General features: G+C 48.2%; 1 protein-coding gene across 1 annotated transcript; it reads right to left on the reverse strand.

Moving 5' to 3' along the window:
- Positions 1 to 2,896: 2,896 nt before the first annotated feature.
- MDP1 (magnesium dependent phosphatase 1) lies at positions 2,897 to 82,724 on the reverse strand. Its single transcript, XM_069633980.1, has 6 exons — positions 82,160 to 82,724; positions 49,478 to 49,538; positions 32,491 to 32,601; positions 22,702 to 22,809; positions 4,194 to 4,279; positions 2,897 to 3,610 (listed from the first exon to the last, which is right to left on the reverse strand). Exons 1-6 carry the CDS (start codon positions 82,188 to 82,190, stop codon positions 3,513 to 3,515), a joined length of 495 nt encoding a protein of 164 aa, XP_069490081.1. The 5' UTR covers positions 82,191 to 82,724; the 3' UTR covers positions 2,897 to 3,512.
- Between the last annotated feature and the right edge of the window lie 61,455 nt (positions 82,725 to 144,179).

Genomic DNA, 144,179 nt, shown 5'->3' on the forward strand with positions numbered 1-144,179 from the left:
CTGGTGATCATGGCGTGAAAGGAGCCAATTTCGTCTGGCGGGGAGGCCCAGGACGGGGGTGATGGGAGATCCGCCCGTCGTCACCACCGTCGTCCGTTCCCGACCGTCCCCGTCGTCGTCCGTCCCCGTCGCTCGGAGGAGGAAATAGGGGTGAAGGCTGGAAGGGAGGTGGGTGATGGATTTGCCTCCACTTGTTCGGTGGGCTCCCCGACGGTCCAGGCGCTGCTGGATCGTCCGCTGGTGGTAAGGGCAACATTGTCCTCATCTCCATACACAGGTCCTGCAAAGCCATTAAGATTGCTCCTGAATTGTCTTGTGGCATCGGTTGTGATGGGACCGAAGGCTGGGGCGCGGGGTCCTCGCTTCCTCCATGGTCTGCGTTTCCTCGAAGGCCCCACCGTTGCTCTCTACGTCCGCCTCGTCGGGATCCTTCCCGTAGGACCTGGCCTCCTCGAACTTCTTGTCCAGGATCTTTTTGATGCCAGCCAGCTCATCTTCGGAGGTGGTATCTGTGTCCGTTAGGAAAGATGTTTCCCTCCTGGGTGGCAGGGAAACTCTATGCCCGGAGGTCGTCTCCACTGAGGTAGCCTCCTGAGGGCTTTGCCAGGGCCGCCACGACTCCTTCAATCGAGGCCTTCGCCGGGTGAATCTGGGCCTTCACAACCTTGGGCGTGTCTCAGGCCTTCACCTTAGGGGGAGGGTCATCGCCTTGCTCCCCCTTGGCTGTCTCCGTCGGGATCGACCGGGGCTTCTCCAGAAGCTTACCCGGGTTCTCCGACTTCCTCTTCACTGAGCCAGAGCATTGGCTCCTGGATGATGGCGTTGGTGACATTGCGCCCTGCCTGGCAGCCGAGGAGCCCGAACCAACGGCGCTCCCGGTGCCTCCGGACTCGCGGTGCTTAGCCTTTTGTTGGGCCCCGTCGCAGGAGTGCCCTCAAAGGTCTTAGAAGATCGCTCAGACCTATGCTTCTCACCTGCTGCTGGGCTCTTCCTCTCCAGCCAGTTAGTGAGCCGAGTACGACGGTCCCTCATTGTCGGACATGTTCTTACAGAACGCACAGTCCTTCTCCACATGCGATTGGTCGTCGTGAAGGCAGTAGAGGCACCGGGAGTGCTCATCTTCCTTGAAGACATTCTGTAATCCACATCCAGGGCAGACCCTAAACTGCTTAGATCCAACAGGCGTCGGGTCTCCTTTGTCCTGGGCCATGACCACGCGAGGTAGGCCTCAAAGATCTTCCAGAATCCGCCAAGAAGTGAAAACTCGACGAAAATTCGCCCTTGGGGGGCGTAGAAATTTTCCAAAACGGGTCCCCGTTAATCAGAAGAAGTATGAATTGGAGCTTAAGGCTCGATTGACCGAAAAATGAGAGCAAAACTCTTTGAAAAAACGCAATACACAGCAAAAGCTCTAGAGCTTTAGCACGAGGACTCCCAACACTTGAACATGGGGTAAAAATCTGAAGATGGCTGCCAGAGGAGGGGCTTAGGTAGAGGGCAGTCATTGGCTGGGGGCAGTACGACCCAGAGACCAGTGGTTGGTTATTAGTAGAAAGACAGTTCAAAAACGAAACTGAAACTGATTTTTTCTTTACCGGGGATTCCCAGTCTGACGACGGGGAATATTCATGAGCCTGTGAATCCATGCCAGACCCCATGCTGGAGAACTGTGGGAGCCCAGGAAAGAAGGAGAAAACCATTGAGTGTCTGACAACTAGGGAAGGGAACCATAACCCTCCCTATGAGTTGGAAACTGTATGTTGAACAAAAGCAAAGTGAATAGACTGTGAAAGCCAACTTATTGAATATGTGATATTCAGGGGAAAGGGCCCCCTGAATGGGACAACTGCATATTGTAGAGAAGAAACAAAGGGACGAACCATACCCTTTTACCTGTTCTATTGATAAATTGCAGAGTGCCTGAAAATCTCAGTGGAAGAGAAACCCTTCCCGAGAAATGTGAGCATGAACCGAGAAGAAACTAAGAAACTCGGAGGACGGGAACCCCCCTCCTGAGGATTGTGGAACTTTGATAATTTTTTTATTTTTGCACCTTTTGGAACTTTGTGTACTTTGTGTCCAAACATTGGAAAAAGCTACAGACGGCCAGTTGAAAGACTATACTCTTTTGCACATTATTTTGAGTTTAGCATTAGAGGGTCAGGTTTGGATTTTGGGCACAGGACAGAGAACTCTTTATTTTTTGACATTCTGACACGGACAACCATTAGTTTTGTTGAGGCATCCCCTTGTAGTGATAGGGCGAGATAGGTCTTTATCCAACCCTCTTTACTTTAATAAAAGACTATAACAACCACTAGAATAACTCCTGTGTCTGAGTCTTACTCCTGATTCATTACAGTGCTCAAACGTCACAATCTTTATTTAGAGGAGTGACTCGTAATTTTGCTTATTATTGAAAGCCCCCATATATCCAAGTATTGTTGCATTGGGTTAAAAGGTACCACGCATGCATACTTCTAAATAAAAATTTGTTGTATGGTGTGCATTATATAAAACAATTATTTTTATTATTTTAAGTAAATGAATGCTTTGGCAAGAACCACAAACAGAAAACAAGCTAAATCTCATAAATCTGTACACCCAAAGCCAGTTTTCATGGCAGAGATTTCCAAAAGCAACCAATATAACCTCACTATAACCCTGTACCTCTCTAGTAGAGTGCCTTCCTTTTCCTAAATGTGTTGATCATCCCCATGCCCTCTACCCTCCCTCATATTGCTCTACCTCCCTGGTAAAGATTCTGCACATCTCCCCTCCATATCACAGTTTAGGAAACCCCACTCCAGCAGCCTCCCAATTGCATCCTTGGATACACAGCCTGGAAATTGAAGTGGTACATCAGAGACATACAAAATGTACGAAGGGGACTTCATTGCGTGAGAAAAAATAATCTTTATTACAACAAACGTTTATACCGCCATCCACCAAAAGTGGAGACATTATCAGTGCCTAGAATAGGATGCCTAAAGTGGTACATTGATAGAAGGATGAAATCCAAACTTTATGAGCGAACACAAGCAAGACTTCAAAATTGTGATAAAATCATTGCTGGGAGGGTAAAGTGCCCAACAACGAAGTTTGAAAGGCTGACCGGTCAATTAAATAAGCTATGCACATTCCAGGCAGACCATTACCCATCCAAAAAAAGCTACATTATTCTGGCCTCAGGTTTAGTCTTTATACCAGAGAACTCCAAGAAACTTTAAAGTTTTTGCAATCCCAGCAAAGTAAAATAAGTCAGTGGGCTCAGCACACTGTTGTGATCAGATGGTCACTTTCGAATTGCTGGAGGGCTGGCACAGCCTTTCATTTGTCCATGTTAGATTAAATAAGCATCTCAAAGTTGGGCAATCTGGTTAACTAGTTAAGTGCTAAAACATAATTCTGTTTGAACCATGGTGGGGATGGAGCTTTTGGGCGAGGGAGGAAAGATTAAAACCCTGTGCCAACACAAGTCTGGGATGGAAGGATCTGAACGTGGAGCAATCCTAAGGATCACTTTGCGCATGCCGGGCAAAAGCCTCCATCCCTTTCTCAAGGGTCTTCAGCGTCATTCCATCGCCGGTGACAAGGATGCAAGTGACACCTGTAATGGTAGAGAGAGAGGGTCAGTGAGAAGTGAAATAGAGGGCGGCAGTAAAAGAGAAAGGGTAGACTGAAGTAGAAATGGGAGAATCAATCAATATATGAAGAGGGCAGAAAGGAGAGGGGTGAGGTAGGTCAGGTAAAAGATGGAGTGAGAGAGAGTCAGAAGGCAAGATATGACATGAATGTGTAAATTAATGAGTGAGGAAAACATTGATACACCTCAGTGGGACGGTGAGAACCATGAAAGAGATGGGTGAAAGGCGGTGGAATGCAGAGAAGAGTTTAGAGTGAGATGAAGCGGCAGACATGATGTAGCAGGCTAGATTGTGGCACACTTAATTTAAAATAGCTTTGGATACAATTAACTACCACTGTCATTCTAATCATTTAAATTACTTAAAAAACAGATGTAGATGTGATTAACTGCACAGAGTATCAAAACTCTGAGAAAAGATTTAAAATAGCAAGATCATCCAGAAATGGAATACAATAAAGTATTAAGTCAAATCAAAATGAAAGCCACACACACACAACCATCCCTACACTCCACTTCTCATGCACACACTTCACAAACATTTTACCTAAATTGCTGATGTCTCGGATATTTCTGGACTCGTCATCAAAAAAGATCATTTCTGAGTATGGGATTCCTGTCTTCTTCTGTATTCTATGGGGCAAAGGAGAATTAGGACCAGCTTACTCCAACTCCATCAATTCAAAGTCTTCAAACTGCTGCCCTCCACTGGATCTTTTCTTCAAACCCACTAATCACTCGCTTTACATCGGTCCACTGAATCCCATTCTACAGCCACCTAACAATTTGCTCATTGGCTCACTTTCCCACCTCCAAAATGTGCGTGCCTTCAGAAACCTGTCACTGAATCCCTTCCTGATCCACAAAAGGCCTTCTAACATTTGCACCTCCCTTGCTGGAATCATTCATGTAATTCAAAGGCCTCCTAACACATACCCACACCATTCACAAGCCTCCCTCAATATACACCAACTAGGCTTTCAAAATGCTCCTCCACCCACCAACTAATCACCTTTCCCCCCCATGGAACCATGGGTTGCCTAATGACATTAGATTTCTTTCACATCCAACCAATTGGTGGCTGTCTAATAACCGTTCCTCACTGCATCTTCAGCTCACCAACATGACCTCAAAAACAACTTGGAAATGTCCCCTAATGGATCCCTTTCTTGCCTCACAGTTCTGGAGCCTCATAATGCCCATCTTTCATTTGATCGCTTCTCTCTGTGACTAATGAAGATCCTCCGAAGTCTGTCCCCACCACCAAAAATCACAGGGCCTCAAGGTCTGCCCCCACGTTATCACTTCCCTACTTCCATTCACATGCTCCCCAAAGCCTGTTCCCCAGTAGATCCCTGCATCACAATGCTACTCAGGAAGAGCTTAATATTTGTCACTCACTGGATCCCTGCTTCACCCTACAAATCACTGATTCTCCAGCATGGGGTGTTGCATGTATTCACATGCTATGAATATTCCCAGTCGTTGGGCTGGGAATCCTCTGTACAAATAAAGCAATTTAGCTTTAAGCTTAAAACTGCATTGTCGCTTGTATAGCCTATTGCTGTCCCTTCGCGTCATACTGTCTCAACCAATGACATTTGTCCTCCTTAGCGCCAACCCTGGTGGCCATCTTCAGATTTTTACTGCACGTTTTTGGTTCGGAGTCCTCGAGTTGTGCTCCTCAACTGAGTATTTTGCCTATTTGTGATAATTTCTTTCTTCCAAATTTCTTCAATTCGTCACCATTGTGACTTCTAGGCAGCGGGGACCCGTTGCCGGTATTGATCCCAACATCTGTCAGATCGTCACGTCGTGTGAGGCTGCAGAGTGAGTTTTGGGCCTAGTCCATGCAGCATGTCAGAGGCCGAGAAGAAGAGCCTCTTCAGGGCCTGCCCGAGATGCGGCCAGAAGAATGTCTTCATTGAGGACCGTCACCAGAAATGCATTTAATGCCTACACCCGGATCATGATCTCTTTACTACCAAACCCCACAAGAGTCCCTCAACTTGGGGGCTTCCCAGGGTCATGTCTAGAGCCCCTGCCTTTGCTCCTGCCATCCTGTCAGAGGAGGAAGAAGTCTTTGAAGACGTCGGCTCGCACCCTATGCAGGGTGGTGTTGGTCTGCTTCCACATCCGGCCCTGCGGCCTGCACAACCACTTCAGCCTGCTCGCCCTATGCCTCATGCACCAAGATCCATTGGCAAGAGATGTTTCTTTGGACATTTTGTCAACTCTCTGCACTCTGGTCTCAGAGATTCAGCAACACCTACTGCCTGTTGTCCCTGGCCCTCCTGTGGTTCCGCGCCAGGCTCCTGTGGCCAGTCCACCAAGAACGCCTCAACCCCACCAGTCGCCACCTCCTCCTGTGCCTGTGATCCAGCAGCCACCTTCTGTTCCGTGGCCCTCTATTGTGAAAGATTTGGTCCTCACAGGTAAGGACACTAACCCGGATACAGATGATGCCCAGGGTAATATTATTATTATGGATAAGTTTGACGGTGAGCCGCCAGATGTAGATATGCCCCCCCCCCTGCCACCCCTGGATGTGGTGGGATCTTTCCAGGTGATGATCTCCCAGGCAGCCAAGCTCTTCAACCTGGTTCCAGAGGAAAAGTAGAAGGAGGGATTCCTTTTCCACTGCCATGAATTCTCCAGAAAGACTGTAGTCTCAGTCCCGCTTCTGGATGACATCTAGGACGACGGGCTGCTGGTGATTCAGAAGCCTTTTTCTGCACCTACTAAAAAGGAGAGGCTGGAAAAGAAATATAGGGTGCCAAACACAGCTCCTAGATGCCTCAGAGGCTATCTAACATCAGACTTGGTTGCCTCAGCCGCTGCAAGGAAGAGGTCTTCTAACCCTTCATCCTCTTGCTGAGTCCCGCTTGACCTGAAGGGAAGGAAGCTGACGGTAGCTGGCAAGCGCATAACCACCACTGCAGTGTCAACAGTTAAGGCTGCCCACACCCTAGCCATCCTGGCACAATACAACACAGCTATGGTAAATGATGAGGCCCAGCCTTGATTTCCTACCAGATGACAATAAAACAGAGGTCATGGCCATTTTTCAGGAGGGAGAAGTGGTGTTTTACCATGGAATCATGGCCACTGTCTGCAAATCACCAGGACGCAGAAGGAAGCCTGACCAGGCCCAGTCGATGAGCCCTCACTTCAGCACCCCAGTGGGAAGTCTGCTGTCTCAATTTGCTGACATGTGGCGCAACATCTCCATGGAGAAATGGGTGCTCGACGTCATCAAGCAGGGACACACTCTTGAGTTTCAAGACAAGTGCCTCTGCATACCTCCCATGCAAAGGCAAGAACAGCACAGAGTCCAACTTGTCAAAGAAGTTCAGGCCATGCTGTTCAAAGGGGTAATAGAACCTGCCCCCTGCAACTCCGGTACACCGCTGAACCTGAGGATGCCTTTCCACATCCTCATTCACCCAAAACATTGCATGTTCATAAGGTTCGTCGTCGAAGGCGGACATTACCACTTCAAGGCGTTGCCCTGCGGCCTCAAATCAGACCAAAGGGTGTTTGTCAAATGCATGGCTCTAGTGGCGGCTTTCCTTCGTTGGAAGGGAGCGTATGTCTACCCCTACCTGGACAAGTGGACGCACCAGTCTTTTCTCACGCCCAGGCAGCGTAACATACAGCAGAGATTGTCCAGAGTAACCTCTTTGGTATTCTGCATGAACTATCCGAAATCCTGCATGGCGCTGTCCCAGGACACCCTGTTCCGGGAGGCCCACAACACCGCAGCGCAGCCATGGACCCTGAGGAGTTAGGGCGCAGACAAAAAAAGAGAAGAAAGCAAAATAACCAATTCAACATAGCAGTGAGACTCAAAGACATCAGTCAGCTCGGTTCGAAACACGCGTTCAAGAAAACAACCATGTTTTCAGTTCTTTCTTAAAGAGAACTAATAAGACCTGGCCTCGCAACAACAGCAGCAACAGGTTCCAGGCCTTAGGGGCGGCTGTCAAGAAGGCTCCATTCTCTACCTTTCTAGTTCTGCATACAGGCAGAAACAAATAATTCTGATTACTAGACCTGAGGGTACTGTTGTTAACCTTCTCAATAATAAGGTCTTGCAAATAGGAGGGCATAAGACCCTGTCTGCATTTGAAGGCAATAACACAAAGTCTAAACCTATCACGAGCCTCTACAGGGAGCCAGTGCAGGGAGCGTCTGGCCGCAGAGATAATCCAACAACCACTCTATACTCCATTTTGTACGACTTGGAGTCTGTTGGTATCTGCTTTGCCGAGACCGACCAGGAGAGTACCACAGTAATCCAACTTTGTCCCAATAATTGCTCTCGCAATGGTCTCAGCATTGACCTGGGATATAAAAGGTCTAAGATGTGCAAGCAATTTCACATAGTAGACTGCTGCTGAAACAATGCTACCCACATGAGCCTTCATGTTCAGCAGCTGGTCCAAAACCACTCCCAAGATTTTCACTTTCTTTAGCGGGGTGATTTTGACCTCCCGTAGTGAAAAACATTTGTAGGCATGGTCCAGCTTCGCTAGCGTCGCTGGGGTGCCAACTATCATCAACTCGATTTTTTCTCTATTCAAGGCAAGATTGCTGCGCACCATCTAGTTCTCTATCAGAGAGTAAACTCTATTGAGTTCATCTTCGTCTTGTGAATGAATGCCTAAGATGGGGACGACACACAGTGTCGTCAGCATAGTTAGAGAACATCACCCCTTCCTGCTCCAACAGTGCAAAGAAGGGAGCCATGAAGATGTTATAAAGGCAGGGGGAGGTGTACGCTCCCTGCGGCACCTCAAAGCTCACGGAGACTGGAGAGGCCTCTGCCTCTTCCAAGAAGATCCTACTTTGTCTATCTTCCAGAAAGGAAGCAATCCATTGAGCCGCAGAAGGAGAAAAATTGGCCACCTCAGACATTCTGTTAATCAGGATGGCGTGGTCAACCAAATCAAATGAGGCTGACAAATCGAGAGAAATTAAGAGGGAGTCAGTACGCCCCAGAAGCCTTGACTTTAGCTCCAAGAGCGAGGACTCAGTTCTGAAACTTGATTGGTAGCGATTTAAGATGGGGAACTGGTTCAAGTGTTGCGAGATCTGATTATAAGCAACACGATCAAGAATATTCAACAGAAGAACAAGTTACTTACCAACTGTAACGTTCTTTCGACTGGATGTTCCTCTCACGTATTCCTCATCTTATGATATTCGTATCCTGCCAGCTTCGCTGCTTCGGAAAAAAATATTCTCGGGAGAGGGTGCTGTGCACGAGGTCGTGGCGTCCATGTCCCTCGGCGGGCTCTGTACCGTGTCGACGTCACCATCAGTTTGAAAGCTTGTGCCGCGCCCGTTGGCTTCAGTTCTGTTTTTTCGAGGAAATTTTTCGAGGAACACCCAGGCGTGCCTCATGACTGATAGACTCTTTATGAGAGGAAAGTGTAAGTAACGTAGAATGTACTGCGGGGTAGGATGGGAGGGGCGATGAGGAATACGTGGGAGGAACATCCAGTCGAACGAATGTTACAGTTGGTAAGTAACTTGTTCTTCGAATGTGTCCTCCCACGTATTCCTCATCTTATGATAGACTCCAATAGCAGTGGTAATTTTGTAGGTGGGAGTACTTAATTTGATTCCTTGCACATTACAACTTAATTCGCTGAAAGCATGAGGCTGTTATGCCCATCAGGTGCTCAAGTAAAGGACCTTAAGAGCGTGAGCGTACGTGACTCGCATTCGCGTCTGCAAGGTTTTCTTGTGAGGAAAGACAGAAGTCTTTTCGGGCAGAGTACGCTAGTGCGCAGCAGTGCCACAGGATTCGAAGATTCCAGGCCTCGCTATTTCCTAATTGAAATCTAGAAGACGAATGAAAGCAGACATTCTTTTGAAGTAGCACGGGACCGCGTTATATTGTCAAGTGTTTGTACGTAAGAGCAAAACTCTGAAGAATCTTTGAGGCAAGAATTTCAAGTTACAGTCAGTTGCACATTTTAAAAATGTACATAGTTTTCGACTAAAAACAAGAAAGAAGAGTTACAACTTTATTACAAGGCAGCAACCATCTGTGAAAGACTTTTTGTGAAAACACTACTAACTGTCATCAACGTTTCTAGTGCCCATCAGCAAGAGAGCATAGGCAGCAGGTACAGGAAGGGAATTAGGCAAAGTAATTAAATTGTAGTAATACTATAGACAAGCGAGTAATTTTGTTCTGTGTCAACTTCTAGGTCATCTGCACTACCGTCTTTACCAAGGAGATTCCAGGAGACTAGGGCTATAGAAGAGACCTGCGCTTGTTATTTTATCCACTCCCCCTTTCCCTTTGGGTTTGCTAGCTTGATAGTTGTAATTTAAAGATTGTTGGGCCGGCAGGCTTAGGGTGTGTGGTGGGCTATCGTCACTCCTGCCGGAATGAAGAGCTGGGACCTGACACCAACAGACCGTGGCCAGGCCAACCGAGATCCCATTTCACCAGAGCAATCGCATCTACGCCATCGTTCCTTTCTGGCGTTTCCCTGCTAGATATCTGCAGGGCTGCTACATGGAGGTCTACTCACACCTTCACAAGATTTTACTGTGTCGACAGGGATTCGAGGGAGGACCCTCGTGTCGCACAAGCAGTATTTCGCAACCTATTTTTTTGAGGTGAGTGTATTCCAGGGGTAAGTCTTCTTGCTTCTGTTGAGCCTTGCCACCTGCTGTGGTTGTGTGTATGTACTGATATGTAATCATATTCATGCAAGACCCCATGCTGGAGAAGAAACAAGCCTGATTTGCATATGGTATTTCCCCTTCTGTAATGGCTTGGCAGACTGAGAAACGATGGTCTGGAGGGTTGTCCAGAGTTGTGACAGTGGTTATGATTAATTCAAATGGTCATGCCACCACTTATTTCTTCTCTGCGTTAATGGTATCTTATGTACAGTTGACTTTCTCTGCACGCTACCCCTTCTTGGTGCTACACGTCTTCGGCTTAGCTTAACCTTGGTTGTAGTACGCCGCATGTCTGGTTTCCCATCCGTGTTCATTTATGCACTAATTCGTATTTCGCGGGTTCTCTCTCTCTCTCTGCTCGGCTTCCCAACGCTGTGCATCTGATCTCTCTCTATCACTGTGATCACCGCCTTTCTCCCTTATGACGTTGCCAGGGCATTCCCCCGGCTTGGGTTCAGAGTCCTTACTTTCTTTTTGCTGGACACACTGTATTCTTCCATAATTGTTTTTTCTTTGTCTCAGTATAAGGCAATTTGTCTCTCAAAGTGTTTGTCAACATTTCCTGATGACAACACATTTTTGTATGCTCGTCAGGTTTTTCCTCACATAATGGTTTTGGAGGTTTATTGATGGTGTCTTTGTTAGGGAGTTCCTCATAAGAATGGGAGTCCTTGTCTGCAAAGGGGAGTCTCTGCCGGTGAGGTCCCGCTTGCCTCTACCCCTAAGGAGGATATTGCGTAGTGGGCCCACCTACCTAGCCTCCAGGAAAAGACCTCCCCTCCGCCCCCCTGAGAAGAAGGTATGGATTCTCATGATTCGTCACGCTGTCTATGTATGTTCTGTGACAAATCCAGGGAATTTGGCCCTTCTTCCCAAGGGGGAAGACAACCCCTTTGGGACTAAGGAGGCGAGCCTGCTATGCAACACCATCCCTAGGGGACAGGGCAAATGGGATCCCATTGGGGGCGACTCCCCCTCTAGGGACAAGGAATGTTAAATCAGGGATTCCTTTTCATCTCTCCTCACTGTAGAGTCCCAAGCTTAATTGGGGTATGTGGGAACTGAGCTGGGTAGCTATGTGCAGGGCCCCTTTAAGGTGGATGGCTTGGTCTATGACATGCATCTGTTGCAGACTCAGTCTTGAGCTAAGAACCAATGGAATCCCTGCCCTCCTCTCAAAGGAGGGCCTAAAATACACCTGCAGGAAAGAAGGTGGCGATCAGCCGAGACGTCGGCTTGCTCTGCTGTGCAAAAGAAGAAAGTCCTGCTGCTCAGGTGGAGCCGGTGGGGAGAGCCACACATCTGGTGTGGTCAGCAGGGAGCAGAAGTAGCCTGTGCAGCACTGCCTCTTCCCCCGTGGCGGAGATCGCGCTGAGCCCGGGACAACCGGGAGAGCAAGCCGCTTGTCAGGACAGAGTGCACACCAGTCAGGGAGATCGCCTCCATGACCGAACATTGCTGCTGGAGCAAAGGTATGCAGCGTTTTACACATAGGGGTGGAGGGAGGTGAAACAACCCCATAGACCACACAGGGCTGATAACCAGAGGAACCCGGAAGGGGTTAAGAGAAACCAAAACTAAAGCAGGGCCATGCAGGCCCATAGCCCACCCAGGGCTAATAATCAGAAGAACTCAAGAAAGGGTTGAGAGTCAACTGAGACAGGACTGGGGGAAGGAAGTAGGAGGACCCATGACAGAAGGGCAATGGGAGAGAGCCCAAAAGGTACCATAAAAAGGTGTCCCGGAATGCGAGACTCCAACAACTCCAATTGTATGTTACTCACAGGGCTTATCTGACTCCTGGAAAAATTGCAAGGTTTGGAGGCTCAGCTACGCAGAAATGTCCCAGGTGTGGGGAGGTGGAAGCGGGGCTGCTACACATGTTCTGGGCTTGCCCGGAGGTGCACAGATTTTGGGATGAGATTAAAACTAAACTGGCTGGTGGGGGAGTGGAGCTGGATGTGGGATCATCTTGGCCATGCATGCTCGGGATTTTTCCCAGGCCACGGGATTTAAAGCACATAAGCAAAATGAAGGACTTAGCCTACATCCTGGCCAAGCGCAGGATCGCAATGGGCTGGAAGGCAGCCCACAGACCCAAGGTGAAGCTATGGTGGGCAGACCTCCTCAGATGGGCGGAGGCGGAATCCGTAGTTTGGTTTGAAGCGGTTACTAGGGGGGGGAGAGGAGGAAGTAGGGCCTTTGGCGGGAATTGGTGACCTCTATGGCAAACCCTCACCAGGGCAATAACGAACCAGAGGACTCGGATGAGTGCATAATCACTGCGATACCTGATAATGCTCCTGTAGATGACATGAGTGAGCCGGCTCTAGTTTGTGGGGTGGGAGGGGGGAGGACGGAGAATTACACTGTATAATGTGATGGTTTGATGCTGATTATGTACGTCCTAAACAGCTGTATTGTGTGTTGTTCTGTTTGGTTTTTTGAAAATAAATAAAAATAAATAAAAAAATAAAAAAAAGAAGGGTTGAGAGACACTATTACCAAACCCAGAATTCAAGTGGGGCTAAGCAAGCCCCTCGCCAACCCGAGGCCAAAAGCAGGAATAACGGGAACATGAAGAGTGATAGTTCCTGAATACAGATAGACACAGAGATAAGAGAAACACATTAGATTTTATATAGCACCGAAGAGGGGTAAAATCCAGACCTATTTAGAACTATTTAGATTAGCCGATATAGCCATCACGGTGACAAAAGAATATCAAGAATGATTTGTCTTTGTATTATTTTTCCCTTCACCAGGCCAAGAGCTCGAAGAGTCTCTGTTGTGATGACATTTTTGATTGTTCATTGGAATTACCAAACCAGGAGCCAGACGAGACGTTGAGAACTCTTTGGGGAGGGTCTGAATACCAGCCACTACGGAGTAAACCCGGGGGGTGAGCAACCTTAATCTAAGTAAAAGTAGTTTATCTTTCTTTCTTTTCATAGTGGTAGGACAGATGTGAGGATAGTTTAGGTTTTGGGACAGATGACCGAGTTTATTTGTTCTGCATCCTGAGCAGCACCAGTTAGTTGTTTTTTTGTGTAGTGAATTCATCATAGTGGTAGGGCTTAGAGAATATTTTTTCTGAAAGTGATGTTTAAACATGTCCCCTTGTCCGTCTTCTATATCTGACTTACCACAGTTCCCTTCCGATGCTTGGCCAAACTTCCTTTTAATGGACATCTCCCGAAGACTTAATTACTGGATACCCACTCTATTTTCAACGTACCTTATGCTAATGAACCATGATAGCCAGACCATTTAATTAGTGCACTTCTTTGCCTCACCGTTGCTAGTGTCATGAAACAGTGTGGAAGCAAACACATGCCAGACACTAAGGATCTATTTTAACATCTTTTTATTGTGTTATCTTACACTGGAAATCCAAACCAAGTCCCTAACGGATATGAATGTGCATAAAGTAACTAAATTGTGGTCAGCATAGTTGTTCAGCAGAATGATCAGTTTTAGTTCTCACGCTCAACTGAAGCAAAGCAAAGTTCTTCAGTTTTGGTTAAGCCTGGGTCCTTATCTCTGCTGTCAGCTGGATGCAATATGATGCAATGTGACAATGTGCATCAATTGCTTTTGCGGCTTCTTGGGTTCCTTCCTCATCAATATGAGTCTTCCAATTAAGTTTTAGTCTCTGGTGTCTGCAAGTTTCGTGTCAGAGCTCTTATGCAGATAGAGTATGATCAGGATGCCGCCTGCCAGCTCTCTAGTTCGAAGTGGAGTGCATTTTCACATTCTGCATTCAGCAATGCCTGGAAGCTGGCCTTTTCATGGCCCTGACTAATAGGAAGATAGGAGGCCTCCCTAAGCTCTCTATAGGTATCTTGCTAGGCCTTTCAACTCCCCCCCTTAGGGTTCTTGTTGTAGGGCCTGCCAACCAAATCTCACTCTCCTCCTAGCCGTCCTGCCACAAAAGCAGTTCTCCCCATCTACAGGCTTCCTCTTCAGGGCTCGCCTCTCGCTACAGCATCACTTTTAGGTTTTCAGGGTCTGACTTCCCTTCTCCTCTCTACTACTGCCACTCTCCTCCCATTTTCCTTTTTCCACATTCATTTTATTGAGCTTTATTACGATGAATCGTCATGTCATAAAAGCATCATTATGCATAGCAGTAATATCAACAGGTCGTCCTAGTTCATCAATATTAAAAAGTTACAATAATCATAAACATGGTACAAATACAAAAGCATAAAATCATAAGATTAAAATAGTAATAAGATTGCAATAAATATTACTAAAAGAGCCCTACTATGTTTATGAGCAATTTTTCATATGTTAGGAGATAACCCGTTAAGCTATGTTACAGAGCGGCAGAGGATGAATAAACCGATTGACGTGAGGTTTCTCCAGATAATCTCATCCCTCTTGGCCAAGGATACGCGATATAGTTTGAAATAGCATCAATACCGCCCCCTGTAGACAGTGATTTGCAAAGCAACAGGGTAGAGGAAAAGGTACAACAACCACTCACCCTCAGCCATGGTTTCAAATGTTTGTCACGAATATTAGCACATGCATGGCTCGCAAATAAAACATGTACTCTTGTTTTGGTACTTTGGCTGTATGCTCTACACAGATCAGAACAATATGAATACCTGTCCTTCGCTAAAGTAGCTAAAGGTATAACGCCCAGTCTTAATTTCGTTAAGAGACTTCTGACTGAATAAATATGTACATGGTCATGGTGCAGCTTACAATAAGTGCACGTTTAGCTAGCCAAGTAAATTAAACATGGATTGCTAGTTGTACATTTGGATAGATCATAAGCATTATATCAAGTTATGCATTTGTCTTTAACCAGCATGCTGGAACATTTAATAATACTTGCAGGATAATCCCACAAATCAACTTCTCCAATTTCATACAGGGTAGATTTAACATGTTTAAACTAGGAAGTTTATAGGATTCCTGGTTGCTTGAGAAAGTCAAACAATGTGCCCCTATAAACTGTCAATGCACTTTCAGTATTCAAATGAAGCCATTCGAAAACCGGCTTTAATAAAAGAAAGGGTTCAATTGGTGACCATCCTAACTCATAATGAACGGTAACGTTTGTAGCAGAAAGGCGTAGTCCCATCAACTGCTTTAAGAATTTATTTTCACTCACCGTCTGTGTTTATATTGGAAAAACCTCAAATTACTGCACCGCAGATACAGACTTGTCTGGCTTTACATTTGTAGACACTAAGAGCTGACTTAATTAACCGTCAATACTTTCCACATTCTATTAGATCATCTCCTCTCTAGTGATTCTCTTCTTTAGTGTCTCTTGCCACCTCCGTCTTGATTCCTCTCATTACCTCCTTCTCAACTCCTTTTACTTCCTCCTTGTGAGAAAGTCCTCTGCCTCACTATGGGAACATTCAGTAGGGTGACAAAGGGGTCTTGATTCCTCCAGAAGCTATCAGATGATTGGTCTGTGGGCAGTATGGGGTGATCCCCTGGTCATCCTCACTTAGTCCCCCAGGTACTAGACTAGGTCACTTCACACCTGGGAAGGAGACCTTATAGGATCCTGGCAATCAGGCACTCCCCAATCCCAAAGCAAAGTGCTTTCGCTTGCATTGAAGCCAGTGACAGCAGGAAGTGGTTCCAAAGTACCAGTATTCCAAGGTGCAGGATTGCCATCCAGAGGTGGAAAGATGGAGGCCGGAATTAGGAGGGGAAACTCACCAGTCAACCAGCCATCCTTCGTACAAGCCCTCCACATTTGCACAGTTAGGAAAAGATAGGCTTGGTGAGTCCACATTAGAACTGGGAGCCATCCTGAGGGGTGGGGCCCATTGGACATTATACCAGCTGCCTGAAGAGACACACCTGTATTCCCTTTCCCTAGAGAGGTTGGAAGGCTGGACCAGCACATGGAAGCCAATTCCTATCCCAGCTGACAATGAATTCCCTTAAGCCAGAGATGCTGAGAGGGAGAGCTACAGCCTTATAAAAAATGGAAGGGCTAAGTCTGAGAGTGGAAGCTGTTGCAATAGGAGCTGGAGAAAGGGGGCAGAAGGCAGAAGCTAAGCAGGCTGGAGGGAGCCTAGGAAGCTATAAGAGGTCCGATGCCTCAGAGCTGCAGGAGAGAACCAGGAGGCCAAACAGAGGTGCCAAAAGAACTGAGGCGGTTGGTAAGAAGTAAGTGGCCAACAGTAGTAAATGTACCCAAGAGAAAGTAGTTCTCCAGAGGGGTGAAGAAGGTGTAAAAGGCAGTAGGGAATCACTGAAGAGAGGGGTGGTATCCGGAGGGGTGGAGCAGGTGCAAGAGACATGAGTGATTTGGGGAGGTGCATTGTGAAGCCAAGTGATGCCCAGAGGGTTGAAAAAGGTGGGAGAGATCAGTAAGGCCTGGAAAATATTGATTGCCAAGTAGAAGGTGCCCAAAGGGGTGATGATGGTAGTAGAGTGGGTATTTAGAAATTTGGGGTTTGAAAAGAAAGTTATCTAAGGGGGCAAAGAAAGTAAAGATGGAAAGGCGGATACAGTGATGAAATGTTGTTACGAAGGGAGAAGGAACAGGAGAAAAAGGGCAAGGTGTTGATACAGGAGTTGATAAAGGAAGCAGAAGAAGGGAGAGCAGGGCGACTTTCAGAAAAAATAGTAGTAGTGTTTGGTGCAGGAATTAAGACATGAATAGAGAAGATGAAAGCTGTGATATGGATACAAGGAGGTAGGCCAGTTCTGGTTGCGAGAGCTTGAGGAGCAGAAGAGTGGGTTGCAAGTTGGTAAGGAGGAAGCAAGACAGAAAGGAACTAGAAGAGGGGGAGATAAGAGTAGTTAGCCACCCCCATGTCCTATTGCACTGCCTAAGCCCACATCCAGAACTTTGGGATCTACCCTCTCCTCAAACCCCTGAATCCCTGCAGCATAGATTTGGAAACTCCCAGAGGTAGGGCGTCTCGATGTGCAGAGGAAGGAGATCCCAGAGGAGGACCACCATAGACCAGTGACTAGTAAGAATAAGTGAAGAGGGGAAAGAAAGAAGCTATACCTGTAACAATCAGAACTGTTGAGGACTGCCCACAAATTCCGGTAGAAGGCAACTGCCAGATACTTGGATACCAGAGACTTTGCTTAAACGCTAATTTTATTTAGAACAAGCGGTTGACCTGGTTGGGAAAACTGCAGCATATGCTAAGGCTGCATTAATGACATGTTTGAGCTTTTAGTTGCCCTGAAAATGTCAGTAAGAAAATCACTGGATCTATCCTGACACGTTTCAGTTAAAGTTTATGACCACCCCATTTATAATGTTGTCCCCGAGTGGTTATAGCTTTCCAATAGACTACTTAAGATTTGTATGGCTTGTTATTGATTCCAACCACCTACCTGACATCCTCATTAGGCACCTCCATATCCAATGACTCATGCTTCACATCTCTTTTCACCTTCCCTTCCCCAGCTCTGCTGAGCACCACCTCCACTTCCCCAGCTCCTTTGAGCCACTTCCCAAGCTCCTTTGAGCATCTCCTCATATTCCCCCAACTCCTCTGAGCACATTCTCCTCTTATTGCCCAGCGCCTCTGAGCACCTTCCCTTCCACTTCAGCACATCTGGGCACCCCTTCCTTCTCAACTGTTCTCATCAATTCCGCATCCTCTCCCCTTTTTCTCACCCAGCCTTCTGGGTCTTTCTTTCCTCCATCCTGCTTCTCCAGTCTCCTGGGTCTACTGCCCTCCAAACACCCCACCCAAAGTTTAACTCCTTATCAATTCCCTGGCTCTACTTTACTCTGGCCTCCTGGGTCTACTCTTCCCTAGTGCACTGGGTCTCTAACTCCAGATTCCTGGGTCCCAATTCAGACCTCCTGAATCAGCTCCTTCTGCACTTTTCACCAGTCTAGTCCACATGAGCTCCTTCCCCAGACTCCAACAACCTCCAGCCACATGTCCTTACTTGTATAGGGCTTTGACCTCCGCTTTTCAGTCTCTCTCCGGCTTAAGGGATCACTGGTATCTCTTGGTGCAACTTTTATGGATATTGGGTGATGGGCCCCTCACCTGCGGATGGCTTGCACCTATGATGTGGCACTTGGGGTTCACTAGTCCCTTCCCTTTGGTGGTCCTATGTTTGCCTCACCCTAGCCTAAGGTGGAATCCCTAAGCCTAACCGTTCCTGGGTGTACCTGTGTGAAACCGTTGAGGTGACTGGTGGATTGTGTGAGGAACCTGAGGGCGTCATCGCTTCTTTTTTCCCCACAAACATCCTCTGCTTTGGTGGCCAGGGAAAGGCCATCGCTTTTGGATCCCGACCCTGAGTGTGGATATGCGAGGGACGATCACCTAGACGGAGGGAACTTGTGGAATGGTAAGAGGACGTCCTTGGGTGAGACATAGTATCACCACCATTCCATTTTCACAATGATTCCTCTGTCCCAACAGCTTCTATGTTTACTGTCAACCTCCTCCCTTTTCGTCCAGTCAAAATGACCCTCAGAGATGCTGTGGTTATACTAAGAAGGTGAAGAGATCAAATGAGATAACTCATCCCCATTTGGGTGAGACATGATATCCCCCTTTTCCATGTCAAGGTCATTCCAATGTTCCCCCTGACTTTGTAGGCTGTCAGCCCTTGACTCTTTATTCTGGCCAAAATGTTCCACAGTCCTTTTATCACAAGACTGGGATGAAGAGGGAAACATCTAGGAGTTATACACACTCCCCTGCATTCACACCACTTAGTTACTGAACAGAGGAGGAGGGTTCTTGAGGACTTCCAACTACAATAGCCAGGCATGTCCCACTAATAAGCTTCACCAAAGTCAGTCAATTAATGTGCAGGACTTGCACTTGCAGCCTGTTAACAAGCCTCAGGTGTTAAGAGTGAGAGATGGCATATGGAGGAGCAGGCGAAGGACACAGCGTATAGAGGAGCGGGATGGAGACGAACCGGCTGGAGGGAAGCCGGAACAAGCAGGAGTGCGAGGGAGACGCTGGGCAAAGATTGGTCATGGGAGAGTCGAGACTCCTAACATGCATCCTCCCCGGTGCCCACAATATAAGCTGTGGGGCACCAAAGCCTCCAAGTTGCTGCCGGCCGCTGAGAGAGTGAGAGAGGCTCTCGACAGCTCCCACTGTGGAAGAGCAGGGCTGTTAATAGCCTAGAACAGCTAGCGCTGCCCGCTGGGAAGTCTGTGGGAAAGTGGAGCAAAGAAGAGTAAACAGAGAAGCCTGGAGGAGCGAACCCTTACCGGTGAGTGCAGAAAAGGGAACACTCATTCGGGGCCGCTCTGGGGCTGGGAAACTGGCGTAGCCAAATGCCAAACAAATTGATTCTTATTGCATACGGAAGGTCAAATGAGAAGACTGAATTACGAACAAGCATAATAGGTACTTCTGAAAGGTGACATGATCCCTATTTGATACCGAACTAGCTAAAGGATACATTGAGTATGTTCTGAATACGGCAACAAAGCAAAAACAGGTGCTGAACCATTATGAGCATTCATGAATAAAGTGAAAGTAAGATGAAGTGAAAGCAAGGTGGTGAATAGGGCTAAAATATCAAAGTGTGAATTGTATGAGATATCGGTTATGGTAAAGCCTAGAAGGTTGCCAATGAAGTAACGGCTGAAATACCACGATGAGATACCAATTGTGGCAAAGTCTAGAAGACTGCCAAGGTAGAAAAGGGTTAACAATCAAAGAATTAAATGTATAAGATACAAGGTGAAGCTAAGCCAAAAAGACTGCCAAGAAGAACGTGAAATAAGTATTGATCCAAGATACACAAGAGTCCACAGCACTACACGTTGAGAGAGAAAAACCTGTATTGGCCAGAATCTGTAGAATACAGAAGAACAGCAAAGTGCACAGGATTATCGGTTGCGTGACCTGTGATGGGTGGACCGTGTGGTCCAATAACAGCACCTAGACTGAGAACCCTTATTTGAAAAGAGCCAAGGAAGGCAGGGCTATTGGTTGCGTGACCTGTAGTGGGTGGACCGTGTGGTCCGACAACTGTACCTAGACCGAGTGTCCCACTGAGAATGAACAAGAAGTTGAACTGATATTATTTTGAAAGTCAGAGGATTTGAACTGACTTTTGGGTTTTTGCCAGCTGAAAGAGTTGGCGTCTTGGGGAAGGATCTCCCAAGACTTTATGAACTGTGTTGAACCTTGGGGAAAGGAAACCCCTGTGGCCTTTTGAGGAACTATTGAAGTGTGTTGAAGGCTTGGGGGAAGGGTACTCCAAGGTCTTTTTGGAACTATTTTGAGTTTGAAGAAGGGGGAAGTTTAGAGAAAGAGCTGGAAGAAGCTTGGAACTTTTCTTTTGAACACAATTATGTTGTTGCTGCCATCCCTACACATTGCATAGATTTAGCTGTGAGGGCAAGTATAGGTTGTGGATGCAGACAGACTTTTCATTTGAACTTACGGACACAAACTATCCTTAGTTTCCTTTAGGTAGGGAAATCCCACTTTAGCATAGGGCAGGTTAGGCCTTACTCCATCCTGACATTTAAAATAAATAAAGCTTTTCTTAGAAATTTGAATCTGTTGTCTGTGTCTTACTTCATGATGCCTTCACAATTGCTAGAGTTACATCTCCTGGTTCAGGATGCACTCTTTTCCTCTCATAGTTTTGTATCGGATGAATCCATCCCAAAGAGGGATGCCAAGCATTCAGGCACGGCCAGCTGAAAAGGACCACTGCTCCTTAATACCAATAAAGAGACAGGAACATTTCAGGTGGGAATGTGAAGATCCCCAGCCTCCAGCAGGTCTTGGTGGGGACAACCGGGGAATCCTCCCCATTCTGCCCCTGGGCCCAGCATCATATGGCTTTTGGTGGCACCTGGCCATCTTGATGCACCATCCAGCAGCAATATCAGGAAGGGGGACTTGTCACAGTAGGTCTATGTATTTCTTTTTATTCAAGGGTGGTCTGCAAACCCAGTGAATGAACAAGGGGCTGGGGATGTCACCCAGCAAAAATCTTTTGGATTGGGTTGGTGCGGCTGAAAGGCCAGAAAGGAGAGGTAAGGTACAGTCGCATGTGATCCAGTAATGCAATAAGAAACCCTTTCACCTCTGTGCGTTATGCACACCAAGGATACGCAAACTACCCATCCTCCGAACAATTATAGAACTGCACCAGCTTATGGGGAACTCCAGAGAGGCACTGCCTCTACCCACTTTTGGAACTTCATGTTATTGCAAAGCAACAGAGGGATATCATGCCTCCTTCAACTCTTGCACTGCATCACAATAGAAGAATGCATTGCCTCCACTCTTTGCAACTGCACCACCTTACAAGGCCACTTAAGGGATATGCCCCTTCACTTTTGGAAACGCATCACCTTGCAGGGCACCTCATGGATAAAATTCCCTATCCACCTCCAGATCTGAATCTTGTTTGCAGGGGACCCCAAGCATACACTGCCTCAATTGCTCCTGATAATGATCGGTCTCGCTGAAGCATCACCCACCACCTTTACAGGGAATCTTGGTGAACTGACGCCACCTTCACCTCTTGAAGAGAGTCGTCCTGCATCAGTGGCCTTCACAGGATAGCCCAGGGACACCAAGTCCTTCCTACCTGTCACAACACCGGATGTGTGTCCCCACACAGAAGATGCCAGGGATTCAGCAATTCTTCACATGTATGAAAGTGGTGCACCCAACAGATCCCCATGCTTTGCTGTGTTCCTGTTAATATGGGAAGAGACAGCGTAAGGGGATCAAAAGGGTCACAGCGGCCCTACCCTTCGGCCCTGCAAACATTTCATCTTACAAAAGGGACTGCTTCTATGTAATCTCTCCTCACACTTGAGGACACTGTGGATACTGCGTATTCTCATCACTCCTAAACCCTCCAGCTTCACATTTGAAAGTGTTGCAACTTAACGGGGCACAGAGGCATCCCTATCTCTGGAAATATGTCACTGTTGAGGGAAAGCCAGAAAAAAACCTTCCCCACTATGGAACTGGGTCACCTCACTGGGAACCATGTGTCTGGAAATCCCTTGCTTCTGGAAGAGCATCATTTGATGTGATCCAAGTGAAACAGCATGCACCCCCATGTGCCATGTTACAGGGTACCAGAGGCACTTTTAACTTGAAACACTTCCAGAGATGAGGGTCGAAGAGACCCAAACCATACATTATGCTAAAGACTCTGGGTAAGTCTCTCATTACCAGGACTAATGTCTGGCAGAGGGACTCCCAGGACCCCCTTGTTAATTTCCAAACCATACATTAACCACAGCCTCTGGAAGTGCTCTCATCTCTGAAAGGCGTTCATCCTGCAGATGATCCCATGGATACAATACCACCCTATTGTCAAGAAGTTGGTCAGCGTACAGGGATTCAGTGTCCCCACTCTCTCACCTCTCAAAGTGCGTGACCTTGCAGCCAGGATAGATCTCTTTGACGCAGAAGAAGTGGTCGAGGTGGAAGAGGTCCAGCAGTTGGTTTGCTCCTACTTTCTCCCCAGTGCTAAAACAAATGCAAAAGGTAGTGTGTTAAGTCTTTGCAGGAACAACACACCCAGGGAGAAGCTTAAAGTGTCTGGGAGCTTCTGGCCACTTCGTTCTCTGGCCTGTAAGGATAATTAGCAACATTTAAAAGCTATGTTATCTTACTTTTACATCACAAGAAGCTAGAGTCCTGGCATTTCACACGGGACAAGGGACAAAATGGATGAAATTGTGAGGGGCTATAACATGGTTCATTGAATAAAAGGGCCTGCTCCAGACAGCATTGTATAACTTTCAAATCACAGATGTAAATATTAGCATGGGCATTTCAGACTTAAGCAATAGAGGTTGAAATAAAGAAGGAGATCCAAACAGCTACAATGGCACTTGGTTGTTGCATAGGTGATAAACCACACTGAAGAATTGCACAATGAAATGGCAGAATTCAGTATGTCTCAAAATCATCCATCGACTACTCTTCAGTTTTGCTCCAGTCAGACAAAGTAGGGAGTATAGCTCAAGTGTAAATCCTGTGATTAGTAGTGCATAGAGTACGAAACTGATGACTTTCAATGAGGCAGAAACAGGTCTAGTCTGCCTTGTGGTCACAAGCAGGAGGGATGTGACCTAGAGCCTTTGGAGAGGGACCAAGCAAGAAACCAATAGGAGTTTTCCCCTTCTGCAAGAATCCAGCAAATGATGGTTTAGATGGTTGTTCAGAGGCAGGCCACGAGTACAGATGGATTTAAAACATTCCTAACCACTAGATGAGCAGTCAGTTCTTATCAACAAACAGTACTTTACCAATTCAAATCCAATACAATGTTCTGTAGCTACAGATGGATTGGAAGCTGTGAGGGTTCCCCAGTTTGTGTCAACTGAGCCCAATCCACTAATGTGCGGCGCCAGGAATGAGACGTGGACAAAGTGGACTCATGGTTTTGGCCATAAACATTTATTGACACAAAAAGAGGTTGGAAAAGGCCTCTCTGTCGCTACTATAAGAGGTATTTTCCTATCTAAAACAAAACTAAGTGTCTGTTCGATGTCAAGATGTCCATAGAAAAAACATTGTCCAAAGTACTATCCTGACCCTCACATTCTAAAAAAACAACCCTAAAGTGAAAAGGGAAATGTCTTTGGCCTTGAAAAGTGTACACATATTCAAAAAGAAAATGCGTAACTCCAACAGATAATGTTCCCTTGGATTTCTCTTCACTCTGCTTTATACTTTTAAGGATGTCAGTTAATTCAGTTTCTTTTGATCAACAACACAACTGGTATACAAAACAACGTGGCTGTTAGTCTGAATCTTGGTAGGATACCTGGTGTACTCTCCTGTCAGGTTTTTTCTCCTTTTTAATATATTTCAACAGTCTTTGGCTATTCCTGACGTATCCTTATCAGGACTTCCTCATGTGATGTACTTCCCACTTGACCTTGCCTGGTACACCCTCTTGCCAGGGTTTTTTCATATGAACACACTTGCAACTTCAATCTGCCTGGTATCCTCTCCTGCCAGGACATTCCCATAGGTACATTGCGCACACTTGCAAACTTGACAGTCTCTTATATATTCTGTTCTGTCTCTTCAAGAAATATTGAATCTCTAGTTCTTTCTCATGTGTGTCATTTACTTTTATTTGCCTTCGGTAGGACTGCCAAAATGCCCCGCTTCCGCTTCCTTTGGGTAAACTCACTGGCTCTCTGTGGCGGGCGTTGGTTGGCTCTTGGGCATTGCGCTCCCTCTCTCTGGGTTCACCGCCTCTGCTCTGTGGCTCTGTGCCCTTCGCGGTTCCCGCTCGCCTGTTCTGGGTTTCTCTGTGCTCGAGCGGCGTGGAGGCTGCCTTTCGGTACCTGTGTACGGAAGGAAGCCTTTCTTCCTCTTCTGGTGTACTCACACCTTATAATCTCCTGCAGCCTGCTCTCCTCTGCCTCTCCTGCGAGTCGGTTAGCTCCACGGACTTCGCACCAGCCCAGCAATCCCTCGGTCGGCACAGAGAGAACAAGACTTCTCCAGCCAGTTTCTCTCCCCTCTCAGCTGGATCAGCTGTGTAAGTGTCCCTGCATCAAATACGCGCTTTCTACAACTAGTGCTCCTGGCCTTCATCGTTCTTCATTACACGGCTCAGCTTCCTCGTTACAGTACTTTTGTATTCAGGGAAGGGAAGTCAGTTCTTGATGACTTGCATAGAGTATGGAGAAGTATTCTTAGTAGTCTTGAAAGGTGGTTGTGGGGAGCTATTACAATATGCCATTAAGACATGGGGAAAGCACGGGCTATCCTGAAAGTAAAAGGGGGATACTATGTCCTATCCGATGATGTGTCACTCCTGAGGGTTAACTCCCCCATTTCATCCTCCCTCATATAGCCGCCCCCAGGGTCAGGGTCAGGATCAGGTAGCGGCTGCTGTCCCCTGGCCACATGGGGCGAGGTCACCACTCCGAAAGGAGTGATGACACCATCAGATTCATCACACAAGCCTTACAAAAAACAAACCTACCATACAAGCCCAGGGGGGATCTTAAAAGTAAAACGATACAAGTCAGTTCAAAGTACTGTTTGTTATAAGAAAGTTCTATGTAGCTATTAATATGCTCCCTCAAGAAAAACACATCCGAGAGCAACATGAGCTGTGGTTTACTGACAAAAGATACACAGCAGGGGGAAAATGGCAGCTACTAGCCAGCCATAAAAAAAGTCCCTCTCCACTTCAATTCAACACATAAAACACACCATTCCATACAAGCCAAGAGCCAACTATCACTAGCCAATGTCTAGTGCACATTTTGAATCCCTGTACACAGAGAATTACAATCCATGGCTTAATGTGGACCAGAATGTAAGTGTCCAGTTTAATATATATATATATATGGGTCAAGTGAAGAAAACCCAAAAGCTCCTCAAGTTGTATGTTGCTTTGGTGAGGGACTGGGCCTTTGTGTGACAGTGGGTCAGGCTACCAGCGTCAGGGAAACCTGCTAGAAGCGGACTTTGGAATGTGGGAAACAGTAAAGCAAGGAGTAATATCCCATGCCTCATTTTCTGCTCTGCCCCATTTTCAAGCATACTATGAGCAGGACCAAAGTCAATGGCATGTTTATATGGCATTTAAAACATTTTGGCGTGTCAAACAAAGAATGTCATCTATACAATAATTCGCCCATGTACACTTTTGTACATTAGGCTGCCCACACAAACAGTTTCAATATGAATATCGGAACACCAACTTCTACATGTTTGCGACTAATTATCTTAGATTTAGCCTTTATCATTTCATATTATAATTTCTGTTTTATATTTAGGGTATATGTTCTTTTGGAGGTATGAATAGTACAAATGTGGTGTGCTATGCTTTTTAGGTCAATATGGCTTGTTATAATAGGTTATATATTGATTCTCGATAGCATTTGTATTGATTTTTAGCATTTGTTTTGGTTGATACATTGTTTATTCTCTCGACGCCTCTCGGATTTATTATTGAGGGTTTTGCCTACCTTTGCTCTCATTATTGCTCTGACATCTTTGTCTGTTTAGACACCTCTAAAAACAACAAATGTCTTCACATAGACCTTTTTGATAACTCATGTGAGATTTGTTTGCCCAAAATTACCTATGCTGATCTCAGTTTTACAGAAGAAAAGCATTTACAGATTATTAGTGGTCCCTCGTTCTTTTCAAATCCTCCAGATAACTCCACAATTCAATCTAAACTTATGATTATTAGCTCAAACTGAACTGCATGGATATCTCCTAAATGAATATGTGAGAGCAAATATTATTCCTTTTGGATTTCAGGTTCAAATTACATCAATGCTACTTTTGGATGACACTAATTATAAAATTGAAATCTCCACAAAATGTAACAGGGAACTGATGCTCCACACGATAAATGCTGCTCTACATCCAGCTTCTAAAATAACAGAGGACCTTAATAATGGAGAGAAACTTCTTCTAGATAACCCTCTGATTTTACAATCACCTCAAAACTACAAGCTAGTAATAAAGAAGGTTTTCAGAAATTCTATTAAAATAAAATCAGAAAAGCTTAAAAAAAAGGCATTGCTTTGTTTTCCAAGGAAAATGTCTATCCATACCTTGCATCAGACTATACGACCAATTTGTGCGGATTCATAAATAAATGGCCAAATTCTAATACCAGCAAGAAAATGATGAAAAACGTTCTGTAATTCCAGTTCATCCATGGACAACAATGAGGAACCGACAACAAGCACTTCAGTGACAGAATCAGGCATTTCTAGGCCAAGGTCAAGCTTGGGATGCCGCCAGTTGAACAAAAACCAATACCCAAATCAAGAGGCACAGGGGATTTTCAGAACTCGGAAACAAGCACATCAGAGGTAATGTCCCACATCTTTAATCTATCTCCATCAGCTCTGATAGATAACCACATTGCAGTCTTAAACAAAAGCCTTTGTTTTGCCCCTACACAGTCAGTCACTGAATTGCAGACTGGAATCAAAAGCAACAATTTTTCCGCAAAGTTATAGTTAAAACTTTTCTGGCCAATTCATCTGCTGAAATTGAGCACTCTGATTACTCACTATTCTGACAGATCTATCACTATTAATGATCAGGAGAAGCCTACTGAAATCTTAGTGTTTGAAAATCGATCTCCCACAAATGTTCATGCCACGTATTTGTGCACTTAGTAATTTGTAGGACCATGAAAAACAATCTCTTTTTTCATATCCTCGATAACAACCAAATTGTCACAAAACCAAGGGACAAGTGGTTCTCGATTCTAAGCAATATGTAAAAATGGCTAACAACCTACTTTTTAACGCATCACATTATCTGCATCCTGACAAAGAACCCACTCAAGAAAAGAGGACTTGCCTTTAGAATATGAGCTCTGAAGGAGTCGACAAGGATTTCCCAATAGAAGAGAAGCCCACTTACACAGAGAAATCAGCTGCCACAAATTTTAAGTCTTACCGAAAATCCACAAACATATTGAAAATCCGCCCGGAAGACTGACCATTTCCTTCGGGGGCTCTACTTTGAAACCCTTTGGCAAATGGGTTGTAAAAAGAAGTCAGCCTTTTACTCTATCCACTAAAGTTATTCTAAGGGACACTCGGGATGCAATCAGACTTACAGAACAGCGCCCGTTTGATTGCCCTAACCAGCTCCAAGTGACCCTTTAGATTACTGCACGCTACACAAATATTCCACAGGTACAAGCAAGCTCTAGGAGGTAAAGGAATATATGCTCAATCAATGCTGTCCCCATGTAGTGCCAAAACAGTTCTTAATTAAACGTTTACAATTAGCTTTGTGTAAGAAGCTTTTTGTTTTTGGCAGTAAACGTCATCTTCAGATCAAAGGCACAGTCACAGGTGCCGCATTTGCCACAAGCATCGCCAACCGCGTCATGGCTTGTTTTGAGGATGCATGATATTTTCTAATCATCAATTTGTTCCTCAAGTCTATCTCTGGAAACAATATATCAATGCCATTTTCTTGATTTGGCAAGACACCTTGGGAGTCGCGTCAAGAATGTTTTTTTGGCTCAATGGCCTGAATTTCAATCTTTAATTTACCATGCATTTCAATCAGATAGAGACTCAATTTTTGGATCTCATTATTAAATAGATAGAAGACCGATTATACAAAACTCTATAAATAAATGTTTACATAAATACCTTATTACACTATTCCAGTCAATATCCTAAAAATCATAGACACAATTTACCATTCAGTAAATTTCTCCGACTAAGCCAGAACCAATCCTTGAAAACTGATTACAGACACTCCATGCTAACAATATGATTTCTTTCCTTGAATGCGGCTATCCATTTCTTTTGCTGAAACAACTGGCCAAACGTGTTTGGTAAACGGATAGAGACTCTTCACAAACATCTGACAGACACAGCCCATCGGAACAAAATCAGTTCCTGTGTCATGACATATTCTAGATATACTGCTAAAAACTGAAATAATTTAGCAGATCCCATTGGCGATCACTGTCGCTTTCATGCATCACTTGGTCCAAATACTGTTTGCACTTGAAAGAGGGAAGAATATAAAAGACACATTAGTACATTCATTGCATTAACCTATTCCAGATGCATCTACTATTGAACAGGCATTAGGCCTTAAAAAGACACTACCAGTGGGCAACCATTCTTGTGAACATTGCTTGATGTGTACAATTACTAAGAGAAGGACAGCATTCACATATGACGAGCTTACATGAGATAGAAAACATTTCACCACATGTCAAAAAATGCCATCATTTACCATGTACACTTTTGTAGATTGGGTTGACACTCGAACAGTTTCAATATGAATATCGTAACAACTCTCTAGGATCTATATGCCTACTTTACAATCACACTTGTCAACCACTATCTACATAACAATCACACTAAAGATTACCTAAAATAGTTTATTACAGATTGCTTACTTTCTGATGCAAATAACTATTCTGTCATCAACAGGATCTTCAAACAAGAGCAACATTGTGTTCACTGGTTATAAACTCACTCTCAAGGTCTGAATGATTCTCTTCAATGGTTGATTATATTGCGACAAACACCTACTGACCATTTCAATCATGAGTTCTGCTCACAAATTCCTTTTACTTATGACCTGTGGTGGTGCGAGTCAATTACGTTGAGACTACTCTCTCTTTCATCTCTCAAGATGGTGCATGTAACTTGCCACAATTGTTTAAAGATTATTTCCAGTCTAGACTTCCATCTTTAGGGCTCAATACATCATGTCTTCCCTAAAGACTTTGTAAGTCAGGGCCGTGCTATGTCCATTCAGGATTCTGTCCTTAGAATGCCGACTAAGGTAGGCATACACCATCTCAAGATAGAATACTCCAGTTTGCAAACCCAGTGATGTTATACACCGGGCCGGCCCTTGGATCTGTCAAGCACTGGCAGAATTCCCTTTAAATAAAAAAAAAAAGTGAACAAGGTATTACTTACTGTATTTTGACCATTGTTTTCATAATCTCCTTAAATAAAATATTTTTGTTTTATTCTTTTCACTAAAAGAGCTGACTTTAGTGCTCCTTTTAGGCACTGCACAAAATGTTGCCTTCATTTTAGGGATCTTATACTCTGAATTTGGATAAGCCTATTTTTGCTAACATTTACTTTGATGTAGATTTTCAAAAACTTATCCTATCTTTTAAAAAAGTCTACCCACACTCTTTTCCTGTTTGCTTCTGTTAACAGACTGATCTATGTGATGGCAAAATTAGACATTTAATATTTTCCAGTCTCCAATTGGAACTGCCCATGAATTTAGGGAAATGACCACTGAAGCTCTATACTGCTTCTTTTTCAAATTGGTTGGTAAACCACACCATTCATTTGTAATGCAATATTATTTGGTATTTCACAGGAAGCTTTTTCTACTTCTGATTTGAAACAAGCCATACTATCTACTTTTGTTCCATCAATTTTTCCCGATGAAAGCTTGGCTGCGTAAATCTTAGATACCCGCTGAGCGGAATCTCAAGATGTTGAGTCATAATTCATGAACATTTTCCAACGAGGAATTTTCTCTGGGTCAAAAACATGTTTGTCTCGAATTAATTTCTCACACACCATCAATTATGTACTTATGAATTCCATGTTTGAGACCAATTGTCTTAGATTTAGTCTATTATTTTATATTATAGTTAATGTTCAGAACATGTGTCCTTTTGTGTGCATGAATGGTACACATGTGTTGTGCGCCGCTCTTTAGACATGGTTATATATTGATTTCATAGCATTTGTATTGATTTTTTTATTTGTTTTGACTAATACATGTCACCAGTTGTTATATGTCCATTCTTTAGGGAGCTGTGTTGATGATCTTCCATTTTCTAACAGTGACAAGGAAGAGGACGTGAATGGATCGATGACAAAATCTTCATTGCGCGGACCTCCAGTGTCTTGTCAGTGTGTTTCATTGTACACCTGCACGACATTTTCATGCAAGCTTAAAACAAATGTAGTCCTATGGAATCTGTCTAGGTTTTGCACCGACGAGAAGGATTCCATAGGAGTGCATTAAAAAATCCTACCTGCAAAACTTAATTTGAAGGAGACATTTATTTCTTTACAAGATGGAAAGGAACATTTAAGAGTGAACGGGGGAATATGTCCTGCTTTACTCACTAGTGTTCCACTCAGGCATGTGAAGGTTTAAAATTGCATGCAAGGGACCTAACAGCACATAAGTACCAAGGTTGGTGGTCCCCTGCATGCAATTTGTATGTGATACAAAATGACCCTGTTAGAGGAAACCAGAACACTGGGAGCAGAGAGGGGTGGGACAAAGACACAGGGAGTGTGGCAGAGCTCACAGCAGAGGAAGCTTTGTCTGCGTTAGGAAAGTAGAAAGTAGTGCTGTGAATGCAGCAGTTGGAGGCTAAACGGCCACGAAGGGAGAGGGCCAAAAAGTGGAAAAGTGCTCAGGACACACAGATGGGCAAAGACAGGATCATTGGGCTGCCAGGTAACTTTCGTACATACGTTCCAACTGGATTCCTGATTAGAAAACCATATTCATTTAAGTGGCCGAAAAACACAAAAAACACTGTGATGAAGTGAATTCATGTCAGAGCATTGCCAGTTATCATGCCAAGCTTCTCTCCTTTGCGTTATCAATGCTTTGCCCTGTAGCCAAACAATCAGTACTACATTCTTCATGGGTTCCCATGGCCACAGGTCTGCAGACCGCCTGATCTTGGTCTGCCTTTCTTTTAGGTTGCCTATCCTGAAACTGTCATATGTGACCAGCGACTTGGGAGGCTGGAAGACCATTCCTAAAGACCCTACAGGGCCTGCATCACAGAGCAGACGGCAGTGTGTGATACCCAGGGTCTTCCCAGTCCCATGCCCTAGCCCACAGCAAATCATGAGTGACACATATACACACTCTAACATACACTTCAATAAGGCTATGTTGACCCCGATACATGGGACCTTTTATTCATTGTTCATCATGTTATATGTGATGTTTTATGTGGTAAACATGCTATCGTGAATAATGGATTATTTGAAAAAATGTCGTGTGTCAAAATTAAAGAAAAATGATGAAGTAAAAAAATATAAATAAGAAAAATAAATGAGATATCTGACTTTTGCTGCATTTGGAATAGACACACCATTGATCTATTTGAAAGTTTCATAATAATCATGTATGTCAGGAATATCCAGTGTGTTGTATTTTGCATGTAAGGAGTATTGTTATGCGGTCAAATTTGCAGAGACATTGGCATGTTGGACGCTTTTCATAGGTGCAAAAGTTTGGTGGGTATGCTGGTCAGCAGGATATTTACTAAAGCCAAGTGATATAGGACCTGTGCCGCTTCAGTAGATACGAAAAGTTCCATCTACTCCAAAAAGTCACCTTGTCAGTGATCCTTATTATGAAGTTGTTGTAATTCATCATGACTGAATACTGCAAACCTACTACATCAATATTATGGATGTTGGGAGAGGGGAGGTCTTGTGGCAGGCAACGAGAGTGTTCACTGAATAGGGACAAGTAGAGATGTTAAAGAGGCAATTATCAAACATGCCAATAGGGGAAAGAAGCATGCATGTTGATGGAGGCACCATGACTGGTTTCAAAGGGAGGAGAGGTCTTACTAGATGCTCACCTCAAAGAAGTCTCATTGGGGAGGTAGGGGGTGAGGGGGAAGAAGTGATAAGGTCTCACCGGGAGGCAGCTGCGATGAGGGTCCCTTCTCCCTTCAACCTGGCCAGGATCTGGGGTACATCCTGGTACAGTAAGATGCAGGTTCCGGAGCTGTCCACCACCGTTCCATCGCTGCATGGAAGAAAAAAGGGCAAGGTAAGCCTTGTGGGAAGAGAAGTAGGGTAATGTAGAATGAGAGAGCACAAACAATGTATGTCGTCCATAGCCGATGCAGACCAATGGCTCTGTTGGACACTGAGGCACAATTTGTTAGGCAGAGGCATCCATAATGTATATATGTCTTTAATTAGACCCACAGTTAGCAACAAAAGTAGTACACAAATCATAAAGGAATAGAAATCAGAACATAGCAATCAGCTGGACACCCCATCATTCAGTCTCTTGATTGATACTTTTTGTCTCCCTCCCTTTGGGATGCATTTGCACTTCTTTGGAAGCTGGTTTTTAGTTTTTTGAGAGTATGTTCCTGTGAAGCATTGCCCCATCTTCCTGTGCTGTTGCCTTCCATTTGGTGCATTCCCCTTTGGGTCTTATTCATTGGGGACACCCACGCCGTCCATTTCCTCTAGACCAACTTCCCTGGGGCTGCATGACCCCCTTGTGGGACCTGAAGATGAGTTTTCATTCCCTGTGTATCACAAGGTGTTTTTAGCCACTTCTTAGTTCTTGTTTTTCTTTGAGTCCCCTGTAGTGCTGTTGAGTAAGGGACGTAGCCACAGGACATGCCACAGGACATGCCAGATGCACACCCTTGGTGTCTAGAGGGATCACTCACTTGTTGAGCTTGGAACCTGCAGCATCTCGCAAATTAGGGCAGTTTCACAGTGCTGCAGGGACCTTACTGGTTGTATCCCGGTGCAGCCGATCACTTTTTTCTTGGTGCAGGATTATGGGACCTTGCAGAACCTTAACCCGCCAACTTGGTTTGGGAGCTTTTGCACAGCCACGGCAAGTAACGGAATAACCAGCATTATATATAGCCACCATTGTGGTGACAGTGGTCCATCCACCTGGCCCGCACATACCTTGTTTACTATGGCAACTTTGTTTCAGGTTAAACACTATAGGGTTATCTGTCTGGTTGACGTTGCAAGCCTATGTGTGCCTGTGCCTTTGCTTGTGAAGGTGAGCACGGTGACTCGTCGTTGGAGTAGTGATGTATATTTTGCTCCACTTCACTGTGATTTTGTTGGTTAGGGTGTTCAACTCACTTACAAGATAGAGGCAGACCAGTGATGAGCAAACCATTTATTTTAAAATGTGAATGAGCACAGACCCATTTGATACCATGCTACATTTGGCTCCCCAGGAAAACTGACACCAAACAAGCACCCTATGTGAATATTACTCTGTGCATTTGGGATAATCAAACAATAAACATTAGGCCACATCTATACAACATTTAAAGCATACATGGTCATACATTATGGACAAAATTGTATGTTTGCTTCGTATGTGGAAGTTAGATTCGCGGAATGTTATGTACTAGCTCCTCCTTCCTCGGTGGTAGCTCCTGATGAATGCTGGATACCCAGGAGCGGAAACAAGAAATGTTCCTACCAGGGTATCAGATCCCAAATTATTTTTAAGATTTTTCTTTGGGTCTGTTGTTTCAAAGCAGTATATATCAGATATTATTTGTTCAGATATATTCAGCATACATATTATGTGAACGCACTCTTAGCCTTTTGACTTAATCAAAAGATTTTTTTTAATTTCCAAAGTATATTTTTTATATACAAGCAGCATTAGTGTTTCATAAAACAAACATTGAGTCACATTGTGATTTACAGCATCAGGAAAACATTAAATAATTGAACTGTCAAAGGACATGATATGTGAAGAGACAGGACAAAGTGACAAACAAATAAGATTTAAGTAACATATGTGAAGAGACACAGGACAAAGTGGCAAACAAATAAGATTTAAGTAACATACTAGAAAGTAAGCTTCGTAGGATCAAGGCACAACTAAATGGTGAAATAGTCTCCTGCTGCTTTTAGCTCCTGCTCATCAAATCTCAGTTTCGATCACTGCCCTCAACCATGCAGGCCATCAGAAAGAGGCAGCGCCCCGATGAGGAGTGGACGTGCCCCAGCCTTCCTTTGCCTATCGAAGACATTCAAAGTTTGGGGGCAGAGCAGATGCTTTTGTATGGGGACACAAAGAGGGCAATGCAAAATAGAACGTTTTTTCATGCCACAAATACACCCCGTATTTCCCAAGTGGGAGGCACTTATATCACGTATTCAACATTTGTGGAGACCTGTAGCATCAGATTTTCCTTTAACCAAGACCAGTATATTTTTTTTTAAAAAGGCGGGACACCCTTGTGTGTTTTGCAGTTGGTTCACCAACCAAGACACTGAGCATTTGGGGGTGCCTATCAATTAGTAATGACTCAATTAACAGAGTCGGTTTTCAAGCTGTCAACTCTACGTACTTCTGAAAAGACCTTTGTGAGATTCCAACATGCAGGTGTTCTACAAGTCTAACGACAGGAATGGGAGGAACTTTCACAGCTGAAGACTGAATCACGCTTAATGTCGGATATATGTTTACACCCATCCTGACAAATGTATTTTTACAAAATAAGTGAAACACTTGGAGTATTGAAATGCGTGTACATAAAAGAGTACTGCATGTAAAAAATATTTTCATTATCTTGAGAAGTTTAAAAAAAAAGGCATCGGGGGCGTGGCTCGGAGCCACCATGACTGGTTCGGCTTCCTAGGAGCTCCTGCACGGCCCGAGGCGCCAACATAATCTATGCCGCTTCCAGACCCCGTTATGGGAAGAAACTAACAGCGATTGCTCATGAACCTTCGCCACACCCATCATTCAAAAGGGTTCCCGCCTCGAGTCCGATTTAGGTCAATTTGGCTCGTTTATCTCTTCGGGTCCCGATCGAATCCAAGATGGCGGCATCAACACGGTCGAAGGAGGCCTCCCCATGGGGGGGGAGGGGCAGGCGCACTCATGTAACTGAAGCCGCCCAGCAATCCCGACCCGTCCTCCCGTTCTGTCGGACTTTCTCTCAGCACCTTCTTATTGTGCCTAGCAGTGGCAGCTCCTGATCCCCTGGGCAGCGCCCGCCGTGCATCGGCTGCAACGGACCCACCGTGAAGCACCTCGGCACCGGCATACATCCCACTGCAGAGGCGGGGGAGAAATCATCGATCTCGTGGTGCCCCCCGCTCCGGCCGTCTCATCTGGGCCCCGGAGCCCTGGGCAGCCTTCTCTTTCCTCCCTGCACGAAGACCGCTGCACTCACGGACCCTCCCCACCCCCGCACTTGTGGGCGCCGGGTACGGGCCCTAGCATCCGCCGGGGGCCTCGAACCGAGGGAGATACATCATGCAACCTTCCAGCGAAACGCCACTTCGCCACCCGGGTCCAGGTTTGGCGCCCTGCCCCCCGTGGGTCCGCTGTTCAGGAGACCCTTCGCCTACAGCATCTGGAGATCCCCCCCCGGCATACATCCTGCTGCGGAGGCAAGGGGAGACACACCGGGGCTTCTCTACTCCGACCTCCGCATATGGACTTCGGAGCCCCGAGGCTCCCCTCCACCACGTTTACGGCACAGCGGACCCGGAACAAGGAACCTCCAGCGCCGCAGGAGTCCGCTGCACTGACCTGCTGCCCACTCCAAGGTCTTAACTTTCATCGCTACCACCGCCAAAGCAGAATAGACGAGGTGAGGGGTGGGGGGGGGAGTGAGTGGATCCGCCTGGGCCATATGTCCCCAAGCTAACCGGGCCCCGGTCTATCTCGCTCATCGGCCTCTCCTGGATCGCTCGTACTGGGCCCATCCACCCCTTGGGGACACGGCCACTCTACTCACCTCTTCTCCCCCTCCCACCCTCTCTATCTTCAATGGGCCTATAGTGGCTAGCTCTGCGGCTCCTCGTGCCCATCCGTGAACAGAAAGGGTCCACTCACCTCTGTCCTCATACAACTGTCCTCTAGACTCTGGGTCCTGTTGGGCCTGGAACGCAGCAGGCACTCACGAACTCTGCTCTTACAAGGCTACACTAAAGCTCCCGTCCGGACAACCCCTGCACCAACATGTCCAGAAACAGCAAAGCACCCAAGCAAGCGGACAATGTCTCCATGATGGCCAATTCAGCAGCCGATAGATCAAAAAGGGGGGACTACTCAGAAGAACCCAACAACATTACCACGACTATAGCACCCACGCCAATCCTGGATCCCTCCCAATGAGTCACCAAATCCGACCTACAAGACCTACAAGACCTCCTATCAGCCCTAACAAAAGAAATACACAAACGCACAGAAGAGGTCACAAAGAAAATCACGGTCTTGGATAAGCGGGTGGGCGAAATAGAACATCGAACGACCGAATTGGAATCTGAGATCTGCGATCAAAGATTTGAAGGGGAACTGGACAGGGACCGGATTACAGCCTTAGAGGCGAAATGTAACCTCCTAGAAGCGAAAAAGGAAGACGCAGAAAATCGCTCCCAGAGGAATAACATCCGCTTGCGAGGCATACCTACCTCCATCACAGACGCAGACCTAACATTCTTCGTCTCTGAACTCCTCATGTTCATAATCACCCTCCCAGACACCTCTCCTCTGGGGCTGGATCGAGTACACAGAACTTCCCCAAGACGGGAATCCAACTCTCCTCCAGACGTCCTGGTCAGGGTCCACTTCTTCCAGCTAAAAGAAGAAATCATACGGGAGGCCAGACAAATGCGACAGATAACCTTCCGGGGAGCCACAATCTCTATCTATCAGGACTTAGCGCCCTCCACGCTACAAAAAAATCATGTGTCCATTAACGGAATGGCTACGCGAGAAACAAACCCCATACCAATGGGGATTTCCTGCCACGGTCAGGTTCAAATGGAACGGATCACAGAAACAAATCAGCTCACCGGAAGAAGCAGCAAATTTCATGGACCTGGGGGGCTCGGACGGAGAGTCTGGCTCTGAAGAACCGAATCGCCCTCAGCAGGACAAACCCTCAACAGGGGAATGATCAAAAGTGGGCAGACGGCGCAGGCTCTGAGGTCCCCCGAAGAAAGATAACAAACCAGGATGACCAACTATCAACCTGGCAATTCCCCGGCTCGCGAGCCCCTAGCGCGCAGCCTTTGCGACCCGCCATGTACGAGGTGAGGGACACCACCTGACCCACACTAGCCTTTAATGCGAGCCCCGGAGGGAGACAGCCCACAAAGAACACCACATTCAGTCTCACCGACAGTGCGGGAGCACCGTTCGAGCTCCAGCTTATTCCTTATCAGCGGCCCAGTTGGCCATTATCATGTGCTTTGGTGCCACCAGTTCCCCGGTGGCAGTGGGATGACAGTTCTCCTACATGTTCTTGTTTTTGGGTGGGGGGGGGAGGGGGCGGTTAAATGGGGTTCATTGACTATAGGCCATGGAGGGGGGCTCCGGCCCCCACGGACACCGGCCTCACACTCAATACAACAGTACGACGTAACAACAACAACATCTCCACGAGCTCAAAGCAACAATCGCCCTTCATCATCAGTCTCTCGACCCCGGTGGGGAATCATGGACAGAGGCACATCTATCGCCAAGCATCAAAACCAATGTCTGCTGCCCATGACATAACAATCCTCACCTGGAACGTCCAAGGCCTAAATTCACCACGTAAATGCAAATCGGTGGAATACAGACTGGGCCAACTATCGGGAGATATCATACTTCTCCAAGAAACTCACCTGCTGCAAGAAGACGAGGGCCGGGTCAGATTCAACAGGTACAAAAGAAAATATTTCGCCTCTTCTGGGCAAAAGAAAAGAGGAATGGCAATCCTCCTAAGCGACAAAATCCCACTGTCAAAGATTACTATAAAGAGGGATCCGGATGGGTGCTTCCTCCTCCTAAAGGGCCTTCTCGAAGAACTTCCGATCATTATCGTCTCGATTTACGGCCCCAACACAGCTCAAGCTAATTTCATTGCTAACCTAACGTCCACCATCACAGCATTCCACGAAGGGCACCTCATCATAGGTGGGGATTTCAACAGCATACCAAACCCACAAATGGATAAGACTCTTCCCCCCACAAATTCAGACTTTATGCATGCACTGGCCATCGCCAAGCTGCTTAGAGAAACTGAAACGGTCGACACCTGGAGGCTACTCAATGACAATGCGGGAGACTACACCCATTACTCCTCGGTCCACAAAGGATTTTCAAGAATAGACCTCATTCTAATCTCAGGAGTCATATTCCCATGCCTTAACAATGTAGAAATCCACAGTGGTATGATATCGGACTACGCCCCAGTATCAGCTACCTTAACCATCTCAGGCCAAAAGCACCCTGTTCAAAGACATTGGAAGATCAATGACTCACTGTTATTAGATATATGCATCAGAGCAGAAAATCGAAGAAACCATCTCCAATTACTTCAAAGAAAACACGACAGAGGATTCTCCCATCAATATCATCTGGGATGCCATGAAAGCAGTCGTCAGAGGCACATTAATCAGCGCCGGAACAGAACAGAGGAGAATTTCAAACATTGTGTCGGCCGGGCTGGAGGACAAAGTAAAACAACTGGGGAACGAATTGAAATTACACAGCTCCAGGAAAACAGAAAGAGCCCTGAGGAAAGCGAAAACTGCACTGGAAATGCACTGTGCCGATCGCACGGCCAAATCGCTAGCTTATACAAGGCAATTCTATTACAGCAGAAGTAATAAGGCAAATAGAGTGCTAGCGCAAAAACTGAAAAAGCTTCGCTCCCGAAACAACATCCTGAAACTAAGGGGGGCAGAGGGTAACCTGCACTACACCGAGGCATAGAAAATCAAAGAACTACTCAAGTACCACAAATCTATCATGTCAGGGGAACCTACCACACTAGACAATCTGCCAGAATACCTGCGCACAACGCCCTCCATTGACCCGTCCGAGCTGGAAGCCTTAGAATCCCACATCATGAGCGAAGAAATCATGGAAGTCATTATAAATCTCAAAAACACGGCCCTGGGCCCCAACGGCCTGTCCGCAAACTTCTATAAAAGATTTGCCAGAATCCTAGCACCCCAAATGGCAGCTCTATTCAGCTCCTTCCTATTCTTGAAATCAGTCACCGGCTCAATGGCGGAATCGCTCACGGTCTTGCTGCATAAACCCGAGAAAGACCCCGAACTGGCCACCTCTTACCGCCCAATCTCACTACTCAACAACGACGGCAAAATCTTCGTCAAAGTTCTGGCTACTAGACTAGGCCCGACCGTACCATCCCTGATCAACCGAGACCAAATGGGCTTCATACCATGGAGAGCGACCCACGACAACATCAGAAGAATGATAAACATCATCGAGAGCGCCCATAGACTAAAAGTGGGAATGGCGGTCATCTCCTTAGACGCCCACAAAGCTTTCGATAAGGTCGATTGGGGATATATCCGGGCAGTTCTCAAGCACTTCGGCTTCGGCGCAAACTTTATCACATGGGTAATGCCCAACTACCAGTCTCCCACCACACAGTTGCGAGCCAACGGCACCAGGTCAGAGACAATCCATATATCCATGGGCACTAGACAAGGCTGTCCACTCTCACCACTAATCTTCGCCCTTTCCATGGAGCCCTTCGCAGCAAAAATCAGACATAACCCGAGAATCAGGGGAGTACTCGTAGGAAACCAAGAATACAAAATAGCACTATATGCTGACAATGTTTTAATAACCGCATCAAATCTAGCAGAATCCTTGGGTGCCCTGTGGGAGGAGATCATAGCATTCGGGACATTATCGGGGTTCAAGGTAAATCTCAATAAATCCGCCGCACTCGCAGTCAACCTATCTAAACAAGAAAAAGAATCTCTCGGGCCCCTCTTGCCGATTCCATGGTCATCAGCCCCAATTGCTTACCTTGGGGTCCAGATCCACAATGACCCATTACGCTTATACTCCAGCAATTTCCCGCAACTGATTAGAGAGCTCCAGAGGGACCTTAAAAGATGGAAACCGCAGGAAATCTCCTGGTTCGGGCGAATTACCGCCATCAAAATTAACTTAATCCCTAGATGGCTATATCACTGCACAGCACTAGCAACTCAGATCCCCGGCCCAGCCCTAAAAGCCTTACAAAAGAAAATTCAAGAATTCGTATTGGGGGGAGGGGGGCTGGGGGGATGAAGAAACCCTGCATCAGTAAACGAATAATGATGAGAGGGATAGCACAGGGCGGGTTGGGAGTCCCAGATCTGGCTAGATATACCCTAGCGGCGCAGCTATCCCACGCATTCGCTTGGGTCCAAGAATCAGACATACCGAAATGGTCGAACCTCGAAGAAGCCTGGTGCCCGGTCCCACCCTCCGCACTACCACACCTGCCCAACCTAAAATCCCCAGCCACTGGCGGCCCCCTAATTGCGACTAGAACTACAGCTCGATGCTGGAAGGCTGCGGCCCGCAGATGGGGTGTCCGCTGCTCTCTGGGTCCCCTAACCCCCATCTGGAATAACCCAGAATTCTCTCTAGGCATGTCCCCACAGAACTTCCAATCATGGAGGGAGGGTGGCCTACGAATAACCAGCGACTTCCTTGAGGCAGGCGCACCCATCTCATTTGAAAGGTGCAAAGTGAAATTTGGGGTGAATGAGCAAGAGAGATTCCGCTACGCCCAAATCCGACACTGGCTATCCCACAGAGCGACCAGAGAGAAATTCTCCAGAGACCTAACCGCACTGGAACTATCTCTCACGACCCCCACTAACAAAGGCAGAACCTCGACCCTCTACCGACTCCTACATAGGGCTGACCCTTCTATAAAAGAAAGATACATGCTTGAATGGGAAAAGGACCTGGGCAAAGAAATCGACATTGAAAACTGGGGAAAAATTTCGACTAGGCTGCATAAAAGCTCGCAATGTATCACAAACAGGGAAGGGGGCTACAAACTTTGTTATAGGTATTATATCACTCCCGCTCAAATCAATAAGGCCCACCCTAACATCCCCGAGACATGTTGGCGCGGGTGTGCGACCCCAGGCTCATTATTCCACATGGTATGGACCTGCCCGAAAGCCGAACGATACTGGAGAGAGGTAATCAAACATATCAAAGACATCTCTGGCCTATCCATCCCTTGGGACCCCGGAATCATCGTTCTGGGCGACACCGGCGAGGGCGCTCTACCACTCTCGGGCCATATCCCCCGGCTATGCTCTCACCTACTTCTAGCTGCGAAAATCGCAATGGCCAGGGTTTGGAAAGACAAAGAAGGGCCCTCGGTGGCACTCTGGTGGGCGAAATGCTGGGACATAGCGGTCGCCGAAAAAATCACAGCGATCCAATCTGGCTCTCTGAATAGGGCCTTGAACATTTGGGACCCATTCATGGACTACGCCGCCAGATATCCGGCTCTCACCAGAAAACCCCCATTAACCAGATGGCTCCAAATCAACCTACCTCACTGACCCCCAGTCGTGGGCCACAGCAATCCAGCTCGCCAAGGACCCCCGCAGCAGCCAAGGGCAGTCCGGTCCACGGATGTGATCACTCACCGCTCCTACTAAGAGACACTGACACTCGACCATGATTTACGATCGTTGATATGTTGTGCTTGCACTTAATGTAATGCTCACTGATGTAAACCCAATAAAATGTTGTTATGAAAAAGAAAAAAAAAGGCATCTTTCTGCATGGGCGACATCACTTAAGCATCATGGTTAAATTGACTGGTAATAGGATCTATAATCCGTACTATTGTTACTTGGGTACACATCCATGAAGAACACTGGGGCACAGGAACTGCATTCAAACGGTACTGCATTCAAATGTTTGTCCTCGGCGAAATTATCTATTTTTGTTGTCACAGTGCTCAATTAAACAAAATATGTTATACAAGTATGCATACGTTTTGATTAGTTCTTATTGCATCCTAATAATAATTTAAGGTGCTCACCAGAAGGCAGGTTCTTCAACTGTTCAGATTGCTTCTGCTACTGTTCTGAGACTGTGCCCTGACAGCAGAGATGGAACAGGCATGTTATAGCGACAGGCTTGTAGTCCACACTATGTCCAAAAGCCTCAGCTTACCGGGATTGAGGGATGCGGGGGATGAGGAGGCGAATAGCGGCCAGCTGATATTTTTGCCTTAATGCTCAGGTGAGATTTTATGAGCAGGAACGGAGAAAGGAAGCAGGATCTGGGATAGACGAGGAATTGATTCATGAGGAAATCTTTGGTGGTGAGGAGACGGAGGCTGAAGTCTGCTGGACAGATGTGAGGTAAGAGGGCAGGCCTGGAACAGGTGATGCTCGATTAACTTTGAATTTGCCAGAGAACACACTGTTCAGTTGGTGCAAGTGGATCTAGGTCACATGACCTATGCCCCACCCATCCGGTTATCACGGACAATCCTTTGGTGTCCGTTTTGGTGTTTTTTGTAGTTCTGCCCCTTTCTTTCCCTTCAAAACTCTTCGATCAGAGGGCTTCTCTCGCCTGGCATCTAAAGTGAAGGGCACATGATGAAAAGGACAACTCTTGTTCGGCAGTTGAAGAAAAGGGCAATTACTTCTTGGTCCTGTGCGGACCTGGAAAGGTCCTGAAACCCTGCGACACGTATCCAAGGTAAACCAGCAGCATGTACACAACACCCCACTCATCCCTTCCCATCCCCAACCACGCACGCAAACAGCCCAGTCCGCACCCCACTCCCACACCCTTTCTGCCCACAGAACTTCATCCACATCCCTCTCAACACCCAGACTCAACCTCCAAAACACAAACGTAACCTCATGCTCATCACTATGATTGCGCAGTACTACATGCAGCAGACATTGCTGTCCTCATCACCACTCACAACCTAGACGCACGCTTTATTACAGAGACATGGATCACCTCCACCTCCACACCCTGGATGCCTCTATCCCCATGGGTCACAGCATCCAACCCAAGAACCGCAAAGAGACGACTAGCGGAGGGTTCGCTATTATCCACAAGAGCACATGGACATACAACCTCCAGGAGTATGCCTGCATCTGTGGAACGCCTCACTTGCCACTTCCCACTCAGACAGCTACCGAACACCCCAAACCAAAAAGTCCTTTCTCAACTAAATCACAGATCTCATCACAACAGCATCGTCAACAACGCAACTAATATGTTCCCAAGCCATCAAGCAAAACAGAGGGACCCCCTCAAACTGCTCAACACTATGGACATTAAGCAACTCATCATAGAACCAACCCACAACAATGGCAACCCACTCGACCTGGCATTTGCCACCTCTCCAGCCCTTGTATTTTTTCCCCACCTATATTTGAATTGGACAGACCACACATCAATACCCATCCTGCTCCACCTTACTGCCCTCCCCTAAATCAGGGCCAGCCCAAACCGACACAGACGACACCCCACTGTTCTTTCAAGAACTTCTCCATGGAAGCCCTGGAAGGAAACCTCATCACCTTGGCTTCTATCCTCAACCCCTTGGAGAATATCAACATCCAGCCCAGCATACTCAACCACATCCTGAGCTCACCAACACCCATCCACCACCACTGAAACTTTAACTCAACAAAAATGAGCCCTCCACACCTTGATACAGACAGAAACTCATCGACAGCAAGCGTGCCATCCATAGAAAGGAAAGTCCCAACTAGAAGAGCTCCTCACACTGCGACCCGTTGATCAGCACACAGGAAACTCCCCAACACAGCCAAGGGAAACTACTACACAAACACCATCATGGAAGCATCCAACAAGATTGGAGCAATCTTCCAAGCCATGCAGCAGTGCATCAACCCGCTTCAAGACTCTGCAATGCACAATCTAATGACAAATGCAACACAATCAACAGCCTTTTAACAGACAGGATAAAGCAACACATTGACAGCTCAAAACACACCACATACATCTCCACCTATAACAACCACAACATATTAAGATGGACAATTCTGGACAATTATCCCGGAAGACATGATCAACACACACACTGCCCTCAAACCCGCCAACTAATAAGACGACAATCTCCCCTCCACTACTGAGAAGGTTAAATGTGAAGCACTCCCACCACCTCAACATCCTCAATGCATCCCTCACACAAGGCACCTTCCCATAAGAGACTGAAAATGGGGCAAATCTCCTCCCTCTGCTGAAGAAACCCAGACTCCACCCGGAATACATAGCCAACTATCACCCCATTATGCATCTCCCCCCCCCTCAAAATGTTTCACAAGAAAGTTGCCATCCAGTTGCACAAAGTATCACTCAGCACTACCTCCTACATAACTACCAAACCGGTTTCTGAGCACAATGCACCACATAGAACGCCACCATTCAAGTTATCAATGATGCTCTACACATCTTGGACACATGGGACCAGAGTTCACAGGTGTTCCTCAACCTCTTTGCCAAATGCAATACAGAAGACCATGCCCTCTGCAACATCCTCACCAAGCGCATGGGCTTCGCAGAACAGTCCTATAGTGGTTTGCCTCAATTGATATTGATATTTTCTTTATATCGCGCTAGTACACAGGTGTTTCAGAGCGCGACTAGGCAAGGAAGGTGAACAAGGGAGAACAAAACAACGATCTTACTAGGCCCAGTGACATTGGGAACGCGCAAGTGCATGGGAGAGGAAAAGGGGAAAGAGCATGAGAGGGGGCAAGAAGTGGAAAGTGCTGAGCAAAGGATACAAGTTATTAATAAATAAGTAAAGAAAATAATAAAAAGCAACAATGGCAGTGCAGCCAGCAAGCGACAAGTGCTAGGTTTAAGGCAACAGACAGTGTGTGACTGATAAGTTTGTTTTATTTATAAAGCGTTCCAACCGCTGGGGTATCTGGTGCAGAAGAAAAAGGGTTGGAGGGAGGCTGTAGGGTTAGAGATACAGGCCCCGGTGCAAGGGATTGCCAGGAGGCAGTGCGGGTGGATGGCAGGGTGAGCAGGTACCTGGGCCCGAAAGTCAGAGGGTAACCAGGTGCACGATGTCGAGACAAAGCAGATCAGCAGGGTAGGAGCGAAGGCAGAAGCAAAGAGGAAGGTCTTGAGGTGCTTCCGGAACCAGAGATGGTTCGCCTCAAGTTTCAAAGTGGCAGGGAGGCTGTTGCAGAGGGAGGCCCCAGCCGAAGACAGAGATCGGCCCCCAGCTTGTTTCTTTGAAAAACGACTGACCCTGAGGAAGTTAGAGGTGGGGGAGCGAAGAGCTTGGTAGGGAAGGTACTCAAACCTCTCTGAGACCAACTAGTCCAGATGGACCCCAAAGGATCCAAGCACTGTCCAGTAACCTGCAGAGTTCCACAAGGCTCCATCCTCTCCAAGGTTAGCTTAAACCTCCACATGGAACTTCTAGGGGAGCATCTTGCTAACACGGTCAATAAGATGCTCCAATACACAGATAACTCACAGATTTTTCTAACGATCGATTGCATCAATGACATCTACTGATTCAAGCACTGTTTGTCCCTTATCCAGGCGTGGGCGCCAAGCACCTTCCTTAGGGTCATCCCAACAAAGGCTGAATTAATTCTCCTAGAAAACCCTACCAAGCATACCCATGTCACGAATTGGTTGACTGACAGGAAGATTTCACCAAGCCCCACCCAGTACAAAATCTCTTGGCTTTACTATCATGAATATGTGACTGCTCTTTCAAAATACAAATCCCCCAGAAGACACAAGCAGTATGGTACCAGCTTGCACTCCTAAGCAAGCCTTGTATCCCTGCCCTAAGTTTCAGAACAGCTGTCCAAGCCCTTGCAATCTCATAGCTGGATGGCGAGAACAAGTCCAAAATACCACCCCTCTGAAAGACATCCAGAACGCTGCAGCACACCTCATCACAGGGCAAAGGAAATTCAACCACATCCTCAAGGAGCTGAACTGCTACACTTCCAGCAACCATCATGTTCAAGACTTCTTGCCTCCCCTAAGAGGTCACAACCATAATACATCTCTAATTTGCACAGACAACTTTACTTCTCCAGTGGTCAGCGTGCCACCAGAAGCCACATCATCGTCATCCCCAGGCTACAAAGAACTTCAAGAGAAAAAGAAAACAGGAAAGTTCTGGTGATGCACTGTATCTCTGGAGCAAGTTACGAACGCAGATATGACTGGTCCTCTTCATCCTACAGTTCTGAAGGACCTGAAGACCCTACTCTTAAAAGAACATATAAACCAATTGCTCCACGCAACCCCATGTCTTCTCCTCTGAAGTCCTAACCACCCTCTCTATTGCTCCCCCTACCCATCCTAACTACTTTTTCATCCCTGCACACTACTTTTAAGATCCTGGGTTCGTCCTCTTTGTGCAGAGCTCGGTTACTTCCACTTTAAAAATGCCATGCATGCTGTAACAGAGTCAGTAGCCTAACCCTGTCAAGAGGGGATGGGGATCTCTCTCATCCTGTGTTGGGGGACCTACCAGGGTGGAAGCCAGAGCCAGTCCTATCCCAGAATCAGAAGGTGGCAGTTGGGAGGGCCCCAGTACATGTCCCTTCTTATTGGGCCAGTCTGCGTGTACAGAGTACCACTGCAGAACACCCCATACCCGTCTCCCTCGATGCAGAAGCGCGACAGTTTCTTTCTGCTTTCTGCAGGAAACCACGGGTTTCAGCGTGCCTGCCTGTAGAAGAATGACAGCAGCCTGAGAGCAACTCGGAAGAGTTGCCCGATGACAGCACACCCAAACCAGCAACACAACTAAGCGATAACCCAGCAGACCTATGTGGATCAAAGTGCGTACGAGAAAAGCTCCAAACCTCTCCACAAAGACATTAAGCTCCCTCGTTATGTTACAGAGCTGAGCAGTGGCTTCCCAGGACAGACAGAAAATCCAAATAATCCCCCCCCCTCCCGGCATTTAAAATAAAAAAGTGATAGAAAAAGAAAAGGCATTTTGAAAATTCAATTAAAAGAAACTCACCATTTTCGGCCTTGTTATTTTAAATTCCGTATTTCAACCTGAAACCTATGGAACCACACACAAGAAAGGTGCGGGGCTTAGACCCGCAAATGTCTGCTCGATTGTACCATCTCCTGCGGTGGGGAAGTAGGGTAGAGGTGCGGGGAGGTGATACTGACAGCCAGAATTAGAGGATAGTCAATAGAGTGAGGGGAGGTGGGGTGTGTGTGGAGTGTGTGGTGGGGGATAAAGACATACTCTAAGCAGCCCAAAGTTGTGGGTTGTTCAGTTGAGGTCAGAGGAGGCCGAGGCAGACTGAGAGACGGGGCGAAGGAAGGCAGTGCAGAGAAGCATCGAGGCAAATTATTCAGGCAATGTGCAAGAGGAGGTATTGGCTGGTGAGAAAGTGGTGCTTGGAATTCAGTGAGCGTGTGTATGAAAAGAGTACCGACAGAATGAGAAGGTGAATGAGAGAGTGACATGGGCAGTAATGGAGGGCGTGGAGTAATAGCATTGTGAGTGAGAAGAGGTGAGAGGAGTAGTAGTAGAGTAGTATTAGTGAGGAGAGGGAAGGTAGAAGTGGTTTGGAGGGATGAGACTAGTAGAAAGTAAAATCAAAGGGTGGACAAGATTGAGTATGGCGAGAGTGTCTGAAAGGCACCAAACCGGATCACATTGGGGATTTTTAGGGTAGGAATCCTAGGTTGTTCTGAGGGAGCTTAGAAAGATAAGGTGTTTGCCTTTAGACCATCACCTTGAGTTAGGCAGCTTTTAGATAAGAGGGTTACCAATCTCTAACGACCAGCCTGTGATTGAGGGACGCCTGGTCTAGGGTGTGACTCCATTAGATGGAGTGAGGGCCCTTAGAGCACCTCTGCTACAAATCAAAATAAAACCCCTTGACCTGTCTTTGGGAGTTGCTGTGTTGTTGAGCCAACCTGTGGCATACAGATAGTACACCCGGAGGTTAATAGCCATTCTATTGATAATGGTATGCGGTCTAAGCTTCCCAATCCCCCCCACCCCTCTTTATGTCCCTTTTTATCCTCTGAGATGCTCCTATTGACCAGCAGTGCAGGTGGAAAAAAGCATGTCTTAATAGAACATATGCTACACGGTGGAAAGTAAAACCTAGGGACAGATGAGAACATTTGTAGCAAGACAATAAATTAACCGAATTCCCCCAACACCAGTTTTGCTGCTTAAATTATATGGAATTGTGCAAACAGGCTTTGTCTCAATCTGTATTAAATGAAAACGTTTCCCCTAGAGCGAAAATGAATAATTATATTTCATTTTAAACAGAAAAGAAAGACTACTTAATGTCCGCCCTAGTGGAAACATTTTTAGATCATTTAGATTGGGGCAAAATCCTCTGGCTCCATTCCCTACGACAAGCAGAATATGTTTTTGCACACACATGGGAAATGTTTAATTAAATAATCTGGACCCTACTGTCCTACCACCCTGATTTCTTGCACATGCCCCCACCTTCACCTTAACACCCATTATTCCATCACAAACCTTACCCATACCATTCCCCTAGCTCATAACACTCATCTTTACTGCATGCATGCCTGTCAAGCAACAAGCCTCTGGCTTACCACTCAATTACAGGTCCCTTTACTTTCTTGCCCCATCACAGAAACCTTACGTATGCGATTTCTGTCTCATCACAAGCCTTACTAATTTGCCTATCACTAACCATAGGGGCGAAGTGGGAGGGATCTCCTATAGGAGCCCTTCCTACCTAATGCATTCCTGCCCCATCTTGCGCCCTTAACCCATTCATTTTTCCAACAGACTTTGATCCTTACCCATCACAAAATTTAGTTTACCCATTCCCACGTACCCATTATAGATCTCCCCTTTACCCTGATCCGGTGAATCATAGATTTCCTACTTACCCCACAACAAATCTCCACTTTACCCTGTTCATGCCCCATCACACACTTTCCTCATAAACCTCCCTGCCCCATCATAGGCTTTTGTAGACATCACCCCTTTCCTCTCAGATCACATCCAACCTCTAGCCCATTAATGCCCCCAACAGAGCCCGCATCCTGCTCCACCACACCCTTTAATTAACGTCTTCCCGATCGAAAGGCTCACCTCTTCTTCCTGAACGGAGGGTTCACGTGAGTGTCCACCCAGAAGGGCCAGAGGGTGAAATCTTTGGAGAGAAGAGAGAGCAATATGAGTATTGGGGAGGGAGGATGGGTAGCCAGCCCTCCCAAATCCTGAGAATGGGTACTTTACACAGACATTGCACCCTGCGCCATTTCACAATATGCAGGCGCAGCAAGTTCACTCCTCCCTTCACATCCTTCGAGGAGCACAAACAACGAAGTAAGGAGGGGTACCCCAGAAAAGACTATGCATAATCAGGGAAGACTGCCTAATTGGGTCGAAGAACAAAGAAGCCCCCTAGTCTTGGACATCCCCATAAAACAAACAATCTACGTTAGAATTGGGTGTGGGGAGGGGCCCAATGTCTGTATTAAGTGCAGGTGAGAAGAGAGAGTTTGCTCGTTTACGATTGGCGTGATGGGTCAGAGGTAGACAGTCTTAGCCAAAAGAGGAGGAGCAAGAGGGTTTTCTAGTCAGGCCTGACAGTGGAGGAACAGGTATTGCCTCCTACTATGTGGTTGCGGACATGGAGGGCCAACTGATCTATGAATGGGGAGCAGTCTGGTATTAGAATGGGGAAATAGATTGCTTAACAGGCCGCAACTGAGATAAAAGAGAGCCGACTGTCCTACTGGGATCCGAGTGGTAAAAAGATGCCCCCCCCCCCAGAAAAAGGATAAGTGACCGGAACACGTTGTAGGGCTGGGAGAAGCACGGGACTGCAACATACCATATTATTATTATGGTTTTGGAGCGTGGACCTAGCTTCGAGAAGCAACAGAGCCTTTTACAGAGGTATACAACAATACAGATACATAACGCAGCGCTTTACAGAGGTAACATCAGAACAGATATACAGCAGGGTGTAGGATACAAATGAGCAGCAGGGATGACGTGATGGCCTAGGTGTTGAGGAGGACAGATTCCTTGAAGAGGTGGGACTCGAGTTCATTTCTGAATTGTAGGAGTGTGGGGGCGAGTCTGATGCAGACGGGGAGGTGGTTCCATGGTCTTGGGGCGTGGGCAGAGAAGGCTTGTTTTCTGGTCCTTTCCTTTTTGCAGCAGCAGATTTCAAGTCTGCACATGTGCTGGCTTCTGGTGGTGCGCTGCCTGCCAGAGATGCTGAGTTTCTCTGCGAGAAAGCTGGGTAACTTGAGGGCGACTGCCTTATAGATGATGCAGCAAGACTTGAAGGTGATTGGTGTGTGCAGTGGGAGCCAGTCGATGAAGGCCGGGGTGATGCATTCATATCTGCGTAGACCTTTGATGAGGTGTGCGCCCACATGTGGGACACTTCTCCGGGGAACAAGGGAGGACGACAGGAGACCTTCGAGGAGTGCACTGCCCTCATTCCTGTGGGATAGGACCAGTGCTCGAACGGTGGATCTAAAGCTGTCCAGAGGGAGGAAGAGCTTGACCTTCCGCAGGAGGGAGAACTGATACCAAGCTGTCTGATATGTCTTAGCTATGTGTGTTTTGAAGGCGAGGTGTCTGTCGGTGTGGACCCCGAGGGACTTTCCTAAGGAGGTGAGCTCAGGTGTGAAGCCCTCAGAGTTCATGGGTAATAGGCAGGTCTGTAAGTATGGTTGTTCAGTGTTGTTGGTGAGGATGAGGAATTCAGCCTTAGAAGGGTTAAGCTTCAAGTATATACTAGACACCCAAGACTGGATCAGCGAGAGGCAGGTTTTGAGCCTATGGATGTCCCTGAAGGAGTCGGTCTTGAGGTACAGCTGTGCGTCGACGGATGTATTGGTTATGGATGCTGTGTGTGGCTAGGAGGGCTCCCAGCAGCTCCATGTATAGATAGAAGATCACTGGGGTGAGGATGGGAAGCATTGGCTATCTAGAGGAGTCCATCTGAACAAACAGCTTTGCGTTTGGCAAGGTAGGACTTGAACCAGCGTAGGAGAAGGTTGGTGACCAGGAGGCAGGTGTGACCGTCGTCAAGGATGTTGAGGGCGTTGTCGAACACCGGTATCGGTGCTGTCTCTGTGCTGAATCTGGGTCTGAACCCGGGTTGGTAGGTTTGGAGGAGATGGTTGTCGTCGATGTGCTGCTGCAACTGTGCGCTTGCGCAAATGATCTTACCTAGGAAGGGAAGGGGTGCTGCATAGGCAGGTGGGAATTAGATCCAGCACCAATGAAAGATAGAGAAGGACCAATTATTATTTCACATAACGAAAAAGCACCGTTAGCAGCACACTGGCTGATGCCTTATCTGGTCGGTGTGTTTCAATACGCTAACCTTTTTCAATTCAGTCTCCTTCACCAAGCAAAAATATCAATAGAGTATCGGTCTAAATCCCCTAAAATGAGGGGGCCCTGTTGGCCTAGGGTAAGGTGTACCAATGACCCCTCCCTAGCTCCAGAGAGAGACTTGTAAAAATAAAAAGGCAGAATGGACAGGCAAGGACAACAAAAAGTAAAATACGACTAACGGGAAAGACAGAGTGAGAAGGCGAAAACGGGCTGCCAGCAGGTATATGCGAGAAAGGGAAGGAGAAAGCGAAATAAGGTTAGTGCTACGAGAAGGAAAGACAAACATGAAAACAGGAAAGAAAGGAATGAAAGGAGAAAATGTAGAAGTAGTTTGAACAAGAATGAAGGAAACCAAAAGAGAAAATGAAGAACGAGAAAGTAGTAGAAATAAGGTACTAAGAACGAGAGCAAGAGGGATAGAGAAAGAAAAAGAGAATGAGTCCCCTTTACATAGTTTTTGAGAGACCCGAGCCTTCTGCTTGTGTGCAATAGTGGCCAGACTTTTTTTCCACAATGAAACCGATCAATATCTCGCTGGTGTTGCAGCTCCTACACATATATGGCCCTTTGGGGGACCTTTACAAACTCAAAAGGTAAAGGGCAGTCACCAAGGTGCCCCTTAGTCTCCTTGGGTCATTACACTGAAGCATACAGTTGTTCTAGCTGGTGGCAGTGTACCATAGAACAGTGGCTGCACGAGTTCTAGCTAATCAATCCATTTGATTGATCCTCCCAGAGCACAAGATAAAACTACAAAGAATAACAAAGCAAAATGACAATTTAATACTGAACCGCACAAATATAGTGAGGCTGATGCATGTAATACCGAATATGAAAGAAATATCCACAAAAGATATCCACACTATTGAATTCATGGATAATGCAACCACGGATCGAATTCACCAACAAAAAAGATCTTATGATAACGATCGAAAACAAGACAACCTTCAAACAACTAGGATTCGATCTTGAATTCCCTGGCCAAAAAAATGAAGATGAAAGAGAACAAAGATGCACTCCCGATAAACAAGAGATGACATACCAAAAGTACGACGAGACAAATAATAGAAATGAAATACAGAGCAGAACAAACGAGACGCATCAAACAAGGAGGGCGACTGAAAAGGGAAGAAAAGATGAAGAATATCAGCGCAAGTGGCAAGATTCTAACACTAAACATGGAATATGGAGACAACTCGACGAATCAAGTTTGACTGATCAAGAAAGCCCTAACCAACGAAGATAACAATCAAAGAAAGAGGATGTCAACGCTCTCACTGTGCTCATGGAACACGCGTGGACACAAACATTTATTTAGAGACACAGGAAATTATCAGTTCAAATGCGACATAGTATGTATACAGGAATCGTGACTAGCAGATCCACCGATATGCAACGGATATGTGGTACTAATGAACCAAGCAATCCTAAGAAAAAAAGGCCGCCCCTCAGCAGGTCTCTTGACCATCATAACAAATGCAAAACAGATCGAAATAATAGAGTCGGAAAATGTCCTTCCATGGGTACAAACAACCATAATCAAAATCAACATAACACATACGAAGACTGATCCAAATAACTGCCTTAGGAAAGCTTTAATATGGTGCATAATCAATGTATACTGGAATCCTACTGCCATAACAGAAGAAATCTTTACAGATACTGTGTTCTCAGCAATGGATCAAGCTAAAGTGAAATATGGTGACATAGAAATCATTATTTGCGGAGACTTAAACATCCATCTGTGCAACAGCGATGGAGAGGAAACAGCAGAACCCACATTAGAAGCTCGCGCCAAAAAATGGAACAAGGAAACAGCTAATAGACAAATGCTCAGATCGGATTGCCATGACAGAGAAAGTGGCCGCATGATGGAAACCTGGACAAACGGCAACTCAACTGCAATAATTGATTACATCTACATGTCCAAAGGAATATACGAAGAGACTACTCTGTCAATCTTAAAAACTTGAACAGCGACCACTACATTTTGATAAGAACAATAAATGTTGCATTCAAGAAGAAGGAAACTAGCCCCCTACCATGTTTGGACATAAACAATGGAATGAACAGATTAAGGATTAGTCAGCACAAAATTGAAAAACTGCCAAGTGTAATGCCAAAATCCAACCTTGACGACAATCAAAAAATAAAGTACGGATGGCTCCTCCTCCCTTACAGAAAAGAGGCAAAAAGAAACCAACAAGCATTACAGAACCACCTGCATGCGTTTAACTCTAAAGTTGTACAAAAGAAGGAGGAGCTGAGACGAATAATAAAATCCATAAAAAAGGACAACCCAGGAGACCACCAAAAAAAACTGAAATGGGCAAAACAACAGCACAGGAACTGGATGAAAAACAACAAAGCAATGATAGTACAAGGAGATGCAGGGGGAATGTTACAAGCCACGAAAAACAGGAATACGAGACAACTATGGTCACTGCTAAATGCACAGTCACAGAACCAAGATGCCATGATCGCCAATGTCTCGGAAGCAAGTTGGATAAAATATTATACGGATCTGTACGGAGAAAATCAAAAGAACGAAGATAACGAAAAGCAACCAAAGAATGATTCATGGCACCTTATGTGGAACCTGGATGACATAAAGGAAGCAATAAAGAAATTGAATACATCGAGAGCACCAGTACCCGATGGTCTATCAACATGATAATAAAACACAAACCGGAGCCCTGGAGCTCAATATGCAACACCATATTTACACTTATACAGAAGACCAAAAAAATACCCGAAACATGGCAGCAAGCCACCATAATCCCAATATCCAGAAACGGCCAAACCAAGGAGCCAAGTAACTATCGCCCTTTGACCCTACTGGACCCACTAGGGAAAATATTCGCAACGATCTTGCTGGGGAGTTTGAATAATTGGGCCACTAAAAAGGAAAATATGCCAAAAGACAGACAGGATTTGTAAAACCCTTAGGAACTAACATCAACCTATTTATCCTGAATCTGCTAAAACGCGAAGCTATACAATCTACAACTCAAATCTATGCAGCGTTCATAGACCTAAAACTAGCCTTTGACTCTGTAAACAGAAAACAGATTTGGAAGAAACTGACAGGCCGATTCATGGAATATTTAGCGCGGCGCAAGTGGGCAAAAACGTGCGAATCGCAGTGGAATAGCGAAAATCGCAGTGCAATTGCGAAAATCGCACGAAAAGCAGCGCACGTCGATTCATGGAAGGCCGTGCGCGAGAAAACCAGCGTATGTGCGATAAAAAGTGCGCGGCGCACGTTGGCGCACAGGCCATCTAACAGCGTGCGCCAGGTCACAGCGAAAATCGCACAGGCCACAGCGAAATTCGCACATAGCGCGGCGCACGCAACAAAAGTAGGCGGAACACGGGCGTAACACTCGGAATGGGGAACAACTTGCCAAAACGTGGGCGTCACGGGGGAAGTACAGGGCACAAGTGCGCGGAACGCCCACACGCTCGCCTACAACACGTATTCATGGAATAGAATAGGGGAAAAAAGCGCACGCTCAAACCAGCGCACAGGCACAAACACGACCGCCACAAGAAAGCAGGCGGTAGCGTCTCTGCGGCTGTAAGAAATGTGCGCCAAAAGGTGCGCCAACAAATAGCACCTATATACTGCCATGATGAATGTCCCATACTGTGGCCCTCCAGGAAAAATGACGTGCAAAGGGGTACCCACAAACACGGACACCCGCTGACAAAAAATACGTGTGCGTGTATACCGGGGTGCGCGGGAAGTCTAACACGCGATTTCAGCAGGGTACGTGCATCACAGGGGTTAATAATAACTTCACGCGATCGGGCCTGGGGGAGCGGGCTACGTGTATTTCAGGGGTTCGCGTGAAGTATCTCACGCGATCGGGCCTGGGGGAGCGTGCTACGTGTATTTCAGGGGTTCGCGTGAAGTTTCACACGCGATCGGGTCTGGGGGAGCGGCCTACGTGTATTACAGGGGTTCGCGTGAAGTCCCTCACGCGATCGGGCCTGGGGGAGCGTGCTACGTGTATTTCAGGGGTTCGCGTGAAGTATCTCACGCGATCGGGCCTGGGGGAGCGTGCTACGTGTATTTCAGGGGTGCGCGGGAAGTTCCACACGCGAATAGCCTGGGCGCGTGTATTTCAGGGGTGCGCGGGAAGTTCCACACGCGAATAGCCTGGGCGCGTGTATTCCAGGGGTGCGCGGGAAGTTCCACACGCGAATAGCCTGGGCGCGTGTATTTCAGGGGTGCGCGGGAAGTTCCACACGCGAATAGCCTGGGCGCGTGTATTTCAGGGGTGCGCGGGAAGTTCCACACGCGAATAGCCTGGGCGCGTGTATTCCAGGGGTGCGCGGGAAGTTCCACACGCGAATAGCCTGGGCGCGTGTATTTCAGGGGTGCGCGGGAAGTTCCACACGCGAATAGCCTGGGCGCGTGTATTTCAGGGGTGTGCGGGAAGTTCCACACGCGAATAGCCTGGGCGCGTGTATTTCAGGGGTGCGCGGGAAGTTCCACACGCGAATAGCCTGGGTGCGCGTGTATTTCAGGGGTGCGCGGGGAGTACCACACGCAAATAGCCTGGGTGCGTGTATTTCAGGGGTGCGCGGGAAGTTCCACACGCGAATAGCCTGGGCGCGTGTATTTCAGGGGTGCGCGGGAAGTCCCACACGCGAATTGCCTGGGCGCGTGTATTTCAGGGGTGCGCGGGAAGTTCCACATGTGATTTGACAGTGTGGGTCCTCCCAGGTGTACCCTGTACACCCTCCACGGCCCCTGCAGGCAGCCCACACCACAGGGGACTACCCTGCATCCCTGGTCATGTCCCGCAGGCAGCCCACCCAACATGGGCATGGCCCCCAGCAAAGGCACATGTCTCCTTGAACTAATGAACACCAACTCATGTCCCCTTGCACCCCCACCCCCCAGCACTGTGGGGAACCTGCCAGCAGGCCCCCACCCATGTCCAACTCATGTCTCCCACCACCCCCACACCCCAGCCACCAGGGGCACCCTCCACCAGGCCCCCACTCATGTCTCCCACCACCCCCACCCCCCAGCCACCAGGGGCACCGTCAACCAGGCCCCCACTCATGTCTCCCACCACCCCCACACCCCAGCAGTGCAGGGGCACCGTCAACCAGGCCCCCACTCATGTCTCCCACCACCCCCACACCCCAGCCACCAGGGGCACCCTCCACCAGGCCCCCACTCATGTCTCCCACCACCCCCACACCCCAGCAGTGCAGGGGCACCGTCAACCAGGCCCCCATCCATGTCTCCCACCACCCCCACACCCCAGCCACCAGGGGCACCCTCCACCAGGCCCCCACTCATGTCTCCCACCACCCCCACCCCCCAGGGGCACCCTCCACCAGGCCCCCACTCATGTCTCCCACCACCCCCACCCCCCAGCCACCAGGGGCACCCTCCACCAGGCCCCCACTCATGTCTCCCACCACCCCCACACCCCAGCAGTGCAGGGGCACCGTCAACCAGGCCCCCATCCATGTCTCCCACCACCCCCACACCCCAGCCACCAGGGGCACCCTCCACCAGGCCCCCACTCATGTCTCCCACCACCCCCACCCCCCAGCCACCAGGGGCACCCTCCACCAGGCCCCCACTCATGTCTCCCACCACCCCCACACCCCAGCAGTGCAGGGGCACCGTCAACCAGGCCCCCACTCATGTCTCCCACCACCCCCACACCCCAGCAGTGCAGGGGCACCCTCCACCAGGCCCCCACTCATGTCACCCACCACCCCCACCCCCCAGCCACCAGGGTCACCCTCCACCAGGCCCCCACTCATGTCTCCCACCACTACCAACTGTGCAGTGTTGGCGCCATGTAGAGTTGTAGGTGCACTGCTGCCAACATGGACCCCATCTCCAGACTAGAGGTCCTTGTGTGGACATGAGGAAGGGACCTGCAAATTGGGAGGTAGACACAGAAGAAGAGTTACACATCAATGCAACATGCAGTGTACAACACAACAGCAATATGCACTAGGAATGTATACACAGTATTGACTACAGACTGCCCACACAGCTCATGGGAGTCCAACGTCACTGTGTAATTCACTGTCACTTGGGCACACCCTTTGCAAGCCCATGGAAACGGGAAGCAGGAGGGGTGTGTGTGACTCAAACCCAAGCATCTGAACCAAATACATTACAAGCCTGCATGTGCCCAGCCACAATGCAGCGTATGCCCACAGGAACCACGGAAGCCAACAGATCGTCCCAAAAAAATTGGGAATAAAAGAAATAAAAATAAAAATAAAAATAAGAAACAATCAAAAATGGCCATTGATGGGCCCGGGGGGGGTTGGGGAGGCCACCCAGGAGGTCCGAGGACAGGATGCACACCAGAACCCACCTGCGTGGATCCTGGGAAGATAAAACACCTCCATGGGCTCATGGCCCACACGGCTACCCTATTGTGGGAGTATCACTGCTGTCGCTATTATCACCCTGTGCAGCTGCATCCGGAGGTGGTTGCACTATGGGAGGCAGCCCACGCAAGGCCCTAGTCTGCTCCTCCATGGCTGCAAGCATGCGGGTGTGGTAGGTCTGGTTCTGGAGGATGAGTGTGCGGAGGTCCCCATGCAACAACTCACGGGATGCCCGGACCTCCGCCCTCGTTGCCTGCATCTCAGCTGAGAGCGTACGGGTGAGACGCTCCAGCTGCTGTTCTGTCCATTGGTGTGTTGAAGCCTCAAGCTCAACAAGAGTCGTCCTGAGGTGAAGGAGCTCCTGCCTCAGGGCTTCCCTGTGGCCCTGGGACTCAATGGAGATGGCCTCCTGCAGAGTCGCCAGTGCCGCCCGCCTGTCCCTGTTGGACCCCAACATGTCCTCCCTGTGTGACTGGCAGATGGAGTCGGTTGCCTGCTCTAGTCGCTCCATCAGCCTTTCTGGGGGGACAATGGAAGTGGCCACCCTATCCATGGCCTGAGCCATCATCTCGGATGATGCAGCCTGTTGGGTTGCCATACCGTAAATGGATTGCTCCCATGCGGTATTGCCGGGTGGCGTACGGCCACCACGTCGGCGGGCACCACACCTGTCTGGGGCAAGGCGAACTGCGCCTTGCTGTGCCGGCACTGCCTGAGGCTGCAGGACTGCATTCCCCCTCTGATCTGCTGGCCCAGGAACAGGATCAGATGTCGCGGAGTGTGACCCTGCATCCGTAACCACCGAAGGCGTAGCTGCCAACACTGACATCCCCATGGAGGGTTCTGACCCTGGTGCAGGTGGGCGAGACAGAACAGAATCATCCCTCCCTGGAACACTCACCTGCGACGGCACGTAGGTCTCATCCGAATCAACACCTGAGTACAGCTCGGGGGAGGTGCAGCCAGAGACACCCCTTGAGAGCACGACCTGCAGCACTTGTGGGTTCTCCCCCACCACCACACCACGTCCCTCACTGGTGGTTGGTCGGCCCTCGGACCCCTCCTGGGTCTGCACCATCTCCACAACCCCAGCAGTATCAGGTGCGTCTTCCCCTGCAAAGACATGAAAACAAAGAAATGGAAACAGGCATTAGCACCATGGCACACAATGAGGGCTGAGAAGCAAGAGAACCAGTACTTGATTGACACATGTCCCACATGACTGAAACCCTCCCATGCATGCACCCTCACTGCGTATGAAGTGCAGGCAAATGGCACACACTGATGACACCAAGATGGAAGATGAACACATTTTCTGCATGCTGCCTGGCAGTGGCATCACACATTGGCCTGTGATTGCCAGGTGAAACACACATGCCATCACACAGATGGCATGTACCATTGCTATTGAGTGAAGATGGAGAGGAGGGCAGCACCTATTCATTCAGTCCAGTTCCCGCATGTAATTGCTTTTCTAATTCTAACAGGTCAGATTTTTCACCTGGAGCTGCCAGTCTGAAATGGTCCAATTGCACAGGGACATGTGTGTACAAATGATATCCAGGTAACAAAGTCACTCCACTTTACCATACCCATGTCAGACATGTGACTAGTGGACAGCGACATGCCTAGTGAAAGTGGTGGAATGCAAACAAACTGACTGAATGAACAGTGAAAAATAAGCAAATATGTTGTGGCAAGGTGACACTTCAAGGGCAACTGGCGTGCAGTTGGGCTAGATGTCAACTGTTGGCAGAAGGGATACTGCTATGGCCAAATGCAGCTGCGCAGGAAGTATTGCATGAAGCACATGGCTGACCCATACGACTCAGGCGCACACACTCTCACCTGGCACACAAACAGAAGCCCTCACACACACACCATGCACATGTATGACACACACATGCATGTGCACTCACCGGACAATGCCTCGTAATCAGCCAGATCTCCCACGCCTTGGATCTGTTCCTCCGTGACGTAGGTCCCAGCGACTGACTCATGTGGAGTGAGTTCCATGTCTACTACTGGAGACCCACCTCCAGTCACTAGAGTTGCGGCATGACTTGAGGCCAGCTTACTCTTTGCCCTGCGCTTTAGGTCATTCCAGCGCTTATAGCAATCATTGGCTGTGCGCCTCACGATTCCAAGGGCACTTACGATGTCCGCAACGGTCTGCCAGTGTGCCTGGCGTTGTGCAGGTGTGGTCTTGGATCCTGCAACAATGACCATCTCGTTGTCATGTCCGGACACATACTCGACAAGTGCATTCAGTTCGTCATCCGTGAAGCTGGGCTTCCTGGACGGGCCGGACTGTGTAGCCGTGTCTGGGGCATCAGCCTGTGCCGGACGAGCACTCTTCCTCTTCCGCTTGGAAGGTGGTGGTGATCCTGAGTGTCCTGCGCCGCTCTGGACACTAGGGGCAGGAGCCCTGGTGGACTCTGTATCAGGAGTGTGGGATTGCACACTCAGCATGGGAGTTGGTGCAGGCATTGGCTCTAGTGTGATGGTGTCAGGGGGAATGTCAGCAGCATGGACTAGGACCGACACTGTCCTGGCTGGGTGTGTGAGGGCTGGGGTGGATGGAGCCGCAGCTGCCCCTGCAGCTTCTCCGCCCTGCCTCCTTGGTGCAGCAGATGACCTTGCTGCCCCAGATCCACGTGGCATGATGGCATCAACGTGCACCAGCGCACGTGTCGTAGCCCTGCTGACCTGGAAGTCAGCCATGGAGTCAGCCAGGTCTGGTGCCACAATGGGCTGGTCCAACAAGGGCTGAGCATGGATGGTGTCAGCCACATCAGCCTCAATGGGAGGGGGGGAGGGGGGGGGATTATGGGTGCCCGTGACTGGTCCTCCACACATGGGGGGACAGGCTCACCCTGAAAGTTACGACCACGTCCCCTACCGGATCCACCACGGCCACCACTTGTGGCTCTTCCACCTTTGCCACCCTTACGGAATCCTCGCCTCCCAGCCATGGCACTGATGTTAATGTGCGTATGGGAGTGGATGTAGACTATTGTCCTGGGCAATTGGGGGTCAAAGGGGTTGGGTACCAGATGGTAATTGTACCCTAGTGCTCTAGCAAGGCTGAATGTAACCCCTGGGGAAAGATGACGGGTCACGCAACGCACAGGAGGCCCAAAAAAGGGAGATGACGTGCACGCAACCCCTCCTAGACCACGTGTGCAGAAAGAAAAACCTGCACTACGCTGTGGCACCCAGAAACACAAGAATGAACGTATGCGTGTCACACGCAGCCTAGAATGACCTCTGAAGGGGTAGGCTACACACGGGGCAAGCACAGATGTTAGATACGTGCGTGACTCACCGTCTGCCTGGTAAACGAGCGTGTAAAAGGAGCACGTTTGGTTGGCAACACCCCCACCAAAAGAAGATTTGTACGCTGTCTGAGGAGACAGGACAACAGTAGAAGGGAACACTGTTTGAGGGAACAGGCCCAGGTAAACCAGTAAAAGCGAAAGAAGAGAAAAAGCTGTCAGAGGTAACAGGGAATACGAACTTGAAACGCCGTGAAGTAAATCGCGTGTGAAACGACAAGAAGTACAGAATTCACCCACTCGCTCTCCACGAAAAGCACGTACAAGGAAGTGGTGTTCTACGCGTACCTTTTATACAGGCCCACACGTCCAGCGTCACTTACGCGGCGTGTACGCGCTAGGGCCATTTCCACCAATTACACGCTTTGTCACTTCTGCGTGTAGGGACATTTCCTCCAATTACACGCTTTGTCACTTCTGCGTGTGGGGCCATTTCCACCAATTACACGCTTTGTCACTTCTGCGTGTAGGGCCATTTCCACCAATCATACGCGATGAGACTCTGACGTGCAGTCTTTCCACGTGTGCTCTGTCATCACGTGCTGTGTGGGAAACACCCGTGCGGCTCACGTCACAGACGCGCTTACGCGCTGAGGGCCTTTGGTCCAATAGAATCGCGTATGCGTGCTGACGCGCTTACGCGCTAAGGGCCTTTCCTCGATTTTCACGCTGACGTGCAGGATTTTCACGTGCCAAATCACTCCGTACCAAGCTGGCCACGCGTAAGCACACGGAAGACCACGCTCCTGCCTAGAAGGCCGAACTACTGCCCCCCAGAGCCCCGAGCACGCTCCCACCTGCCATCTGCTGCTGCCTGACTGCCTGCTGCCCACGTGCACTGCCATTTGCTGCCTGCACATCAGCCAGGGGTGCTGTTGCTGTGACCACCCCTGCTGGTACCGAAGACTCCCGACTGGAATTCCATCGCTCCACAGCCCAGCCCCAGGACCCAGTTGCCCACCCACTCCTGCCTCTGGGGTTGTCATGTCGGGGCAAACACCATCTGTGACCACTGACAACCCCCGGCCAGAGAGGCAGAGGGGCACCAGCTTCAGTGCCACCGAAGTTGGTGTCCTGGTGGAGCAAGTCCTGGGGCAGTATGATGCCCTCTTCGGAAGTTCCCGCGCCGACAAGGAAGGACGGACTCGGATCTGGACTGACATCGTGACTGCCATCAACGCGGAGGGGGTGGCAGTCCGGGACTTACAACATGTCAGGAAGCGCTGGGAGGACTTCAGGTCCAGGACCCTGAACAAGGCCCGGCGCCTCTTGAAGGCAGCGGATGCCAAGGGGCGCCGGGGCCACTTGTCGGAAGAACAGATGGGGGTCCTGGAACGCATATCCCCAGCGCTCCACGTCCAGGTCCTGGAGAAGCAGACCCGTCTGGAGTCGAGCGGTGAGTGTACATGCATCCTGATTGTGAGCAGTGCGTGTGGTGATTATTCGGTATTGTGCAGGTTGCACATCTGTTTGTATGGGGTCGAGTATGGGTGGGGGTGTACATGGCCGTGGGGCTGACACATGCGAGGGCAGTAATGTGTGAGACATGGATGGTGCTTGTGTGTGTAGGCTTGCATGGCAAATGCAGTTGTGCGTGCACACATGTTTGTATGTATGTGTATGTAAGTAGACATGTCCGTGATGTCACGCATGTATGTTGTATTGGGCTGCATGTATGAGCACTGTGTACATGTGCATGTGTGTGTATTTGACAAGGGTGCAACAGTGATGCAACATGGATGCATGTGACTGCGGTATGTGGAAGCCTGATTGGCAGATGTGACATGGATGCCCGTCTGAACAGTGCGACACTTGGCAGAGGTGTACACATGCATGCAAGTGTGGTGGTGTGTGTACATGTGTGGTGCACTTCCTGTGTTGCATGTGATGTCTGGCTCACCTTTGGCTGCTCATGCTGTTGTATGTGTATGGATGGTGGTGGCAGTTGCGATATGGCTGTGGTATGGCTCATGTGTGCGAGTTGCAATGACATGTGTGTTGGGAATTGTGATGACATGTCTGAGGTTTGCCAATGCCACTCATGTGCAACTGTCATGTGTGTATGTGTCCATTGTACAGTGCCCTGATGCCTGTGTTTTGTTTCTCCCTGTCTGCAGCGTCAACTGATGAAGAGGGCGGAGAAGGTGCTGTGGAGCACAGCGGCGGGGATCCGACCGCCAGCCGGAGACGCAAGGCCCGGCTCCCCTCCCGTGTTGTCATCTCGTCGGGGAGTGAGGAGTCCGGTGCCGCGTCCCAGGCCGCAGCTGCCGGGGGGAGGTCCAAGAGGCGGAGGTTGGAGTTGGACTCCTCGGCAGCAGAAGGGGCAGCTGGGACCCCACAGGGCCCAACAGGGGAAGATGGCACAGAGTCATCCAGGTTGGTGGGGGGTCTGGTGGAGGAGGAGGCCGTGCAAGCACCAGAGACGGGGTCTGGAGGTGGGGATCCCACTGGTGCTAGTGGTGCAGTCCAGGACCAGGGACAGGAGGCAGCACAGGCCGCCGCGGAGGTGCCTGTGTGCAATCCTGTCCCCGATCCTGTCCCTGCATCATCTTGCACCAGCAGGGATGCCTACGTCCAGACCCGTTTCCAGGCAGGGGATGAGCTGACGTCAACTGGCCTTCCTCTGCCTGCGGACGTGGCTATCCAGGTCCGGGTTGAGCCTGTCCTGGCTGGTGTGGCGTTGCGTCAACGGGCCATGCGAGGTGACCTGCAGTCTTTTCATGGAGAGACTGCACGTCATCTCGAATGGCTCGTTGACCACGTCAGCCTGCTGGGACAGGTCACCCAGACCGGATTCCTCCGTCTGATGGGGCTTGTTCCGACCCCCTCCTCACCTGGACCCCCTACGCGCCAGTCGTCCTCTGTGCCATCTTCCCACCCATCAGTCACCTGGGTGCCCTGTGGAGCTGCCTCCGACAGTGCGGCCAGGCTGGTGGAGGAGGCATCCCTGCCACAGTCGGGAGTCGGACATCCAGCAGGGGTGGCCACATCAACAACTGCACCCCAGCCGGCGGAGGATGTGCAGGCAGCAGGAGGCAGTGCACGGGCAGAGGCAGAGCAGCAGCAGCAACATGGTGGGAGCCATGAAGGCTCGGGGCCTTCGACATCGGAGGGGCAGGCATCGGCCGGAGGGCAGGAGGACCCAGGACAGAGAGTGTCTTCCGTGTGGCAGCGGTTGGGCCACGCCATAGGTGCGGAGCGGCGGCGGGCGGAAGAGGCGCGGCTCACAATGGTCAGGGCGGAGAACTCCATGCGGAGGGCCCTGAGGCGGGCCGAGTGCCTCGAGGCAATCCGCAGGGGGTTGGAGGAGGACACGGCGTCGTCCCTGCGGACCCTCAGGGCCATGGAACTGGACCGCCTCCGGGACATCGAACAGGAGTTCGATGATGCCCTGGCCCGGAACACCACGGAGTGAGCCGCTGGACTTGGCCGCCGCCTTTGTATATAGTTCTTTAGTTTTAGGTTTCCTTTGTTTTTTCTTATGATTTGGGGTCGACGGACACTGCTCCACTTTTTGTATATAGTTGATATTTAGGTAGGTTTTTTAGGAGGTTTCCTTAGTTCAGTTGTGATGATGGACCCTTGTTATTTTTGTACATAGTTCTTTGTTGCATGGAGAGTTTTTACATTTCACTTTGGACACAATTTTATGGATTTGATTTTCTACTTTTGTGTTTTTATGCGGACATGCAGCTTATTTTTTCACATTTACATTGTAGTTATTTTTCTTTCTTTACCATTCGTATTTTTGTCCAATACATTTTTATTTCCATTGTTCACTGTGTGGTTTCATCTCATTGGTTTCATGCATGTCATGTTGTGTGTTTTCCCATTCAATTTGAAAATCTGTGTGTGACGGACATGGGTTCATTTGCTTCATGAACATTGGGGGTGTAACATGTGTTTTCATTTCCATGTGGGTGAATGGGTTACTTGGTAGGGCTTTTTGGCTGTGGAGGCTGACCATTACGCACATGATTGGGGATTGTGAGGACCTGGTGGGGGCTGCACATGGTGGCAGGGGGGTGGGGGTGGTGGGAGACATGAGTGGGGGCCTGGTGGAGGGTGACCCTGCACTGCTGGGGGGTGGGGGTGGTGGGGGACATGAGTGGGGGCCTGGTGGAGGGTGACCCTGCACTGCTGGGGGGTGGGGGTGGTGGGAGACATGAGTGGGAGCCTGGTGGAGGGTGACCCTGCACTGCTGGGGGGTGGGGGTGCAGGGGGACATGAGTGGGGGCCTGGTGGAGGGTGACCCTGCACTGCTGGGGGGTGGGGGTGGTGGGGGACATGAGTGGGGGCCTTGTGGAGGGTGACCCTGCACTGCTGGGGGGTGGGGGTGCAGGGGGACATGAGTGGGGGCCTGGTGGAGGTTGACCCTGCACTGCTGGGGGGTGGTGGGAGACATGAGTGGGGGCCTGGTGGAGGGTGACCCTGCACTGCTGGGGGGTGGGGGTGCAGGGGGACATGAGTGGGGGCCTGGTGGAGGGTGACCCTGCACTGCTGGGGGGTGGGGGTGCAGGGGGACATGAGTGGGGGCCTGGTGGAGGTTGACCCTGCACTGCTGGGGGGTGGGGGTGGTGGGAGACATGAGTGGGGGCCTGGTGGAGGGTGACCCTGCACTGCTGGGGGGTGGGGGTGCAGGGGGACATGAGTGGGGGCCTGGTGGGGGCTGCCCATGGTGGCAGGGGGGTGGGGGTGGTGGGAGACATGAGTGGGGGCCTGGTGGAGGGTGCCCCTGCACTGCTGGGGGGTGGGGGTGGTGGGAGACATGAGTGGGGGCCTGGTGCAGGGTGACCCTGCACTGCTGGGGGGTGGGGGTGCAGGGGGACATGAGTGGGGGCCTGTTGGAGGGTGACCCTGCACTGCTGGGGGGGGTGGGGGTGCAGGGGGACATGAGTGGGGGCCTGGTGGAGGGTGACCCTGCACTGCTGGGGGGTGGGGGTGGTGGGGGACATGAGTGGGGGCCTGGTGGAGGGTGACCCTGCACTGCTGGGGGGTGGGGGTGCAGGGGGACATGAGTGGGGGCCTGGTGGAGGTTGACCCTGCACTGCTGGGGGGTGGGGGTGGTGGGAGACATGAGTGGGGGCCTGGTGGAGGGTGACCCTGCACTGCTGGGGGGTGGGGGTGCAGGGGGACATGAGTGGGGGCCTGGTGGAGGGTGACCCTCTACTGCTGGGGGGTGGGGGTGCAGGGGGACATGAGTGGGGGCCTGGTGGAGGTTGACCCTGCACTGCTGGGGGGTGGGGGTGGTGGGAGACATGAGTGGGGGCCTGGTGGAGGGTGACCCTGCACTGCTGGGGGGTGGGGGTGCAGGGGGACATGAGTGGGGGCCTGGTGGGGGCTGCCCATGGTGGCAGGGGGGTGGGGGTGGTGGGAGACATGAGTGGGGGCCTGGTGGAGGGTGCCCCTGCACTGCTGGGGGGTGGGGGTGGTGGGAGACATGAGTGGGGGCCTGGTGCAGGGTGACCCTGCACTGCTGGGGGGTGGGGGTGCAGGGGGACATGAGTGGGGGCCTGGTGGAGGGTGACCCTGCACTGCTGGGGGGTGGGGGTGGTGGGAGACATGAGTGGGGGCCTGGTGGAGGGTGCCCCTGGTGGCTGGGGGGTGGGGGTGGTGGGAGACATGAGTGGGGGCCTGGTGGAGGGTGCCCCTGGTGGCTGGGGGTGGTGGGAGACATGAGTGGGGGCCTGGTGGAGGGTGCCCCTGCACTGCTGGGGGGTGGGGGTGGTGGGAGACATGAGTGGGGGCCTGGTGCAGGGTGACCCTGCACTGCTGGGGGGTGGGGGTGCAGGGGGACATGAGTGGGGGCCTGGTGGAGGGTGACCCTGCACTGCTGGGGGGTGGGGGTGGTGGGAGACATGAGTGGGGGCCTGGTGGAGGGTGCCCCTGGTGGCTGGGGGTGGTGGGAGACATGAGTGGGGGCCTGGTGGAGGGTGCCCCTGGTGGCTGGGGGGTGGGGGTGGTGGGAGACATGAGTGGGGGCCTGGTGGAGGGTGCCCCTGGTGGCTGGCGGGTGGGGGTGGTGGTTGACATGAGTGGGGGCCTGGTGGAGGCTGCCCCTGGTGGCTAGGGGGTGGGGGTGGTGGTAGACATGAGTGGGGGCCTGGTGGAGGGTGCCCCTGGTGGCTGGGGGGTGGGGGTGGTGGGAGACATGAGTGGGGGCCTGGTGGAGGGTGCCCCTGGTGGCTGGGGGGTGGGGGTGGTGGGAGACATGAGTGGGGGCCTGGTGGAGGGTGCCCCTGGTGGCTGGGGGGTGGGGGTGGTGGGAGACATGAGTGGGGGCCTGGTGGAGGGTGCCCCTGGTGGCGGGGGGGTGAGGGTGGTGGTAGACATGAGTGGGGGCCTGGTGGAGGGTGCCCCTGGGGGGTGGGGGTGGTGGGAGACATGAGTGGGGGCCTGGTGGAGGGTGCCCCTGGTGGCTGGGGGGTGGGGGTGGTGGTAGACATGAGTGGGGGCCTGGTGGAGGGTGCCCCTGCACTGCTGGGGGGTGGGGGTGCAGGGGGACATGAGCAGGTGTGCAGGGTAGTCCCCTGTTTTGTGGGCTGCCTGCAGGGGCCGTGGAGGGTGTACAGGGAACACCTGTGAGGACCCACCCAGCCTAATCGCGTGTGTAACTTCCCACGCACCCCTGTAATACACGTACCAAGCCAAATCGCGTGTGATAATTCCCGCGTACCCCTGTGATACACGTGCCCTGGCTAATCGCGTGTAAAACTTCACGTGTACCCCTGTAATACACGTACCCTGGCCAATCGCGTGTTAAACTTCCCGCGTACCCCTGTAATACACGAACAAGCCAAATCGCGTGTGATAATTCCCGCGCACCCCTGTAATACACGTACCTGGCCAAATCGCATGTGAGAATTCCCGCGCACCCCTGTAATACACGTACCCAGCCGAATCGCGTGTAAAACTTCCTGTGTACCCCTGTAATACACGTACCCAGCCAAATCGCGTGTGATAATTCCCGCACCCCACGTACCCAGCCGAATCGCGTGTACAACTTCCTGTGTACCCCTGTAATGCACGTACCCAGCCAAATCACGTGTGATAATTCCCGCACCCCTGTAATACACGTACCCTGGCCAATCGCGTGTTAAACTTCCCGCGTACCCCTGTAATACACGTACCCTGGCTAATCGCGTGTATAACTTCACGCGTACCCCTGATATGCACGTTACCCGCTTTGCGTTCCTTGTTTGGAAGCCCTGTAAACTGGTCCAGGGTTAGCGCAGCCCTTTGCGATGATTTAGCGATTTTGATGGCTTTTCCTTGCGCGAGGGCGTTCTTGGGGGCGTTACTGGCGCTGCTGCAGGGCCGCTGCGATACTCTGCGCCACGGCTGGTTTGGGAGCCTAAAATCCATGAATACGCTGTGCGCGGAAATCGGTTTTAGCGCACGTGCCTGGCGCAGACAATCGCACGCGGACACTCTGCGCCAGCCGCTTGCGACACTTTTCTGCGAAATTCTATGAATTACCCTGTAAATGTAATGGAATACCCGAGTAACATCTTGGAACCGATCAAGCTATTGTACCAGAACACTACCAGTAAGGATCAGAATGTCTAAGGAAGGCTCACTTTCAAACAAGATAAAGACAAGCAAGGGCCTAATGCAGGGCTGTCCATTGGCGGTCACACTGTTCCATTTATATATCGCAGATCTGGAAACAAACATTTATACACCACAGATGAATCCACCAAAACTGAACAGCACAACCATAACATGAATCATGTATGCTGATGACATTGTTGTACTAGCAAAAACTCCAAGAGGGCTGCAGATTGCCCTGCAAAATGTACAGACGTACATGGCAAAAAATCAGCTTGAAATAAACGTGAAGAAAACAAAAATCATGACTTTGATGAAGCATAACAGAAAGAAGGGGCTAGCGGCTGCTTTCCATATCGGAAAAAAAAAAAAAAAAATCAAAGAAGTAAAAAAGGCTAAATACCTTGGAGTATGGCTAAACCAATAACCTATAGAGTCAGATTCGATACTGCTTCTCAAGGCCAAATCATTATCATTAGCCCGACATGCAAAGATGATACATTTGAAATACGGAAAATTTTCAATGATTCCTGTAATAACATTTTACAGACAAAAAGCGATGGCAATTCTTACATACGGTGCAGAAGCAATGCTAAACATTGATAACACTATCTGGCTACAAGTAGAAGAACAGTTCTGGAGGAAGGTTTTAAACTTGCCAGCCTCATACCCTATGCCACGCATCCAAGCTGAATTAGCTTTACAACCACTACAAACCATTGTCGTCTGGAAACAAATGGATCTATATACGAAGATATCGAGTGATACATATGCACCACCGATAGAAATCCTCCGAGCAAAGAACACCGGGAAGCTTGAATAACCGCTAGAAATGTGGAAAAATGCAATTGAAGAAAAATGTGAAGCTGAAGGAATCTCTAGAGTCATGCTCCTCAACAGACCCCAAAAGGCGAAAAGGAGATTGATGGAAAACGACTGGATAAAGACGATTGAGATCAAGTCTAACTATGCACTGGATATCCCCTGTAAATTGGACATCAGACCAATCAATAAATTACCAGAGTATCTAAAGTAATTTCCCTCATCGAAAATCAGAGACACCTACATGAAGATGAGACTGAACATTCTCCCTACATGTGAAATAATGGCAGCCAGGTGAACTATTCCAGACAAAGAAACATTTTGCAGGTTCTGCGGCGACAGGGACTTAATCGAAAGCTTGCATCACATTATGATCATATGCCCTGCATTAAGCGAGAAAAGAAATCTATCCAGAGGATGGTTTATGCAGAACCGAATGTCTTTTTCACCTGAAGATCGTTGGGCACTAATTTTAGCTGGAAAAGAAACAACACTGATATATGCGGTAGTTTCGTTCTGGAATAACATCATGGAGAACGCGCAGAATGGATTAAAAACTTGAAAGACAGAAAACAACGCGACAGGTCACCCAGCAAGGGGCACACTTCAAAAACGATTTGAATAAATATAGTGAAACACAGAAAGTGACACTTAGGAAATTCAGACAAGGTGAAAGGTTTGACATGCAAACCAGAGCATTTTAAATAAAATAAAAAAATAGTTCTAGCTAATCAATCCATTTACCAGTCACTGGGTCTCATTACGACCCTGGCGCTAAGTGTTTAACGGCGCCGTAAAAGGCTGCGGCGCCGTTAAACACTTAGCGCCTTACTACGAGGTCCCTTTGCGGGACCCGACCTTAACGGCTGGTCTACACCAGCCGTTAAAGTAGGGACCCGCAAAGGGACCTTGGTGCTAAGTACGGTACCGCAATTTGCGGTACCGTACTTAGCGCCTTCCCCATTCCCATAGAGCCCTATGGGGCGAAAATGGGAATGGGGAAGGGCCATGGTTCAATGGGGAATTACCGCCCCGCCAACCTTGGAATGGGGTGGTAATTCCCCATTGAACCATGGCAGACCCGTTACAACACCGGCACCAAACATGGTGCTAATAGTGCCATGGTTTAGCGCCGGTGTTGTAATGAGGGCCACTGTGCTTAGTTGCTCGTCTGTGATTGGGTGGAGACAGGGCATGGCCATGCAGGGTTATTTCCCTCCCATGAGCTCCAGCCAGAAGCTCACAATGGAATGGTTGCGGTTGTCTGGAGTGATGTGCAGGGACTGGTTGTATGGGTTTTCTCGGGAACCACATCCCCAGAATTTGACTGGGAAAATATCTGCCTAGGTTTGAGTGTGGTGGCCACCACTGTTAAACTGGCTCTCATTAGTGCACATGCGCATGATTAGTAGCTTGGGGTTATCCTCTACCCTCTGTTTTAGCATATAACCTACAATCTGCACCAGGAACTTGGTGAACTGCTGGGATTCAATCTTTGAGCTTCCAAGAGAGACGATTGACTAGAAGATGGCTGTGGAAGCTCTGTGCCAGCATCTTCTGGGGCTCTAAAAATCTGATGGTGGAGCTCTGGCTCTCTACTATTAGTAGAAACCGTGATTGGTGCTCCTTTGCCTTGATGCCCTGAGAACAACTGGATCCTTTATTTAGGAAGAGATTGTCACTTCCCCCCACCCCATTCTCCAGACTCCCCTGTGCTGCTTCATCCCTGAACTATCTACCACACACACCCTCCTGTTGTCTTGGTGTCGCCTCTGCTGCATCCATTACTCTGAAAATAATCAGTACAGCGGGCTCCTGCTCTTGTCCTCCAGGTGTGGAGACCTCATGATGCGTGTCTTGCTGGACTTCCTGTGAACCGCGAACAGTGACCCTTGAGCTTAAGAGGCGCCTTTGCTGGATCTTTGAACTGTTGTCGCTGAGCTGCTTGTGCCACAGCCAACATTTCTTCAATGGATCGCCCAAACACAACTGGGCATCAAGTTTTGCTACTCTGTGGTTGGGGGGGGGGGGGGTCATCTGCTGCTGACCCTACTACTTGGTTATCAGACTATGACAGTCTGGTTGCTGCTCCAAATCCCCCTCCCCCGCTATGCAAGTTCTTCATTGGAACAGCTTTGGCTGCTTTTCTTCCTCATGATCTTTTGAAGATGTCCTGATTCATCTGGAAATGTTTGTTCCGTTTGCCTGTGGCTGGAGCCTTCCTTTGCTAAACTAACCCAATTCAAAACCGTCCTTCCCTGCTGGTGACCACACTACTCATCTCTAATCACCCAACCTCGGGCATGGGGAGAGCACCTCGTGAACCAAACTGCTTCTGGTGAGTCCTCTGATCCCTCTTGGAGTCTCCTTTGGTTCTGAACTGCGTTCAGAGGCCAGTCCAACAAACTTTCACTCAACTCTACAGGATTACATTGGTCTTTGGTTTTCTAAGAGGCAGGGTAATTGTGATTGTTGCCTTTTGGATATACTGGATTAGACTTCTAGGGGAAACAACCAGGGGTTCTAGCCCCTACCCAGGCAGCCTGGCAAACACCCACTGACCGCAGCACCTGAGATAGCTAGTTAGAGCAAGGTTTGAGACCGCACTAAGCCTGCCAACCAAAATACGCAAGAAGGTGAAGGGCCAGGGGATTCCATATATCAGGCATCCTATTTCTGGAGCCTAAAGTTCCTGCTCCCATAACCCTTAGCACTGTGGTTATGATAAAGAGTGGAGTCATCAGACACACCCTCCCTCCCCTGCATCTACTAATTCATAGATCATCATTGTACACAACGTACAATGTATCTACTTGAGAGAGATGACGAGAGACTTATTGACAGAGGCAAATGGGCAAGTGAAATGGCATCTGTCTGGGTTTGGTGAGGAGACTATACTTTGCCATGATAAGCACTTGCAACCTTTGCTACAACTTCTATTGCTTTGGTATGGCTGTTCATGCCCTTGTATCTTGCTAGGAAATGTTATGCCTTGCTACATGTGGTATGATTGTTTGCATCTCCCACTAATCGGCTCAAGATTCTACCTTCTAGCTCATACTTTCGTGCTCCAGGTGCCCCACTGCGCTTCTACCTGCTGGGATGTTCCCCCATGTGTCCCAATGTAATTTTCCACCTGCCCCCCTCTGATGTTTTGCTCCCTGGTGTCCCACTGTGATGCTGCCCCCTGGTTCAAAATCCAATCAGTGCTCCACTGTGTTGTTTGCTACATGATTACCAATGTAATTTGCATGACAGGCTCCTAGATACTGCACCTTGACCTATTAACATGCCGAGTTATTCCTACGGACCTGTGACGAATCCAGGGAATTTGTCCATTCTCCCCCAGGGGAAGCCTCCCTCTTTGGGACTAAAGAGGTGAGCCTGCTATGCAAAATAATCCCTAGGGACAGGGCAAGTTTGAGACCACTTGGGTTGATCCCCCCACCCCCTTGAGGACAAGGAATGTCCAAAGAGGTGTTCCCCTTTCCTAAGGACAGAGTCCAAAGCATTCATGGGTTACAAAGGAGTTGAACAAGGTTACCAGGTACAGGGACCCTTTAAGGTAGATGGCTTGGTTTCTGACTCAAGTTGCTGCCCCTCACTAGAACCAACAACCAATGATTCTTTCTATCCGCTCTGAGGATGAACCCAAATACACCTGCCACGCCAGAGAAAGAGAGAGACCTGGCCGAAAAGCAGGAAACGCCGGCCTCTACCGGGGCGCACTGGAGCAAGTCCTTCCTCCAAAGGAGGAACCCATGAGGAAAGGGAAAGCCACACAGTCGTGGGGTCTGGAGCAACCCCCGGCAGCCCATGGGACACTGCCGCTCCAACACAGGTAAAGCCCGAAGGAACCAAAGGAGTACTGGCGGGAAAACCATCTGCCGCTCAAGTGAGTAACCAGAACCAAGAAGCAGACTATGCAGTTCGCCACCAGGACTAGCACACAGATATACGAAGGCTAGAGAGACCGCTTCCCCATTCAAACAACGCTGCTGGAGAGAAGGTATGCAGCCTTGCACAAGTGATGGGCGGAGGGCAAGGAGGCTATGCAGAAGCCCATGTAGGGCTGATTACCAGAAGATCCCAGATGGGGTTGCACGAGCAGACAAGCCAACCAGAGCTGAACAAGCCTATAGCCCACATAGTGCTGATAAGCCAAAGACGTCTGAAGGGGGTAAGCAAGCCCGCAACTACAGCAGGGCTGAGCAAGCCCATTGCCCGCACAGGGCTAAATCGCCAGAAGATCCCTACAGGGGGTAAGAGAAAGTTCAAGCAAACCATGGCCGAGCATGGCCGTAGCCCAAACGGGGCTGATAACCAGAGTGCTCCAAAAATCACAACAGGAACAGGATCAAACAGGCCCGTGGTCCACGACAGGCCGATCATCAGAAAACCCAGACGGAGGCGAGGAAAACCGAACCCAAGTGATAACCAAAGTCGACCGAAACAAGCCCTACACCAAGCTGAGGGTAGAACTCTAGTTATATAACCAATATCCTGAGACAAGCCATTTTCTGTGGACATTGGACAATACTAACCAACAGAACTGTTTCTATTTATTACATCCCAGAAAAGGGGATCAAATTAAGAACTGTTTAGACTAACCAACAAACCTCTTTGTGCTATCAGTTCACTGAGACATATCTTTAGTTTGTTGGAATTCCCAGGCCCAGATCTGGTACAGACTTTTGAGAACTCTGTGGTGGGGGTCAGAGAACCAGTCATCATATATATTTATGAAATGGCAGGCATCCAAAGAAGTGTTCCTCATGCATATATATATGTAGGAAAGTCCATTTCAGCCAAGTCACACATTCCACAACGCCACCTAGTAGCCATTGCTCGAAGTTCACCTCCAGTTCTGAGCCACAACAGCAAAGCATTGTGGATATGCAAATTAGCTCAAATGCAAACCTTTTTCTCCAGGAAATTGTCAGGGCTGCACTGAAAGGGTTTTGTCAAACCTTTTTAAACCCACCATAACGTTCTTGGTGTTGTGAAAACATGGCCAAATGCTCCAACCACAAGGCTGTCAAGACTATACTGCACTAATGATCCCCAATAAGGGTGAAACAAGGTATGTAGTTGTCCCGACAGCCTTGCAAATGTCTGTCTTGGGTTAATTAAGCTATGCATAAAGTAGCACTGCCCTCTTAGACAAAGACAATTTCCTGGAGAAAAAGGTTTGCATTTGAGCTAATTTGCATACCCACAATGCCTTGCTGTTGTGGCTCAGAACTGGAGGTGAACTTCCAGTGTTGGATACTGGGTGGCATTGTGGAATGTGTGACTTGGCTCAAATGGACTTTAAGCACTTGCCTTTGGGCTCCTTTACCCGGACTAGCCCAACTACCAATGCCACATTCCAATTGCCCTGCGTAGTTCCCCATTTTTGGTATTGGTTACGCTGGCTGCTCCACGCTTACTCCCCCTTGCCCCCCCAACACCCTTCCACTCTGACTGCCTGCGAGGCCCAAGACTTCGGGTCCTCCCCTTGCCGGCTTCCCCATTGTTTGCGCTACACCGAGTGGCTTCTCGTCCCTTCAACAAGTTGTTTTCTAGCCTTACCTGGACCAATCCCAATACCTTTGGGCGGACCGTCAGCAGTTATTTATTTGCATTTTTAAAGCGCTCACAAAGCCCTGGGGCATCGAGGCGCTGTTACAGGAATATGTCTCTTAGTTGCGTATTTATAACGTGCTTAATACCCAGAGGTTTCTAAGTGCGGACCTGGGGATCGAACCTGTGTTGCTTCGTGTCATTTTGTTCTCAAGGTGAGCACGTTGCCGCTGAGCTATCCTCCCCGGATGAGGAGGAGTTATTCATCATTCAGAGGTTTTCTGATAAGTTCCACATATGCTTTGCTGTTTTCACCCAGTCCTGCTTCGAGCTTCACTCTTGCTATGGAAGATTGTAACACCTTTCTGTCTATTAGACCATTGCTTTGAGTATATGCCAGTTATGCCACATCTTTCTACCCATTTGTGAATGTTGACTGGCTTCTGCTGCATCATGGTTATACAGTGTGAATCCCAAAGCGGCAGAAAACCATTTAATAGAAACACATTTCATAGTGTTCCAGTTATGCATGACTATCACAGCAGTCTATTTTTCTATGTGACAGGACACTGCCAAGTGTGACAAAGTCACAGTACAAACATTGCATCCAATCTCCGATCCGCCTGAGAGTAGGGTTGGCAGTACGAGCCCTGAACTATTCCTTAACCCCATGTTTTGTTTTACAGAGGACTCAAAATGCGGGGCACTGGAATGGTAAGACAGAAAGCTTCAACTCAGAGTCAGAGGGGGGGGTGCTTTGCTCAGAGCCTCTTGGCTACCAAGGTCTCTGCCTAGCTGATTTGAGGGCTTTTTCAGCAGATTCTGGCGAGATGAGGGCATTCCATAAAGATGCGCCAACAGTGATGTATTTTCTTTAGACTTCTTTGCTTCCTTTTTTCTGTGTGCCATTTATTCGTTTATGTATGCTTTTTGATTAATAATAGGGCGTTTAAGAGCCAGTTTATCATTTAGCTAAGAGTGTGTATGTGTGAGTCATTGCCTCCCTGCGTTCAAGGTTTTTCATTCAGTGTATTGGTGAGAGAGTCCATGCACACTTTGAAAAGCAAAACACCCTGTGACAGTGCAATTGCAATTGGTTAGAAACTACCAGCCCCAAAAGAAACAGGGTATTCCGGACTACATATGCCAACATGCATGCTGAAGCACCACAGCACCTACCCCTTCCCCCCTTCCCCTGCACGTTCTGAACACTCACAAGACATAGTAGGTGCGCCCCCCCCTTCCTGTTATTTTCGCTATTTGTACTATTAATTCAATTATTTATCTTTGATGGAATTCTTTGTCTACCTCCCCTGTCACCATGTGGCCGCTTTGAAACGGTTTTGCTAATTATATAAGAGCCAAATGACCAATAAAATAAAAAATTAAATTAAGGTTTATAGATCCAAAACCCAGAGCAGACTCCAGTTAGGGAATGATATGCTATGGGGAAATACTAGCACATCCAGAGAGTCAACCAGGGGTTGACTTTGGGGCCTCAAAGGGAAACCCCTGATGCCATAGCAGCAGCACATGTCAAGGAGAACAGTTTCTCCCACCCCTGCAGCTTTTAAAGAATCCCCTCCCCAAAGAAAAAGTGATTTTTACACAGGTTTGAACTTATTAGAAATAAGCCTGTCCATCGTGGTGGCCTTTTTCTCATCCCATCAGAAACCCACAAAACAAACCTCTGCGCAAACAGACAACCAGGAGGCAATGCAATATGGCAAAAAGCCTTTTAAAGACTTCCTGCCCCCCTGGCTTGGACTAGGATGGTAGTTAGCCAATCAATTCAAAAAGCTGCATCAGCTAATGCGAGAACTTTGAGGGATTTATAACACTGGTTAGGAAACAGTCGTTTTTGGGCTGATAGCAGAGGAGAGGAGTCCACTAAAAAGGCCAGAGAGCACCAGAGCCCTGTTAGCCCAGAAGAGGGGTGTGCTCCAGTGAAGATGGTGGAGGAGCCCCCCTGAACTCCAGAGGAGGGGTCTGCTCCGGTGATCGGGAGAGAATCTCCCTCAACCCCAGAAGAGATGTGTGTTCCGGTGGGGGGAGGGGGTTGGGGGAGGAGAAGGGCCCCAAAAGAATGAGACCCCAGACCCAAGAAAAGGGAGAGGTTAGGAGTAGAGAGCGAGAGAGTAACTTTGGCTCCAGAAAAGGGGCTGTGTGGCAGAATAGGAGAGTCCCGTGACCCGGAAGAGGGGATGAGAGTGAAAAGGGGATGAGAGTGAAGAGTGTGTTTGAGCAGGACACTATATCCCTGGGGAAATGAGAAGGTCACTATATACCAAGGTGTGAACTAGTGTGCAGGGCACTGTATCCCTAGGTGCAGACTAGTGAGCAGGGCACTATATTCCTGGGTGTTTGAGGGTGAACAGGGCACCATATCGCTGAGCGCAAGACCGAGGGGGAAAAGCCCTTTGGCCCCGGAAGAGGGGAACAAGTAAGAGGAGAGCCCCAGTGAAGGAGAGGACATTTTGGGACACTTGACAAAAGCAGGAAGCACAAAAAATGCCAAGCAAGGCTGAGAACACTTGTACTTCCCAGACGACGTGGTAAAGACTGAATGCTAGAGCAACCTATACAAGAGACCTTCCGGCTTGGAACTTTCTGAATGTTTTTTTGTTTACTGTCCTTTATTTATAATCTTGAGCTTAAGGACTACGACTCCCAAGAATCTTTGTTATAGCCACCCTGAACAATTTTCCATGCAATACTCTTATGTTGGACTTTGGTTTAATAAAACCTGTTAAACTTATTCTGGTGTCAGGAGTTGCGTGTTCCCTCTGGCATGTTGTAAAAGAAGAAGGGACCTACTTGGGTAGCCCCACCAATGGGTACTTACTGTGAGTGATGGGTTGACAGAGGCGATAGAAATAGAGAAAGGAAAAACTGAAGAAAAATCAAGGAGTGATGCAGAGGGGTGAATTACATACAATAAAAAGAGGTGAGGTAGTTAGGGAAGAATCAGGAACGTTTTGCAGACAAAAGGGAACAGTATATGTAAATTAATGATAGAATGGAAAGAGCTGACTGAGAACCGGGAAGAGCTTGAGGTAGGATATTGAATTTCAGAGGAGCGTAGAGGAGTCCAGTAAGGAGGGAGATGAGGTCAGCGTGAAACTGTTAGAGTTTAAGGTGTCAGGAGCACAGACAGAGGTCGCGGTGAGAGACCTGGAGAAACTGAAAATGAAGACTCTGAACAATCAAGGTAAGGGTAGGACAGAGGTAAAGATGAGAACACATGGGATAGATCAAAGATATAGTGGAGGAGGAGATAAGAGGTAGTCAGGGGCAAGAAAGAGACAACGGGGAAAATGAGTGCCAAAGGCGAGAAAGAATCTGGGATGGATAGTTCAGAAATCCTTCAAAGGATCTGTAAGAACGGTGGGTGGAAGAGAGGGCTTGGGGATAGCAATGTAAATGGTTAGGAGTGCTCTATGTGCAATATGGATGGGCGACAGGGGGAGGGGTTGCAAATGGGGTGATTCAGAAAAAGATCAGAACAAGTGGGCAGATAGAGACACCCTCTCCATGCTACACTTCAGGAAGGTCATGAAGACCCAATTCTTCTAATAACAACTTGATAATCATGGATTACTCCACTCCATCCAAATGTCCCCCTCTCTATGCCCGCCACCCATCCTTTCCTCCTATCAATCCCACCTAAATCTGATATTCCTGCTACTTACTTTTAACCCGCAGATACACACGTATGTACAGCGCTCCGCTCCATTCCTTCCCAGCTCGGTAGGCACTGTATAAACCCCATCCCATATAAACATACACACATACAGAAGAAGGGTATGTGTAAGAGCCAAAACCGAGAAGCGAGAAAGATAAGCAAACTAGTACAGAAAAGAGCAAGTAGGACCAGAAAGGCAGGAGTTCGTTATATAGAGAAGGAGGCCAGCTGAGGGAGGGCAGGGAGAAAAGGGAGGTTTGAAGGGGGAACTGAACACATTAAAGTGAACGAATAGGACACCTCAAGGCCCGAGACATCAGTTTGGACAAGGAATGTGGTACAGAAGTCGAGCACCTCTGGAGCCACTGTGCTCTTGCAACGATAATGTAATACTCAATAAAGTTAGGGCATGCCAGTAGACGTAACAAGAAGCACAAGGCATTGGTGCCCACTGCATTATCCACAGCGCACAATGGCCCTGGGGGAACCCAGCACAGGTCAAGCGTTGGCACCTTATGCAGCCACAAGATCCCACCTAGGGAGGAAGGAGGCGGGGCAAGAGTGAGGGCGGATAGAGACTTAAAGAAGGATAGGTGGCAAGGAGAAGGAAGGAGGGCATACGCTGGGCAAAGATCCAGAAGTGTTAAAAACAGCACGTGGAAAACAAACTCTCCTTTTCACATGCTGCAATCACACATGGAAGTAACGCACCTCTCTGCGTCAAGCTAAACAAAATGACAATGTATTTCAACAGGTGGTTTTACAGTGTATCTGGTCTCTCATTTATAGCAGAGTCAGCACAGTAGAGGTACATGGTGTGTCCAGGCTGGAAGTGTTGACAGACCACAAGGGATATGCAGTCACAGATATAAAGAGCAGGCACTGGGACCCAACCGCTGGAAGGCCACAGGATCGAAAAATCAAAAGTTGGCACCCATAGTGCATAGAAACTGCCCAGCGAGCGACCCAGATCTAGGGAAGGGTGTGCGTCATATTGGTTTAGATCCGGGCCAGCCCACAGGGGCATTGGGGGAAGGCACAGGTCAAAACTTGGGCTCTGGCCTTACCCTCATCTCTGGTCAGTGCCTGCTCAAAGCAGGGGCTGACCCTGTAAAAATATATATATCAACAACAAGTATTTCGAGGCAGTCTAGGAAGGTCACTAAACGCACAAAAGTGAATACAAAAATAGCCAAGCACTCAAGACCGTGCTAAGTTTTGTAAACGTAGCTTTATTTAAGTAAAAAGTGCATCGCATACATACATTTCAGAATTAATATGGAGACCCTGCGGGTTCAGGGTGTCAAATTTGCATATTAATTTAGCCTAATTGGCGCAACTTCAGTTCTCTGTTGCCCAACCACTTGTAATGCGGTATAGTCTAGAACGACATTACTGTTATGTTTTTGCGCAAAATGTGACGTCTGACGATATGTTAGGTGTCCATTTTGTATGGCTCTATAGTGTTTCAATATGCACAGCTTCAACGGTCCTATTGCGGAACCTATGTGGTGTAAGCCCCAGCCACATGTAATCACATACACCACAAATTTAGTCAGACCGGTAATTCTGTGTATTTTAGAATGCTTCAATGGTGCCAACAATGTATGTTTTGTATTTTCCGGTGATGTCATTCTTATAGGAATTATTTTTATCTTTTTGGTCACAGAATGTTGGCAAGTATGGATATAGTGCTGACAGCACTACAGAAGCGTGCTTCCCCCAACTTCCAATCCGTTCCGGCCACCTGACTTCCTGTCCCACCCAGCCAGGGACAGGACAGGAAGTCAGCCGGGCGCACTGTTGTATGCTGCGCAGCAGCGTTAAAGGTAAGTGAAGCAGCGCAGGGAATGGGCCAGAACAAGATGGAACATCGCCCAGGCAAAAAACGTCTTGCCATATCGCCGGACCATCCCCCAGAATTGTCAGGACTCGGATCCTGCATCTCAATGAGCAGACCGTTCTCAGAAGAATAAGCATGGCACTGCCTAGTCTTCTGAAAGCAGTCTGCTTGTTGTAGCGCAGGTTGTTCACGTGCGCTATATCCCACAGAGCACTGCCCAAGTCCCAGGGGCTAGCACAGAACACTACCAACCAGAACTGTTCTGAAGCTGTATTATCACAAGTATTGCAAGCAGAGTAACCCGTTCTTCAACACTTTTTTCCAGAAGCTTCAGCACTGGAGACTGCATGTGAAAACTGCAAAAGCAGTCCAACTGGTCTTGCAATTTACAGACATCTCTTTGCTAGGGTGAATATTGAGACCAATCAAAACAGAAGTCTATTATTTCCTCTAAAGGGTTTCTTAATGAATCACTATAAGACATGTTTACCATTTAAAATGGTGCACATTTATTATGTTGCCATAATGCTCTTTGCTTTTATGCAAATCGCAAGGATTGGGTTCTATGAAGAGATGCTGTGTTGTGCAACCTGACCAGGAGCTACGCTCCTTGGCCCCACCCCTCCAAAGAGGGGACCAGTTTGCCCCTGTAAAAACATTTTCTACCACACACTTCAAAATATACTGGCGCTGGTCCCCCATCCACAACATCATGCTCCTTTCCCTGCTCTATCCCACTTTACCCTCGCCAACATCAAAACTCTCCCTTCATTCCACAAAATCATAGATGTGAACCTCCTCCACCAGCTCCATTTCTCACTTCTCATCCCCATGTCACATGTTTTCTCGGCACCACCCCCTACACAGCTTTGCTTTTACGGGCCCCAACACGCCCCCGCCTCACATCATGTGTTTGGTCCCTAGTCCCCTCAACCCTTTTCTCGCCCCCACCCAACATTTCTGCACCACCAGCTTCTCTTCTACCCCAGGCACGCCCCCACCCCCTGACACAGACGCCTCCTGCCTTCGCGCGTCCCTTTCCCTGGTTCAGTCCTAGCCAAGAGATCTCCGCCTCGCTCGGCTCTAGGTGTGCTACAATGTGAAGAAATGGAACGGAATTAGTCCTTTCACTATCCCATTTACTTCAACCCAAACATCATTCATTCTTTCATGCTCCCATCGATCTCTTTCGCCAGGGACAGCAGCCATTTCCTTACCCAGGTCAAAAACAACCAGCTTCGGCGACATTGCAGATCGAGTGCCCCTCTTGAGGGCGAGCTGTAGAGAGACCCCTCGAGCCCTCTCGTGGAGCGCGCGGGTGGCTATACCACACCCCAGGGTCTCGCGCTTAACGTCGCCTGCACTACCCCTTTCGACGTTGGTCACCTACACTCACACTGTCTCCTCCCTCCACTCTGGGGTCTTGGACTATGTTCGTCGCTCTTGCCCTGGATTCGCACACCCCCGCCCCCTTCGGCTCTCATACTCCGGGGGTCCCCCACTATCTGCGTATATGTCTCCCACTTAAGGTCTCCTCTTCATCATCTTCGATCTTTCCGTTGGGTCTGACACTCAAGGATTCGCCTCGCCTCACCCTCCGATTCTTACTGAGGTTTGCCAGCCTAGCTCTCTCACATGCGCGGTACCTTCTTATTTAGTTCTTTATCGCTGCTCGCTGCTATACTTTCCCCCCTTCCCTGTTCCGTGTCTGGTCATTTAGTCTCACAAGCTTTCTTCTTCCTGTTTCCGCAGGAAGACATGAGTCCACTCCAGTAACCATAGAATCACTGCCCAGGTTGTCTTTCTTCTTCTTCTACCCATATTTTTTTTTATAAACAGACTTTATTAACACTCTAAGCATCCAATACGGAAATCGAAATAAGGTATAAACCTGGAATGGGTGGCAACATTATATTATGCCGCCCCCCAGCGTCTCATTTGATCATGACATGCAGTTAAGCACATGATCTGCTTGCTCCACAAGTGACATGTATTGACGAGGACCGTCTGTTATAACAAAACGTTGGGATTACCTTTCGGTAATTATCATTACCCTTAGTGCTAAATTCCTCGCCCCAGTACTTAATCTGTGAGGCTCCCGACTCCATTACAGGAACCCTTTTCCAACTTTAATTTTCTTTTTCGTTAGCTACATGAAGCCCCACTTTACCCAGACTGTCACAGTTCCATTCCACATTAAAGTATGCACCCAGATTCTATGGCAAGACAGGAGGCTCATATTATGTATTACAATCTTTACTCTGAAACCACAGCAGCAAAGAAAAAAACTTTTACAAACAAAAAAGTTGTAAAGAACAGAACTAAATAGAGTTCAATGTCAATGTAGGGGAGCTCCCCAATCCATCATGGAGGACAGGTCATGCCCTGCCGGCGACTAATGAGCAGGGACCCTTCCTTATATAAGTCCATTACTCTAATCCCAATTCCTCTTTCTTTGCTGCTGACACCACAGAGCTAAGTCACCCCTTTCAGTTGTGTCTCGCATTGTTTGTCAGTAGAAGGCTTTATTAGTTTAAATATGGTATATATTGTAAATATGTGTTAATTACTTTTATTATGAAGGAATTTGTATGTTGATACATTGTATCTGGATAGCCTCGTGCGGCCGTTGGTTTCATTTTGGTGTCTTTCAGAATGTTAGCAAGAAATTATGTATTACGTTTATACCTCACGTTTCAGCTAAAGCAGTGGTGCAATGGTTGAACTCAAGAGTTCAAGAGAGCTATCTAATTTATTTCTTCTTTAAAAATCTCTCGTGCTTGTAAACTCAGGTGTTTCTAAGCTTGTAAAATGTATTTGTGGCATTTGAACTCGCTCGCGTCGTTCGAGCAGAAGCCCGGTTTCTCTCAGGCGTGCGCGAGCAGTGTTGTTTACACTGTTCCCTCTTTCGTTTTGCCTGTGAATCCAGGCGTATGGTTTATTGGGCGTGACGCCCTTTAGGCGCACGGGGCTCTGGTTTGAATTCGTGCCCCTTGAGAGATTTATGGTCACCTGGGGAGTCCAGGTGCTGCAGGCTTTGGGTTTGGCCTGCCCCTGTGGCTTATGTTCGTAACAAAAGCCTCTGTTTCAGTTCTGAGGCAAGTTAGCTCAAGGATAGAGCTACAGGTCTCCCATGCAGGAAGACCCGGGTTTGCGGCCGACCAAATAAAGCGCATGTTTATTTGTATATTTTTATGTGTTTTAGAATATATATTTTAAGATTAGATATTTTAATTATTATATTTTAAATAATTATATTTTACAATGGAGGTATTTGATTGTCACCTTGTTCGCTCAGTTGAGCATGGATTTCCTACTGGGCATTTGGTTGGTTCATAACTTCTTCAGAAAGATTATAGCACAAACATTTTAATATTAAAAATGTGGTTTTGTCCAAGGTTTGTAATTTCGTATCCCTGGTGACACAATACATTTCCTTACCTTTAGAAGAATGTATACTGTTAGACTGTGTATTTGTTAGGTCAAAGTCTGACCATCCAGCGCAAGGGCCCGATGCACTGGCAGTCTGCAGTTTTTATTTTCTTTGTTTATTTATTTATTTACTTATTTCTTAAGTTAGGTAATTTGCCTTCACTGTAGTTGCCATAACCTGCTCGGTTTCAGGTTCTGCCTGAGTTCTAATGCGAGGTTACTCCCTCGTGTACTGCTGATTATCACGCCCTGCTCGGGCGAGCAGTTGGAGGTGCACTTGCTCAGTGTATTCCTCCCTTAAGGTCTGCAGCTTTATTTAGGTGCTGCATATGGCAGATGTCATTTTTTTTTTCCTGTAAACATGCCGTATCCTGCTCGGTTTCAGGCTTTCCCTGGATTCTATTGCGAGGTACCCCCCTCGTGTACTGCTGGTTGCCACGCCCTGCTGGGTGAGCAGTTGAGGTACACTTGCTCAGTGTACGCTTTTTGATAAACAAAATGTTTAAGTGTTGACTGAAACACATTTGCGTTTTTCAGAATTGTCAGTGGCCCAGATAGCTCAGTGAGTATCAGTTTATATAAGGGCCAGGGGTTCGGACCCCTGTGAGAGCATAACCCCTCTTCTTTGGATATATTTTATATATTATATATTCTTTATTTATTAAGTACTTTAAAGAAAAGAGTGTGTGGAAGTGGTTGTAAACAGACCCATATCTCTCTGATGTTATCCTTTGTCTTTTAGTAAAAAATTCTGTCGCCCTTTACCTTAGTTAGTTTCAGGACAACTCAGTCCTTTCCTTAGGTTTTTATTCCCAACCTCAATTGCTCCACCCAATACCCGTGCTGATTAAGCTACGGTATTTTCTCTCAACATGAGGAAGAAAAAAGATGATGCGTTATGCCTCTATTGAGGTCTGCAGGGTTTAAGGCTCTCTTTAGTGGGGTTGTGTTTTTCTCCCCTACTTTTGTCCCATTGGACATTCATTATTCTATTGGTTTTTGGTGGAGACAGGGTCAGCTTGAGGGTAACTGTTCAGTTTGTTGCATGACAAGTTGAGCAACCATGTTTTACTTGGATGGAGTGTTTGGAAACACTTGATGGTATCAGATAGACAAGTTGCCAAATAAACTTTATGGCGCCTGCCGAATGGTTTTCCTCCCAAAGCTTGGCCTATTGTTCAGCTAACCGTCTAACAGTGTGTTGCAACTTCTCCTCTGCTCGAGGAGTACAAGCAGGCTTCTGTACCCTCATGAGCGTTGCCTAACCTCTTTAGTTATATATATATATATATATATATATTTTTTTTTTTTCTGTAGTGCAGCAAATAGAGTGCTGTTTTTCATATCCGTGCTGACCCTACTGATACAGGTTCCTAATTTTGGAAAGGTGTACATCAGTCTTTTATCCTGCTGAGATCGACACGTGAACACCTCACACCACACAATGTTCGTAGTAGTGATAAGCACCACTCGTATACCTGAGGGTTCGTAGTACTGTATAAGTACTGTTTTGCTATGGACAATGTGCTTAGTTTTTCCTTCCCCTGATTCCCTTAGTGGCCAGTCAGCCTCACATGAATACAGTGACTCAGACCTCAGGGTTGGAGGGGACAGTGGTCCCAGATTTCTTTCTCAACCTTACATTTACGTGGCATTGATAATTATGCAGAGTCCTTTCCCCCTCATTCCCGTTCCCCCCCCATCCTTGGGGGAGATTGCATCATAATATTACACCTCTGGGAGTAACACCCAATGGTTTCCGTTTTTTCCTTTTTACAGGAGATCTGGCGCGTGACCAGTGCAGACTCGCACTGAGCATTTCCCTCCCGTCAGTTACTTTCCTTTGGGCTAATTTCTGGTATTTCAATAAGTTAAGTGGCGCCTGTCCAGGGTCCGTGGTCAGGGGATTGGTTAGAGGTGCTAGTGTGTATTTATTTCTCTTAAGGCTGTAAAGCGGGGCTTTAATGTGGTCCTCAGGGTAGCTTTCTTCTGGATTGCAAGGTTTTTCCCCTGGATAAGTGGGGGAGGTTTCTCCTCCTTTGGGAGGGCTCAATGTCCCTTGGTGGGATAGAGAGGTCTGGGAGTGATACTATCCCCCATCCACATTATTATGACCCTCTATCACGATGCGTTCTAGCGTCTATACATTAACTATCAGAAGGTGTCTGCTGATACGATTCCCAGAGGGCTGGGATATATATTTAGTTAACGACTTGATTCTCATAGTCACTTGCATGGCAGGTGGACCTTTGGGTTTTCACAAGAGTTTTTGTAGTAAGGTGCCAGCTCAGGGTGCTGTGAGCTTCAAGGATCTGCAATCTGACTGAAATATAGGTTGGACCTCTTCTGGTGTGCAACTTCAGTTTAACTGTTTAGTGATCAGTTCTTTGCAGTTTAGAGTCTTGCTAAGACTTTGGAATTTTGGTGTCCTCCTTCGGTTAGTTTTGATCCTCTAGGGGGTTTATCACCAGGGAGGAGGGAACAAGGTTCAAGCACCGGGCATATCTACAAGGGGGTTTAGATAATCGCTATAATGGTGGCGATTGGATGTCGGATACATTTTTTCTCCTTGCCCAGTTTGGCCTCTTAAGGATCAGGTTTGTAAATATCTGCCTTTTGTCATGGTAGCAGAGTCCTTCTTCAAGAGTTCGGGAGGTCTGAAGTTCTCCGTGTTGGCGGTTTGACGGGTTTAGCTTCTCAGGTGGGGCCCCTCTCTTCCATTCTGTTTCTGCCTCCAGAAGACATCCCTCCTTGGTATACACATATGTCTGAAGACAATTGTGAGTTAATTCTATTGCTTTTCAGCTCCGCTCAGGATGGGTTCTCCTATTACAAATTTATAAAATTACTTTTTACTCCCATTTTACCTTTTGAAGATTTGTCTTTCCCTCTGGGTTCCCCAGTGTAATTCTGTGACATGCCCTGTTTCTAATGCAATATCTTCCTTTGATGCATGGGATGGAACCTACAAGACTTTCACCCCTATGGGGTACTTTACTTTATCTCCAGGAGAGCTAGGTGCTTATTTTCTTTGGTTTGCTTTCTAGGTTCCCAAAGATGGTATGAATTTAAGTGTTTAAATGTTTGATTGGACAACAGAGGAGTTTATTTCAGATGAGTTTTGCCCTAACCTATTAGTATAGGAGAACTTTGTTCAATATTTTCCCCTCTTTTAACCAGTTGGTTTTGGTGGCCTGTAAGGAACGCTGGAATTGGCACATTTCCTGTTTTCTTGCAGTGGATTTGACTATGCCATATAAGACAATTTTTCGGGCAACCTAGTCTTGGGCAATTCTCTTGCGGTCAGCTGATTACTTAATGAAAGCATTTTTAAATGTTTCCTTTCCTTTTATTTTATTATTTGTTATATTGGCTCTATTGTATGGATCATGTTGTACTAATGAGATGCAAGGGCTTTGAACTTGCATAATATGAGCCTCCTGTCTTGCCATAGAATGACTAATCCCCCACACTAACGTGAGATGGGGGTTTAGATTCTATTAAAGACAAGGAGGCGATTATTCTCCCTCCCTCCCACCCTGGATATGATATGTTATAATATGTCAATTGTGATACGCATGTACACAGGTGGTTCGAGTGAGAACATTCTTTGGTTTGTTGTTCTTCCCAACCACCCACCCTTCTTGCTTGTTGTTCTTACAGCTACGAGTTGAGGTTCTGATCAGGAGTGTGGCTCGCAGTTACAAGTTATGGAGTGCGTGGTACGAGAGTTTCGCTGGATTTGCCTTCATCATTTATCGTCTGATCTGTGCAGTGGACGTCTGGTTCAAGACAGCTACAGAAAGAGGAATTGGGATTAGAGAAATGGACTTATATAAGGAAGGGTCCCTGCTCATTGGTCGCCGGCAGGGCATGACCTGTCCTCCATGATGGATTGGGGAGCTCCCCTACATTGACATTGAACTCTATTTAGTTCTGTTCTTTACAACTTTTTTGTTTGTAAAAGTTTTTTTCGTTGCTGCTGTGGTTTCAGAGTAAAGATTGTAATGCATAATAATCGCCTCCTTGTCATTAATAGAATCTAAACACCCATCTCACGTTAGTGTGGGGGATTAGTCATTATCTCCACATCCCTCTTCCTCGTCCCAGTACCAAGTCATGAACTCGTACTGGGATGAGGAAGAGTAGGACTAGTAGTAATGAAGATTACCAGTAAGTAATCCAAGCATTACCTCCAATCTACCTCGTCACAGTAATTAGCTCATGAGGCCCCTGCCCCGACACAGGACCTTCTTTTATTTCTATCCATCCCTATAGTTCCTCCCCCATAGCCATGTCACTCAGTTTAATTTTTCCTGCCTCCAGCAGGTTGTTTTTTTTTTTCCCAATGCGGGGCGCTAGGGAGCAACAATTGCTGGCCCCATGGTGGGGCTGTGTGTCGGGGCTTTCGGCTTCCTCAGGTGCAGCGATACTCCCGGGTTCCCTGCAGTGCTTGGGACCCAGTGGAGTTGGATGCCTCGCCTGGCTTCAGCAGGCTATGGCCAGCACAGGTATTACCGGCCCGGGTCCTGGAGAAGCGTGCCCGGGTGCAGGTAAGGAGTTTTGGGGAGGGGACTCTGGCAGCTGGAGCGGGAGTCGGCCGGCTCCTCTCTGTTGGTGATATTTTCCTCCTAAACGCTACGAGGGGCTTTACAGCTCATGTTGGTCTCTCTCTCCACGTTGCTCCGGAGGCAGGTGGGCTCTGACTCTGGTGCTATGAAATACATGGCAACATTCCGAGGCACCTGGGAGGGAGATTTCATCCACTAAATCGGGAGAAATAAAATTTCCCATTGGAATGAATTGGGGCCGGAATTATTTTAGGTGGGAGAACGTGAACAATAACATTTTTCACAGAAAAATCGTGAGTCTCCCTCCTAATTCAGGAGGGTTGGCATGTATGCTATGAGTGGGGTTGCCATTGGGAGTGATGTGTTCCTATTGGTTGGCTGGCCTCAATTTAGGGGGCAGGCATCACTAACGGCTGGTTGGCGTTTAGTTTTGCATCATTATTGAGAGGCCTGGGCATTCGTTGGTCACCTGTTTCTGTGAATACACGATGGGTGACCATTCGACGACGAGCAGGCATCTGGTCCTGTCTTTTTCCTCGTCATCTTCCTCTTGTCCTGTGGTCTGCAGATAGAGAAAGAAGAAGGCTAAGTGTTTTTCCCTATCCAGGCAGGAGTTGAAGAGGCTGCTTAAACATCATGGGATGAGGCGTGCACATGCACATGGACACAAGCGCTGGCGCCTGTCTTCCTCTTCATCTTCTGGCACTGAATCTTCAGCCTCTTCTTGTAACTCTTCTTGTTCCTCTTCGGCTGGTGCAGAAGGGAAGTACCTGGACAGAGAGGGAGTGGAGGAGGTGCTGGCTCAAGTTGGGGATTGCATGGGGTTTTTCGGAGCCCTTGGTATCGGTGGAGGGGGCCAACCCTTCTATTCGCCAGTATAGACTTACCCCTGGGTTGGGGTTGCCATTGGTTTCTGATGTCCGGGATAAAATACTTTCTGGAATGGCGTGACCTGGAGAAAATTGCAATGCCCCGCTTCATGTCCATACTTCACCCATTGAAGGGCGAGACTTTGCTGTCTCATCCTGTTGAAGTCGACCATATCCTCGCCAGCCTGGTGGGTCTCTCCTCTATGTCGGCCGAGGAGGCGGCCGTCTGGGATCCAGTAGACCGCTGGGTTAATTCCAGCATTAAGAAAGTTCATGCAGGGGCGCATCTGGCCCTTCTGGCAAATGTCTACGGTTCCTACACGGCTGAAACGATGCTAAGTGGTTTCAGGAAATTGAAGAAGGCTGTCAATGAAGGTTCTGATTGTGCCCCTTTGCTATCGGACATGCAGAGACAGGTTGAACTTTTGTCCGATCTGGTTTATGATGGGGTGCGTGGTTCAGCCATGGCGATGGGGGCGGCTGTGTCTGCCCGGAGGCTTGTGCACCTAAGGGACTGGAAAACCGATGGGTCTCAGAGGGTGGCTGCCCTGAAACTTCCTTTCAATGGGTCCAGACTTTTTGGGATTCCCTTGAGGATAAGGTGCACAAAGTTTTTAGGGCGGACGAACATGCTGGCAAACTTCGACGCAAGCCTCCTTCAACGGCCAAGAGGTCTTCCTTTGGGGCTGGTGCAGTGTCCTGTAGGTCTTTCCGAGGCTCCTCATCACATTCTTTTCAGAGAGAAAGGGGGTGTCAGGGTCCTCCACGCTCTTCGCCTCCTGGGCCGGCGCCTAAGTCCTGACGGTTTGGACATGCCAGTTGGTGGGCGGCTCCGGCAGTTTATTTTTCTCCAGAATGGGTAAGGTGGTGTTCTGACTTTGGGTTCTGGACACAGTTTGGAGGGGTTGTCAAGAGCATTTCCTATCTCCTCCTGTCCAGCATTGCATGGTTCGGACTGTGGTTCCCAGGTCACGGACCAAGAGGTTGGCCATGGACCCGCTCTCTCTGAGTTGGTGTTGAAGACAGCCATTATGCCGTTCCTCTCCCTGTTCAGGGTCGAGGTTTCTACTCTCGGGTGTTCCTGTTCCCCAAACATTCAGGGAAGTATCGCCTAATTTTGGACCTCAGAGCCCTGAACCACTTCGTCCAGAAGGAACACTTAAAAATGGAAACTTTACAGAACATTCTTCCAATGTTATTCAAGGGGGATTGGATGGCGTCTCTGGATCTCCAGGATGCTTATTGCCACGTGGCTCCCCGTCCCTGGCACATGAAGTTCTTCCCCTTTGTGGTGGGATCCCGACATTTGCAGTTCAGAGTGCTCCTGTTCGGACTGTGATCGGCCCTCAGGGTGTTAACCAAGCTGGTGGCTCCCCTGGTGGCGCATTTACATCTGCAGGGCATTCCCATTTTTTTCCTACCTGGACGATTGGTTGTTCAAAGCGTCCTGCCGGCAGGCTGTCATGGCTCGGCTCTGATTGGTATGCCAGGCGTTGAAGGACGGGAGTTTTCCTGGTCTACTGGCAGAAGTCTCACCTGGAGCCTTCTCAGGATCTAGTTTTCATTGGGGAACAGGTTTGCACCAGGATGTGGAGGGTGTTCCTGTCCCTAGAGAGGGTCCGTCGCTTGCTGGCTGTTCTGGGCAGGGTTCTCAGGAGGCAGTATGTCACAACTCGCCTGTTGCTGAAATTGCAGAGGCAGATGGCTTCTTGCATGTTTCTAGTTCCCTGGGCCCGTCTTCATCTACGTCCCCTGGTGTCTTATCTTCTCTCCGACTGGCTCCTGACGTCTCAAGCTTTTGAGGCTTTGATTCCGGTGTCACCAGATCTGCGGGTCTCCCGGCTGTGGTGGTTTGGGGTTCGGTATCTTCAGGCTGGGGTGTCCCTGGTCCTTCCTCCTGTGACCACTCTTACTACCAAATCCTGCGGAAGGGATTGGGAGGCTACTTTAGGGCTCCTCTCTGCTCAGGGGTTATGGGATCCGGAGTAGAGCCGTCGATCATCCCATTGGCGAGAGTTGTGTGCCATTCTCCGAGCTCTGGTGTACTTCAAGAGGTTGCTGGTAGGCCAGGCGGTTTTGGTCCGGACGGACGATACGACGGCCTTGGCATATGTCAACCGCCAAGGGGGTTCCGGCCGCTCCTTGAATGCCTTGGATGCTCAGATAGGCACCTGGGAGAATCGCATCTGGTGTCCCTGGTGGCCTCACGTATCAGGGGGGTGGTCAATGTTCAGCAAGATCTACTTGCAGTGGCCTCTGGGTCTCCTTTATGCTTTTCCACCTATTCCCCTTCTGCCCCGGGTGGTTCAGCGCCTCAGAGTGTCCAGGGTGACTGTATTGTTGTTGGCTCTGTTCTGGCCCCCCTGGAGTTGGTTCCCCTCTCTGTTGGGCTGGTGCTTCAGTCCCAGGAGCCTTGGCTGGTCCCGAAGTGGCCTTGTCCCCTTCAAGGGGATCTGCGGTTGGGGATCCGCCAGATGCAATGGGCAGTATGGCTATTGCACGGGCTAGGCTGATATTTCAGGGGTTCTCTGGTATTGTAGTTGAGTCCATAATGAATGCTCTTAGTCCCTACACTCTGTAGGCATACAACAGGCATTGGAGCCTTTTCCGGGACTGGTATGGGCGGTCTGAGATCCCTCCCCCTACGTTCTGGCCTCCCCGCTATCCTTCAATTCCTCCAGGAGGGGTTTGACAAGGGCCTTGCGGTTTCCACGCTTCACTCTCAGTGGGCCTCCATTAAATTCCTTTTGGAGGACTCTGGTGGTCACTTGGACGGGGAGGTGTTGGTGGGGAAGTTGCTCCAGGGTTTTTCTTCTTCCCGTCCTTGTACTTATAAAGGGATTTCCCCCTGGGTTTTCTCTCTTCTCTTACGGTTCCTTCAAGGGCCTCCCTTTTGAGCCCATTTCCGAGATTGATATAAAACATCGGACACTAAAGACTGCCTTTCTTGTTGCCATCACTTCTCCCCGTAGACTTGGGGAGATTGGGGCTCTGTTATGTCGCCTCCCCCTTTCCTGAGGGTGCTGCCGGACTCGGTTGTGCTGAGGTGTGATCCAAAGTTTTCTCCCTATGGTTGTTTCTCGGTTTCACACCTCTCAGGATCTGGTTCTTCCTGCTTTTTTTCAGGATCCACAAACGCCAGAGGAGTTGGCTTGGCATAAAATTGATGTTCGGCGGGCGGTGTTGGAGTATTTGACTAGGGCTGCCCCTTTCCGCCACTGCGATGGTCTTCTGATTACTTTTGGCCCGGCTGGTGCTGGGCGTGAGGCATCGGTGGTGTCCATTAACCGATGGATCCGTGTTGTGTTATCCATGGCCTACGTGGCTTCTGGTCTGCCTGTGGCTGCGCACATTCAGGGGCAGTCCATCAGGGGTTTGGCCGCCTCCTGGGCCGATACACAAGGGGTGTCTCTGCACACAAGGGGTGTCGCTGCAGGAGACTTGTAGGGCTGCCACCTGGGCTGATCAAGACATTTTCATCAACCAGTATAGGTTGAATATTTCCCGCTCGGGGGTTGGTTCCTTCGGGATTGGAGTTTTGTCTGTGGGGATGTGAAAATGAATTTCTTAAAGGTGTGTGTTTTTCTGCACTGTTTTCGGCTCTGTGTCTCATTGGGACCTTTTTCCCCGTTGCTGCTTTGGTATACCTCATGAGGGAAGTACTGAGACGAGGAAGAATGGATGTGGAGGTAATGCTCTGATTACTTACGGTAATCTTCATTAATCCTATTCCTACTCTTCCTCATCACAGTACTGATGACCCTCCTCTCCCACCCTGCGGGGAAGGTCCCATGCTCCGGCTTTGTAATATGAAACTGAGTGACATGGCTATGGGGAGGAGTTATAGGGATAAAAAGAAGGTCCTGTGTTGGAGGCAGGGACCTCATGAGGTAAGTACTGTGACGAGGAAGAGTAAGACTAGGAGTAGTGAAAATTACCAGTAAGTAATCGGAGGATTGCCGACACATCCCTCTTCCTCGTCCCAGTACCAAGTCATGAACTCGTACTGAGACGAGGAAGAGTAGGACTAGATGTAATGAAGATTAATGTAAGTAATCCAGGCATTATCATCTGGGAGGAAGTTTTGGGTTATAAGTACTGTGACAAGAAAGATCAGGACTAGGAGTAACGAAGAGTACTGGTAACTAATCCCAACATTGCTTCCACGTGTAAGGCTGTCACTGGTTTTGGTGAGGCCCAGGGCAATGCAATTGGTGAGGCCCCTTTGCTACTTTTTGCAGTGCGCCAGCAGCACAGCAAAAGGGAGACACAGAAACACTCCTTTGAGTTTATGTATAGAGGTCATAGATATGTTGATGAGGTCCATTGGATGCTGCTGGACTAAACTAAAATCTTGCTGTTCCATTGTACCATAAACAAAATTTGTAGGGTAAATCTGGAGACTAAACATACTGAAAATCTCACAAAGATCATTTCATGGTCACCCAACATATGTCATCTTCCACCAGTATCTAGGGTCATTAACCATGAGCCTATCTTGTACACTTTAGTCATATGAAATCTGTGCACATTGCTGCTAGTGAGCTGCAGTATGACATTTCCATCACAATAACTCCAGCAAGAAACCTTCCTCGTTTCACATGTGTTTTTGACTTTCTCTAATGCAGTATATTCGCAAAGTTACAAATGAACATTATAGTTTGTCTATAAATGCCTGGCAGACTGGATGCCCCAGACCCAGAGATTCTTATTTAGAGTCAACTTTGTTTTATTTTTTCGAGGTCTATCATTTTGTGCAAAAATAGTCCAAGTTTGTATGTCGGTGTGGCTTCGATTTCCTCTATCCAGTGTGGCAAGCAAAAAGAAAGACTTGGACCAGAGGACATGTTGTCAAAGAGTTTTATTTAACTTAAAAGAAAACACCTTTCTAGCCGTACTTCCAAAAGGGGAGTTTCCTTCCTAACAAACTATACTAAGGTGCTCGTCAATAGTCAAAATAAAGATATCGTCCTCTGTCCAAACCTATCCTCGAAACTGGCGCTACCACTTACAAAAAATATAAAATGAAAAACTAGGCAGTGTGCCCTGCCCTCAGAGATGTTCACCCCGATCTTGCTCTGGGCTTCCTGGAATCCCTCCAGGTTCCAGATCCAGTGGTTCTTGGTGGAGAACAATTCTCCCTGGTTTAACAGTTTTCAACCGTCTGTCAAAGTTCCAAAACAAATGTACCTTAGGTTTTACCAAAGAAAGTCTCAAGTTCCTGAAAAGGTCAAGTCTCTTAGTTGCCGTAGGTGGAGGGATATTTCCCTGATCTCTCTGCACCACTTGGGTTGGTATTTCCCCACTTGGTTCCTTTCTTGGGTGCCTCTGTGCTCCCCTCGAATCTGTTCTTCACTTGTGTTACTGGGCCTCTCTGGTACTCTGGGGTTTCTCTGTCCCAATGTCTCACTTATCTCACTGGAGTATTGCTCCCTTCTCTTTTCATATGCCTCTCTTGGTTCTTCAGAGTTTCGGTGAGCCGTTTGGCTGATTATATTATTCAGGTTTATTGGGCTCCCATAACCCTTATTTTTACTTGGTTCTCTCTCTTTCTCTGGGCTTTTATGCCCCTGGTATGGAGTTAGGGTAATCCTTCCATCTTCCCCTTTTGTTCTCTCTTTTCTCTGCCCCCCCTCCACCGTGTGCAATCCATGTACCTTCTATGTCGCAGGGTCTGCTCCAGTGAGGTGATATCTGCTCAGTAGCAGTGGCAAACTTCACTGTTCATCTTCCAGTCGGTACACATGCTGGTAATGTGTTCCACTAGTTTCAGCGTTGCTTATTTCCTTATTTCCTTAGCTCTTGCGTTGAGAGCAGAGGATTCATTCCTCCCTTGCATCCTGGTTTCGGCAGCGGTTATCGGGCACTGGCCCACCACGTGTGCTGTGTGATCGCGCCTCCAGGAAAGGCTCTGGTACTTTGCCTTTTCCTTGCCAACTTTGTGCTGCTTTCTGCTGAGGCGGCAACGTCTCGTCCTCCCTGGTGCTCCTCTCCACGCCACAGCTGGCTCCGCTGTGCAGCGCGCCTCTGCCCCTTGTTGACATACTCATGTCAGAGACGCACCTCTGCCTAGTGATCCTTTTTCTCCATTCAAGGGTGATAGCGCTGTTATTCACGCTGTGACCAAAAAGGGGTGGGTTGTTTATGTTCAGCTGTCAAGCCCACGGAGAGACCAGCATTGTCTTGAGCCAAACATACAAAGGCACTTTCATTGTTATTTTGAGTCCCATATCTGAATGAAACATCACTTTCTCAGATTCCCAAGTATGCAGATAATGCCTTTGCTGTAGGGAGCTCCCCATGATAATGGGAGTCTGTGTCCCCTTGAGTGGAGTCACTCCCAGTGAGGTCCCGCTTTCTCAAACCCCTAGGGAGGATTTTGCTTAGCCAGCTCACCTGCATAGCCTCAAATGGGGTGGCTACCTCCTGGGTGGGAGGGGGGAGGTCAAAACCTGCATATTTGTCACACCAGAAATAATAGTAGGTATTATGTCATATTTTTATGTATGACTCCTGCTTAAATTATTAACAACAGAAGCATGAAGGGCCAATTCAGCCCTGCTTGAATATGAACATAGGAAGTGCAGGCTGGCACATGTCAGAGTTGAGCTATTAACTTGCTGAGCTTTCAAATTGCTTCAGTATGCAGTTACAAATAAATATTTATTAGGATACCTACCCACTTCTGTCCCCTCCAGTCTGTGGTAGGTTAGAAGGAGGAGATGGACTATCATGTGTCACGTTCAACTTGCTTTTACTTAAATAATAAACAAAAGCCTCACTAACCCTAGTCTTTGGGATGTCCTACGTAACAAAACTAAGGTGCTTGTCATCAGATGTGAAGTTCAAACTTAATAGTCCGTCCTCCATCAGAAACTAGCCTAAACTGACCCTACCACTATTAATTGTGAAGGCATCATGAAGCAAGACTCAAACAACAGGCTGAAGAGTAGCAGACCCCCTCTCCCTCTGGTGGGGAGCCCGAGAGTCCCAAATGGGAAAGCAGATTCAGGCAGAAACGCAACGCGGTTGTGTTCGAAAACGCTGTGGTTTTTCTTTCCGAGTTTCTCAGGCTCCTCCGAGCCGGAGGAGCCTGAGAAACTTGGAAAGAAAAACCGCAGCGTTTTCCAACACAATAACGTTGTATTTATGTTTGCGGTCGCTTCAAAAGCGACCGCAAACATAAATACGTTTTTAAAGCTGCGGTTTTATTTCTAAGTTTTCCGGGCTCCTCCAGCCCGGAAAACTTAGAAAAAAAAACACAGCTAGTGCTTATTTAAAAAAAAAAATAAATAGCACTTACCGAGATTCAGCTGCAGCTTTCCTGCTCTGGTCTCCGGTCCCCGTCCTCCGCGTACAGCACTAATGAAGGGAAAGCCACCCAGCGGTAGCTTTTGTTTACTACAGCTTGCTGGCTTTTCCTTCATTAGTGCCGCAAAAGCAAAAGCCAGCACAGGAGGGCATCCATTTCACAAAATGGATGCGCCCATGTGCTTGCTTTTGCGAATTTTGAGCTTGAATAGCTCAAAATTTTACACAGGAAGTTTTCAAAAAGAGAATGCTAGTATTTTTTTTATGTTGCCTATCTATTTTTTAGTAGACCATGCCTTTAAGCTCTCAGCTTTCATCAATTACTGACGAAGAAGCAGTCATGAGTGTTTTCCTTGCTCACAGCATTTTGTCAATTACTTATAGTCCATTAGGCCGCCTCCACGCGGCTTCCAGCGTTCGTTAATTACAATCACCGAAGCTCATACGCAGACGCTCAGCGATTACTGAAGGGGTGTTTAATTTTTTACTGAAAACATTGTTGCAGCTGCCTGAACAAGGTTACATTTCATTATTTTGGAGCATCACGTATGCAGAGACAGAGCTTTAAACCATTCCCGTGAAGAGAAAAGACGGTGTGGTTTTCTTCAGTCATTTGTGTTCCAGCAAGAGGCACGTTCTTTACACGGTTTCAGTTAATGTCAGCTCTTATCGAAGGATCATCTGGAAGTCATGTTTTAACTGGACCACAACAGAGTGTTACCTGAAGAAAGAAAGATAATGTGTGCACCATTACTCCATCCTACCTGGGAACTACCATTACAGTCAACGGTTCTACTTCGACAGGCCTGCAGATATTAAGGGGGTAAACATTGATGGTATTATGCTACCTAGGTTTTGCATCTGATTGGGTTAATGACTTCCTGACCAGTAAGGGCCCAAAATATTATCATTGTCTTGTTTACAGATACCCAGTCAGCCATTGTCAGAGCCAGATGAGTCCCCTATCCCATTGCTGTGCCCAGCCCCAACCCAAGAATAATCCAGCCTCTTTTGGGGCAAGAGTGAGTTGCCTCCATTCTAGGTACTGCTCACCTTTGCTTTGGTAAGGGGTTGGGTACATCTTCAGTTGGAGTTGCTTGAATGCCACAAACATAGTAGGTCTACTTCCGTCTCTGCGAGACACCAGGTAAGCGTTGCAATAAGAGCAAGGTGACAAAAAAAACACACGGCAGCTAATGTCATGTCATTGGCAGAGTGTGCTACAGTCTTGGTCAAGCATGCGTCTTCTCAGAACTGCTTTTTTCTAGTTTTAAAGTTGCAACATATGCTTTGTAATTCGGTGAATGTGTAAAACAACCAGTCATTCTAATTAGCATAAGATGAGGAAATTGCCAGAAGAAATCATGTGTTTCCAATTAAAAAAAAGTCAATGCACTTTGCTTATAGACATCTGGCCTATCATATTATAAGGTTCATATTAGAACAGAACTGTTGTGTAACATCTTAACATTCTATAAAAGTGTGTTCAAGATGGACAAACTGAGAGTCTTTTCGTGCTAACTGAACATCTATGGCATGGGAAATGCTCCCAGCTAGCTGTAATGAATAAAGGCTTTTGTTTCTTGGACTTTGTGTTTTTTCCAATAATGGCTGGCTGCAAGGGGCTATGGCTAAGAATTAACCTCTTTAACATATGGTGACTATGATCGATGCTTTAAATCTGTCCAGCAACAAGTACCCATGCTCCTCTACACTCAGCAACAAGTACCCATGCTCCTCTCAAGTGTAGGGCGCTGAAAGGCCCAAAGAATGTACAGAAGAAAGATAAGAGGGCAAGGAAAAGGCTGCATTCTGACCTCATTTTTCAGAGTATGTTTTCGTGCCTGGCAGCACGTTGCAGATGGTGGATTTCAAGAAGGCAAGAAGGAAACCAGCCTCATAAATGTATGGTGATGTATACATTGTACAAGAGACAGACATAAAGAAAGGGATTATTGTTGTGAAGTGCTTGGAGTGTATGCAGATGTATGATGGGCTGAGAGAATGTTGGTGTGCTGTGACAGAATGTTTGGATGTGAATGCTGTGTGAAGGTTCTAGGATTGGGCAGTTGAGGTAAGCCAGCCTGGGTGATGGGACCCAGTGGTCCGCTGTAACATCTTGTAATGTAATTACAATAAAGCTTACCTGAGGAACCTTACCAGAGTGTCCAGGAAACAGCTTTACTAGACTGGCAACGAGGCAGTCTTCTAAAGAGCAGAAAAAGGAACCTACATGCAAAAAGAAAGAAAACATGAACAGTCTGCTGATGGGGGAGCAGAAGAAGAGGGGAACCACTGCTCCCCCCATGAGAAGTACGTCCCACCACCCAGGGGAAAAGAATGGGAAGTTAAATCCATTACAGAGGAAGTAAAGTGGGGTAAACTGCTGACAAGGGGAGGTTAAAGAGGACCAATTATAAAGAAGTATGGCCTCAGCCCTAGAAGGAGAAGTTTGCTAAAGCTTGACGAATAAAAGTAGCAGTCTTGCTGTACAGGGAAAAAAGGAAAGGCTCTAACCTTGGTATTTGACAGAGAGAGGACAAGGGTAGAGAAAAGACTAAGGCAGTACCCATTGCCGAAAGAGAAGTAAAGGGGCACAGAAACAAAGGGAGCTTCAGCCCAGGAAGAAGCATAATGTTTATTGAAGAGGTAGCAATAAAAGAGGCAAATGGTTAATGTGAGGATGCAGCAGAAGTGAAGAAGTAGCAGAAGTTTGTTAAGGTAGTGCCCCTCCGGTCAGGGCAAACAGATTTATAGGATGTAGATATTAGCCCGTCCCAGTTTGTAAGCAAACAGACATGGACAAGTGGTTCAAGGAAGGTGTGGTACCACGCGTAGTGGAAAAGGGATAGACTGCTGCAGTTTAAAATAGGATATTCTAGGGGGGCGTGGCTTTGTGCCATGGTGAACGGTTTGGTCCGGTGAGAGCTCCCGGCCGCGACCGTGTGTTTACCGAAAATGCCCCAGTAAAATCAAGGTTCCAGCGAGCAAAATCGGCACTCTGAAAAGCCGGGAGGCTGCTGTAGCTTATGCCTCAACCTCGATGCCCTAGTGTGGAGGGGGACCGAGTTCTGTCTGAGCCTCCCGGCAAGAAGACTCTACGGTAGCGTGATCCTAAGATGGCGGACCGCTGAGCCGCGCAGTCCGACCTCCCCTTCGCCGATCAATCTGGGCGGGAGTTGCAGGAGCGCTCCCGGGGGCTGGCAACGAGTGATCCTGCTGGGCCGACAAGAAGCAGAGGCAGCCATCAACCCCCCACGAGAGAGGGGCGCATCAGCGGGCAGCAGCCGTAGTACCCGACGACGAGGGCAGTGGGCCCCTTCTCCCGACGGGACCCATCGAACTGTCCCACGCCGGCAGTGGAGCACCGGAATACCGGGTCCAGAGATGGCCAGCAACAGTGGGGGGAGCCCTGCCATAGAGGAGGGCAGCGCAGGGCTCCTCCACCCCCCTTCGATTCCACCAGCTCTCCGCCACCTGTGCCTGAGGGGGGCGGCCTCCTACCGGGCTACCGCGAGTGACCTGGGGCCGCCGGCGTCTCCTCCAGAGCCGGGGACACGGCGAGCAGCCGCCCCTTCGCAGCTTGTCATCGGCTGGGCCTGGAGCGCGGGAAGGAGGGGACATTCAGCGGTGCGAAGCCTGGTGCCCGCTCTGGAGGAAGGTAGGGCGGCACCTGCCGCAGCTCATAAGATCTTCCACGGGCCCACGCGTCTGCTCCCTGGTTCCAGCTCTCAGGGGAGGGCGCGGGGCGTCTGAGCGGCTGCGGATCATTCCTGGAGTGGGGCCGATACCTGAACTTGAAAAGGAGGCTGTGGCCCTCCTCCCTTATCTCGCACCGCAGCTCTGGGGAGTCCAGCACATCTTCTCCCGGGAGCCCGGCGACCCCGTTCAGTCCCTGGAGAAGCAGAGCAGGCCGGGTGCAACTGGCGGCCCTGTCGCTCCCTACCGGAGCTCTAAGAAAGTAATAGTGCAAGGCGGCCAATCACGCTAAGCACCCCACGGCAGAGCCACGAGGCAGGACAGACCAGCCCTGGGGTCCAAGTCAAGGGGGGCCTCCGGTGAACTAAAACAGCCCACAACGGGAGAGGGGTAGCCCAGTTCCCTGCTAAAAGTACAGGGAAAAATGTCCAGGAATCCGAAAACGCCTAAACAAACCGACATAGCGATCCTGCTGTCTGCCACCATGGGGGAGAAGACGAAGAAAGGGGAGTGTCATGACACTGTAGGAGCACCCCTTGACCCCAATACCGAGATGCCAACCCAAGATGTCACTAAAGCAGATCTCCAGGAGCTCCTATCTGCCATAACTAAGGAATACCAAAAAGGTACAGAAGAATTAAAAGGCCAAATCTGGTCCCTAGATAGGAGAGTAGGGGAAGTCGAAACCAGGCCAGAAGAAATAGAAACAACCCTGTTTGAGCAAAACTTCGAGATTGGAGAGGGGGCGGACAGACTCGCCGCGCTAGAGGCAAGATGCAAAGCCCTTGAAAACAAGCAAGAAGAAGCGGAAAATAGGTCTAGGCGCAACAATATCCGACTGAGACAAATCCTGAGCTCCGTCCCTGAGGAAGAACTCTACAACTATGTCAACGACTTATTCTGCTTCATCCTAATGCTCCCAGATGGAGCCCCCCTGGAATTGGACAGGGTTCACAGGGTTAGAGCCAAACAAAATGCAACCCCCCGCCAGATGTCCTAGCAAGAGTTCACTTTTACAAAGTTAAGGAAGAAATAAGGGCCGCGGAACCCCTGGGGAGACCCCACAGAGACCCCTCCAGGTCCTGGACCAAGGCAGCGGGCCGCCGCAGACCTCGAGGTCCGCCGAACAAAACCAAAAGGGATAACAACCTTTAAGTAAGAAGCTCCCACCAGCCGCAGCCTTAAGCAGGGGGGGGGCCCCGTGCCCCTTCCCGGACTGATTACCGACCTGGCTGGAAGGGAAACCGAAATGGCTTAAGCTTATTCCATTTAATGGACTAGCTATCCCCCAGGTCCCTCAAGCCTTGTCGCCTAGGCGACCCATCTGCCTACCTAGTCCGGGATGAGACACTTGAACAAGGCCGGAAATGGATCTCAACCCCGCCAATGAACAAACGTTGAACATCTTCAACCAGTACTTTACTGGTCAACAGAAGAGGCACAGTTTGCCTCCATCAGAGCTGTTACACCGGTCTGGCCGAATGCCCTGTTGGTCGAAGGCTGGTCCGGAAACCTTGTTATTGTTGGGGGGGGTGGAGGAGGGGTCGGGGGACAGGGAGGAAAGAGTTCCTTACAAAAGGGGGGGCCAGGCGGAAGAAGGCGCTGAAAAATTTGGATAAATCAACCTTTAGGGAAGACTACAAACTGAACTACCCTGGGCTTAAAGAATGGGTTCGTTAAACAAAACACTTACCATCACGACTTGGAACGTACAAGGTCTCAACACGCCAAGATAACGGAAGTCGGTGGAACACAGATTGGACCAATTAGCAGCTGACATTGTCTTCCTCCAGGAAACCCATCTGATAGCAGAAGACGAAAAGCGGATACATTTCCGATGCTACCCTAAATGCTACTTCGCCTCAGCCGCACAGAAAAAAAGAGGAGTCGCAATCCTGTTGAGTCAAGACCTGCCATTAACCCGGATTACCATCAAAAGAGACCCGGAGGGGAGATTCCTGCTCCTGAAAGGCCTCCTAGTTGAACTACCGATCACCCTGGTAGCACTCTATGGTCCAAACAAAGAGCAAGACCAATTTCTCTGCAACCTTCTCCCTACCATCACTGCCTTCTCCGCTGGCCACTTACTAATCGGAGGAGACTTTAACCTCCCCCCAACCTCAAGGGAAGACTTCAGAAATCCCTGGCCATGGCCGAATTCCTCTGGGAAACCGAGACAATAGACATCTGGAGACTGCGCAACCAGGGAGAAAGGGACTATACCTTCTTCTTGCATGTCCACAGCGGATATTCGTGGATTGACCTCTTGTTAGCCGCAAACACCATGGCCCCCCTATTTGGAGGAAATCCAAATTGGGCATATAGCGATCTCAGATCACGCGCTGGTCACGATGACGCTGCTTCTACACGGAGCCCCAGAACCTATCCAACGGCAATGGAAAATGCAAGACTACATCCTGGCCGATGTAGCGGCCAGCTCCGACCTCGCTGAGGCAATCCAAAACTACTTCACTGAGAATACAACCCCAGGCTCCTCAATGGCAACAGTGTGGGATGCCATGAAACCGGTGATCCGAGGGGTGGCAATGGATACTACAGCTAGACTCAGTCGTCAAAATCTGCTGAAGCAACGAAAGCTGGAGGAACGACTAGTAGAACTAGAAAACAAGCTCAAACAATGCTACACGAAAACAACAAACCGAGAACTAAAAAGCAAAAAGAGAGCTGGAGATGCACCTAGCAGATCGGGCCGCCAGAACATTAACCTATACTAAACAGTTTTACTACCTTAATAGCAACAAAGCGAACCGGCTCCTAGCACACAAATTGAAAAAGCTTCAAACCAGGAACCACATCCAAGCCCTGCTTGATAAAAATGGCTCCCTACACCACCTGGACCCAGAAAAGCTCGAGATAATTGTTCAGCATCACAAGGAAATCATGGCAGGACCTCCAACTCTAGGCCCGGCCATCGCTCAATTCTTGGCCCCAATCTCAAAGACATAGTCATCCCCCCTAATGTCTGACCTCGGAGGAAGTCAGTGAAACAATCCGCCATCTGAAAAATAATACGCCCGGGTCGGACGGGCTGACCTCAAAATTCTACAAGAAGTTTGCTCACCTATTAGCACCCCATCTGGCAAACCTATACAACTCATTCCTCTCCACTACGGCATCCATGAACGAATCTATAATGGTGCTAATCCCGATACCTGGGAAAGACCGAACACAATGCGCATCATATAGGCCCATAACTCTTCTAAATAACGATGCGAAGATATTCGCCAAAATATTGGCAAACAGGCTTGCTCTGCTCCTCCCAGAGATCATCCACCCGGACCAAGCAGGCTTCATCCCGGGGCAGGGCACCCAGGACAATATTCGCAGAACCATCAACATTATAGACTCAGCAAATGGGATGGGCTTGAAGCCGACAGTCCTCTCCCTGGATGCGCACAAGGCATTTGACATGCTTGACTGGGGCTATGTGAAGGAAACCCTACGACATTTTGGCTTTGGCCCAAATTTTGTAAAGTGGGTCCTAGCCAACTACCAAAGCCCCTACACGAGACTGCGCCTAAACGGGGCCAACTCCGGCAAAATCAACATAACCAGAGGCACGAGACCGGGATGTCCACTCTTCCCTCTTATCTTTGCCCTATCAATGGAGCCATTCGCGGACAGGATCCGCCTGAACCCATCAATGCATGGGCTCACGATCAAAAGGGAATCCTATAAAATCGCCCTATACGCGGACGATGTGCTGTTCACGCTCACTCAGATGACAGAATCCATAAGAGCCCTATGGCAAACCCTCGAGGAATTCTGAGCAGCTTCAGGGTTCACAGTAAATATCTCCAAATCCGTGGCAATGGGCGTCAACATCCCAAGGAAGCTCAAGCTACCCAATAAAACGAGAAGCTGTATAAGACAAACTTCCCGGCACTTTTCAGAGAATTGAAAAAAGACATCGGACGCTGGAGAAAACAGGAAATCTCATGGTTTGGCCGGATCACGGCGATAAAAATGAATCTAACCCCACGGCTGCTGTACTTTGCACAGGCCCTCCCAGTGGCGATCCGGGAAAAGGCCCTACGAAAGCTGCAAGGGGAAATACTGAACCTCGTCTGGGAAGGAAAGAAGTCACGGATCCCGAAACGCATGATGTTCTGGAGCGCTTCACTGGGTGGCCTAGGGGTCCCAGACATAGCGAGAATACTGTCTGGCAGCTCAGCTAGCCCAGGCATTTGCCTGGAAGCTTTTGAGTCAACCGCCCCCGGTGGCTGCAATTGGAAGAAGATTGGAGCAAGACCCTGATCGAATGGCTGCCCCACGGCAAAGAACCCAAGGGGACCCAAGACTGGGGCCCTCTACCATCAACAAGGAATACAGTGACTAGCTGGAAAAAGGCAGCCCGCCTATGGAAATGTAGTAGTACAACGGGACCCCTTACACCAATCTGGGACAACCCAGACTTCTCCCTGGGAATCGCACCAAGTCGGTTTGCGGAGTGGAGAGCCGGGGGTTTAGAGACTATGGCAAACCTTTTTGAGAATGGCCGCCCTCTAAACTTCGAGGAGTGCAAAATAAAATTTAAGATCCCGGAAACTGAAAGGTTTCGCTACACGCAACTGCGGCATTGGATGTCGAACGAGAAGGTCAGGAAACATGGCAGCATTAGAGCATACCCTGTCAGCAAGCCCCCGAGATGGAAAATCTCCACGCTGTACAAAATGCTGGACAGAACAGACCCCACTAAAAAAGAGCCATATATGCTAAAATGGGAAGACGATATCGGAAGACCGATTGAACCTGAGGAATGGCAACACATCTGGTCCCGCGCACAAAAAAGCTCAAAATGCGTGACAAACAAGGAAAGTGCGTTTAAAGTTTGCTACAGATGGTACCGTACCCCCGAAATCCTAAACAAATGCAACTCAGCCATTCCCGCTCAGTGCTGGAGGGGATGTCCAGACCGAGGAACCCTGCTCCACCTTTTTTGGACTTGCCCGAAAGCCACCCAATTCTGGAAGAAGATCCTGGAACAGATCAAAGAAATTACTGGGCTCACCACACCCTGGAACCCAGGAATCGTGCTGCTGGGGGCGACAGGAGATGGCCAATTCCCCTTAATAGGCTGTCTGGCTGACCTCTGCTCCCATCTCCTCTCAGCTGCCAAAATCGCCATCGCTAGACTTTGGAAAAATCCAGAGGGCCCATCTACGCAAATGTGCTGGTCCAAATGCTGGGACATTGTTTCAGCTGAGAAAGTTACTGCTACCAGACTAGGCAATAGGCCCAAATTTGAACGTACCTGGGCCCCCTTCCTGGACTTCGTGCAGCAATTCCCTGGTTTGGCAAGACAGCCCCCGACACTGCGCTGGATGGAAACCCAGGACTGAAAAGAACGAGACAGAATACAGGGTCAAGGTGCGGAAAGGCTTCTGCATACCTCCGAGTCGCTAAAAGCTAAACAGACTAGAGACACTAACCTAGCAGGGCCTCCACCGAAGGAACCCATCCTAAGCCCAGCTACAGAGTAATACCGAGACACTGATGTTACGCCAACGTTGAAATAAGCAGTCTTCTGTCCATAATATACACATTGCTCCTTCTCCCCTCCCCCTTTTCCCCCTCCCCTAGTTGTTATTAGGGACTTTATTTTTGATGAAATTTCATGATTCACGATGATTCAGTTATGCTCAGTGCTGTTTTTTTCTTTTCTTCTTTCTTTCTTTTCTCTTAAACGCTATAACAAGTGTGAAATGTATGTAACAGTTGAAGATTTGCATGGCTTGTTATGCCAAAAACAATAAAAACAATGTTGGAAAAAAAAAAATAGGATATTCCCCAAGGATATGGGCATTGCCGCAGTGGTGAAACTACTGTTTTACGTGGAATTGAAGACCCGCTGTTATCCTCCACTTGAATGAAATGATGATGTCATTATCATATGTGGGGGAGTTGGCGAGGAGGTAAAACTTTCGGAGCTGCGCAGCATGGAAGTGACTGTTGCGATGAAAGGACCGTCTGACATGCTCTGATGTGATAACGGCTCGTTGTCAACAGTGGAGCATAAAGTTGGAAAAGTCTTCCTGCATCTTGTTAACCTGATAAGGGCCATGTAGAGGATATTCTTTCGGGTACTCTGACTGGCAGTGCACTGTATTTTAAATAGTACGGAAGCAAACGGACCGATGGCTGCAGGTGCTGTCGTGTGAATGCTGGCAGCAGCAGAGCTTTGGAGAAGCAGAGCGCCTCGACGTGATGAGGTACAGTGATTTCCTTCTTGTGTCAAAAGGAAGTAGGAAAAGAGGAACTTAACTAAAGAACGAGGTACTGCTCTGAAGGTGCCGCCCATGCTTGTATGAGTGAGGAAGTGTGGCACGGAACTGATGCAGTCCCAATTTGTTAGAAAGACGGGGCGCAACCACATGTAAGTTAGAAGAGACACATATTAATACCGGCATAATGTGAAAGGGATGCGCAGAGAGCAGTGAAGTGCTGTGTAGATTGATACGAAGCGAAGTACAGACGAAGCTGAAGCTACTGGTTTCTGGATTTTAGTTTTGCTGATACATTTGCAGTATCCTTTGAGAAGTGTTGTTAAGCACCACAAGGTGGGCTATGAATACGTATTATGAAGTTATTCAATGTTGTTTGGTGAAGTGCATCACTGGACTGTGCATTACTGGACTTTGAGTTGTTTAGTAGTAAAGGAATAGTGCGCGCAAAAATATTATTAACCCGATCGTTCGGGCATGTATTTTTAAGCATACGTTGATCGATCGTACAAACATTTCCTATGCACCTACAGTTGTTTCCCTCACTTTTACACATTCGAAATCAGGCAGTGTTAGAGCCCAAGGGCTAAATCCACTAGTGGTGGCTTGACACGTCGTGATGCAATTGAGTCTTTCTGACAATATACCCCTCAAGAGTACAAAAGGACAGATTGAGGTGAGTATTGCCTGAAAATAATGGTACACCCTGGTACTCAGACAGCTGGCTGCAAGAAAAATTAACCAAGTATTAACATTTGGCTTAAGGCAATGCAATCTCAAAACAAGGTGAAGAACTGATACACACAAGCAAGAAAATCAGAATGGGACTGAATAGTTCCAAGCTAGATTGGTGAGTATCCTGAAACAAGAGAGGTAACTGTTACCAGGAGGACAGAAGAGTAAGAAAAAGGAAGAACCAAACTGTTTGTGCTTACCAATTGAATGGTCTGGGTAGATGCAGCCGATGTAATTTGGGGAATGAAGTGGTAGTCCTGGAAACACAATGGCCCTCATTAGGACCTTGGCGGAGGACCATGGCGCTATTAGCACCATGGTCCATGGCGCTAAGCTGCCAACTCCGCCATGGGGGTTGGCGGACTTACCGCCCCATTCCGAGGTTGGCGGGGCGGTAAGTCCCCAATCCCCATTTACCCTTCCCCATTCCCATTTCTGGCCCCATAGGGCATAATGGGAGTGGGGAAGCCGTTAATTACGCCACCGTAAATTACGGTGGCGTAATTAACAACAAGGTCCCTTAGCGCCATGGATTTTAACGACTGCTAAAAACAGGCGTTAAAATCACCATGGCGCTAAGGGAACTCGTACTCAGGCGGTAAGGGGCGCCATGGTTTACGCCGGCGTAAACCCCTTACCGCCTGGGTCCTAATGAGGCCCAATGTCCTGTTTCCTATTCCCGCCGACACGAGGACGCCTAAGGAGTCTATTGATCCTTGCGCCGTTGCGCTAACGTCCTTTGATCCTTGCGCCGATGCGCGAAAGTCCTTTCTGTTCCTTAAAGACTTTGGGCGGTAAGAGAGTGAAGACGTAGCACTGATTGTAGTTGGAGCAATCCAAGAGACTTAGGTCTTGGCAAACAGGTAAGACGTGAGGAATGAGGCAAGGCAGTCCGTGGACGTTCCGAGGTTGGCAATAATCAGGTAAGATGTGTGGGATGAGGCGAATGCAGTCCGTGGCCGTTCCGGGTCTAGCAATGAGCGTTAAGACGAAGGCAATGACAAGAACAAGGCAGGAAAGTCACAAAGGAGACCAGGGATTCAAGGAGCCAGAAGACAAGGTAACAAGATGCGTAGCTTATGAAATTTACAAATTCAGAAGCACCGCCATGCGCGGGGGCGGGACTTAAATACCGGTCAGCTGACCGCATGCATAACACGGCATCGTAGACCTGAACACCTACGTGAATGCAAAAGGCACCAGCGTCTCCAAGGCAACCCATAGCGTTCCCTGAAAGGGAGCGGGGAAAAAGACGAACCATGGTTCCGAGGAGCTAAAGAGAGTCCCGCTTTGGAATGAAAACTGTTTGCTCTACTGTGGATTCTGGATTGTTTGTTCCTGTGCGGGACCGATCTATGATCAGACGAAGAGACATCTAATGGAACCCTGACAGTTTCCTCCCCCAAAGATGAATCCCCGGAGTGAGTGGTCAAGAACCTGGACAAGAGGAGAGGAACATGAACGTTTGACTCAGGTTCCCATGTACGCTCTTCCGGACCGTAACCTTCCCAATCAATAAGGAAATGATGAACCCCACGTATCTTCCTCATATCCAGAATAGCTTTAACCTCGTACTCCTTCACACCCTCGACCATCACTGGTGCAGGACGAAAAGGGAGGCGGGTACCTGCGGGGCATGGCTTCAAAAGGGAAACATGAAAGACTGGATGTATCTTCCATTGGGAAGGCAACTCTAAACGAACCACCAATGGATTGAGCACTTCTTTGATAGGAAAGGGACCCACAAAACGAGGTATCAGGCATCTACGACCAGGCAAATGGAGGTTCTTAGAAGCCAACCAGACCAGCATTCCGGGTTGATAATCGGGAGCAGGGGTCCAGTGTTTATCAGCATAGAGTTTAGCTTGCTGTTGAGCGGCCTCCAAGTGGTCCGAGACTGTTTCCCTCAAAGAGATGAAGTCACAAATGCAACCCTGGGCTGCCGGATTGCCAGTGGTAGGAATCACATCCTCCGGAAACGACCTGGGATGTAGGCCGTACAGGGCAAAGAACCGAGTGATACCAGTAGACGAATGGACAATTATTGTACGCATATTCTGCCGCTCCCAATACGTTCAACCACAACTCTTGATGCTGAGAGATTATACAGCGTAAGAATTGTTCCATAGTGGCATTCGCCCTTTCTGTTTGCTCATCTATTTCAGGATGATAGGCTGTGGAATACCATCCATCTATACCCAAAGCAGTGACTAGATGACGCCAGAAACGGGAGGTAAACTGTGAACCACGATCAGTAATGATGATCTCTGGTAGCCCAAAACGACGGAAAACGTTCTGCAAGAACAATTCCGCCAGGACCGGAGCAGAAGGTATGTCCTGGCAAGGTACGAACAAGGCCATCTTAGAAAAGTAATCAATGACCACCCATATGGTATCACAACCTCCGACAAGAGGTAATTCTACCACAAAGTCCATTGAGATCATTAGCCAAGGTTTCTTCGGGATAGGCATAGGATGGATCAATCCCATTGGCTTTGAAACCGTACCTTTGCACTGAGCACAAATAGCGCAATTCCTGATGTAATCCGAAACATCTTTAGACATTGTAGGCCAGAATGCCCATCATTTTAATAGTTCAAGAGTCTTACATCTCCCCGGATGTGCGTCCATTAAAGCATCATGACACCACTGGAGAGCCAAAACACAGGTTTCCGATGTAGGGAGGTATAGCCGTCCTTGTACATATGGCATGGAATTGATGACTTCCATCTCATGGTCATGGAGTTAAGGAGGACTAGTCGCCATCCAGGATTTAATCAAACCCTTCAAAGAAGAATCAACAGTACAAGAACAAATGACAAACGACGGCTGTAAAACCTTCCCGGAGAGGCGTCTGTCCCCCGTCATTCAATCTGGATAAGGCATCTGCCTGCCTTAGAATGTAAACTGCCGGGACGGTAGTGATCTGAAAGTTGTACATTGAGAACAATTCATGCCAACGTGCGTGACGTGTGGTGATACAACGTACTGATATAAGAGCAAGAAGATTACAGTGGTCGGTGAAGACCTGTACTGGTGTAATAGTACCCAATAGATAGTGCCTCCACACCAGGAATGTATCACGTATTGCCAGTAGTTCACGCTCAGTGATAGTATAATTCATCTCGTACTTAGTACATTTTCTAGAATGATAGGCCACTGGATGTAGAAGACCAGTATCCTCACATCTCTGGGACAGAACAGCCCCCACAGCCAAATCAGAGGCATCAGCTTCAAAAACAAATGGACGTTTTTGATTTGGATGCTGTAGCACCGGGGCTGAAGTAAACGTGGACCTAAGCGTGTCAAAATCTTCTTGGGCATGATCAGACCATACAAAGCGATATTTGTAGCTGGTTAATGCAGTCAAGGGAGCTGCGATAGCAGAGGAGTGTATGAACCGCCTGTAAAAATCTGCAAACCCTAAAAAGGACTTAAGGGACTTTACATTATTTGAGACAGGCCAGTCCAAGATCGCTTTGACCTTATTATTGCTCATCTTAACACCCTCACTGGTGATATCGTATCCTAAGACTTCAACCTGATCAGCTTGAAAGACACACTTCTCCAGTTTGGCATAGAGACTGTTTTCACGCAGCCTCTGTAAAACAGTGGAGACGTGTTGAACATGTTCTTTGTAGGTAGAGGAATACATGAGAATATCATCAAGATAGACAACCATGAACTGGTCCAGTAAATCCTTGAACACCTCATTGATGAAATACTGGAACGTAGCTTGAGCATTACATCGACCGAATGGCATAACCAAGCATTCAAAAAGACCGTAGTTTGTCTTAAAGGCTGTTTTCCATTCGTCGCCTTCTCTGATTCTCACCAGATTATAGGCTCCCCTTAAATCAAGTTTGGTAAAAAACTTGGAGGAACCCAGTTGATCCAACAGGACTGATATCAACGGAATTGGATACTGATTCCGGACTGTGATTGCGTTCAGTTCTCTAATCGATACAGGGGCATAGGTCTCCCTCTTTCTTGGGAACGAAGAAAAGAGGTGGTGATACTGCTGGAGACCTAGAGGGACGGATGAATCCCATCCTGAGTGCTTGATCTAAATCCTCTTTTAGCACTACATCCTCCTTTTGCGTAAGTGAATAGATTCTACCAGAAGGAATACGTGCCTCTGCCAGTAGTTCAATCGGGCAATCATAAGGGCGATGCAGAGGTAGTTTTTCTGCCGCCTTTTTATCAAAAACATCCCTAAAAGAATCATATTCTTTAGGAAGGAGCTCTGTAGTGATCGCCCCAATTGTAAATGCTGTATCCAGGAGCAAGGAACTAGGATTTCCGGACTCAACCGTGGATACATGGCAAAACATCTGACAGTGGTCCGAGGTAAATTCAACAGAGCGAGATAACCAATCGATGGTAGGATTGTGTTTAGTTAATCACATAAAATAACATTGAAATGGATGATCTCTGAATGATTGTCACCAATTGATAACACAAGGTCAATGGTTTGTTCTGTCACCAAACCAGAAATCAGCGATGTACCGTCCACTGCATTAACTAACTCTGGTGTTTTCTTGGTAATCAATGGAATGGAATGGAATGATCACGTACAAATTGTGCATTCACATAATTTCCAGTTGCACCTGAATCAAGCATGGGTTCAACAGACCAAGTTGTCTCAGATGTAGAAGACAAAGTAGCTAAGACTGAGAAAGGAACCAAGGATCTGGGGTCCATGACAACTTGACTCGACAAAGGGACCCCGTCTATTGTCGAGCTTTGGCGTTTCCCGCCTTCTTAGGTTTCTTGGGACAAAGTTTCAAAAAATGACCAGACGAACCACAATAGAAACATAAATGATTGGTCCTTCAGAGCTCCCTTTCTGAGGGAGTGAGTGGACCTCGAATGGCACCAATCTGCATTGGCTCGGAGGTTGAACAGGAGTCAACACAGGCAGAACAGCTGGGGTGGTTCTTTGTTCACCCTTTCGTTCTGCCTTGCGGGCGTCAATTTGCAACACAAGGTCAACCAGTTCTGGGAAACCACTAGGCACAAACGGTACCGTTGCTAGAACATCCTTCAAACTTTCCGAAAGACCTGCATAGACCAAAGCAGCTTTCTTTTCATCTGGCCAATCAGTTTCTGCAACTAGCTGGTTAAATTTTGCCAAGTAATCCAAAAAAGATTTGTCTTTTTGTTGTAAAGAAATTAATTCCATATCCGTTGCCTGTGATTTATATCTGGTATCAAAAACACGGGTCATAGCTGTAATCAGTGCCTCACAATCATACAGGAGCAGGCTACTCGGTTCCAGCAGGGGATTGGCCCATACTGCAGCAGTACCCCCAAGGTTAGACAAAAGCCGTCTTTGTAGTAGCATCCGGAAAGGAGGCAGGCCTACACAGGAAATGTAAATGGCACTGATTAATGAATGTTCGAAAGGTCTTAGGATCCCCTAGGAACCTTTCTGGAGGAGCCAACGGAAACTGTGCTGCCACGTAGACAGGACTTGACTCAGTTCTCGATTGAACCCTTCCTGAAGCTGAATCTGCTCCAGGACTAGGTGCTCCAGCTCCTGACTGCAAGCCAGCATGTAACTCATTGATACGACGTTGAGTAGCATCATGTGCTGCTGTCATATTGGCTCTGAGGTCAGCCACCACTTTGGATAAAGCTGCTAAATGTTCAGCGGCTTCTTCCATTTTTGAAGGCTTCTGAATATGTTAGAGCCCAAGGGCTAAATCCAGTAGTGGTGGCTTGACACGCTGTGATGCAATTGAGTCTGACAATATACCCCTCAAGAGTACAAAAGAACAGATTGAGGTGAGTATTGCCCGAAAATAATGGTACACCCTGGTACTCAGACAGCTGGCTGCAAGAAAAATTAACCAAGTATTAACATTTGGCTTAAGACAATGCAATCTCAAAACAAGGTGAAGAACTGATACTCACAAGCAAGAAAATCAGAATGGGACTGAATAGTTCCAAGCTAGATTGGTGAGTATCCTGAAACAAGAGAGGTAACTGTTACTAGGAGGACAGAAGAGTAAGAAAAAGGAAGAACCAAACTGTTTGTGCTTACCAATTGAATGGTCTGGGTAGATGCAGCAGATGTAATTTGGGGAATGAAGTGGTAGTCCTGGAAACACAATGTCCTGTTTCCTATTCCCGCCCGCACGAGGACGCCTAAGGAGTTTATTGATCCTTGCGCCGTTGCGCTAACGTCCTTTGATGCTTGCGCCGATGTGTGAAAGTCCTTTCTGTTCCTTAAAGTCTTTGAGCGGTAAGAGAGTGAAGACTTAGCACTGATTGTAGTTGGAGCAATCGAAGAGACTTAGGTCTTGGCAAATAGGTAAGACGTGAGGAATGAGACAAGGCAGTCCGTGGACATTCCGAGGTTGGCAATAATCGGGTAAGACGTGTGGAATGAGGCGAATGCAGTCCGTGGCCGTTCCGGGTCTAGCAATGAGCAGGTAAGACTTGAAGGATGCGGCGAATGCAGTGCCTGGCCGTTCCGGGTTTAGCAGTGAGCAGGTAAGACTTGAGGGATGAGGCAAATGCAGTCTGTGGCCGTTCCGGGTCTAGCAATGAGCAGGTAAGACTTGAGGGATGAGGCGAACGCAGTCAGTGGTAGTTCCGGGTCTGACAATGAGCAGGTAAGACGAAGGCAATGACAAGAACAAGGCAGGAAAGTCACAAAGGAGACCAGGTATTCAAGGAGCTAGAAGACAAGGTAACAAGATGCGTAGCTTAGGAAATGTACAAATTCAGAAGCACCGCCCTGCGCGGAGGTGGGACTTAAATACCAGTCAGCTGACAGCACGCATAACGCGGCGTCGTAGGCCTGAACACCTACGTGAATGCAAAGGGCGCCAGCGTCTCCAAGGCAACCCATAGCGTTCCTGGAAAGGGAGCGGGGAAAAAGACGAACCATGATTCCGAGGAGCTAAAGAGAGTCCCGCCTTGGAATGAAAACTGTTCACTCTACTGTGGATTCTGGAATGTTTGTTCCTGTGCGGGACCGATCTATGACCAGACGAAGAGACATCTAATGGAACCCTCACAGGCAGCAGGACATGACCATCTTGTGCTAATCTTATCCGTTGCTGCATCGCCCTAAGGTGAACGAAATCAAATTCCCCTGAAGCTGACATCACCATTCCTAGCGATATTCTCCACCTATCTCCATAACGGTACTGGGCAGCGTAGCCAAACGCACCCAGTCATCACCTACATCTTGACGTCAGTTGATGCAGAACCCGGAATATCAACACACATACGCTCACAGCACAGCACATCCCAATTTTGAATACAAAACATTATTTTTAAAGGAAACCGCAATACTCTGCAATTTATAATGTGCTTTTGTTTCACAACAAACGCTCCGAGAACATCCGCCGATTTCCATATTCAACCACTTTGGTAATTTCTTTCTTTGTTCTCGATCCACAAATGTTTATTGTGAGTCACACGGTGTTCCTTTGGGTATAGGAAGCGCATTGGACACACCGTGAATCGCAAGGCTTCCACATCAGCTTGTTGCTAGACTACCGTGAACAATGTCAGGTTGCTTCTTAACGCTGGTACTGCGAAAGCGCATATCGGCATGGGCGATCATCCCAAAACAGCGTGATTGCAATCCAGCCATATAGGTGTATCTGCAACTGCCTGCTGAAGAAGCCATAAATTGGTATCTGGAAACAATGACATTCGCAGAATAGCAGGATGTAGCTGTGTAGACAACATAACAGAAATGTGTCTCAGTAGCCATTCTTTATTCTAATTGATCAATTTACCCATTCATTCTGCACCGTATGAAAACTAATGATGAACACCAATGTGAAACAATGGAAACACAGAGAAAACATTGTGGAAAGTTGGAGTCTAAATGTGCTTCAGAGGTTAGTGCTATGAAGTATGTTTAGCTTGCGATGGGATGCGGAAGCTGACAGAAGAATTCAAAGAACACAGACAGCATTTTAATGGAATATTAGCGTAGAATTTGGCGTTGGTGGAACCTGGGGGAACCCAGACGTGGACTACATGGATTTTGGTGCTGGAACTGCCCATGTGCCCGGGACAAAGACAAGTACACACAGCTTGTTTTTGCATGTCGTTGCATTATGCCACAAACAACAACCCATTACAATGTAAGCCAGCAATACGGGTCAGAAAATGAGACCTTGACTCGTTCGTTTATAAACTCATCTACAGTAACACTTATATTATATTCAGCATTCCATTCTCTCGGCGTAACGCAGAGTGTCCGTTCAGATAAATGAATTTTCGAAAAATGAAATTTCATGTTCCTTTGTTCAGTTTTGGAATGGTGAACCTTATCATATGTGATGGTATTACACACCTCCCTTCTTTCATTCCATTCCGAATCCTCACTTTCTTCCAAGGAAGAAAAACAATCAAACCTTATACTGTGTAGGATGCGTGGGTGTGCACAGCTCACAAGCAAAATTCAAATGCAGTGACCTGAACGACCATGGGAGTGACTAGCCCTGCAGACCAACATGGCATTTGATATATTTTCAAAAAAAAAAAATGAACTGTTTGCTGGCATCCACAAATGCCATGCAACATTTCTAGTGATTTACCTTTTTTAATGAAAACAGTTTAATTCCAAATGCCTTGTTTTTAGAGTCCCTCTGGTGAACTGCTCACTCTCCCAGCGCCTCGCACAGCCAGCCCCCACGACCTGTCAGCTCAGCCCGTCTCCTGTTCTCACGGCAATGCAGCTATTCATTTTTGCAAGTAGCGAGTCTCGAGCCTGACAAAATGTGCTCGTACGAGAATGTCAGAGCAAGCCCTGCTCCAACCTTAGTGCACAATCCTTCTCTGCTCACCGACTCATGCCATCTTCAACCCCCTCCTGCCAGGCAGCGGTCCCCTGAACCCATGCCCCTGTTCCCTTTGGGCACATCTGGTCCCCAGATCCTACCTCTGCACCACCTCAAATTCACCTCCCATATACCTAATCGGGAGTGTTCATATATTTTGGTAACACTGACACCTATCTCCACTGCGTTTGAAATCATAAGACTCCAAAGGCCGCAAATCAAAGATCGGCCCTTCTGATAAGGCATCCAATAGCAACAACCCCGAACACATGCCGACATAAAAATATAGGTCAGAATGCACCTATTTCACACCAACAGCCCCCTTTCATGCGTTGTTTTGCTTACAGTCAGTAGTTCTTGCGTGGCAAGTTTCTTATCTAGCCTTGGTCTCATTCCATCGTGGGACACGTATTTAATCAGCTATTTGGACACGAACTTGGTAAGGCAACTGCAGACCCCGCAGTTGCTTTAATGCCGATATCCATCTGACCCTCCCCCGATCAGTGAAGGACCCACAAGAGCTTGATGAAAGCGGGAAGTGTGAAAGCACAGCATTACACTGTATGGTATCTTCCAAAAGGCACTTCTTGCAACAACAAAAAAAATCGACAAAGAGGATACATTCGAAAAGACAATTTGGACGCTTTATTTGGACAATTGACAAAGAGGATACATTTGAATAGACAATTTGGATACTTTATTTGGACAGTTTATATAAATATTGTTGAACAAATAAATAGCTGCTAATCATTTGAACCGTGAAGTGAACTGTTCCACGAGGTCTGCTTTCGGTGGTCAGGGCACGTTTGCAATGTTTTGTGGCAATGTATGACTCCTAGGAACAAAATCATGAGCGATTCCTTGATTATGCATGTCCAACACAGTCAAAGTGAGATCTTTCACAAAATCGAATTCCATTTCCTGGTATATTGGCTTGACCAACCATTTTTTGCTTCTTTTCGCAAAGGCCATTGTGTAACAAAGCATCCCAAAGTTTCCTGCAGTTCTCGATTGTTCTCTGCCTAGATTTTCGTTATGTGCTAAAACCGCTAGTAATGTCCGATATTGCATCCCGTCTATGCCGAAATGCAATCTCTTCGGCCTGTACTTTAGGCACATATTGTGGAACACCTCCAAATCTCCCGTGTGACAGAATTCTGTGAGTCCCTTCAGATCTCTTGATAGAGTTTTATCAAACACGATCTTCTCAAGAACTTTGTGTGGAGCTGAAGATGGAACCAACCACCACTTCTTGTGTTCCTGCTCCTCCGATCAAGGTCCATGTGCACATTGGCAAAAATGTAGATTTTCTGTGCAAGAGTGAATGTTGGAAAAGTGGTGCATTATGGAGCGCCATTTTTCAAGTAGAATTTCCACAGATTCACCAGAAGTTTTGGAGCTCCACCAAAGATGGTTGCTCAAAGACTGGGACCACTGTAAAATATTTTCAGAACCTGCTGTAATTTTTTTATTGATTGATTTGGCAATGTGCCATACATCAAATTGATGGCGAATGTTTGGAAATTGCTCTTGCACGGCCTTGGCTATTGAAACATGTCTGTCGGTGGCTATGAGGTCTATTTGGATTCCCCTCAAATGGAGATCTTTCAGGGATTTTATAAAACCATGTTTCTCCATGGCCACTGAGGATTTACATTCGGACACCTGCACGACCACCAAAAACACAATTATTTTAATTTCCATGTCCTGGCTGTCACACTGTCCATCACCAACTAGCCTGAACAGTTTGTCAGAGAATGTCCTTTCAATTGACATTTGTTCAATTTTCCAAGCTTCACTAATATCAGGAAATACATATTCTCGTTGATATTTGTAGTACTGCATTTTAGAAAGGAACTGAAGTCCCACAAATTGACAGAAATTGGACAACTTACTAAAAGTAGAGCCACTTAAAAGTAAAGCTGCTGCACACAGTAGATTTCTGTCAAGACTTGATGGTCGTGTAGCCGATGAAACCTCCGTCCCCAAGTACCACTCGAGCAAACAAGAAATTACTGCCCGAGCAGTCCTTGAGGCCACAGGTGATGATCTTCGTCAGCCGCAACAAGGATGCCTGAAGATGCCGGAAGGTGCCCCCTATGACCACTGTAAGGCAAACGCGAAGTTAGGGCATAAACACGGAACCCCAGACTTGCATATGAATGTGTAATAAGTCTAGAATAAGGCTTACCCTTAAGAGTTGGTTGGGACTTAATAATGGTGTAAAGATGTTTGTCGGAGGCAGCCGGCAAGGGTGACGACCAGAGGACAGATTGATGAAATCACCACCTTACGTAGAAGCCAGAAAACGTAAGTCAATCAGTTGAAAAGCGCGTAATCCAAGAACATAGTTCATAACAAAAGGGCAATCCAAATCGCAATCCAGGGACGGAAATGTGGTCGAATCCAGTAGGAAATAGTTCCAAACAACGGTACCGTAAAGGAAGAAGCCATAATCAGAGTCCAAGATCAATCCGAGGTCAGAGGTAGTAAACTTAATCCGTAGTCCGTAATGCGCCCAACAGGATCAGCTGTGAAGCGCTGAAGGGCAGTCAGCGCGTCCCTTTTGAACGCTGACTGATTATCACATGACTCTCATCATCCGTCACGTGATCGAACCTGCTGAAGGAGGAGATCTCAGGTGCCGGCAATGGAGACGTTGTAGAATGCCCGTGGCGCGTCTCCATGGCAACTGCCACCGCCGGAATGGAAACCAACGCTGAGATAGCAAGAACCGGCGTCGTTGACCTTGTCCCATTCCTTGCCGGCAGGGCTGCAGGGGAGAGTGTTTTTTGGCATGTATTTTGGTGGAGGTAGTGGGAGCTGTATTGTGAGATGTGTTCATGGAACGTAGGGGCGTGACAGAGCCCCCCCTCAAAGGCCCACGACCCCGTGGGCTAGAAGGGTTCTCCCGATGGAACCTGGACACCAATAACGGGGCATGTACATCAGATGATGGGACCGAGGACCTCTCCTCAGGACCATAACCCAACCAGTCCACCAAGTATTGTAACCTCCCTCTAACAACCCGGGATCCCAGAATAGCGCTAACTTCATAATCCTCCTGGGAAATCACAGGGACAGGACCAGGAGCGGGAGCAATGCGTGTATCATCAGGACAAGGCTTGAGGAGAGATGTGTGAAAAACAGGGTGTAATTTCCATGAAGCGGGGACGGCGAGTCTATAGACCACCGGGTTCAGGACCTTGGAAACCCTATACGGGCCGACAAAACGGGGCAGCAGTTTACGACAACCCGGTATATGGAGATGCCGTGTAGACAACCATACCCAGTCGCCTTGCTTATATGACGGGGCCTCTTTCCTTTTTTTTGTTAGCGGCAGTACTCAGACACCTGGGCCTCCTGGAGATGGACAAGGGTTTGAGCATGAACGGATGCGAGATCTCTGACACAGTCATTTGCCGCAGGGGTACTGGTACTCAATACAGGGGCATTGGCAGGATTCGAATCAGAAAAGGGTAAAGTACGTGGATGTTGGCCATAGAGCAAAAAAAAACGGAGAAAACCCAGTGGACGAGTGCAGGGCGTTGTTATAAGCAAATTCAGCAAAGTGAAGAGAATCAAACCAGGTATTCTGGAATTGCAAAGTTAAGCACCTCAAGTACTGTTCCAAGACCTGGTTTACTCTCTCAGTTTGGCCGTCGCTTTCTGGATGGTAAGCTGAAGAAAAACGGGCATCTATACCTAGTAGTTTGGTAAGAGCCAACCAGAAACGTGAGGTGAACTGAGACCCCCTGTCTGACACAATGACACTCGGTAAACCGAACAGACAGAAAACAGATTAAAAAAACATCCGAGCCAATGAGGGAGCAGTAGGAATGCCTTTACATGGTAAAAAACGGGCCATTTTTGTGTATGAGTCTACTACCACCCAAATCGTGTCATAGCCTTGTATTCGTGGTAGATCAGTTATCAGGTCCATGGATACCATATGCCATGGTTTCGGGGGTATGGGCAATGGTTGTAGCAATCCTAGTGGACGACCCTTCTGAGTCTTGCATTGTGCACATATAGAGCAGGTGTTAACATATGTCTCCACGTCTCGCCGCATCGATGGCCACCAGCACCAGCGTTTCAACAACTCTAGAGTACGTCGCTGACCTGGGTGGCCATTGATTGGAGCATTGTGGGACCACTCTAAGGCCTGGTTGCGAGAGTCACTGGTGGGGAGGAACAGTTTTCCTTGAACAAAAGGCAACCCATCCTGCATAACGGCATCCCAATCATCCAATACTTGGGGATGTTGTATAACCCATTGGCGTATAGCCGTTATCATAGGAGGAGATGCAGTACAGGTACAAACAACATGGCCTTTACCTAAGAGAGTTTCAGGATATGAAGGGAGAGGTATTCCCCCAGGTGAACGGGACAGAGCATCCGCTTTACCATGTGACAAACCCGGTCTGTGTTTGACAAGGAAATCGTATGCAGCAAAAAAGAGGTGCCAACGAACTTGTCTACTATTGGCGCATTTCAGAGACACTAGGTCTTGTAAGTTTTTATGGTCTGTGTAGACGATAGTCTGATGTCTTGCCCCCAAAAGATGGTGTCTCCAGACCAACAATGCGTCTCTGATGGCCAGGAGCTCTTTTTCAGTGACCGTATAGTGAGTTTCGGTCGGTGTGAATTTCCTGGAATGGTAGGCCACCGGGTGTAGTGCTCCGGTGGTAGGACAAGGCTGAGATAGGATGGCCCCTAAAGCAAAGGAAGAAGCATCTGCTTCTACGATATACGGAAGCTCTGGGTCTGGATGCTGCAGGACTGGGGCCGTGGTGAACGAGGTTTTAAGGGAGTCGAAAGCTGCTTGATGTGCATCGGTCCAGATAAATGGTACTGCAGGACTGGTCAATGCGGTTAATGGTGCCACAATGGAGGAAAAATTCGCAATGAACCTCCGGTAAAAATTTGCGAACCCTAAGAAGGATTGCAATTGTTTCAATGTAACAGGTACTGGCCAATTTGTGATAGCCTGGACTTTGGATCGGTTCATTGTTAGCCCCCCAGGTGAAATATGGAAACCCAGGAATTCAACTTCAGCTGTATGAAACAGACATTTCTCAGGTTTAGCGTAGAGTGAGTTCTTCCTGAATCTTGTGAGTACCTCTCTAACATGAATGACATGTTCGGCCAATGTTTGGGAAAATATCAGAATGTCGTCCAAATATGCCACGACATAAACATCGAGAATATCACTAAATATATCATTTACCAAACGTTGGAAAATGGCAGGGGCATTACAGAGGCCAAAAGGCATCACCATGTATTCATACAATCCTTGGCGAGAGCAGAAAGCAGTTTTCCACTCATCCCCAGGTCGCATACGGACTAGATTATATGCCCCCCGGAGATCAAGTTTGGTATAGATGGAGGCATTGGTCAACTTGTCTAACAGGGTAGAGATGAGTGGAATAGGGTAACGGTTCTTTATGGTAATCGCATTCAGGCGTCTGTAATCTACACAAGGGCGGAGATCGCCTTCTTTTTTCGGGACAAAAAAAATGGGACTGGCCACGAGTGCTGAAGAAGGCCTGATATGTCCTAACTGTAGTGCGTGGCGGATGTATTCTTTAAGGGACGTTTCTTCAGATGGTGATAGTGAATATATGCGTCCCTTGGGAAGCGATGCCCCATCAATTAGGTCAATAGAACAATCATACGGTCTGTGAGGAGGTAGTATCTCGGCAGATGTTTTATCAAAAACCGAATGGAAATCATGGTATTCTGGGGGTACTCCTGACAAAGTGTCTCCCACCGTATGGGTTATTTTGGGTGGTTCGTTCTCCCCAACAGGGGCTAAGTGTAGGGCCCCAAGTGCCCTCTCAGGGTTGTTTAAATCATCTTCCAGTAAACAAAAGTGTTGGCAAATGTCTGATTCAAAAGAAACCTGCCCCGTACCCCAGTCAATGAGTGGGTTATGCTTTTTTAACCATGGAAGGCCTAGGATTATTCCAAACTGTGGTGTAGATATCAAATCAAAGGACAACTGTTCTTTACGGTTACCCTGAATAATCACGTCCATCTGGGCGGTCTGTTGTTTAATCGGACCAGAAATGAGAGAGGACCCGTCCACAGTTTGGACTGGTTCGGGATGTGTCTTGGTCACTAGTGGAAGGTTGAATGCTTTGGCCAAGGGTATATCAATAAAACAACCAGTAGCCCCTGAATCAATAACTATATGTACTGTGTGTGAACATTCCCTACCAGGATGAAGCACTGCCTGAACGACCACTGGTCTTACTAGGCCAAAAGTAGCAACCCTGGGGTTGTGAATCGAGCTCGTCTTGTCCCTCATACTCAAGAACGAGCTTTCTGAAAACCCGAAGACTTGTTCTTCGGGCGTCTTGGGCATTCTTTGACGAAATGACCACTGAGTCCACAGTAGAAGCATGCATTGTCGGTTCTCCGACGCTCCCTTTCGGTCTGAGTGATGGGACTTCGTAGACCACCTATTTGCATGGGTTCACTTGCACCATCCGGTGGAGAGGGTAAAGGTTTACCTGAAAAACCAGATTCCACCCGACGTTCGGTCTTCCGAGCGTCTACCTGAAGAGTTAGATCTACTAGTTCGGGATATGCATCAGGAAGGGAAGGAATGACAGAAAGGGCGTCCTTCATAGTGTTACACAGACCTTTGTAAAATACCAAAGCTTTCTTGTTTTCAGGCCATGAAGTCTCAGCTGACAATTGGTTAAAGCGTGTGATGTATTCTATTAAAGTTTGTCTGCCTTGGGATAATTCTAGGAGCTCCAGATCCCGAGACTGGGCTTTGTACCTGGTATCGAATACTTTGGCCAACTCGCTCACCAGAAGATCGAAATCGTAAAGAGCTGGGTGGTTGTTCTCAAGAAAAGGATCAGCCCAGGTAGCTGCAACCCCGGTCAAATGGGATAACAAAAAGGCAGCTTTTGTGGTGGAATCATGGAACACCAGTGGTCGGCAAAGAAAATGAAGTTTACACTGATTAATAAAAGTGCAATATTTTCTAGGATCACCCTGAAACTTCTCAGGAGGTGCCAATGGAAACTGAGTAGGTAACACCACGGGAGTAGGTGGTGTAGGAGGTACAGAGGGAACCGGTGGTGGTGTTGCCTGATCGCCAAACTCAGCATCTGCCGGTAAAGGGTTGCGGGTACTTTGGATATTATCTAAGCGATGATGTATCGCGGTTGTGGCAGCCGCTACTTCGGGTCTAAGGGATGCAACAGCTTGCATTAGAGCAGCCACAGGGTCCCCGGCAGCAGGTTCCATCGTCTGGACGACCAAAAAAAATGGCTTCACAGTCTGTCAAGACTTGATGGTCGTGTAGCCGATGAAACCTCCGTCCCCAAGTACCACTCGAGCAAACAAGAAATTACTGCCCGAGCAGTCCTTGAGGCCACAGGTGGTGATCTTCGTCAGCCGCAACAAGGATGCCTGAAGATGCCGGAAGGTGCCCCCTATGACCACTGTAAGGCAAACGCAAAGTTAGGTCATAAACACGGAACCCCAGACTTGCATATGAATGTAATAAGTCTAGAATAAGGCTTACCCTTAAGAGTTGGTCGGGACTTAATAATGGTGTAAAGATGTTTGTCGGAGGCAGCCGGCAAGGGTGACGAACAGAGGACAGATTGATGAAATCACCACCTTACGTAGAAGCCAGAAAACGTAAGTCAATCAGTTGAAAAGTGCGTAATCCAAGAACATAGTTCATAACAAAAGGGCAATCCAAATAGCAATCCAGGGACGGAAATGTGGTCGAATCCAGTAGGAAATAGTTCCAAACAACGGTACCGTAAAGGAAGAAGCCATAATCAGAGTCCAAGATCAATCCGAGGTCAGAGGTAGTAAACTTAATCCGTAGTCCGTAATGCGCCCAACAGGATCAGCTGTGAAGCGCTGAAGGGCAGTCAGCGCGTCCCTTTTGAACGCTGACTGATGATCACATGACTCATCATCCGTCACGTGATCGAACGTGCTGAAGGAGGAGCTCTCAGGTGTCGGCAATGGAGATGTAGAATGCCCGTGGCGCGTCTCCATGGCAACTGCCACCGCCGGAATGGAAACCAACGCTAAGATAGCAAGAACCAGCGTCGTTGACCTTGTCCCATTCCTTGCCGGCAGGGCTGCAGGGGAGAGTGTTTTTTGGCATGTATTTTGGTGGAGGTAGTGGGAGCTGTATTGTGAGATGTGTTCATGGAACGTAGGGGCGTGACAATTTCCTGCTGACACTTTGCCCAGCATCAGTTGAGCGGACCATGAAAATGGAGCATGGAGCTGGGCACAGGTGGCTTGGATTTTCAGGTTAGTGCCTTGTGATACACGAGTCACATTCGACAGTGGCTGCCCGCATACTTCCCCCCCCTCACTGGATGGACACATTTCAGCATCAGTATAATCTCTACCAGGCAGCTGTCGAATACAATGTATTTGTGCTCCTTTATTAGACTATCGTCCTGCACGAATGTGGTTTGTGACTCAACTCTGGTGTACATATCGGCTGAACAGGACATACTGAAGTCAAGATCTTTGGCAAGTTCCTCGGTCAATTGCGTTGAGGTTTCAGCATCGGTTATTTCAGCTTGTGTTATTTGCACACGAATTGGAGAAAACATCAATGTCGATTGTTTATTGGGTGGCCCTTTTTCTGCGGGTGTAGATTGTGTGAAGTGGTCACTGAGTAATTCAAAAGCATCTTCCTTATATTTAGTTTCTTCTTCATCTTGTCGAGTTCTCACTTTGTAGTAATGATCCAAAAACACTTTGCTTGTTTCGCCGGTCACATTCAATTAATTTTCTGGCCATTGGGCATAAGCATCTCAAGTCTGCTTAATGACTGGACTACGCCGCGCCTCAAAAAATAGTTGCTCTATGGTGAAATCTGTTTGGCAAGCAGCATCTTTGGTTTAATTTGTTGTCTGTGTCTTTATACTTCTTTTCCTTCTGGGCCTCTAGGAGATGGGTTGTAAAAACATGTTCAATGTAAATCCAACATACGGTATATAGCACTTTAGATAAAAAATAAAACATGTTATGAAGACAACACCAGCCCAAACCACTTTTCGTAAACAAAATTGTTTGTAAGTTACCCTTGTTTTCTTGATTTTCTGTGAACCCGTGTTCTTCACTGTAACGACTGTACCAGCATGCTGGTCCGCCACCTCTGATCCATGTGCCTCCTCTTCTAATTCCCGACCTTGTATACATCCATTGAATAGAATATTTTAAAAAAAGTCAATCGTATTTGAAATCAAATTCTTTCATTGCACACATCGCTTACATATATAACCTCATAAACAGTGTACGTCATTTAGTCAAAACAGACATTTCGAATTTCACCTGATTGATGGCAAGTGTACTCAATCAGAGATCACCATGCAAAACCTGATTGTAATGTTGCACTCAAGCATTTTGCATTGTATTCGGCACTGGGGTAGAAATTGTAACGTTAGAACCGAAATGATAAGTGTGAAAAACTGCACGTTTATATGAATGTCACTGTCTAGTAGTATCAGATTTAGGATTTACTTTCTTTCATTCAAGGGAACTGTCAGTATGCATACCTCATACGCTGGACCAGCTCCATAGGATGATGTAATTGTAGTCAAAGTACCAGCATCCCCCTGTAACACAGTACTTGTTTTAGTATGGATGAAAACAGTGAAATTGAATAGAGACAATCGGATGTAGACAATGGTACATATAAATAAAAATCCATAAATGAAACATTATGCAAACAAATGACAGGATACGTAAACTATTTCATATTATTCAAAATTCCATGCATAATACTTTTGGTAATCGAAAAGCGAAATAAAACTACCTGATAGGCGCTCGAATTTGTTGTTGACTCCGGAAAAGAAATGGATGCCGAATCTTGCTCCTTCATTTTCAGTGCATTGTCACGAAGTGGTAAAAGGGAAAATTAGATTTGCATTAGATATGTGGGAAGATCCAACTCTCAAGAATAGGAACTTCAGCAAGTCTGTATGGCTCACCATTGGTATACTGGACGCGTCAGCGATGTCGTCACTACCGATAGTCTGTGGTTCAGTCAATAAATATGCTCGCCTAAAAGAATTGACATGTGAAGCAACCTATTACGAAAAGATTATGCTTATTTTGAAGGGCACTATGGCATAGTTTTCTGTGTTCATAAATAATTTTCTATGATGCTCCTAAAACCAGTGACAGATGTCTATCAAAATGGGGTATAGTTATAAAGCAATACAATCTGGTAAATATGCAAAGTTTAGTAAGAAACATTTAAACGGAAAGCACCAATCCGTTCTTGTAGTTACATGTTTAGTACCCCAAGGCCTACAGCTAATTCATGAACCGTCACTCACCTGAGGCAGTGTGTGCATGAGTAGAGTTGGAATTACAGTTGGAAGCAATTTACGAGACGTTCTGAGCCGATGCTTCTTTGTGTACTGCAATTGGTTGTACATATCTGGGGTAAAGTGCAGGCTGCAGATGCGGAATCAATCGCTGTTACGCTCACCTGGTCTCTGCGGGGTCGTTGGGGCAAGGTTGGAGCCCTCCCTGACCTTGGCTCCCCTGGAACTGGATTTACCCCCAGCTGCTTTAGTGTGGACTGCTCTGGTCGCTGGCAATGCCCTTGGGAGAAGGTAAGAGGCAGTGAAAATGATGCGGCTGAATTGCGATCCCCCTCGAACCCCTCTTGTCAGAATGAGAGGAGCATGCATTTTCCCATAAACACTCACCTGTTTTGTAAAGATGAGCTCTCCGTCCTGCTTCTATTCAGCAGGGGCGCTGTAGGTAGACCTAGTTGCTTCACTGGTCCGTATATGTGATGGGCCAGACCGGCTGCGACCAATCCACTTTGGAGGTGTTTGTAACAATGATTATTGTCCGCATGTCTTTCCCAATGATTCTTGTCCGTAATTCTCATAATGTCTTTTCCTTTTCCCAATAGGTGTGAAGATGGCCACGCTGCGTCGCGGTGTTGGGCGCAAGTCCACACAGTGCCAGGAGGGAAATGGAGCGGCCCCACTAGAAGGTAAGTAGGGTTTCAAGATGGTGCGCAAGGCGTAGGTATTGCGCGGCCAAGTGTAAATGTTTATGCAGTTTCTAACCTTGTGTGTTCCCTTTCTCTTGCAGGGGCAGCCTGGCGTCGGATGATGGAGAGCAGCGATCCCAAAACCTGTCAGCGGCTGACAGATGGAAGATTCGAGAGGATGCTGGACGAGAAGAAGACTCCTGCGTAGCTGCACTCGAACAGTTGAGGATGAGACGACCTGCAGGCGATGGATTTGCAGAGACATGTAAGATGCGCGCTGTAGATGCTGAGTTGAAGATAGCTGCGCTTCGAGCGATGGTGTGGCTGCTTCAGGTAAGGTACGCGTCACAAAGGTAGAGTTGAAGGAGCTGCGCTGTGAGCGATGGTATGGCTGATTCAGGTAAGATTTACAGTAGCTGCGCTGTGAGCGATGGTATGGCTGGATTCAGGTAAGATGCGCGCTGAAGGTGCAAGCTGGATTCAGGTATGGTGCACGCTGAAGATGATGTCCAGGACCTGATGAGATGCGTGCTGAGCTGGAAACAGGTAAGCGCTTCATTCGGCGGTAAGCGTTACGCTGCACACAGCAGACTAATGCAAAGCCTCTACACGCGGGTGGGGCTGGTTTAACTAGCCTGGCCTCAGCCACTCCCCTTTAGTTCCGCCTTGTGGCCCCACCTCACCACTCCCATAGACTTCTGCACATCCTTCCAATGGCCACGCCCGGCCTGGTTGCACGTACTTTGGACACAAAGTGTGCAGAGCACACTTAATTATGAGCCTGGCACCAAAGGCGCCAGGACAGGGTCCATCTGGACCCATTGGAGGATGAAAGTGATGGCCCCAAGTTAGTGGCCATGACAATAGCCCCTCAAGTCCCCCAAGACATCCGGGGCTCTACTTTCAAGCTCGCCCGGCGCAAATCCACAATGTCTGACCCATTCTCTTATTAGATCTATATTCCTCGGGAATATATGCATTATTGTGCCCTTAGGTTTGGTATGGGTCTTAGTACGGCAACTGTAAACCATACAAGCAGGCATTGTTGAAAAATCTGTAAAAACCAAGTACACATAGTTAAAACATTATTTTACATGTATGCGTGAGAAAAATTGAATTATATCATACATTTCTCTATGCAATGTTTGTTTTGGTCACAGAAGCAAAACTTGTGTAGTGTAGTCGACTATAGACTAGGATAACTTTCATACAGAATCGATTTATGTGATGCAAATCGTAACGTGTTACTCATCCATTGAAAGTACTTTCATGCATCAAAAGGAAACATGCTTATAGACATGGTCCGTGAAGGATGCAATTCTATCCCAAATGGACCTGATGACAATTGCTATATATCGAGAACATAAAAAATTAAACAGAAGTGAATGGTAATGGCAATGAGATGAATGAAGATTACACTACTGGGTACATTCGTTCGTAATAGATATAAATTTAGAGATCAAGACGTGATGATTAGGTGACCTGCCCTTACCTTGACCAACAAACAGTTAAATTCAGCAGGCAGGGTAGTTAGTCGCAGGAGAACAGGTAGCGCGATCACGAGTTGACTTCCATTGGTCACAGATGTTCTCATGATAAATATCGGGGGTTTATAAAGAATTAGAAGAGTGTGTGTGTATGTGAATGAGTGAAGTGTTTTTGGCGTGGTCTTATGTGGATAGCAGGGGCACGGCCTGCTTCAGGGGAGCATGCCTGGAGACACTGGGTCTGGCTAGGACATGTGTACAATGACCCCTGCGTGTAAGATACCTTTGAAGTGTACATGGTGTTTGACAACCTGGCCGTTCCCATCTCTGCCAGCACAGGTGCGAACTGCCGTTGATAATGGAGGGGGGGATGGATGGCATGAGGCGTGCAGACAAGGCCCGGAAAACACCACTGAAGGGAAAGACACACTTATGTGGATTGCAGGGGCACGGTCTGCTTTAGGGGAAGCCTGCCTGGAGACACTGGGTCTCGGGAGACCATGTGAACAATGGCCACTGCGCGTAAGATACCTTTAAGGTGTACATGGTGTTTGGGGGAGAGCCCCCTTGGGAGGCCACAGACACAGGTGCAAACTGCCATTGATAGGGTAGGGGGGGTGGACGGCCAAGTGGCATGCAGGAAAGGCCCGGAACACTGCTGAATGGAGACACTTATGTGGATTGCAGGGGTGCGGTCTGCTTCAGGGAAGCATGCCTGGAGTCACTGCGTCTGGCTAGGCCATGTGTACAATGGCCCCTGCATGTAAGATACCTTTGAAGTGTACATGGTGTTTGACACGTTGGCCGTTCCCATCCCTACCAGCCCCCTTGGCAGCGCATATCCACAGGTGCGAACAGGCGTTGATAATGGAGGGGGGATTGATGGGCATGAGGCGTTCAGACAAGGCCCGGAACACCACTGAAGGGAGAGACACACTTATGTGGATTGGTATTACCCAAATTGTTCGAACACAATTGTTTGAATGCACAATTGACCGAATTACAAGGGCCGAATTGATCTTTGCACAATTGACTATATATGGTTTGGGTGGGGGGTTTTGCATTGGGTGGGGGGTTGCGGGGGTTTCCCCCCGCATATATGTAACAATTGACCATCAAAATACGGTCAATTGTGCAAAGGTCAATTGTCATTTGAACAATTGTGACTCAAACAATTTGTATAATTATATACAACCTCTGGATTGAAGGGGCACGGTCTGCTTCACGGGAGCCTGCCTGGAGACAGGGTCTGGGGAGGCCATGTGAACAAAGGCCCCTGCGCGGTGGAAGATACCTTTGAAGTGTACATGGTGTTTGGCACCTCGGCCGTTCCCACCCAGTCAGCCCTGCCAGGACAAGTGAGCGTGTCCTTGATTCACAGAAAAATGGAGACAACCATTCATAAAAGTTCAGTTGCATTTTATTTTGTTGCTGATGTTGATGGTACAAATGTACTACACATTATATACTTTGGGTTGCAGCACAGTGTGGGAAAATCCCCTGCACTGACCGCGGTCACTGGGGAATGTGGCTCTAATGGCACCAATGACACAGGCGGGTATTACTCGTCGAACGAGGTATCCAAGCCTCCCATGAAGCCACCATGTAAACGCACGATAGGCCACCAGCCTGTACCACCTGTGGAAGAGAAACATACAAATTGTATTTAAATGAACATGATAAGTGTATCAAAACTTAGTTGAAAATGCAATTGTGTACCCTATGGCATAGTTGCCAGTACAAATGTTACCTCATGGATCAATCAACAGAGAAATATTGTTCCTTGATTGTACGTGAAAGACACATAAAATGACCAGTATGATTTCCCCAAATCACGAGTGGTGTATAGAATTGCAAGACTACATTAATTTGGCGGTGATAGATCAAAGTTACGACAATATAGGAGACAAACAAGAAATGTAAGTGGCCTCATTGGTCAAAGTGACATCAGATCTAGAGTACACTTACTCGCTACTTGGATTGCGAGGGTGAACAGTTGCGCGAAGTTCGTGCATAAGCACCATCACAATCCTGAACACGGACCGTGTGAGGCAGGCTGCCCTGTCATGCAGCTCGGTAACGCATTGCAGCCGTGTCTCGTCTTCTGATATGTAGGCCAAGCATCCAGAGTTTTCTCGGCAGCAGCAGTTCTCCTCCTCGGTTGGCATGACCTTGCACCGACTGCAGGTACACCAGGTGGAAACGTCTTCCATGCGACTAGGCTCAGGCTCTTGATCCGGTGATTCGTCCTCCCAACTGTCGTCCGAAGCCCCATCGTTTCCACATCTTTCTTTTTCAACTAATTCCGCCTCGGAATACTCCGGCTCGTACTGGTAGGACTGTATTGTTGCCATTATGCGACAAAATTAAAATAGATAGTAATGATAGCACTAGTACCTGTTTGCATGGGCTACGAGCAACGAAGATAGCTGAACAGAGCAGAAACAAGCCACAGGATACACAAAAAAAGACAGTGAAATGATTGAAAAAGCAACTCTGATGTTGTCTGATGAGAAGCGGTCTGTTTATACTTATTGAGGAAAGAGGCGTCCTGCCATTTCCATGGAGACACGTCATTAGCTGGAGCGCAGAGAACGTTGACATGAGACATGCATTGGCGTTGTGAAATGGGCCATACACATCTAGTGATGACAGCTTCAGGGGCGGGGGATATGATTTAGTGCCGCCAGAGCAGTTCACCTTAGGGCGATGCAGCAACGGATATGATTAGCGCAAGATGGGCACGCACTGCTGCCCGATTTCGCATGTGTAAAAGTGAGGAACACTACGGTAAGGTGCATAGGAAATGTTTGTACGATCGATCAACGTATGCTTAAAAACACATGCCTGAACGCTCGGGACAATAATATTTTTGAGCGCACTATTCCTTTAATATGTTTAGGGCAACGGAAGTGCATGATGTGTGCCTGAAGTGGTGCGAGTGGAGAGCCTGAGCAGGCGCCCCAGAATTAACCTGTTGAAGAGTTGAAGGTTTAGAGCTGAAGCTCATCAGCATGGACTTTTAGCGGTTAACCAATGTTAATGGTTAAGTAGGGTAAAGGATGCTTAAAATAAAAGCATGTCGGTGCTAGAGTTCCTTTTAAGATGCCTGAAAAGAAGTTGGCAAGAATGAGGGATGAGGATGATGTCCCAGAAAGTAGGAGGGCCGCGCCTTCTGTACAAGAGTATGTGTGTGTAGGTGTCCCATGCAGGTGGAGGGTGGCGCCTTCCGCCAATAGTGTGGATGTGAGTGGTATTTCACTAAGTTGGAGGGTCGCGCCTTCCGCACATGAGTGTGTGTGTGATGTGGGAATGGTGTCTCACAGAGGTGGATGGTCGCGCCTTCCGAAAATGTGTGTGGGTATAGTTTCTCACAAGGATTGGATGGTCGCGCCTCCGCACAAAAGTGCGGTGTGAGTGGTGTCCCACAAGGTTGGAGGGTCGCGCCTTCCATGAGTAGAGTGTCGAAAGGGGGGACACCCTGCATGTAGGGATAAATAGTATTTTGGGGGGACGCTCCCTGCTCTTTCTTGAGTTGCATTACTCCTTCTAAAATATGCTGCGTTAGTGTGTCCCCTGTGTGTCTCCTCTTGTGGTTTTGTGTGTGTGTTTAAGGAGGGAGATGTATTGTGAAGTGCTTGGAGTGTATGCAGATGTATGATGGGCTGAGAGAATGTTGGTGTACTGTGAGAGAATGTTTGGGTGTGAATGCTGTGTGAAGGTTCTAGGATTGGGCAGTTGAGGGAAGCCAGCTTGGGTGATGGGACCCAGTGTTTCACTAACATCTTGTAATATAACTACAATAAAGCTTAACTGAAGAACCTTACCAGAGTGTCCAGGAAACAGCTTTACTACAATTATATTGTACATTATAAGTGTAAATTGATGTACAATTGGGAGCAACAGGTTTTGTGTAAAGAGAAGGATTTGTTTAAGGAAAGAATACCTCAGTTTTAGGTTCCAAGGGGATCAAAGAGCACGCATTAAGCTTTGTTTATGTTTAAGTTTTTATTTAAAGTTACATAACACATTTTAACTTGTAGCTACATTGCTACCAAACCTTTAGTGATACATACAAGAATTTTCATTTATAAATCCCCTCCCATCCCCCACCCTCACACACTTCTTCCTTCCAGTCCAATGTTCAACTTGTCTCCATCCTTAGACAGTTCGTTCATCTAAGTGGCTCTCTCAAAGCGAGTCGGTGTCCATACTTCTCAAAAAACAAAAGCCATGCCCCTTCAATATTCATTTTAGTCTCATCCAGTATATGTGTCAAATATTCCATGTCATATATGGCACAAACTTTCGCAAACCCACTGCCTTTCCGTCGGGGGTGCTGTTCTCTTCCAGCCCTGGGCTATTCAGCTCTCGGAGCCACCACCAGGGTACGTATCATATGCCCCTCCCCTCCATTTTCTTCATCCTCAACTCCACACAATTGTTTCAGGGGGTACATTTCCCTTCAGCCATGCCAGAATTGACTGCCAGTATTGCTGAATGGAGGGGCACTCTCACCACATATGATAGTAGGTACTTTGCAGTTGTTTACATTTCCAGCATTTTGACTCTGCCCCTGGGCTCATTCCTGCTAGAGTATTCGGGGCATAGTGCCAACAGTGAATACCTTTTATCGCCTGCATCCTGTATTGCAGCAACACTGTGGATCCCTTTACTGCTCTGCATATCCTGACCCACAGACTATCCGGGATGTCCCGGCCCAAGTCTGCCGCCCATCTGATTCGCACCGGTAGCTTCAGTCCCACATTGCAACCCCTAAGTACGGCATATAACCTAACAATGCATCCCCTGGCATCAATACTCCGCAGCAGTGTTTTCGCAAAGGAAGTGAGCTCCTGCCTCAAATTATTTCCCCCTCCTATGTTCCATCAGCAACCACTTGAGCAGCAGATAATGGAATACTGAGAGCCTCCCCCCACCTGTAAACATTCCTCCAAACTCTCCAGAGATAGGTACTCCCCATCTGCCCACATCTGCACTGCCCAGGTCAGCCCTGCCTCATACCAGGATTGAAACTGCTGCGGGACAGTAATTCGGTCTCTCAGGGTGGTAGCCCAGATGCTATTCAACGTGGAGGGCCAGGATGTGAGCCAGCCCGTGGCGTTGCCTTCCTTCCACACAGCCCCGAACACCTCTAACACATGGTGTTTCAACACTCGGTCAGGTATCTCTCTTTGTGGGACCCACATTCACTCCCCCAGTATCACTGGTGCCAGTAACGAGTTATCCAGGTGGTCCACCATTATTCGCAACTGCACTGTCTTATAGTATGCTTCGATATCCGGAAATCCCACTCTGCCAAACTCAGGAGTAGAGTGCTATAAGCCACCCTTCGCCTTGCCCCTGCCCACAAAAAATGCAATAGAGCCATATGCACCGCCCTAAAATACAAGGCCAGAACTAGGGTTGGGAGCATCTGAAAAAGATACATAAACTTGGCGAGTATTGTCATTTTGATGCAGTTTAGGCACGCCATCCAGGTAAGGTTCCTTCTGCCCCAACGCCGCAAATCGCTCAGCACCCTGCTCCAGAGTTGGAGATAGTTTCCCGCAAAGAGGTCCCCAACATCCCTTGTAATATTAATCCCCAAGTACCAGAACCCTTTTTGTTGCATCTGCAGGCCTACGCCTTTGATATATCCCTTTGTGTCTTGGCTCCATTCCCCCATCGGGAACCACACTGATTTTCCCATATTGATTCCACTGCTCCGTACTCCTTCAATGTCTGCAGGAGGCAGGGGACCAACACCTGCAGATTTGTGATATAGAGCAGGGCGTCGTCTGTAAATAGGCTCATTTTACAGCTCTTAGTCCCAATCTGTACCCATGTAATACTATTGTCCCCCTGCAACGCCAGCGCCCATGGTTCCATGACCAGAACATACAATAGGGGTGACAGGGGGTATGCCTGTCTGGTGTCCCTTTGCATCTCCAAGCCCCTTGACAGTCCCCTATTAACCATTATTCTTGCCCTGGGCTCAGAGTATAGGACCGTGATCCAGCCCAGCCACTTGGTTGCCATGCCTATTTTCTCCAGGAACTTTGTCATGAAGAGCCAGCTAACTCCATCAAAGGCCTTCTCCGCATCAGGTGCCAACATTAGGGCCCCTTTGCGTCGGACCTCTGGCGCCGCCATGATGGGTAAAGTCTTTCTCATGTTGTTCGACCATTGCCTATTGCGGACAAAGCCTGCTTGATCTGGGTGAACCAATTTGGGGAGATATGCCTCCAGTTGGGATACCAAAATTCTCGAGAAGATCTTGGCATCTATGTCTACTAGTGAGATGGGGCGATACGAGGAACATTTCTCCCTCTCCTTTCCTGGTTTGGGGATGACCGCGATCAGTGCCTCCAAGAATGTCAGTGGCACACTTCCGGGTCCCTCGATAGAGTTGAATACCTGGACGAGGGGCTCAGCCAGGAGTTCCTGAACTGTTTGTAAAAGTCTGAGGTGTACCCGTCTTCCCCTGGAGCCTTGTCCGGCTTAAGGTGGATTATTGTCTGCCGCACCTCTTTGGCTAAGATATCCCCCTCTAATACCAACCTCTCTTCACCCGATAGCTGGGGTATGGGGAGAATGGGGCTATGCCCAAAATATTCCTGCACCTTCGTGTCGTCCTCGCTAAGGGGTCATGTGTACAGATTCCCATAATATTCTACAAAACACTCCTGTATGCTGTACCTTGATGTATGGGTTTGACCTCCTCCATCCTTGATTCTATCTATCTACCTCTCCAGCCTCACCTCCCGTATTCTATTTGCCAGGAGTGTCCCGACCCGGTCTCCTTTCTCGTAGGTAGTACCTTTGCTTTGCATAGCATAACCTCTTGAGTACCTCCTTAATCAAGAGCAAGTGCAACTCCTGTCTTTTATCCCTCATGTCCCTTAGAAGCCCCTCCCTGTCCGCCCCCGGACTTGTTAGGTAGGCCTGCATATTCTGCAGTTCTCCCCATAGCTGCTGCTCTATCAACACCCTCTACCTTTTCTTCTGTGCCCCTCTGCTATTAAAAGGCCCGTAAAAGTGGCTTTCACCTCCTCCCACACATATTTCAAATGTACTTCACAATTGTAATTCGTGTCGAAAAAGCAGCACATTTCCCCCTCCATAAACTCCTTAAAGGTGTGGTCTCGCAAGAGACTGTTATTGCAGCACCACCTGGGTGTCCCCTTATCTCTCCCTATGTTCCACTCCACCACAACCATCTCGTGGTCCGACCATGTTTCCGCCTCGACGCTAGGATGAGTGTCTAGGTCTCTCTGCTCCTGTAGTGTCCACAAGATATCGATTCTGGTATATGTTTGGTGCGGCAGGGAGAAGAAGGTGTACCCTCCTGGCTGTGGATGGTGCGTTTTCCATATATCTGCCCGGAAATAATTTAGCAGCAGTTGTGCAAAATCTTTGTGGGCCCTATGCCTCGTTTTTTCCCTGTCCCTTTGGGCCGACCACCAATCTTGAATTGGGTCCAGGATCATGCTAAAGTCTCCCCCCAACCATCATAGTTCCTTCCCCACAGTCCTCCAACATTGCACACACCTTTCTAGGTAATTCCACTTGGTTCACATTTGGTACATAGATTGAGGCTAGGGTGACCATTTCCCCCACCAATTTACCCTTAACTGCTATGAATCTGGCCCCAAAGCCCCTCTTGATTTTCACCTCCTTCAGGTGCCTGTCCTTCGCCAACATTATACCTACTCCCTCCTTCTTTAACACTGCATGCAAGGCCCAGTACATTTGCCCTACTTGTGACCCCCTCAAAGCCTTCTTCTCCCCTTTACGATAGTGGGTCTCTTGAAGAAATAACACTGCTAGATTAGTTTTACGGATTGCGTTTGCTGTAAGGGAACTCTTGTTCGGGGAATTGAGCCCTTTTACATTTAATGTCGCTACCTTCAAGCTAGCCGTAGCCTTGCCTGGCGAAGTCCATATCTGTCACTGCTCCTTCTTCAAGTGAGCCATAACACAAGCCTCTAAACATATGTTGTGTTGGATTCTCCCCCGCCTCTCCCCCCTCCCAGCCTTCCCTACATATGAACTTTCCCCACACATGGCCTGTGAAAGACCAGCTTGGCTTGGGCCCGATACCCAGCTGCCCTGAGACCCCCAGGCATTCCGGGCTACAAGGACGGCGTGGGATTCCCCATTCCACCAGAACATAAACAAAACTTTTTACCTTAACATTAACATTTCCCAGGGGGGTGTGGCTTGGCAGCCATGGGCTAGGACGCGACTCATGCTGTCTCCTGCCGATCCGGACATGATCCTGTAACTTGTGCATGCCAAACTTGCAGCACGAGTCATTGGAGGTGCATTTTCTGTCGTGGGAATAGGTGCTGTGCGGGAAGAACGTCCTTCTGAGTGAAACAGGACTGTAATGCAGCAATTATGGACAAAATAGCGGTAACGGAGGTGAAACGGGAGAACACCGAAAAGAAAATGGCGGCCGGCCCTGAATAGAACAAAGAGAAAGGAGGCTCGGTGCAGAGACGGCCTGTCGGAAGACTGCGAGGAGGAGCCTGTAACGCACTGAAAGTGGACCAAGGACCGAGAAGCCAAGGGGGCAGCAGACCTCGAGGGATCAGAGGAATCGGGTGGCTGGAACAGGCCACAGCTGCAAGTACAGAGGGCCCCCGCAGTGAACAGTGCGGAACGACAGGAGGAATCCAGCTCGGCGCAGCATTGCGCCCAGAGGGGGGAAAATAAATTAAAAAGGTGGATGCGGAGGCAATGATAAAGTGGGCCCCCGACAGGTACACAGGCCGGTGAAGGCACACAGTGAAGAGGGAGGAGGGGGCGCCAGCAGCCCCAAACGAATAAAGGAGGCTGGGCTGAGAGGCGCAGGCAGCGGAGAAGCGCGCTCTGCATCGACTACATTGTTGCAGCGACGGAGGACAAAGACACTGAAAACCACGGGCTGCAACTGTAGCACAAGGCCTGGTGCGCGGTCGAGAACCGTTCAGCAGATAATCGGAGATTCAATCCGAGGTGCAGTGAAGTGATCCATGTTCAATAATTCTGCAGTGAAACATGGGACGTGGCTAAGAGAGCCATTGGATGTGACATGCTCTTTCCGAGGCTCCTGCTGATCGGGATGACAACCGAAAAATGCCCACATTCAGATGAAATCCAAAGCCACTATTCCTGAAAAATGAGCGTGTGAAGCTCTAAGGAAGAACAGGACACAAACATGCACTCTGTGAGCAGCGCGGCTCCAGAGATCTGAACCTCGAAGGTCCGTGCCCGGGAAAGTTCGAGTGCGGCTGAATAGAGATGGTGGCCACCCGGGAACAAAGGCACCAAACCAAATGAGGCTAAATCCGAATCCTACAGGACGCTTGCTGGTCATTGCAGGACTCGCGACACACGCAGTAACTGCGGCTCCCTTTGCGAGGATTCCATAATGTCCCGTAAGACGAAATGAGGAATGCAGTGAACATTCAGCGCTGGGAAAAAAAGGGGGATAGGAGAGATTGCTCATATCCCCCTCAGAACCCTGAAACACAGACTACGTGGTGATCCTTTAAGGCTTAGGATATTGATACTGAATGGGTGCCTCCCCCACTGGTGGAACACAGGAGGCGGGCTGCACCACAGCATACGGCTGCAGCGCCATGTCCAGCAAGCCTTCAAGACTAAAAGCAAAGCAACCCACGCTGGACGAATTTGCCAGGACACCGCTGGGCCTGGAAAGCGCCAGGAGCAAAGATAAGCCCCCCGCAGGCAGCATAGCTGCCTCGGGCACGAATCAGGAGGTCCTAGCTGCGATTGCAGACTTGAAAGCGGACTTGAAAGCAGCCTGGGAGGCCAAGCTCCAAATAGTGGTATCTGAGCTGAAAACTCTGTTGGACCTTAAGGTCGTGGAAGTGCAGGAAGACGTGAATCTACTCCGACAGGACGTAAGGGCTCTGGCGGAGCGCACAGAGAACCTTGAGAAAGAGACGAACTCGAACACAGCGGACTGTGCCTCACACAAGTCGGAACTGCATATCCTGGTACAGAAAGTGGGCGCAATCTGGAGAGCAGGGCGGAGGAAGCGGAAGGACGCGCCCGAAGGAACAACATCCGCATTGTGGGGCTGCCTGAGGGGACGGAGGGCCACAACCCCACGGAGTTTGTGGAAAACATGTTGCTGCAGGAGATACCCGGAGGAGCCCTGTCTCAGGGATTCGCTGTGGAACGTGCGCATAGGACTCTAACGAGGAGGCCGCCGCTGGGCAATCCGCCTAGGCCAGTTATCGCCAAGATCCTTAACTACCGAGACCGAGAGAGGATATTGGAACACTTCCGCAAAGGTGGAACAATTAAGCGGGGGGAGGCAAGCATAACGGCCTACCCAGACTATACCCTGATGGTGCAGCGGAGCCGTATGAACTTCGGGGCGGTCAAAAGAAGACTGAGGGAAGTAGGTCATAAATACATGTTACTTTACCCGGCAAAATTGAAAGTTTTTCATAGGAACAAGACTTTGTTTTTTGACACTCCAGAAGATGCCATGGGATGGCTCGACATGCAGGGTTCCCCCCCAGGAGCCCGGTATCCAGACGGAAGAAGGAGACGGAAGAGATAAGTAATGAGCACCGAGAACACTGGGAGAGGGAGCGGTTTAAGACTGTGGGACTTGACTATAGTCATTGATATGACCTGTTTGTAGCTGAGACCCGACTAGGTTAGATAATGTGTTGAGCGCACTGAAACTGGTGCTTCTTAAGGAGCATAGTAGAGCGAGTCTTAATACCCCCATTTAGTAGTAATTGTTAAGTGGCCATTAGGGCGACTTCACCCTACTGAGCTCTGAGTATATTAGTCGGGGCTAGATGTGGGGGTGCCTGAGATCCAGGGATGGAGCTGGGCAACAGTTGGGAAGGGTGTTGTGGGGGAAGGGATGGGAGGAGGGAGGGAAGGGAGGTGGGGAGTTTGATATGTATATAGTTTTGAGGAGTTTGAGCTTTAGTTTAAACATGAGTCCACACAGCAGGATTGTATGGTTGAATCCGTGTCGCGCAGGAGGGTGGGATTTGCTGGAGGTAGAAATGGAGGATGGGAATGAGCTATGGGGGACCTCAAAATAATTACATGGAATGTCAGGGGACTTAACAGCTACCTGAAAAGGAACAAGGTCATGTCGTATTTGAGGAGGCAGAGGATAGACATTGTGCTGCTGCAGGAAACGCACCTGACGCGGGAGAAGATGGAGGTGATTGTTAAGAAATGGAAAGGGGTGGTGGTGGGCGCGACATACTCTGCGTATGGTAGGGGAGTACTAATCTGGGTGGCGCCGCATGTTCCGTTCCAACCATTGCAGGAGTTGGCGGAGACGGATGGGAGGATGGTCATGTTGAGAGGAACGGTGGAGAATAGGGAAATCAGCATTATAAACACATATGCCCCCAATCGGGATACTTTAGGACTCTGAGTGCCAATCTCGGCATGTGTATGGGTAGCGCAGTGATCTGGGGTGGTGATTTTAACTGTGTACTTAATCCCAATGTAGACAGATCGGATGGCAGGGTTGATAGGCCCTCCCCAGCGGCGAGAGTATTGCAGACACTGTTAGACGATTTTCACCTGGTGGACGTGTGGAGAACCAGATACCCCCAAGACAGGCAGTACTCTCATTATTCCGCCCCTCATCAGCTACATACGAAGCTAGACTATATCTTTGCCACGTCGGATGTGATGGTGGAGGTTGCCCAGGTAGAATATAAGGCGAGGGTCCACTCTGATCACTCGCCATTGGTTCTGGGGTGGCAGTACCGCCCCCCGAGGGCGAGGATCCCTACGTGGCGCCTCCGTGCTGAGGCGCTCAAGGATCCAGTCTTTAGAGAGGACATGAGAGAGGAGATCGCAAATTACTTTGAGGAGAATACGGGCAGCGTGGACTCGGCGGGTACATTATGGGAAGCCTTCAAGCTAGTGATGCGGGGGGTTGCAATAGCAAAATCAAAGGGCCTGCAGGGTGGGGTTCTAACAGATCTACGACGGACAGAAGAGGAACTAGAGGGAATATTGAAGGGTGGATGCGAAGACATGGAGCGAGTACTGGGGCTGCAACAGAAATGCGCGGAACACTGGGAAAGGCTCAGTAACCTTAATTATAAGAAGTACATTGAGAGACAGCATGCGGGTGGAGATAAGACAGGATGGTTGTTAGCGTGGCTATATAAGAGCGAGGCGCCAAGGCCCCCGATTAGATCAATAATGAGGGAAGTTGGTAGCATGGTGGACACCCTAGAGGGTGTCAACGAAGAGTTTGTAGAATATTAGAAAGCGTTGTATGCGGATGAGATGGGGAGTAGCCGAGAGGAACTATTGGAAACATTGGGAGATATAGGACTACCCATGATAAGCGAGGAGGAAAAGGAGGAGCTAGATGCACCGATCACACTAGAGGAGCTAGAGGAAGTGGTGAGGCAATTACCTACCTGTAAGACCCCAGGGGCGGATGGGTTCCCAAGTGAATTCTACAAGACATACAAGGCAGAGGTGCTCCCCCCGATGTTGGATATGCTCAACGAAGTGTTTGAGGTGGGACGGTTGCCGGAAACACTCAGAGAGGCAGTCATAATACCGCTCCCTAAGCCTAATAAACCTGCACACAGCTGTGGCTCCTACGGACCTCTCTCAATGTTAAACCAGGACAGCAAGATATTGACAGCGGTCCTGGCAAACAGATTACACGAGAGTGATCAGCAAGCTGATACACCCAGACCAGACGGGCTATGTCCCGAATAGGAACATAACCCATAACCACAGGCGACTCCGACGGGTGATTGAATGGAGTAGTACGGCTGAGGGCGAAATGGCGATCGTGTCATTGGACGCGGTCAAAGCTTTTGACTCGGTCAAATGGCCGTGGTTGTTGGCAGCCTTGGAGACGTATGGCATGGGGCCCGGTTATACGAGGTGGGTGACGATGCTATATAGTGAGCCGCTGGCCAGAGTTAGAACGGGTGCAGTAATATCTGATAGATGGCAATTGAGTAGAGGCACTAGACAGGGGTGTCCCTGGTCCCCGATGCTCTACATATTAGCCCTAGAGCCCCTAGCGATATACCTCAGACAGCAATACGACACGATAGGTATTGAAGTGGGAGGAGAACGACATCTGATCTCCTTATATGCAGATGACTTGTTGCTATACTTAAGATACCCAGAGGAAAATCTTCAGTACATATTGGAGGTGATGGCGAGATATGCAGAACTGTCCGACATAGCGGTAAACCCCCAAAAATCCAGCATGTTTCCACTAGGCGACTACAAAGGAACCCCTGAGACGAGGTTACCGGTGTTACAAATACCGTGGGAGGTTAGCTCTTTCCGGTATCTGGGGATAGATGTGTATCATACGGTGGAGGAGGAGCATAAGCATAATACTGAGGTGGCACTCAGGAAAATTGAGAAGTGTATGCAGTTTTGGGTTAAGTTGCCCTTAGCTATGATGGGACGGGGTGCAATGCTAAAAATGGTGGTCCTGCCGAGGCTTTTGCATTACTTTAGCAATGTCCCATACATGATACCCAAGAAGTTCTTTGCTAAGCTTAACGGTATGTGTAGAGATTTCTTGTGGCATGGTATCCGGAACAGAGTGGCGCTTTGGAAGCTGCAGAACTTTTACCAAAAAGGGGGGATAAGACTGCCCAATTTTGAGGTGTATTATGTGGCAAGTCAGCTGCAGTATGTGGTTCAGTGGCTTTCGGACGAGGTGGCCCCTGAATCTAGGTTGTTTGGACATGACTGTACCCCATTTTACTTGAGGGAAATGATCTGGTTGCCCAGGGAGCCGAAATGAGAGAGCGCCCCAGGATGATGATGCTTGGGTGGCAGATGTGGCGTAGGGCGTGCCGGATGATGGAGAACCCATTTCCTTGCTCCCCGCAGGTGCCGCTGGTGGCGTTGGCAGGGGAAGATATGCAATTGAGGGCTATACCCAGGACCCATTGGGAATCTGTGGGGCTGGTGACGCTAGGAGATGTCTGGCAGATGGGGGCCATTTTGGATTTTGAGGTCCTGGGGGAGGAGACAGGATTGCATGCGGGCCAATACATTACATACCACAGAATTGTTCAGAGAATCCGGGAGACGTGGCCTGAAACTGTGTTAGGAGAAGAACCCGATGCCATCATAGAAATAATGTATGATATATCAGATGGGGGGCATGAGATTTCCAGGCTATATGAGATGGTGATGTCTAAAGTTGGGAAGGATCTGACGCAGCTGAGGCTAGACTGGGAGGCAGAGGTGGGAACCCCGATAGAGGATGGGATGTGGGAACGGGCGCTCGGATACCATAAAAAGGTGTCAAGGAATGCTAGACTTAAACAAATACAACTATATATAACGCACAGAGCATATATGACGCCCTTGAGGATATCCAAGTTTGAAAACGCTGGACGACAAGCATGCCCCAAATGTGACGAGGAGAACGCAGATATGACACATATGTTCTGGTCATGCCCAGTGATTGAGCATTTCTGGGGTGAAGTGGCACAAAAGTTAGCTGAGAAAGGGGTCACGCGGATGATAGACACAGCTTGGGCTTGCTTGTTGGGAGGGTACCCCAGATCATCAAAACTTAAACATATTACTAAATTGAAAGACCTAGCATATGTGCTTGCCAAACGGAGGATCACCATGGGTTGGAAGACTTGTCACAAGCCACGGGTGGAGGTATGGTGGAAGGAGGTACAGAAATGGGCAGAGGCAGAAACGACAGTATGGCAAGAGTTGAACACTGTAGGGGGGAAGAAGAGATGGGGACCCTGATGGCATGGAAATCACTCATAGCTGAATTGTTTGGAACAATACAAGATCTGACTGAATCTACAGGAAGCGAGACCCCGCCGCATGCGGCGGACACGGAGAACGATAAACAGATAGGCTCATGATGGGGGGTTGGAGGGGGGGAAGCAGTGGCCAAAATTAAGCATTAATATGATTAATTTTTTTTTTGAAAAATGCACTGTGTGTTTGGTTTTATGTTGGTTTCTTTTTTGTTTGATTAAAATTAATAAAACTATTTAAAAAAAAA

The sequence above is a fragment of the Ambystoma mexicanum genome, chromosome 13 (genome assembly GCF_040938575.1).
Source record: "Ambystoma mexicanum isolate Mex_15411 chromosome 13, UKY_AmexF1_1, whole genome shotgun sequence".
Classification (NCBI taxonomy): domain Eukaryota; kingdom Metazoa; phylum Chordata; class Amphibia; order Caudata; family Ambystomatidae; genus Ambystoma; species Ambystoma mexicanum.

Excerpts from the sequence above, each read along its gene's own strand:
- MDP1 (XM_069633980.1), bottom strand. The coding sequence starts at position 82,190 with ATGTCGCCGAAGCTGGTTGTTTTTGACCTGG. Across the intron at positions 49,539-82,159 it reads GCTGGTTGTTTTTGACCTGG|ATTTCACCCTCTGGCCCTTC; the intron begins GTAAGGAAATGG and ends TTCTCTCCAAAG. Across the intron at positions 4,280-22,701 it reads AAGGTCACGCACTTTGAGAG|AATACAGAAGAAGACAGGAA; the intron begins GTGAGAGAGTGG and ends TTTGCCCCATAG.